Below are 144,179 nucleotides of genomic sequence, written 5' to 3' on the forward strand. Positions count from 1 at the left end.
GGCAACGGTGATGCCATAATGGTCGTCATGGCAACGGTGATGCCATAATGGTCGTCATGGCAACGGTGATGCCATAATGGTCGTCATGGCAACGGTGATGTCATAATGGTCGTCATGGCAACGGTGATGTCATATTGGTCGTCAAGGCAACAATGATGTCATAATGGTCGTCATGGCAACGATGATGCCATAATGGTCGTCATGGCGACGTCATAATGGTCGTCATGGCAACGGTGATGTCATAATGGTCGTCATGGCAACAATGATGCCATAATGGTCGTCATGGCGACGTCATAATGGTCGTCATGGCAACGGTGATGTCATAATGGTCGTCATGGCAACAATGATGCCATAATGGACGTCATGGCAACGTCATAATGGTCGTCATGGCAACGGTGATGTCATAATGGTCGTCATGGCAACGGTGATGTCATAATGGTCGTCATGGCAACGGTGATGTCATGGCAACGGTGATGTCATATTGGTCGTCATGGCAATGGTGATGTCATAATGGTCGTCATGGCGACGTCATAATGGTCGTCATGGCAACGGTGATGTCATATTGGTCGTCATGGCAATGGTGATGTCATAATGGTCGTCATGGCAACGGTGATGTCATAATGGTCGTCATGGCAACGGTGATGTCATAATGGTCGTCATGGCAACGGTGATGTCATAATGGTCGTCATGGCAACGGTGATGTCATAATGGTCGTCATGACAACGTCATAATGGTCGTCATGGCAACGGCGACGTCATATTGGTCGTCATGGCAACGGTGATGTCATATTGGTCGTCATGGCAACGGTGATGTCATATTGGTCGTCATGGCAACGGTGATGTCATATTGGTCGTCATGGCAACGGTGATGTCATAATGGACGTCGTGGCAACGGTGATGTCATAATGGACGTCGTGGCAACGGTGATGTCATAATGGTCGTCATGGCAACGGTGATGTCATATTGGTCGTCATGGCAACGGTGATGTTATAATGGTCATCATGGCGACGTCATAATGGTCGTCATGGCAACGGTGATGTCATATTGGTCATCATGGCAATGGTGATGTCATAATGGTCGTCATGGCGACGTCATAATGGTCGTCATGGCAACGGTGATGTCATAATGGTCGTCATGGCAACAATGATGTCATAATGGACGTCATGGCAACGTCATAATGGTTGTCATGGCAACGGTGATGTCATAATGGTCGTCATGGCAACAATGATGTCATAATGGTCGTCATAGCAACGGTGATGTCATAATGGTCGTCATGGCAACGGTGATGTCATAATGGTCGTCATGGCAACGGTGATGTCATAATGGTCGTCATGGCAACGGTGATGTCATAATGGTCGTCATGGCAACGGTGATGTCATAATGGTCGTCATGGCAACGGTGATGTCATAATGGACGTCATGGCAACGGTGATGTCATAATGGTCGTCATGGCGACGTCATAATGGTCGTCATGGCAACAGTGATGTCATATTGGTCGTCATGGCAATGGTGATGTCATAATGTTCGTCATGGCGACGTCATAATGGTCGTCATGGCAACGGTGATGTCATAATGGTCGTCATGGCAACAATGATGTCATAATGGACGTCATGGCAACGTCATAATGGTCGTCATGGCAACGGTGATGTCATATTGGTTGTCATGGCAATGGTGATGTCATAATGGTCGTCATGGCGACGTCATAATGGTCGTCATGGCAACGGTGATGTCATAATGGTCGTCATGGCAACAATTATGTCATAATGGACGTCATGGCAACGTCATAATGGTCGTCATGGCAACGGTGATGTCATAATGGTTGTCATGGCAACAATGATGTCATAATGGTTGTCATGGCAACGGTGATGCCATAATGGTCGTCATGGCAACGGTGATGCCATAATGGTCGTCATGGCAACGGTGATGCCATAATGGTCGTCATGGCAACGGTGATGCCATAATGGTCGTCATGGCAACGGTGATGCCATAATGGTCGTCATGGCAACGGTGATGCCATAATGGTCGTCATGGCAACGGTGATGCCATAATGGTCGTCATGGCAACGGTGATGCCATAATGGTCGTCATGGCAACGGTGATGCCATAATGGTCGTCATGGCAACGGTGATGCCATAATGGTCGTCATGGCAACGGTGATGCCATAATGGTCGTCATGGCAACGGTGATGCCATAATGGTCGTCATGGCAACGGTGATGCCATAATGGTCGTCATGGCAACGGTGATGTCATAATGGTCGTCATGGCAACGGTGATGTCATATTGGTCGTCAAGGCAACAATGATGTCATAATGGTCGTCATGGCAACGATGATGCCATAATGGTCGTCATGGCGACGTCATAATGGTCATCATGGCAAGGGTGATGTCATAATGGTCGTCATGGCAACAATGATGCCATAATGGTCGTCATGGCGACGTCATAATGGTCGTCATGGCAACGGTGATGTCATAATGGTCGTCATGGCAACAATGATGCCATAATGGACGTCATGGCAACGTCATAATGGTCGTCATGGCAACGGTGATGTCATAATGGTCGTCATGGCAACGGTGATGTCATAATGGTCGTCATGGCAACGGTGATGTCATGGCAACGGTGATGTCATATTGGTCGTCATGGCAATGGTGATGTCATAATGGTCGTCATGGCGACGTCATAATGGTCGTCATGGCAACGGTGATGTCATATTGGTCGTCATGGCAATGGTGATGTTATAATGGTCGTCATGGCAACGGTGATGTCATAATGGTCGTCATGGCAACGGCGATGTCATAATGGTCGTCATGTCAACGGTGATGTCATAATGGTCGTCATGTCAACGGTGATGTCATAATGGTCGTCATGGCAACAATGATGCCATAATGGTCGTCATGGCGACGTCATAATGGTCGTCATGGCAACGGTGATGTCATAATGGTCGTCATGGCAACAATGATGCCATAATGGACGTCATGGCAACGTCATAATGGTCGTCATGGCAACGGTGATGTCATAATGGTCGTCATGGCAACGGTGATGTCATGGCAACTGTGATGTCATATTGGTCGTCATGGCAATGGTGATGTCATAATGGTCGTCATGGCGATGTCATAATGGTCGTCATGGCAACGGTGATGTCATATTGGTCGTCATGGCAACGGTGTTGTTATAATGGTCATCATGGCGACGTCATAATGGTCGTCATGGCAACGGTGATGTCATATTGGTCATCATGGCAATGGTGATGTCATAATGGTCGTCATGGCGACGTCATAATGGTCGTCATGGCAACCGTGATGTCATAATGGTCGTCATGGCAACAATGATGTCATAATGGACGTCATGGCAACGTCATAATGGTTGTCATGGCAACGGTGATGTCATAATGGTCGTCATGGCAACAATGATGTCATAATGGTCGTCATAGCAACGGTGATGTCATAATGGTCGTCATGGCAACGGTGATGTCATAATGGTCGTCATGGCAACGGTGATGTCATAATGGTCGTCATGGCAACGGTGATGTCATAATGGTCGTCATGGCAACGGTGATGTCATAATGGTCGTCATGGCGACGCCATAATGGTCGTCATGGCAACGGCGACGCCATAATGGTCGTCATGGCAACGGCGACGTCATAATGGTCGTCATGGCAACGGCGACGTCATAATGGTCGTCATGGCAACGGCGACGTCATAATGGTCGTCGTGGCAACGGCGACGTCATAATGGTCGTCATGGCAACAGTGATGTCATAATGGTCGTCATGGCAACGGTGATGTCATAATGGTCGTCATGGCAACAATGATGCCATAATGGTCGTCATGGCAACAATGATGCCATAATGGTCGTCATGGCAACAATGATGCCATAATGGTCGTCATGGCAACGGTGATGTCATAATGGTCGTCATGGCAACGGCGATGTCATAATGGTCGTCATGGCAACAGTGATGTCATAATGGTCGTCATGGCAACGGTGATGTCATAATGGTCGTCATGGCAACAATGATGCCATAATGGTCGTCATGGCAACAATGATGCCATAATGGTCGTCATGGCAACAATGATGCCATAATGGTCGTCATGGCAACGGTGATGTCATAATGGTCGTCATGGCAACGGTGATGTCATAATGGTCGTCATGGCAACGGTGATGTCATAATGGACGTCATGGCAACGGTGATGTCATAATGGTCGTCATGGCAACAATGATGCCATAATGGTCGTCATGGCGACGTCATAATGGTCGTCATGGCAACGGTGATGTCATATTGGTCGTCATGGCAATGGTCATGTCATAATGGTCGTCATGGCGACGTCATAATGGTCGTCATGGCAACGGTGATGTCATAATGGTCGTCATGGCAACAATGATGTCATAATGGACGTCATGGCAACGTCATAATGGTCGTCATGGCAACGGTGATGTCATATTGGTTGTCATGGCATTGGTGATGTCATAATGGTCGTCATGGCGACGTCATAATGGTCGTCATGGCAACGGTGATGTCATAATGGTCGTCATGGCAACAATGATGTCATAATGGACGTCATGGCAACGTCATAATGGTCGTCATGGCAACGGTGATGTCATAATGGTCGTCATGGCAACAATGATGTCATAATGGTCGTCATGGCAACGGTGATGCCATAATGGTCGTCATGGCAACGGTGATGCCATAATGGTCGTCATGGCAACGGTGATGCCATAATGGTCGTCATGGCAACGGTGATGCCATAATGGTCGTCATGGCAACGGTGATGCCATAATGGTCGTCATGGCAACGGTGATGCCATAATGGTCGTCATGGCAACGGTGATGCCATAATGGTCGTCATGGCAACGGTGATGCCATAATGGTCGTCATGGCAACGGTGATGCCATAATGGTCGTCATGGCAACGGTGATGCCATAATGGTCGTCATGGCAACGGTGATGCCATAATGGTCGTCATGGCAACGGTGATGCCATCATGGTCGTCATGGCAACGGTGATGCCATAATGGTCGTCATGGCAACGGTGATGCCAACATGGTCGTCATGGCAACGGTGATGCCATCATGGTCGTCATGGCAACGGTGATGCCATCATGGTCGTCATGGCAACGGTGATGCCATCATGGTCGTCATGGCAACGGTGATGCCATCATGGTCGTCATGGCAACGGTGATGCCATCATGGTCGTCATGGCATCGGTGATGCCATCATGGTCGTCATGGCAACGGTGATGCCATCATGGTCGTCATGGCAACGGTGATGCCATCATGGTCGTCATGGCAACGGTGATGCCATCATGGTCGTCATGGCAACGGTGATGCCATCATGGTCGTCATGGCAACGGTGATGCCATCATGGTCGTCATGGCAACGGTGATGCCATCATGGTCGTCATGGCAACGGTGATGCCATAATGGTCGTCATGGCAACGGTGATGCCATCATGGTCGTCATGGCAGCGGTGATGCCATAATGGTCGTCATGGCAACGGTGATGCCATAATGGTCGTCATGGCAACGGTGATGCCATAATGGTCGTCATGGCAACGGCGATGCCATAATGGTCGTCATGGCAACGGTGATGCCATAATGGTCGTCATGGCGACGTCATAATGGTCATCATGGCGACGTCATAATGGTCGTCATGGCAACGGTGATGTCATAATGGTCGTCATGGCAACGTCATAATGGTCGTCATGGCAACGGTGATGTCATAATGGTCGTCATGGCAACGGTGATGTCATAATGGTCGTCATGGCAACGGTGATGTCATAATGGTCGTCATGGCAACGGTGATGTCATAATGGTCGTCATGGCAACGGTGATGTCATAATGGACGTCATGGCAACGGTGATGTCATAATGGTCGTCATGGCAACAATGATGCCATAATGGTCGTCATGGCGACGTCATAATGGTCGTCATGGCAACGGTGATGTCATAATGGTCGTCATGGCAACAATGATGCCATAATGGACGTCATGGCAACGTCATAATGGTCGTCATGGCAACGGTGATGTCATAATGGTCGTCATGGCAACGGTGATGTCATGGCAACTGTGATGTCATATTGGTCGTCATGGCAATGGTGATGTCATAATGGTCGTCATGGCGATGTCATAATGGTCGTCATGGCAACGGTGATGTCATATTGGTCGTCATGGCAACGGTGTTGTTATAATGGTCATCATGGCGACGTCATAATGGTCGTCATGGCAACGGTGATGTCATATTGGTCATCATGGCAATGGTGATGTCATAATGGTCGTCATGGCGACGTCATAATGGTCGTCATGGCAACCGTGATGTCATAATGGTCGTCATGGCAACAATGATGTCATAATGGACGTCATGGCAACGTCATAATGGTTGTCATGGCAACGGTGATGTCATAATGGTCGTCATGGCAACAATGATGTCATAATGGTCGTCATAGCAACGGTGATGTCATAATGGTCGTCATGGCAACGGTGATGTCATAATGGTCGTCATGGCAACGGTGATGTCATAATGGTCGTCATGGCAACGGTGATGTCATAATGGTCGTCATGGCAACGGTGATGTCATAATGGTCGTCATGGCGACGCCATAATGGTCGTCATGGCAACGGCGACGCCATAATGGTCGTCATGGCAACGGCGACGTCATAATGGTCGTCATGGCAACGGCGACGTCATAATGGTCGTCATGGCAACGGCGACGTCATAATGGTCGTCGTGGCAACGGCGACGTCATAATGGTCGTCATGGCAACAGTGATGTCATAATGGTCGTCATGGCAACGGTGATGTCATAATGGTCGTCATGGCAACAATGATGCCATAATGGTCGTCATGGCAACAATGATGCCATAATGGTCGTCATGGCAACAATGATGCCATAATGGTCGTCATGGCAACGGTGATGTCATAATGGTCGTCATGGCAACGGCGATGTCATAATGGTCGTCATGGCAACAGTGATGTCATAATGGTCGTCATGGCAACGGTGATGTCATAATGGTCGTCATGGCAACAATGATGCCATAATGGTCGTCATGGCAACAATGATGCCATAATGGTCGTCATGGCAACAATGATGCCATAATGGTCGTCATGGCAACGGTGATGTCATAATGGTCGTCATGGCAACGGTGATGTCATAATGGTCGTCATGGCAACGGTGATGTCATAATGGACGTCATGGCAACGGTGATGTCATAATGGTCGTCATGGCAACAATGATGCCATAATGGTCGTCATGGCGACGTCATAATGGTCGTCATGGCAACGGTGATGTCATATTGGTCGTCATGGCAATGGTCATGTCATAATGGTCGTCATGGCGACGTCATAATGGTCGTCATGGCAACGGTGATGTCATAATGGTCGTCATGGCAACAATGATGTCATAATGGACGTCATGGCAACGTCATAATGGTCGTCATGGCAACGGTGATGTCATATTGGTTGTCATGGCATTGGTGATGTCATAATGGTCGTCATGGCGACGTCATAATGGTCGTCATGGCAACGGTGATGTCATAATGGTCGTCATGGCAACAATGATGTCATAATGGACGTCATGGCAACGTCATAATGGTCGTCATGGCAACGGTGATGTCATAATGGTCGTCATGGCAACAATGATGTCATAATGGTCGTCATGGCAACGGTGATGCCATAATGGTCGTCATGGCAACGGTGATGCCATAATGGTCGTCATGGCAACGGTGATGCCATAATGGTCGTCATGGCAACGGTGATGCCATAATGGTCGTCATGGCAACGGTGATGCCATAATGGTCGTCATGGCAACGGTGATGCCATAATGGTCGTCATGGCAACGGTGATGCCATAATGGTCGTCATGGCAACGGTGATGCCATAATGGTCGTCATGGCAACGGTGATGCCATAATGGTCGTCATGGCAACGGTGATGCCATAATGGTCGTCATGGCAACGGTGATGCCATAATGGTCGTCATGGCAACGGTGATGCCATCATGGTCGTCATGGCAACGGTGATGCCATAATGGTCGTCATGGCAACGGTGATGCCAACATGGTCGTCATGGCAACGGTGATGCCATCATGGTCGTCATGGCAACGGTGATGCCATCATGGTCGTCATGGCAACGGTGATGCCATCATGGTCGTCATGGCAACGGTGATGCCATCATGGTCGTCATGGCAACGGTGATGCCATCATGGTCGTCATGGCATCGGTGATGCCATCATGGTCGTCATGGCAACGGTGATGCCATCATGGTCGTCATGGCAACGGTGATGCCATCATGGTCGTCATGGCAACGGTGATGCCATCATGGTCGTCATGGCAACGGTGATGCCATCATGGTCGTCATGGCAACGGTGATGCCATCATGGTCGTCATGGCAACGGTGATGCCATCATGGTCGTCATGGCAACGGTGATGCCATAATGGTCGTCATGGCAACGGTGATGCCATCATGGTCGTCATGGCAGCGGTGATGCCATAATGGTCGTCATGGCAACGGTGATGCCATAATGGTCGTCATGGCAACGGTGATGCCATAATGGTCGTCATGGCAACGGCGATGCCATAATGGTCGTCATGGCAACGGTGATGCCATAATGGTCGTCATGGCGACGTCATAATGGTCATCATGGCGACGTCATAATGGTCGTCATGGCAACGGTGATGTCATAATGGTCGTCATGGCAACGTCATAATGGTCGTCATGGCAACGGTGATGTCATAATGGTCGTCATGGCAACGGTGATGTCATAATGGTCGTCATGGCAACGGTGATGTCATAATGGTCGTCATGGCAACGGTGATGTCATAATGGTCGTCATGGCAACGGTGATGTCATAATGGACGTCATGGCAACGGTGATGTCATAATGGTCGTCATGGCAACAATGATGCCATAATGGTCGTCATGGCGACGTCATAATGGTCGTCATGGCAACAGTGATGTCATATTGGTCGTCATGGCAATGGTGATGTCATAATGTTCGTCATGGCGACGTCATAATGGTCGTCATGGCAACGGTGATGTCATAATGGTCGTCATGGCAACAATGATGTCATAATGGACGTCATGGCAACGTCATAATGGTCGTCATGGCAACGGTGATGTCATATTGGTTGTCATGGCAATGGTGATGTCATAATGGTCGTCATGGCGACGTCATAATGGTCGTCATGGCAACGGTGATGTCATAATGGTCGTCATGGCAACAATTATGTCATAATGGACGTCATGGCAACGTCATAATGGTCGTCATGGCAACGGTGATGTCATAATGGTTGTCATGGCAACAATGATGTCATAATGGTTGTCATGGCAACGGTGATGCCATAATGGTCGTCATGGCAACGGTGATGCCATAATGGTCGTCATGGCAACGGTGATGCCATAATGGTCGTCATGGCAACGGTGATGCCATAATGGTCGTCATGGCAACGGTGATGCCATAATGGTCGTCATGGCAACGGTGATGCCATAATGGTCGTCATGGCAACGGTGATGCCATAATGGTCGTCATGGCAACGGTGATGCCATAATGGTCGTCATGGCAACGGGGATGCCATAATGGTCGTCATGGCAACGGCGATGCCATAATGGTCGTCATGGCAACGGTGATGCCATAATGGTCGTCATGGCAACGGTGATGCCATAATGGTCGTCATGGCAACGGTGATGCCATAATGGTCGTCATGGCAACGGTGATGCCATAATGGTCGTCATGGCAACGGTGATGTCATAATGGTCGTCATGGCAACGGTGATGTCATATTGGTCGTCAAGGCAACAATGATGTCATAATGGTCGTCATGGCAACGATGATGCCATAATGGTCGTCATGGCGACGTCATAATGGTCGTCATGGCAAGGGTGATGTCATAATGGTCGTCATGGCAACAATGATGCCATAATGGTCGTCATGGCGACGTCATAATGGTCGTCATGGCAACGGTGATGTCATAATGGTCGTCATGGCAACAATGATGCCATAATGGACGTCATGGCAACGTCATAATGGTCGTCATGGCAACGGTGATGTCATAATGGTCGTCATGGCAACGGTGATGTCATAATGGTCGTCATGGCAACGGTGATGTCATGGCAACGGTGATGTCATATTGGTCGTCATGGCAATGGTGATGTCATAATGGTCGTCATGGCGACGTCATAATGGTCGTCATGGCAACGGTGATGTCATATTGGTCGTCATGGCAATGGTGATGTTATAATGGTCGTCATGGCAACGGTGATGTCATAATGGTCGTCATGGCAACGGCGATGTCATAATGGTCGTCATGTCAACGGTGATGTCATAATGGTCGTCATGTCAACGGTGATGTCATAATGGTCGTCATGGCAACAATGATGCCATAATGGTCGTCATGGCAACGGTGATGTCATAATGGTCGTCATGGCAACGGTGATGTTATAATGGTCGTCATGGCAACAGTGATGTCATAATGGACGTCATGGCAACGGTGATGTCATAATGGTCGTCATGGCAACAATGATGCCATAATGGTCGTCATGGCGACGTCATAATGGTCGTCATGGCAACGGTGATGTCATATTGGTCGTCATGGCAATGGTGATGTCATAATGGTCGTCATGGCGACGTCATAATGGTCGTCATGGCAACGGTGATGTCATAATGGTCGTCATGGCAACAATGATGTCATAATGGACGTCATGGCATCGTCATAATGGTTGTCATGGCAACGGTGATGTCATATTGGTTGTCATGGCAATGGTGATGTCATAATGGTCGTCATGGCGACGTCATAATGGTCGTCATGGCAACGGTGATGTCATAATGGTCGTCATGGCAACAATGATGTCATAATGGAAGTCATGGCAACGTCATAATGGACGTCATGGCAAAGGTGATGTCATAATGGTTGTCATGGCAACAATGATGTCATAATGGTTGTCATGGCAACGGTGATGCCATAATAGTCGTCATGGCAACGGTGATGCCATAATGGTCGTCATGGCAACGGTGATGCCATAATGGTCGTCATGGCAACGGTGATGCCATAATGGTCGTCATGGCAACGGTGATGCCCTAATGGTCGTCATGGCAACGGTGATGCCATAATGGTCGTCATGGCAACGGTGATGCCATAATGGTCGTCATGGCAACGGTGATGCCATAATGGTCGTCATGGCAACGGTGATGCCATAATGGTCGTCATGGCAACGGTGATGCCATAATGGTCGTCATGGCAACGGTGATGTCATAATGGTCGTCATGGCAACGGTGATGTCATATTGGTCGTCAAGGCAACAATGATGTCATAATGGTCGTCATGGCAACGATGATGCCATAATGGTCGTCATGGCGACGTCATAATGGTCGTCATGGCAACGGTGATGTCATAATGGTCGTCATGGCAACAATGATGCCATAATGGTCGTCATGGCGACGTCATAATGGTCGTCATGGCAACGGTGATGTCATAATGGTCGTCATGGCAACAATGATGCCATAATGGACGTCATGGCAACGTCATAATGGTCGTCATGGCAACGGTGATGTCATAATGGTCGTCATGGCAACGGTGATGTCATAATGGTCGTCATGGCAACGGTGATGTCATGGCAACGGTGATGTCATATTGGTCGTCATGGCAATGGTGATGTCATAATGGTCGTCATGGCGACGTCATAATGGTCGTCATGGCAACGGTGATGTCATCATGGTCGTCATGGCAACGGTGATGCCATAATGGTCGTCATGGCAACGGTGATGCCATAATGGTCGTCATGGCAACGGTGATGCCATAATGGTCGTCATGGCAACGGTGATGCCATAATGGTCGTCATGGCAGCGGTGATGCCATATTGGTCGTCATGGCAACGGTGATGCCATAATGGTCGTCATGGCAACGGTGATGCCATAATGGTCGTCATGGCAACGGCGATGCCATAATGGTCGTCATGGCAACGGTGATGCCATAATGGTCGTCATGGCGACGTCATAATGGTCATCATGGCGACGTCATAATGGTCGTCATGGCAACGGTGATGTCATAATGGTCGTCATGGCAACGTCATAATGGTCGTCATGGCAACGGTGATGTCATAATGGTCGTCATGGCAACGTCATAATGGTCGTCATGGCAACGGTGATGTCATAATGGTCGTCATGGCAACGGTGATGTCATAATGGTCGTCATGGCAACGGTGATGTCATAATGGTCGTCATGGCAACGGTGATGTCATAATGGTCGTCATGGCAACGGTGATGTCATAATGGTCGTCATGGCAACGGTGATGTCATAATGGTCGTCATGGCAACGGTGATGTCATAATGGTCGTCATGGCAACGGTGATGTCATATTGGTCGTCATGGCAACAATGATGTCATAATGGTCGTCATGGCAACGATGATGCCATAATGGTCGTCATGGCGACGTCATAATGGTCGTCATGGCAACGGTGATGTCATAATGGTCGTCATGGCAACAATGATGCCATAATGGACGTCATGGCAACGTCATAATGGTCGTCATGGCAACGGTGATGTCATAATGGTCGTCATGGCAACGGTGATGTCATAATGGTCATCATGGCAACGGTGATGTCATGGCAACGGTGATGTCATATTGGTCGTCATGGCAATGGTGATGTCATAATGTTCGTCATGGCGACGTCATAATGGTCGTCATGGCAACGGTGATGTCATATTGGTCGTCATGGCAATGGTGATGTCATAATGGTCGTCATGGCAACGGTGATGTCATAATGGTCGTCATGGCAACGGTGATGTCATATTGGTCGTCATGGCAACGGTGATGTCATATTGGTCGTCATGGCAACGGTGATGTCATAATGGACGTCTTGGCAACGGTGATGTCATAATGGACGTCGTGGCAACGGTGATGTCATAATGGTCGTCATGGCAACGGTGATGTCATATTGGTCGTCATGGCAATGGTGATGTCATAATGGTCGTCATGGCGACGTCATAATGGTCGTCATGGCGACGTCATAATGGTCGTCATGGCAACGGTGATGTCATAATGGTCGTCATGGCAACAATGATGTCATAATGGTCGTCATAGCAACGGTGATGTCATAATGGTCGTCATGGCAACGGTGATGTCATAATGGTCGTCATGGCAACGGTGATGTCATAATGGTCGTCATGGCAACGGTGATGTCATAATGGTCGTCATGGCAACGGTGATGTCATAATGGTCGTCATGTCAACGGCGATGTCATAATGGTCGTCATGTCAACGGTGATGTCATAATGGTCGTCATGGCAACAATGATACCATAATGGTCGTCATGGCAACGGTGATGTCATAATGGTCGTCATGGCAACGGTGATGTTATAATGGTCGTCATGGCAACGGTGATGTCATAATGGACGTCATGGCAACGGTGATGTCATAATGGTCGTCATGGCAACAATGATGCCATAATGGTCGTCATGGCGACGTCATAATGGTCGTCATGGCAACGGTGATGTCATATTGGTCGTCATGGCAATGGTGATGTCATAATGTTCGTCATGGCGACGTCATAATGGTCGTCATGGCAACGGTGATGTCATAATGGTCGTCATGGCAACAATGATGTCATAATGGACGTCATGGCAACGTCATAATGGTCGTCATGGCAAGGGTGGTGTCATATTGGTTGTCATGGCAATGGTGATGTAATAATGGTCGTCATGGCGACGTCATAATGGTCGTCATGGCAACGGTGATGTCATAATGGTCGTCATGGCAACAATGATGTCATAATGGACGTCATGGCAACGTCATAATGGTCGTCATGGCAACGGTGATGTCATAATGGTTGTCATGGCAACAATGATGTCATAATGGTTGTCATGGCAACGGTGATGTCATAATGGTCGTCATGGCAACGGCGATGTCATAATGGTCGTCATGTCAACGGTGATGTCATAATGGACGTCATGTCAACGGTGATGTCATAATGTCGTCATGGCAACAATGATGCCATAATGGTCGTCATGGCAACGGTGATGTCATAATGGTCGTCATGGCAACGGTGATGTTATAATGGTCGTCATGGCAACGGTGATGTCATAATGGACGTCATGGCAACGGTGATGTCATAATGGTCGTCATGGCAACAATGATGCCATAATGGTCGTCATGGCGACGTCATAATGGTCGTCATGGCAACGGTGATGTCATATTGGTCATCATGGCAATGGTGATGTCATAATGGTCGTCATGGCGACGTCATAATGGTCGTCATGGCAACGGTGATGTCATAATGGTCGTCATGGCAACAATGATGTCATAATGGACGTCATGGCAACGTCATAATGGTTGTCATGGCAACGGTGATGTCATATTGGTTGTCATGGCAATGGTGATGTCATAATGGTCGTCATGGCGACGTCATAATGGTCGTCATGGCAACGGTGATGTCATAATGGTCGTCATGGCAACAATGATGTCATAATGGACGTCATGGCAACGTCATAATGGACGTCATGGCAACGGTGATGTCATAATGGTTGTCATGGCAACAATGATGTCATAATGGTTGTCATGGCAACGGTGATGCCATAATGGTCGTCATGGCAACGGTGATGCCATAATGGTCGTCATGGCAACGGTGATGCCATAATGGTCGTCATGGCAACGGTGATGCCATAATGGTCGTCATGGCAACGGTGATGCCATAATGGTCGTCATGGCAACGGTGATGCCATAATGGTCGTCATGGCAACGGTGATGCCATAATGGTCGTCATGGCAACGGTGATGCCATAATGGTCGTCATGGCAACGGTGATGCCATAATGGTCGTCATGGCAACGGTGATGCCATAATGGTCGTCATGGCAACGGTGATGCCATAATGGTCGTCATGGCAACGGTGATGCCATAATGGTCGTCATGGCAACGGTGATGCCATAATGGTCGTCATGGCAACGGTGATGCCATAATGGTCGTCATGGCAACGGTGATGCCATAATGGTCGTCATGGCAACGGTGATGCCATAATGGTCGTCATGGCAACGGTGATGCCATAATGGTCGTCATGGCAACGGTGATGTCATAATGGTCGTCATGGCAACGGTGATGTCATATTGGTCGTCAAGGCAACAATGATGTCATAATGGTCGTCATGGCAACGATGATGCCATAATGGTCGTCATGGCGACGTCATAATGGTCGTCATGGCAACGGTGATGTCATAATGGTCGTCATGGCAACAATGATGCCATAATGGTCGTCATGGCGACGTCATAATGGTCGTCATGGCAACGGTGATGTCATAATGGTCGTCATGGCAACAATGATGCCATAATGGACGTCATGGCAACGTCATAATGGTCGTCATGGCAACGGTGATGTCATAATGGTCGTCATGGCAACGGTGATGTCATAATGGTCGTCATGGCAACGGTGATGTCATGGCAACGGTGATGTCATATTGGTCGTCATGGCAATGGTGATGTCATAATGGTCGTCATGGCGACGTCATAATGGTCGTCATGGCAACGGTGTTGTCATATTGGTCGTCATGGCAATGGTGATGTCATAATGGTCGTCATGGCAACGGTGATGTCATAATGGTCGTCATGGCAACGGTGATGTCATAATGGTCGTCATGGCAACGGTGATGTCATAATGGTCGTCATGGCAACGGTGATGTCATAATGGTCGTCATGACAACGTCATAATGGTCGTCATGGCAACGGCGACGTCATATTGGTCGTCATGGCAACGGTGATGTCATATTGGTCGTCATGGCAACGGTGATGTCATATTGGTCGTCATGGCAACGGTGATGTCATATTGGTCGTCATGGCAACGGTGATGTCATAATGGACGTCGTGGCAACGGTGATGTCATAATGGACGTCGTGGCAACGGTGATGTCATAATGGTCGTCATGGCAACGGTGATGTCATATTGGTCGTCATGGCAACGGTGATGTTATAATGGTCATCATGGCGACGTCATAATGGTCGTCATGGCAAAGGTGATGTCATATTGGTCATCATGGCAATGGTGATGTCATAATGGTCGTCATGGCGACGTCATAATGGTCGTCATGGCAACGGTGATGTCATAATGGTCGTCATGGCAACAATGATGTCATAATGGACGTCATGGCAACGTCATAATGGTTGTCATGGCAACGGTGATGTCATAATGGTCGTCATGGCAACAATGATGTCATAATGGTCGTCATAGCAACGGTGATGTCATAATGGTCGTCATGGCAACGGTGATGTCATAATGGTCGTCATGGCAACGGTGATGTCATAATGGTCGTCATGGCAACGGTGATGTCATAATGGTCGTCATGGCAACGGTGATGTCATAATGGTCGTCATGGCGACGCCATAATGGTCGTCATGGCAACGGCGACGCCATAATGGTCGTCATGGCAACGGCGACGTCATAATGGTCGTCATGGCAACGGCGACGTCATAATGGTCGTCATGGCAACGGCGACGTCATAATGGTCGTCGTGGCAACGGCGACGTCATAATGGTCGTCATGGCAACAGTGATGTCATAATGGTCGTCATGGCAACGGTGATGTCATAATGGTCGTCATGGCAACAATGATGCCATAATGGTCGTCATGGCAACAATGATGCCATAATGGTCGTCATGGCAACAATGATGCCATAATGGTCGTCATGGCAACGGTGATGTCATAATGGTCGTCATGGCAACGGCGATGTCATAATGGTCGTCATGGCAACAGTGATGTCATAATGGTCGTCATGGCAACGGTGATGTCATAATGGTCGTCATGGCAACAATGATGCCATAATGGTCGTCATGGCAACAATGATGCCATAATGGTCGTCATGGCAACAATGATGCCATAATGGTCGTCATGGCAACGGTGATGTCATAATGGTCGTCATGGCAACGGTGATGTCATAATGGTCGTCATGGCAACGGTGATGTCATAATGGACGTCATGGCAACGGTGATGTCATAATGGTCGTCATGGCAACAATGATGCCATAATGGTCGTCATGGCGACGTCATAATGGTCGTCATGGCAACGGTGATGTCATATTGGTCGTCATGGCAATGGTCATGTCATAATGGTCGTCATGGCGACGTCATAATGGTCGTCATGGCAACGGTGATGTCATAATGGTCGTCATGGCAACAATGATGTCATAATGGACGTCATGGCAACGTCATAATGGTCGTCATGGCAACGGTGATGTCATATTGGTTGTCATGGCATTGGTGATGTCATAATGGTCGTCATGGCGACGTCATAATGGTCGTCATGGCAACGGTGATGTCATAATGGTCGTCATGGCAACAATGATGTCATAATGGACGTCATGGCAACGTCATAATGGTCGTCATGGCAACGGTGATGTCATAATGGTCGTCATGGCAACAATGATGTCATAATGGTCGTCATGGCAACGGTGATGCCATAATGGTCGTCATGGCAACGGTGATGCCATAATGGTCGTCATGGCAACGGTGATGCCATAATGGTCGTCATGGCAACGGTGATGCCATAATGGTCGTCATGGCAACGGTGATGCCATAATGGTCGTCATGGCAACGGTGATGCCATAATGGTCGTCATGGCAACGGTGATGCCATAATGGTCGTCATGGCAACGGTGATGCCATAATGGTCGTCATGGCAACGGTGATGCCATCATGGTCGTCATGGCAACGGTGATGCCATCATGGTCGTCATGGCAACGGTGATGCCATCATGGTCGTCATGGCAACGGTGATGCCATCATGGTCGTCATGGCAACGGTGATGCCATCATGGTCGTCATGGCAACGGTGATGCCATCATGGTCGTCATGGCAACGGTGATGCCATCATGGTCGTCATGGCAACGGTGATGCCATCATGGTCGTCATGGCAACGGTGATGCCATCATGGTCGTCATGGCAACGGTGATGCCATCATGGTCGTCATGGCAACGGTGATGCCATCATGGTCGTCATGGCAACGGTGATGCCATCATGGTCGTCATGGCAACGGTGATGCCATCATGGTCGTCATGGCAACGGTGATGCCATCATGGTCGTCATGGGAACGGTGATGCCATAATGGTCGTCATGGCAACGGTGATGCCATCATGGTCGTCATGGCAGCGGTGATGCCATAATGGTCGTCATGGCAACGGTGATGCCATAATGGTCGTCATGGCAACGGTGATGCCATAATGGTCGTCATGGCAACGGCGATGCCATAATGGTCGTCATGGCAACGGTGATGCCATAATGGTCGTCATGGCGACGTCATAATGGTCATCATGGCGACGTCATAATGGTCGTCATGGCAACGGTGATGTCATAATGGTCGTCATGGCAACGTCATAATGGTCGTCATGGCAACGGTGATGTCATAATGGTCGTCATGGCAACGGTGATGTCATAATGGTCGTCATGGCAACGGTGATGTCATAATGGTCGTCATGGCAACGGTGATGTCATAATGGACGTCATGGCAACGGTGATGTCATAATGGTCGTCATGGCAACAATGATGCCATAATGGTCGTCATGGCGACGTCATAATGGTCGTCATGGCAACAGTGATGTCATATTGGTCGTCATGGCAATGGTGATGTCATAATGTTCGTCATGGCGACGTCATAATGGTCGTCATGGCAACGGTGATGTCATAATGGTCGTCATGGCAACAATGATGTCATAATGGACGTCATGGCAACGTCATAATGGTCGTCATGGCAACGGTGATGTCATATTGGTTGTCATGGCAATGGTGATGTCATAATGGTCGTCATGGCGACGTCATAATGGTCGTCATGGCAACGGTGATGTCATAATGGTCGTCATGGCAACAATTATGTCATAATGGACGTCATGGCAACGTCATAATGGTCGTCATGGCAACGGTGATGTCATAATGGTTGTCATGGCAACAATGATGTCATAATGGTTGTCATGGCAACGGTGATGCCATAATGGTCGTCATGGCAACGGTGATGCCATAATGGTCGTCATGGCAACGGTGATGCCATAATGGTCGTCATGGCAACGGTGATGCCATAATGGTCGTCATGGCAACGGTGATGCCATAATGGTCGTCATGGCAACGGTGATGCCATAATGGTCGTCATGGCAACGGTGATGCCATAATGGTCGTCATGGCAACGGTGATGCCATAATGGTCGTCATGGCAACGGTGATGCCATAATGGTCGTCATGGCAACGGTGATGCCATAATGGTCGTCATGGCAACGGTGATGCCATAATGGTCGTCATGGCAACGGTGATGCCATAATGGTCGTCATGGCAACGGTGATGCCATAATGGTCGTCATGGCAACGGTGATGTCATAATGGTCGTCATGGCAACGGTGATGTCATATTGGTCGTCAAGGCAACAATGATGTCATAATGGTCGTCATGGCAACGATGATGCCATAATGGTCGTCATGGCGACGTCATAATGGTCATCATGGCAAGGGTGATGTCATAATGGTCGTCATGGCAACAATGATGCCATAATGGTCGTCATGGCGACGTCATAATGGTCGTCATGGCAACGGTGATGTCATAATGGTCGTCATGGCAACAATGATGCCATAATGGACGTCATGGCAACGTCATAATGGTCGTCATGGCAACGGTGATGTCATAATGGTCGTCATGGCAACGGTGATGTCATAATGGTCGTCATGGCAACGGTGATGTCATGGCAACGGTGATGTCATATTGGTCGTCATGGCAATGGTGATGTCATAATGGTCGTCATGGCGACGTCATAATGGTCGTCATGGCAACGGTGATGTCATATTGGTCGTCATGGCAATGGTGATGTTATAATGGTCGTCATGGCAACGGTGATGTCATAATGGTCGTCATGGCAACGGCGATGTCATAATGGTCGTCATGTCAACGGTGATGTCATAATGGTCGTCATGTCAACGGTGATGTCATAATGGTCGTCATGGCAACAATGATGCCATAATGGTCGTCATGGCGACGTCATAATGGTCGTCATGGCAACGGTGATGTCATAATGGTCGTCATGGCAACAATGATGCCATAATGGACGTCATGGCAACGTCATAATGGTCGTCATGGCAACGGTGATGTCATAATGGTCGTCATGGCAACGGTGATGTCATAATGGTCGTCATGGCAACGGTGATGTCATGGCAACGGTGATGTCATATTGGTCGTCATGGCAATGGTGATGTCATAATGGTCGTCATGGCGACGTCATAATGGTCGTCATGGCAACGGTGATGTCATATTGGTCGTCATGGCAATGGTGATGTCATAATGGTCGTCATGGCAACGGTGATGTCATAATGGTCGTCATGGCAACGGTGATGTCATAATGGTCGTCATGGCAACGGTGATGTCATAATGGTCGTCATGGCAACGGTGATGTCATAATGGTCGTCATGACAACGTCATAATGGTCGTCATGGCAACGGCGACGTCATATTGGTCGTCATGGCAACGGTGATGTCATATTGGTCGTCATGGCAACGGTGATGTCATATTGGTCGTCATGGCAACGGTGATGTCATATTGGTCGTCATGGCAACGGTGATGTCATAATGGACGTCGTGGCAACGGTGATGTCATAATGGACGTCGTGGCAACGGTGATGTCATAATGGTCGTCATGGCAACGGTGATGTCATATTGGTCGTCATGGCAACGGTGATGTTATAATGGTCATCATGGCGACGTCATAATGGTCGTCATGGCAACGGTGATGTCATATTGGTCATCATGGCAATGGTGATGTCATAATGGTCGTCATGGCGACGTCATAATGGTCGTCATGGCAACGGTGATGTCATAATGGTCGTCATGGCAACAATGATGTCATAATGGACGTCATGGCAACGTCATAATGGTTGTCATGGCAACGGTGATGTCATAATGGTCGTCATGGCAACAATGATGTCATAATGGTCGTCATAGCAACGGTGATGTCATAATGGTCGTCATGGCAACGGTGATGTCATAATGGTCGTCATGGCAACGGTGATGTCATAATGGTCGTCATGGCAACGGTGATGTCATAATGGTCGTCATGGCAACGGTGATGTCATAATGGTCGTCATGGCGACGCCATAATGGTCGTCATGGCAACGGCGACGCCATAATGGTCGTCATGGCAACGGCGACGTCATAATGGTCGTCATGGCAACGGCGACGTCATAATGGTCGTCATGGCAACGGCGACGTCATAATGGTCGTCGTGGCAACGGCGACGTCATAATGGTCGTCGTGGCAACGGCGACGTCATAATGGTCGTCATGGCAACAGTGATGTCATAATGGTCGTCATGGCAACGGTGATGTCATAATGGTCGTCATGGCAACAATGATGCCATAATGGTCGTCATGGCAACAATGATGCCATAATGGTCGTCATGGCAACAATGATGCCATAATGGTCGTCATGGCAACGGTGATGTCATAATGGTCGTCATGGCAACGGCGATGTCATAATGGTCGTCATGGGAACAGTGATGTCATAATGGTCGTCATGGCAACGGTGATGTCATAATGGTCGTCATGGCAACAATGATGCCATAATGGTCGTCATGGCAACAATGATGCCATAATGGTCGTCATGGCAACAATGATGCCATAATGGTCGTCATGGCAACGGTGATGTCATAATGGTCGTCATGGCAACAATGATGTCATAATGGACGTCATGGCAACGTCATAATGGTTGTCATGGCAACGGTGATGTCATATTGGTTGTCATGGCAATGGTGATGTCATAATGGTCGTCATGGCGACGTCATAATGGTCGTCATGGCAACGGTGATGTCATAATGGTCGTCATGGCAACAATGATGTCATAATGGACGTCATGGCAACGTCATAATGGACGTCATGGCAACGGTGATGTCATAATGGTTGTCATGGCAACAATGATGTCATAATGGTTGTCATGGCAACGGTGATGCCATAATGGTCGTCATGGCAACGGTGATGCCATAATGGTCGTCATGGCAACGGTGATGCCATAATGGTCGTCATGGCAACGGTGATGCCATAATGGTCGTCATGGCAACGGTGATGCCATAATGGTCGTCATGGCAACGGTGATGCCATAATGGTCGTCATGGCAACGGTGATGCCATAATGGTCGTCATGGCAACGGTGATGCCATAATGGTCGTCATGGCAACGGTGATGCCATAATGGTCGTCATGGCAACGGTGATGCCATAATGGTCGTCATGGCAACGGTGATGCCATAATGGTCGTCATGGCAACGGTGATGCCATAATGGTCGTCATGGCAACGGTGATGCCATAATGGTCGTCATGGCAACGGTGATGCCATAATGGTCGTCATGGCAACGGTGATGCCATAATGGTCGTCATGGCAACGGTGATGCCATAATGGTCGTCATGGCAACGGTGATGTCATAATGGTCGTCATGGCAACGGTGATATCATATTGGTCGTCAAGGCAACAATGATGTCATAATGGTCGTCATGGCAACGATGATGCCATAATGGTCGTCATGGCGACGTCATAATGGTCGTCATGGCAACGGTGATGTCATAATGGTCGTCATGGCAACAATGATGCCATAATGGTCGTCATGGCGACGTCATAATGGTCGTCATGGCAACGGTGATGTCATAATGGTCGTCATGGCAACAATGATGCCATAATGGACGTCATGGCAACGTCATAATGGTCGTCATGGCAACGGTGATGTCATAATGGTCGTCATGGCAACGGTGATGTCATGGCAACGGTGATGTCATATTGGTCGTCATGGCAATGGTGATGTCATAATGGTCGTCATGGCGACGTCATAATGGTCGTCATGGCAACGGTGATGTCATATTGGTCGTCATGGCAATGGTGATGTCATAATGGTCGTCATGGCAACGGTGATGTCATATTGGTCGTCATGGCAACGGTGATGTCATAATGGTCGTCATGGCAACGGTGATGTCATAATGGTCGTCATGGCAACGGTGATGTCATAATGGTCGTCATGACAACGTCATAATGGTCGTCATGGCAACGGCGACGTCATATTGGTCGTCATGGCAACGGTGATGTCATATTGGTCGTCATGGCAACGGTGATGTCATATTGGTCGTCATGGCAACGGTGATGTCATATTGGTCGTCATGGCAACGGTGATGTCATAATGGACGTCGTGGCAACGGTGATGTCATAATGGACGTCGTGGCAACGGTGATGTCATAATGGTCGTCATGGCAACGGTGATGTCATATTGGTCGTCATGGCAACGGTGATGTTATAATGGTCATCATGGCGACGTCATAATGGTCGTCATGGCAACGGTGATGTCATATTGGTCATCATGGCAATGGTGATGTCATAATGGTCGTCATGGCGACGTCATAATGGTCGTCATGGCAACGGTGATGTCATAATGGTCGTCATGGCAACAATGATGTCATAATGGACGTCATGGCAACGTCATAATGGTTGTCATGGCAACGGTGATGTCATAATGGTCGTCATGGCAACAATGATGTCATAATGGTCGTCATAGCAACGGTGATGTCATAATGGTCGTCATGGCAACGGTGATGTCATAATGGTCGTCATGGCAACGGTGATGTCATAATGGTCGTCATGGCAACGGTGATGTCATAATGGTCGTCATGGCAACGGTGATGTCATAATGGTCGTCATGGCGACGCCATAATGGTCGTCATGGCAACGGCGACGCCATAATGGTCGTCATGGCAACGGCAACGTCATAATGGTCGTCATGGCAACGGCGACGTCATAATGGTCGTCATGGCAACAGCGACGTCATAATGGTCGTCGTGGCAACGGCGACGTCATAATGGTCGTCATGGCAACAGTGATGTCATAATGGTCGTCATGGCAACGGTGATGTCATAATGGTCGTCATGGCAACAATGATGCCATAATGGTCGTCATGGCAACAATGATGCCATAATGGTCGTCATGGCAACAATGATGCCATAATGGTCGTCATGGCAACGGTGATGTCATAATGGTCGTCATGGCAACGGCGATGTCATAATGGTCGTCATGGCAACAGTGATGTCATAATGGTCGTCATGGCAACGGTGATGTCATAATGGTCGTCATGGCAACAATGATGCCATAATGGTCGTCATGGCAACAATGATGCCATAATGGTCGTCATGGCAACAATGATGCCATAATGGTCGTCATGGCAACGGTGATGTCATAATGGTCGTCATGGCAACGGTGATGCCATCATGGTCGTCATGGCAACGGTGATGCCATCATGGTCGTCATGGGAACGGTGATGCCATAATGGTCGTCATGGCAACGGTGATGCCATCATGGTCGTCATGGCAGCGGTGATGCCATAATGGTCGTCATGGCAACGGTGATGCCATAATGGTCGTCATGGCAACGGTGATGCCATAATGGTCGTCATGGCAACGGCGATGCCATAATGGTCGTCATGGCAACGGTGATGCCATAATGGTCGTCATGGCGACGTCATAATGGTCATCATGGCGACGTCATAATGGTCGTCATGGCAACGGTGATGTCATAATGGTCGTCATGGCAACGTCATAATGGTCGTCATGGCAACGGTGATGTCATAATGGTCGTCATGGCAACGGTGATGTCATAATGGTCGTCATGGCAACGGTGATGTCATAATGGTCGTCATGGCAACGGTGATGTCATAATGGACGTCATGGCAACGGTGATGTCATAATGGTCGTCATGGCAACAATGATGCCATAATGGTCGTCATGGCGACGTCATAATGGTCGTCATGGCAACAGTGATGTCATATTGGTCGTCATGGCAATGGTGATGTCATAATGTTCGTCATGGCGACGTCATAATGGTCGTCATGGCAACGGTGATGTCATAATGGTCGTCATGGCAACAATGATGTCATAATGGACGTCATGGCAACGTCATAATGGTCGTCATGGCAACGGTGATGTCATATTGGTTGTCATGGCAATGGTGATGTCATAATGGTCGTCATGGCGACGTCATAATGGTCGTCATGGCAACGGTGATGTCATAATGGTCGTCATGGCAACAATTATGTCATAATGGACGTCATGGCAACGTCATAATGGTCGTCATGGCAACGGTGATGTCATAATGGTTGTCATGGCAACAATGATGTCATAATGGTTGTCATGGCAACGGTGATGCCATAATGGTCGTCATGGCAACGGTGATGCCATAATGGTCGTCATGGCAACGGTGATGCCATAATGGTCGTCATGGTAACGGTGATGCCATAATGGTCGTCATGGCAACGGTGATGCCATAATGGTCGTCATGGCAACGGTGATGCCATAATGGTCGTCATGGCAACGGTGATGCCATAATGGTCGTCATGGCAACGGTGATGCCATAATGGTCGTCATGGCAACGGTGATGCCATAATGGTCGTCATGGCAACGGTGATGCCATAATGGTCGTCATGGCAACGGTGATGCCATAATGGTCGTCATGGCAACGGTGATGCCATAATGGTCGTCATGGCAACGGTGATGCCATAATGGTCGTCATGGCAACGGTGATGTCATAATGGTCGTCATGGCAACGGTGATGTCATATTGGTCGTCAAGGCAACAATGATGTCATAATGGTCGTCATGGCAACGATGATGCCATAATGGTCGTCATGGCGACGTCATAATGGTCATCATGGCAAGGGTGATGTCATAATGGTCGTCATGGCAACAATGATGCCATAATGGTCGTCATGGCGACGTCATAATGGTCGTCATGGCAACGGTGATGTCATAATGGTCGTCATGGCAACAATGATGCCATAATGGACGTCATGGCAACGTCATAATGGTCGTCATGGCAACGGTGATGTCATAATGGTCGTCATGGCAACGGTGATGTCATAATGGTCGTCATGGCAACGGTGATGTCATGGCAACGGTGATGTCATATTGGTCGTCATGGCAATGGTGATGTCATAATGGTCGTCATGGCGACGTCATAATGGTCGTCATGGCAACGGTGATGTCATATTGGTCGTCATGGCAATGGTGATGTTATAATGGTCGTCATGGCAACGGTGATGTCATAATGGTCGTCATGGCAACGGCGATGTCATAATGGTCGTCATGTCAACGGTGATGTCATAATGGTCGTCATGTCAACGGTGATGTCATAATGGTCGTCATGGCAACAATGATGCCATAATGGTCGTCATGGCGACGTCATAATGGTCGTCATGGCAACGGTGATGTCATAATGGTCGTCATGGCAACAATGATGCCATAATGGACGTCATGGCAACGTCATAATGGTCGTCATGGCAACGGTGATGTCATAATGGTCGTCATGGCAACGGTGATGTCATAATGGTCGTCATGGCAACGGTGATGTCATGGCAACGGTGATGTCATATTGGTCGTCATGGCAATGGTGATGTCATAATGGTCGTCATGGCGACGTCATAATGGTCGTCATGGCAACGGTGATGTCATATTGGTCGTCATGGCAATGGTGATGTCATAATGGTCGTCATGGCAACGGTGATGTCATAATGGTCGTCATGGCAACGGTGATGTCATAATGGTCGTCATGGCAACGGTGATGTCATAATGGTCGTCATGGCAACGGTGATGTCATAATGGTCGTCATGACAACGTCATAATGGTCGTCATGGCAACGGCGACGTCATATTGGTCGTCATGGCAACGGTGATGTCATATTGGTCGTCATGGCAACGGTGATGTCATATTGGTCGTCATGGCAACGGTGATGTCATATTGGTCGTCATGGCAACGGTGATGTCATAATGGACGTCGTGGCAACGGTGATGTCATAATGGACGTCGTGGCAACGGTGATGTCATAATGGTCGTCATGGCAACGGTGATGTCATATTGGTCGTCATGGCAACGGTGATGTTATAATGGTCATCATGGCGACGTCATAATGGTCGTCATGGCAACGGTGATGTCATATTGGTCATCATGGCAATGGTGATGTCATAATGGTCGTCATGGCGACGTCATAATGGTCGTCATGGCAACGGTGATGTCATAATGGTCGTCATGGCAACAATGATGTCATAATGGACGTCATGGCAACGTCATAATGGTTGTCATGGCAACGGTGATGTCATAATGGTCGTCATGGCAACAATGATGTCATAATGGTCGTCATAGCAACGGTGATGTCATAATGGTCGTCATGGCAACGGTGATGTCATAATGGTCGTCATGGCAACGGTGATGTCATAATGGTCGTCATGGCAACGGTGATGTCATAATGGTCGTCATGGCAACGGTGATGTCATAATGGTCGTCATGGCGACGCCATAATGGTCGTCATGGCAACGGCGACGCCATAATGGTCGTCATGGCAACGGCGACGTCATAATGGTCGTCATGGCAACGGCGACGTCATAATGGTCGTCATGGCAACGGAGACGTCATAATGGTCGTCGTGGCAACGGCGACGTCATAATGGTCGTCGTGGCAACGGCGACGTCATAATGGTCGTCATGGCAACAGTGATGTCATAATGGTCGTCATGGCAACGGTGATGTCATAATGGTCGTCATGGCAACAATGATGCCATAATGGTCGTCATGGCAACAATGATGCCATAATGGTCGTCATGGCAACAATGATGCCATAATGGTCGTCATGGCAACGGTGATGTCATAATGGTCGTCATGGCAACGGCGATGTCATAATGGTCGTCATGGCAACAGTGATGTCATAATGGTCGTCATGGCAACGGTGATGTCATAATGGTCGTCATGGCAACAATGATGCCATAATGGTCGTCATGGCAACAATGATGCCATAATGGTCGTCATGGCAACAATGATGCCATAATGGTCGTCATGGCAACGGTGATGTCATAATGGTCGTCATGGCAACAATGATGTCATAATGGACGTCATGGCAACGTCATAATGGTTGTCATGGCAACGGTGATGTCATATTGGTTGTCATGGCAATGGTGATGTCATAATGGTCGTCATGGCGACGTCATAATGGTCGTCATGGCAACGGTGATGTCATAATGGTCGTCATGGCAACAATGATGTCATAATGGACGTCATGGCAACGTCATAATGGACGTCATGGCAACGGTGATGTCATAATGGTTGTCATGGCAACAATGATGTCATAATGGTTGTCATGGCAACGGTGATGCCATAATGGTCGTCATGGCAACGGTGATGCCATAATGGTCGTCATGGCAACGGTGATGCCATAATGGTCGTCATGGCAACGGTGATGCCATAATGGTCGTCATGGCAACGGTGATGCCATAATGGTCGTCATGGCAACGGTGATGCCATAATGGTCGTCATGGCAACGGTGATGCCATAATGGTCGTCATGGCAACGGTGATGCCATAATGGTCGTCATGGCAACGGTGATGCCATAATGGTCGTCATGGCAACGGTGATGCCATAATGGTCGTCATGGCAACGGTGATGCCATAATGGTCGTCATGGCAACGGTGATGCCATAATGGTCGTCATGGCAACGGTGATGCCATAATGGTCGTCATGGCAACGGTGATGCCATAATGGTCGTCATGGCAACGGTGATGCCATAATGGTCGTCATGGCAACGGTGATGCCATAATGGTCGTCATGGCAACGGTGATGTCATAATGGTCGTCATGGCAACGGTGATATCATATTGGTCGTCAAGGCAACAATGATGTCATAATGGTCGTCATGGCAACGATGATGCCATAATGGTCGTCATGGCGACGTCATAATGGTCGTCATGGCAACGGTGATGTCATAATGGTCGTCATGGCAACAATGATGCCATAATGGTCGTCATGGCGACGTCATAATGGTCGTCATGGCAACGGTGATGTCATAATGGTCGTCATGGCAACAATGATGCCATAATGGACGTCATGGCAACGTCATAATGGTCGTCATGGCAACGGTGATGTCATAATGGTCGTCATGGCAACGGTGATGTCATAATGGTCGTCATGGCAACGGTGATGTCATGGCAACGGTGATGTCATATTGGTCGTCATGGCAATGGTGATGTCATAATGGTCGTCATGGCGACGTCATAATGGTCGTCATGGCAACGGTGATGTCATATTGGTCGTCATGGCAATGGTGATGTCATAATGGTCGTCATGGCAACGGTGATGTCATAATGGTCGTCATGGCAACGGTGATGTCATAATGGTCGTCATGGCAACGGTGATGTCATAATGGTCGTCATGGCAACGGTGATGTCATAATGGTCGTCATGACAACGTCATAATGGTCGTCATGGCAACGGCGACGTCATATTGGTCGTCATGGCAACGGTGATGTCATATTGGTCGTCATGGCAACGGTGATGTCATATTGGTCGTCATGGCAACGGTGATGTCATAATGGACGTCGTGGCAACGGTGATGTCATAATGGACGTCGTGGCAACGGTGATGTCATAATGGTCGTCATGGCAACGGTGATGTCATATTGGTCGTCATGGCAACGGTGATGTTATAATGGTCATCATGGCGACGTCATAATGGTCGTCATGGCAACGGTGATGTCATATTGGTCATCATGGCAATGGTGATGTCATAATGGTCGTCATGGCAACGGTGATGTCATAATGGTCGTCATGGCAACAATGATGTCATAATGGACGTCATGGCAACGTCATAATGGTTGTCATGGCAACGGTGATGTCATAATGGTCGTCATGGCAACAATGATGTCATAATGGTCGTCATAGCAACGGTGATGTCATAATGGTCGTCATGGCAACGGTGATGTCATAATGGTCGTCATGGCAACGGTGATGTCATAATGGTCGTCATGGCAACGGTGATGTCATAATGGTCGTCATGGCAACGGTGATGTCATAATGGTCGTCATGGCGACGCCATAATGGTCGTCATGGCAACGGCGACGCCATAATGGTCGTCATGGCAACGGCGACGTCATAATGGTCGTCATGGCAACGGCGACGTCATAATGGTCGTCATGGCAACAGCGACGTCATAATGGTCGTCGTGGCAACGGCGACGTCATAATGGTCGTCATGGCAACAGTGATGTCATAATGGTCGTCATGGCAACGGTGATGTCATAATGGTCGTCATGGCAACAATGATGCCATAATGGTCGTCATGGCAACAATGATGCCATAATGGTCGTCATGGCAACAATGATGCCATAATGGTCGTCATGGCAACGGTGATGTCATAATGGTCGTCATGGCAACGGCGATGTCATAATGGTCGTCATGGCAACAGTGATGTCATAATGGTCGTCATGGCAACGGTGATGTCATAATGGTCGTCATGGCAACAATGATGCCATAATGGTCGTCATGGCAACAATGATGCCATAATGGTCGTCATGGCAACAATGATGCCATAATGGTCGTCATGGCAACGGTGATGTCATAATGGTCGTCATGGCAACGGTGATGTCATAATGGTCGTCATGGCAACGGTGATGTCATAATGGACGTCATGGCAACGGTGATGTCATAATGGTCGTCATGGCAACAATGATGCCATAATGGTCGTCATGGCGACGTCATAATGGTCGTCATGGCAACGGTGATGTCATATTGGTCGTCATGGCAATGGTCATGTCATAATGGTCGTCATGGCGACGTCATAATGGTCGTCATGGCAACGGTGATGTCATAATGGTCGTCATGGCAACAATGATGTCATAATGGACGTCATGGCAACGTCATAATGGTCGTCATGGCAACGGTGATGTCATATTGGTTGTCATGGCATTGGTGATGTCATAATGGTCGTCATGGCGACGTCATAATGGTCGTCATGGCAACGGTGATGTCATAATGGTCGTCATGGCAACAATGATGTCATAATGGACGTCATGGCAACGTCATAATGGTCGTCATGGCAACGGTGATGCCATAATGGTCGTCATGGCAACAATGATGTCATAATGGTCGTCATGGCAACGGTGATGCCATAATGGTCGTCATGGCAACGGTGATGCCATAATGGTCGTCATGGCAACGGTGATGCCATAATGGTCGTCATGGCAACGGTGATGCCATAATGGTCGTCATGGCAACGGTGATGCCATAATGGTCGTCATGGCAACGGTGATGCCATAATGGTCGTCATGGCAACGGTGATGCCATAATGGACGTTATGGCAACGGTGATGCCATAATGGTCGTCATGGCAACGGTGATGCCATAATGGTCGTCATGGCAACGGTGATGCCATCATGGTCGTCATGGCAACGGTGATGCCATCATGGTCGTCATGGCAACGGTGATGCCATCATGGTCGTCATGGCAACGGTGATGCCATCATGGTCGTCATGGCAACGGTGATGCCATCATGGTCGTCATGGCAACGGTGATGCCATCATGGTCGTCATGGCAACGGTGATGCCATCATGGTCGTCATGGCATCGGTGATGCCATCATGGTCGTCATGGCAACGGTGATGCCATCATGGTCGTCATGGCAACGGTGATGCCATCATGGTCGTCATGGCAACGGTGATGCCATCATGGTCGTCATGGCAACGGTGATGCCATCATGGTCGTCATGGCAACGGTGATGCCATCATGGTCGTCATGGCAACGGTGATGCCATCATGGTCGTCATGGCAACGGTGATGCCATAATGGTCGTCATGGCAACGGTGATGCCATCATGGTCGTCATGGCAGCGGTGATGCCATCATGGTCGTCATGGCAGCGGTGATGCCATAATGGTCGTCATGGCAACGGTGATGCCATAATGGTCGTCATGGCAACGGCGATGCCATAATGGTCGTCATGGCAACGGTGATGCCATAATGGTCGTCATGGCGACGTCATAATGGTCATCATGGCGACGTCATAATGGTCGTCATGGCAACGGTGATGTCATAATGGTCGTCATGGCAACGTCATAATGGTCGTCATGGCAACGGTGATGTCATAATGGTCGTCATGGCAACGGTGATGTCATAATGGTCGTCATGGCAACGGTGATGTCATAATGGTCGTCATGGCAACGGTGATGTCATAATGGTCGTCATGGCAACGGTGATGTCATAATGGACGTCATGGCAACGGTGATGTCATAATGGTCGTCATGGCAACAATGATGCCATAATGGTCGTCATGGCGACGTCATAATGGTCGTCATGGCAACAGTGATGTCATATTGGTCGTCATGGCAATGGTGATGTCATAATGTTCGTCATGGCGACGTCATAATGGTCGTCATGGCAACGGTGATGTCATAATGGTCGTCATGGCAACAATGATGTCATAATGGACGTCATGGCAACGTCATAATGGTCGTCATGGCAACGGTGATGTCATATTGGTTGTCATGGCAATGGTGATGTCATAATGGTCGTCATGGCGACGTCATAATGGTCGTCATGGCAACGGTGATGTCATAATGGTCGTCATGGCAACAATTATGTCATAATGGACGTCATGGCAACGTCATAATGGTCGTCATGGCAACGGTGATGTCATAATGGTTGTCATGGCAACAATGATGTCATAATGGTTGTCATGGCAACGGTGATGCCATAATGGTCGTCATGGCAACGGTGATGCCATAATGGTCGTCATGGCAACGGTGATGCCATAATGGTCGTCATGGCAACGGTGATGCCATAATGGTCGTCATGGCAACGGTGATGCCATAATGGTCGTCATGGCAACGGTGATGCCATAATGGTCGTCATGGCAACGGTGATGCCATAATGGTCGTCATGGCAACGGTGATGCCATAATGGTCGTCATGGCAACGGTGATGCCATAATGGTCGTCATGGCAACGGTGATGCCATAATGGTCGTCATGGCAACGGTGATGCCATAATGGTCGTCATGGCAACGGTGATGCCATAATGGTCGTCATGGCAACGGTGATGCCATAATGGTCGTCATGGCAACGGTGATGTCATAATGGTCGTCATGGCAACGGTGATGTCATAATGGTCGTCATGGCAACGGTGATGTCATAATGGTCGTCATGGCAACGGCGATGTCATAATGGTCGTCATGTCAACGGTGATGTCATAATGGTCGTCATGTCAACGGTGATGTCATAATGGTCGTCATGGCAACAATGATGCCATAATGGTCGTCATGGCGACGTCATAATGGTCGTCATGGCAACGGTGATGTCATAATGGTCGTCATGGCAACAATGATGCCATAATGGACGTCATGGCAACGTCATAATGGTCGTCATGGCAACGGTGATGTCATAATGGTCGTCATGGCAACGGTGATGTCATAATGGTCGTCATGGCAACGGTGATGTCATGGCAACGGTGATGTCATATTGGTCGTCATGGCAATGGTGATGTCATAATGGTCGTCATGGCGACGTCATAATGGTCGTCATGGCAACGGTGATGTCATATTGGTCGTCATGGCAATGGTGATGTCATAATGGTCGTCATGGCAACGGTGATGTCATAATGGTCGTCATGGCAACGGTGATGTCATAATGGTCGTCATGGCAACGGTGATGTCATAATGGTCGTCATGGCAACGGTGATGTCATAATGGTCGTCATGACAACGTCATAATGGTCGTCATGGCAACGGCGACGTCATATTGGTCGTCATGGCAACGGTGATGTCATATTGGTCGTCATGGCAACGGTGATGTCATATTGGTCGTCATGGCAACGGTGATGTCATATTGGTCGTCATGGCAACGGTGATGTCATAATGGACGTCGTGGCAACGGTGATGTCATAATGGACGTCGTGGCAACGGTGATGTCATAATGGACGTCGTGGCAACGGTGATGTCATAATGGTCGTCATGGCAACGGTGATGTCATATTGGTCGTCATGGCAACGGTGATGTTATAATGGTCATCATGGCGACGTCATAATGGTCGTCATGGCAACGGTGATGTCATATTGGTCATCATGGCAATGGTGATGTCATAATGGTCGTCATGGCGACGTCATAATGGTCGTCATGGCAACGGTGATGTCATAATGGTCGTCATGGCAACAATGATGTCATAATGGACGTCATGGCAACGTCATAATGGTTGTCATGGCAACGGTGATGTCATAATGGTCGTCATGGCAACAATGATGTCATAATGGTCGTCATAGCAACGGTGATGTCATAATGGTCGTCATGGCAACGGTGATGTCATAATGGTCGTCATGGCAACGGTGATGTCATAATGGTCGTCATGGCAACGGTGATGTCATAATGGTCGTCATGGCAACGGTGATGTCATAATGGTCGTCATGGCGACGCCATAATGGTCGTCATGGCAACGGCGACGCCATAATGGTCGTCATGGCAACGGCGACGTCATAATGGTCGTCATGGCAACGGCGACGTCATAATGGTCGTCATGGCAACGGCGACGTCATAATGGTCGTCGTGGCAACGGCGACGTCATAATGGTCGTCGTGGCAACGGCGACGTCATAATGGTCGTCATGGCAACAGTGATGTCATAATGGTCGTCATGGCAACGGTGATGTCATAATGGTCGTCATGGCAACAATGATGCCATAATGGTCGTCATGGCAACAATGATGCCATAATGGTCGTCATGGCAACAATGATGCCATAATGGTCGTCATGGCAACGGTGATGTCATAATGGTCGTCATGGCAACGGCGATGTCATAATGGTCGTCATGGCAACAGTGATGTCATAATGGTCGTCATGGCAACGGTGATGTCATAATGGTCGTCATGGCAACAATGATGCCATAATGGTCGTCATGGCAACAATGATGCCATAATGGTCGTCATGGCAACAATGATGCCATAATGGTCGTCATGGCAACGGTGATGTCATAATGGTCGTCATGGCAACGGTGATGTCATAATGGTCGTCATGGCAACGGTGATGTCATAATGGACGTCATGGCAACGGTGATGTCATAATGGTCGTCATGGCAACAATGATGCCATAATGGTCGTCATGGCGACGTCATAATGGTCGTCATGGCAACGGTGATGTCATATTGGTCGTCATGGCAATGGTCATGTCATAATGGTCGTCATGGCGACGTCATAATGGTCGTCATGGCAACGGTGATGTCATAATGGTCGTCATGGCAACAATGATGTCATAATGGACGTCATGGCAACGTCATAATGGTCGTCATGGCAACGGTGATGTCATATTGGTTGTCATGGCATTGGTGATGTCATAATGGTCGTCATGGCGACGTCATAATGGTCGTCATGGCAACGGTGATGTCATAATGGTCGTCATGGCAACAATGATGTCATAATGGACGTCATGGCAACGTCATAATGGTCGTCATGGCAACGGTGATGTCATAATGGTCGTCATGGCAACAATGATGTCATAATGGTCGTCATGGCAACGGTGATGCCATAATGGTTGTCATGGCAACGGTGATGTCATAATGGTCGTCATGGCAACAATGATGTCATAATGGTCGTCATAGCAACGGTGATGTCATAATGGTCGTCATGGCAACGGTGATGTCATAATGGTCGTCATGGCAACGGTGATGTCATAATGGTCGTCATGGCAACGGTGATGTCATAATGGTCGTCATGGCAACGGTGATGTCATAATGGTCGTCATGGCGACGCCATAATGGTCGTCATGGCAACGGCGACGCCATAATGGTCGTCATGGCAACGGCGACGTCATAATGGTCGTCATGGCAACGGCGACGTCATAATGGTCGTCATGGCAACGGCGACGTCATAATGGTCGTCGTGGCAACGGCGACGTCATAATGGTCGTCGTGGCAACGGCGACGTCATAATGGTCGTCATGGCAACAGTGATGTCATAATGGTCGTCATGGCAACGGTGATGTCATAATGGTCGTCATGGCAACAATGATGCCATAATGGTCGTCATGGCAACAATGATGCCATAATGGTCGTCATGGCAACAATGATGCCATAATGGTCGTCATGGCAACGGTGATGTCATAATGGTCGTCATGGCAACGGCGATGTCATAATGGTCGTCATGGCAACAGTGATGTCATAATGGTCGTCATGGCAACGGTGATGTCATAATGGTCGTCATGGCAACAATGATGCCATAATGGTCGTCATGGCAACAATGATGCCATAATGGTCGTCATGGCAACAATGATGCCATAATGGTCGTCATGGCAACGGTGATGTCATAATGGTCGTCATGGCAACGGTGATGTCATAATGGTCGTCATGGCAACGGTGATGTCATAATGGACGTCATGGCAACGGTGATGTCATAATGGTCGTCATGGCAACAATGATGCCATAATGGTCGTCATGGCGACGTCATAATGGTCGTCATGGCAACGGTGATGTCATATTGGTCGTCATGGCAATGGTCATGTCATAATGGTCGTCATGGCGACGTCATAATGGTCGTCATGGCAACGGTGATGTCATAATGGTCGTCATGGCAACAATGATGTCATAATGGACGTCATGGCAACGTCATAATGGTCGTCATGGCAACGGTGATGTCATATTGGTTGTCATGGCATTGGTGATGTCATAATGGTCGTCATGGCGACGTCATAATGGTCGTCATGGCAACGGTGATGTCATAATGGTCGTCATGGCAACAATGATGTCATAATGGACGTCATGGCAACGTCATAATGGTCGTCATGGCAACGGTGATGTCATAATGGTCGTCATGGCAACAATGATGTCATAATGGTCGTCATGGCAACGGTGATGCCATAATGGTCGTCATGGCAACGGTGATGCCATAATGGTCGTCATGGCAACGGTGATGCCATAATGGTCGTCATGGCAACGGTGATGCCATAATGGTCGTCATGGCAACGGTGATGCCATAATGGTCGTCATGGCAACGGTGATGCCATAATGGTCGTCATGGCAACGGTGATGCCATAATGGTCGTCATGGCAACGGTGATGCCATAATGGTCGTCATGGCAACGGTGATGCCATAATGGTCGTCATGGCAACGGTGATGCCATAATGGTCGTCATGGCAACGGTGATGCCATCATGGTCGTCATGGCAACGGTGATGCCATCATGGTCGTCATGGCAACGGTGATGCCATCATGGTCGTCATGGCAACGGTGATGCCATCATGGTCGTCATGGCAACGGTGATGCCATCATGGTCGTCATGGCAACGGTGATGCCATCATGGTCGTCATGGCAACGGTGATGCCATCATGGTCGTCATGGCAACGGTGATGCCATCATGGTCGTCATGGCATCGGTGATGCCATCATGGTCGTCATGGCAACGGTGATGCCATCATGGTCGTCATGGCAACGGTGATGCCATCATGGTCGTCATGGCAACGGTGATGCCATCATGGTCGTCATGGCAACGGTGATGCCATCATGGTCGTCATGGCAACGGTGATGCCATCATGGTCGTCATGGCAACGGTGATGCCATCATGGTCGTCATGGCAACGGTGATGCCATAATGGTCGTCATGGCAACGGTGATGCCATCATGGTCGTCATGGCAGCGGTGATGCCATAATGGTCGTCATGGCAACGGTGATGCCATAATGGTCGTCATGGCAACGGTGATGCCATAATGGTCGTCATGGCAACGGCGATGCCATAATGGTCGTCATGGCAACGGTGATGCCATAATGGTCGTCATGGCGACGTCATAATGGTCATCATGGCGACGTCATAATGGTCGTCATGGCAACGGTGATGTCATAATGGTCGTCATGGCAACGTCATAATGGTCGTCATGGCATCGGTGATGTCATAATGGTCGTCATGGCAACAATGATGCCATAATGGTCGTCATGGCAACGGTGATGTCATAATGGTCGTCATGGCAACGGTGATGTCATAATGGTCGTCATGGCAACGGTGATGTCATAATGGACGTCATGGCAACGGTGATGTCATAATGGTCGTCATGGCAACAATGATGCCATAATGGTCGTCATGGCGACGTCATAATGGTCGTCATGGCAACAGTGATGTCATATTGGTCGTCATGGCAATGGTGATGTCATAATGTTCGTCATGGCGACGTCATAATGGTCGTCATGGCAACGGTGATGTCATAATGGTCGTCATGGCAACAATGATGTCATAATGGACGTCATGGCAACGTCATAATGGTCGTCATGGCAACGGTGATGTCATAATGGTTGTCATGGCAACAATGATGTCATAATGGTTGTCATGGCAACGGTGATGCCATAATGGTCGTCATGGCAACGGTGATGCCATAATGGTCGTCATGGCAACGGTGATGCCATAATGGTCGTCATGGCAACGGTGATGCCATAATGGTCGTCATGGCAACGGTGATGCCATAATGGTCGTCATGGCAACGGTGATGCCATAATGGTCGTCATGGCAACGGTGATGCCATAATGGTCGTCATGGCAACGGTGATGCCATAATGGTCGTCATGGCAACGGTGATGCCATAATGGTCGTCATGGCAACGGTGATGCCATAATGGTCGTCATGGCAACGGTGATGCCATAATGGTCGTCATGGCAACGGTGATGCCATAATGGTCGTCATGGCAACGGTGATGCCATAATGGTCGTCATGGCAACGGTGATGCCATAATGGTCGTCATGGCAACGGTGATGCCATAATGGTCGTCATGGCAACGGTGATGTCATAATGGTCGTCATGGCAACGGTGATGTCATATTGGTCGTCAAGGCAACAATGATGTCATAATGGTCGTCATGGCAACAATGATGCCATAATGGTCGTCATGGCAACAATGATGCCATAATGGTCGTCATGGCAACAATGATGCCATAATGGTCGTCATGGCAACGGTGATGTCATAATGGTCGTCATGGCAACGGCGATGTCATAATGGTCGTCATGGCAACAGTGATGTCATAATGGTCGTCATGGCAACGGTGATGTCATAATGGTCGTCATGGCAACAATGATGCCATAATGGTCGTCATGGCAACAATGATGCCATAATGGTCGTCATGGCAACAATGATGCCATAATGGTCGTCATGGCAACGGTGATGTCATAATGGTCGTCATGGCAACGGTGATGTCATAATGGTCGTCATGGCAACGGTGATGTCATAATGGACGTCATGGCAACGGTGATGTCATAATGGTCGTCATGGCAACAATGATGCCATAATGGTCGTCATGGCGACGTCATAATGGTCGTCATGGCAACGGTGATGTCATATTGGTCGTCATGGCAATGGTCATGTCATAATGGTCGTCATGGCGACGTCATAATGGTCGTCATGGCAACGGTGATGTCATAATGGTCGTCATGGCAACAATGATGTCATAATGGACGTCATGGCAACGTCATAATGGTCGTCATGGCAACGGTGATGTCATATTGGTTGTCATGGCATTGGTGATGTCATAATGGTCGTCATGGCGACGTCATAATGGTCGTCATGGCAATGGTGATGTCATAATGGTCGTCATGGCAACAATGATGTCATAATGGACGTCATGGCAACGTCATAATGGTCGTCATGGCAACGGTGATGTCATAATGGTCGTCATGGCAACAATGATGTCATAATGGTCGTCATGGCAACGGTGATGCCATAATGGTCGTCATGGCAACGGTGATGCCATAATGGTCGTCATGGCAACGGTGATGCCATAATGGTCGTCATGGCAACGGTGATGCCATAATGGTCGTCATGGCAACGGTGATGCCATAATGGTCGTCATGGCAACGGTGATGCCATAATGGTCGTCATGGCAACGGTGATGCCATAATGGTCGTCATGGCAACGGTGATGCCATAATGGTCGTCATGGCAACGGTGATGCCATAATGGTCGTCATGGCAACGGTGATGCCATAATGGTCGTCATGGCAACGGTGATGCCATCATGGTCGTCATGGCAACGGTGATGCCATCATGGTCATCATGGCAACGGTGATGCCATCATGGTCGTCATGGCAACGGTGATGCCATCATGGTCGTCATGGCAACGGTGATGCCATCATGGTCGTCATGGCAACGGTGATGCCATCATGGTCGTCATGGCAACGGTGATGCCATCATGGTCGTCATGGCAACGGTGATGCCATCATGGTCGTCATGGCAACGGTGATGCCATCATGGTCGTCATGGCAACGGTGATGCCATCATGGTCGTCATGGCAACGGTGATGCCATCATGGTCGTCATGGCAACGGTGATGCCATCATGGTCGTCATGGCATCGGTGATGCCATCATGGTCGTCATGGCAACGGTGATGCCATCATGGTCGTCATGGCAACGGTGATGCCATCATGGTCGTCATGGCAACGGTGATGCCATCATGGTCGTCATGGCAACGGTGATGCCATCATGGTCGTCATGGCAACGGTGATGCCATCATGGTCGTCATGGCAACGGTGATGCCATCATGGTCGTCATGGCAACGGTGATGCCATAATGGTCGTCATGGCAACGGTGATGCCATCATGGTCGTCATGGCAGCGGTGATGCCATAATGGTCGTCATGGCAACGGTGATGCCATAATGGTCGTCATGGCAACGGTGATGCCATAATGGTCGTCATGGCAACGGCGATGCCATAATGGTCGTCATGGCAACGGTGATGCCATAATGGTCGTCATGGCGACGTCATAATGGTCATCATGGCGACGTCATAATGGTCGTCATGGCAACGGTGATGTCATAATGGTCGTCATGGCAACGTCATAATGGTCGTCATGGCATCGGTGATGTCATAATGGTCGTCATGGCAACAATGATGCCATAATGGTCGTCATGGCAACGGTGATGTCATAATGGTCGTCATGGCAACGGTGATGTCATAATGGTCGTCATGGCAACGGTGATGTCATAATGGACGTCATGGCAACGGTGATGTCATAATGGTCGTCATGGCAACAATGATGCCATAATGGTCGTCATGGCGACGTCATAATGGTCGTCATGGCAACAGTGATGTCATATTGGTCGTCATGGCAATGGTGATGTCATAATGTTCGTCATGGCGACGTCATAATGGTCGTCATGGCAACGGTGATGTCATAATGGTCGTCATGGCAACAATGATGTCATAATGGACGTCATGGCAACGTCATAATGGTCGTCATGGCAACGGTGATGTCATAATGGTTGTCATGGCAACAATGATGTCATAATGGTTGTCATGGCAACGGTGATGCCATAATGGTCGTCATGGCAACGGTGATGCCATAATGGTCGTCATGGCAACGGTGATGCCATAATGGTCGTCATGGCAACGGTGATGCCATAATGGTCGTCATGGCAACGGTGATGCCATAATGGTCGTCATGGCAACGGTGATGCCATAATGGTCGTCATGGCAACGGTGATGCCATAATGGTCGTCATGGCAACGGTGATGCCATAATGGTCGTCATGGCAACGGTGATGCCATAATGGTCGTCATGGCAACGGTGATGCCATAATGGTCATCATGGCAACGGTGATGCCATAATGGTCGTCATGGCAACGGTGATGCCATAATGGTCGTCATGGCAACGGTGATGCCATAATGGTCGTCATGGCAACGGTGATGCCATAATGGTCGTCATGGCAACGGTGATGCCATAATGGTCGTCATGGCAACGGTGATGTCATAATGGTCGTCATGGCAACGGTGATGTCATATTGGTCGTCAAGGCAACAATGATGTCATAATGGTCGTCATGGCAACAATGATGCCATAATGGTCGTCATGGCAACAATGATGCCATAATGGTCGTCATGGCAACAATGATGCCATAATGGTCGTCATGGCAACGGTGATGTCATAATGGTCGTCATGGCAACGGCGATGTCATAATGGTCGTCATGGCAACAGTGATGTCATAATGGTCGTCATGGCAACGGTGATGTCATAATGGTCGTCATGGCAACAATGATGCCATAATGGTCGTCATGGCAACAATGATGCCATAATGGTCGTCATGGCAACAATGATGCCATAATGGTCGTCATGGCAACGGTGATGTCATAATGGTCGTCATGGCAACGGTGATGTCATAATGGTCGTCATGGCAACGGTGATGTCATAATGGACGTCATGGCAACGGTGATGTCATAATGGTCGTCATGGCAACAATGATGCCATAATGGTCGTCATGGCGACGTCATAATGGTCGTCATGGCAACGGTGATGTCATATTGGTCGTCATGGCAATGGTCATGTCATAATGGTCGTCATGGCGACGTCATAATGGTCGTCATGGCAACGGTGATGTCATAATGGTCGTCATGGCAACAATGATGTCATAATGGACGTCATGGCAACGTCATAATGGTCGTCATGGCAACGGTGATGTCATATTGGTTGTCATGGCATTGGTGATGTCATAATGGTCGTCATGGCGACGTCATAATGGTCGTCATGGCAACGGTGATGTCATAATGGTCGTCATGGCAACAATGATGTCATAATGGACGTCATGGCAACGTCATAATGGTCGTCATGGCAACGGTGATGTCATAATGGTCGTCATGGCAACAATGATGTCATAATGGTCGTCATGGCAACGGTGATGCCATAATGGTCGTCATGGCAACGGTGATGCCATAATGGTCGTCATGGCAACGGTGATGCCATAATGGTCGTCATGGCAACGGTGATGCCATAATGGTCGTCATGGCAACGGTGATGCCATAATGGTCGTCATGGCAACGGTGATGCCATAATGGTCGTCATGGCAACGGTGATGCCATAATGGTCGTCATGGCAACGGTGATGCCATAATGGTCGTCATGGCAACGGTGATGCCATAATGGTCGTCATGGCAACGGTGATGCCATAATGGTCGTCATGGCAACGGTGATGCCATCATGGTCGTCATGGCAACGGTGATGCCATCATGGTCATCATGGCAACGGTGATGCCATCATGGTCGTCATGGCAACGGTGATGCCATCATGGTCGTCATGGCAACGGTGATGCCATCATGGTCGTCATGGCAACGGTGATGCCATCATGGTCGTCATGGCAACGGTGATGCCATCATGGTCGTCATGGCAACGGTGATGCCATCATGGTCGTCATGGCATCGGTGATGCCATCATGGTCGTCATGGCAACGGTGATGCCATCATGGTCGTCATGGCAACGGTGATGCCATCATGGTCGTCATGGCAACGGTGATGCCATCATGGTCGTCATGGCAACGGTGATGCCATCATGGTCGTCATGGCAACGGTGATGCCATCATGGTCGTCATGGCAACGGTGATGCCATCATGGTCGTCATGGCAACGGTGATGCCATAATGGTCGTCATGGCAACGGTGATGCCATCATGGTCGTCATGGCAGCGGTGATGCCATAATGGTCGTCATGGCAACGGTGATGCCATAATGGTCGTCATGGCAACGGTGATGCCATAATGGTCGTCATGGCAACGGCGATGCCATAATGGTCGTCATGGCAACGGTGATGCCATAATGGTCGTCATGGCGACGTCATAATGGTCATCATGGCGACGTCATAATGGTCGTCATGGCAACGGTGATGTCATAATGGTCGTCATGGCAACGTCATAATGGTCGTCATGGCAACGGTGATGTCATAATGGTCGTCATGGCAACGGTGATGTCATAATGGTCGTCATGGCAACGGTGATGTCATAATGGTCGTCATGGCAACGGTGATGTCATAATGGTCGTCATGGCAACGGTGATGTCATAATGGACGTCATGGCAACGGTGATGTCATAATGGTCGTCATGGCAACAATGATGCCATAATGGTCGTCATGGCGACGTCATAATGGTCGTCATGGCAACAGTGATGTCATATTGGTCGTCATGGCAATGGTGATGTCATAATGTTCGTCATGGCGACGTCATAATGGTCGTCATGGCAACGGTGATGTCATAATGGTCGTCATGGCAACAATGATGTCATAATGGACGTCATGGCAACGTCATAATGGTCGTCATGGCAACGGTGATGTCATAAGGGTTGTCATGGCAACAATGATGTCATAATGGTTGTCATGGCAACGGTGATGCCATAATGGTCGTCATGGCAACGGTGATGCCATAATGGTCGTCATGGCAACGGTGATGCCATAATGGTCGTCATGGCAACGGTGATGCCATAATGGTCGTCATGGCAACGGTGATGCCATAATGGTCGTCATGGCAACGGTGATGCCATAATGGTCGTCATGGCAACGGTGATGCCATAATGGTCGTCATGGCAACGGTGATGCCATAATGGTCGTCATGGCAACGGTGATGCCATAATGGTCGTCATGGCAACGGTGATGCCATAATGGTCGTCATGGCAACGGTGATGCCATAATGGTCGTCATGGCAACGGTGATGCCATAATGGTCGTCATGGCAACGGTGATGCCATAATGGTCGTCATGGCAACGGTGATGCCATAATGGTCGTCATGGCAACGGTGATGTCATAATGGTCGTCATGGCAACGGTGATGTCATATTGGTCGTCAAGGCAACAATGATGTCATAATGGTCGTCATGGCAACGATGATGCCATAATGGTCGTCATGGCGACGTCATAATGGTCGTCATGGCAAGGGTGATGTCATAATGGTCGTCATGGCAACAATGATGCCATAATGGTCGTCATGGCGACGTCATAATGGTCGTCATGGCAACGGTGATGTCATAATGGTCGTCATGGCAACAATGATGCCATAATGGACGTCATGGCAACGTCATAATGGTCGTCATGGCAACGGTGATGTCATAATGGTCGTCATGGCAACGGTGATGTCATAATGGTCGTCATGGCAACGGTGATGTCATGGCAACGGTGATGTCATATTGGTCGTCATGGCAATGGTGATGTCATAATGGTCGTCATGGCGACGTCATAATGGTCGTCATGGCAACGGTGATGTCATATTGGTCGTCATGGCAATGGTGATGTTATAATGGTCGTCATGGCAACGGTGATGTCATAATGGTCGTCATGGCAACGGCGATGTCATAATGGTCGTCATGTCAACGGTGATGTCATAATGGTCGTCATGTCAACGGTGATGTCATAATGGTCGTCATGGCAACAATGATGCCATAATGGTCGTCATGGCAACGGTGATGTCATAATGGTCGTCATGGCAACGGTGATGTTATAATGGTCGTCATGGCAACAGTGATGTCATAATGGACGTCATGGCAACGGTGATGTCATAATGGTCGTCATGGCAACAATGATGCCATAATGGTCGTCATGGCGACGTCATAATGGTCGTCATGGCAACGGTGATGTCATATTGGTCGTCATGGCAATGGTGATGTCATAATGGTCGTCATGGCGACGTCATAATGGTCGTCATGGCAACGGTGATGTCATAATGGTCGTCATGGCAACAATGATGTCATAATGGACGTCATGGCATCGTCATAATGGTTGTCATGGCAACGGTGATGTCATATTGGTTGTCATGGCAATGGTGATGTCATAATGGTCGTCATGGCGACGTCATAATGGTCGTCATGGCAACGGTGATGTCATAATGGTCGTCATGGCAACAATGATGTCATAATGGAAGTCATGGCAACGTCATAATGGACGTCATGGCAAAGGTGATGTCATAATGGTTGTCATGGCAACAATGATGTCATAATGGTTGTCATGGCAACGGTGATGCCATAATAGTCGTCATGGCAACGGTGATGCCATAATGGTCGTCATGGCAACGGTGATGCCATAATGGTCGTCATGGCAACGGTGATGCCATAATGGTCGTCATGGCAACGGTGATGCCATAATGGTCGTCATGGCAACGGTGATGCCATAATGGTCGTCATGGCAACGGTGATGCCATAATGGTCGTCATGGCAACGGTGATGCCATAATGGTCGTCATGGCAACGGTGATGCCGTAATGGTCGTCATGGCAACGGTGATGCCGTAATGGTCGTCATGGCAACGGTGATGCCATAATGGTCGTCATGGCAACGGTGATGCCCTAATGGTCGTCATGGCAACGGTGATGCCATAATGGTCGTCATGGCAACGGTGATGCCATAATGGTCGTCATGGCAACGGTGATGCCATAATGGTCGTCATGGCAACGGTGATGCCATAATGGTCGTCATGGCAACGGTGATGCCATAATGGTCGTCATGGCAACGGTGATGTCATAATGGTCGTCATGGCAACGGTGATGTCATATTGGTCGTCAAGGCAACAATGATGTCATAATGGTCGTCATGGCAACGATGATGCCATAATGGTCGTCATGGCGACGTCATAATGGTCGTCATGGCAACGGTGATGTCATAATGGTCGTCATGGCAACAATGATGCCATAATGGTCGTCATGGCGACGTCATAATGGTCGTCATGGCAATGGTGATGTCATAATGGTCGTCATGGCAACAATGATGCCATAATGGACGTCATGGCAACGTCATAATGGTCGTCATGGCAACGGTGATGTCATAATGGTCGTCATGGCAACGGTGATGTCATAATGGTCGTCATGGCAACGGTGATGTCATGGCAACGGTGATGTCATATTGGTCGTCATGGCAATGGTGATGTCATAATGGTCGTCATGGCGACGTCATAATGGTCGTCATGGCAACGGTGATGTCATATTGGTCGTCATGGCAATGGTGATGTCATAATGGTCGTCATGGCAACGGTGATGTCATAATGGTCGTCATGGCAACGGTGATGTCATAATGGTCGTCATGGCAACGGTGATGTCATAATGGTCGTCATGGCAACAATGATGTCATAATGGACGTCATGGCAACGTCATAATGGACGTCATGGCAACGGTGATGTCATAATGGTTGTCATGGCAACAATGATGTCATAATGGTTGTCATGGCAACGGTGATGCCATAATGGTCGTCATGGCAACGGTGATGCCATAATGGTCGTCATGGCAACGGTGATGCCATAATGGTCGTCATGGCAACGGTGATGCCATAATGGTCGTCATGGCAACGGTGATGCCATAATGGTCGTCATGGCAACGGTGATGCCATAATGGTCGTCATGGCAACGGTGATGCCATAATGGTCGTCATGGCAACGGTGATGCCATAATGGTCGTCATGGCAACGGTGATGCCATAATGGTCGTCATGGCAACGGTGATGCCATCATGGTCGTCATGGCAACGGTGATGCCATCATGGTCGTCATGGCAACGGTGATGCCATCATGGTCGTCATGGCAACGGTGATGCCATCATGGTCGTCATGGCAACGGTGATGCCATCATGGTCGTCATGGCAACGGTGATGCCATCATGGTCGTCATGGCAACGGTGATGCCATCATGGTCGTCATGGCAACGGTGATGCCATCATGGTCGTCATGGCATCGGTGATGCCATCATGGTCGTCATGGCAACGGTGATGCCATCATGGTCGTCATGGCAACGGTGATGCCATCATGGTCGTCATGGCAACGGTGATGCCATCATGGTCGTCATGGCAACGGTGATGCCATCATGGTCGTCATGGCAACGGTGATGCCATCATGGTCGTCATGGCAACGGTGATGCCATCATGGTCGTCATGGCAACGGTGATGCCATAATGGTCGTCATGGCAACGGTGATGCCATCATGGTCGTCATGGCAGCGGTGATGCCATCATGGTCGTCATGGCAGCGGTGATGCCATAATGGTCGTCATGGCAACGGTGATGCCATAATGGTCGTCATGGCAACGGCGATGCCATAATGGTCGTCATGGCAACGGTGATGCCATAATGGTCGTCATGGCGACGTCATAATGGTCATCATGGCGACGTCATAATGGTCGTCATGGCAACGGTGATGTCATAATGGTCGTCATGGCAACGTCATAATGGTCGTCATGGCAACGGTGATGTCATAATGGTCGTCATGGCAACGGTGATGTCATAATGGTCGTCATGGCAACGGTGATGTCATAATGGTCGTCATGGCAACGGTGATGTCATAATGGTCGTCATGGCAACGGTGATGTCATAATGGACGTCATGGCAACGGTGATGTCATAATGGTCGTCATGGCAACAATGATGCCATAATGGTCGTCATGGCGACGTCATAATGGTCGTCATGGCAACAGTGATGTCATATTGGTCGTCATGGCAATGGTGATGTCATAATGTTCGTCATGGCGACGTCATAATGGTCGTCATGGCAACGGTGATGTCATAATGGTCGTCATGGCAACAATGATGTCATAATGGACGTCATGGCAACGTCATAATGGTCGTCATGGCAACGGTGATGTCATATTGGTTGTCATGGCAATGGTGATGTCATAATGGTCGTCATGGCGACGTCATAATGGTCGTCATGGCAACGGTGATGTCATAATGGTCGTCATGGCAACAATTATGTCATAATGGACGTCATGGCAACGTCATAATGGTCGTCATGGCAACGGTGATGTCATAATGGTTGTCATGGCAACAATGATGTCATAATGGTTGTCATGGCAACGGTGATGCCATAATGGTCGTCATGGCAACGGTGATGCCATAATGGTCGTCATGGCAACGGTGATGCCATAATGGTCGTCATGGCAACGGTGATGCCATAATGGTCGTCATGGCAACGGTGATGCCATAATGGTCGTCATGGCAACGGTGATGCCATAATGGTCGTCATGGCAACGGTGATGCCATAATGGTCGTCATGGCAACGGTGATGCCATAATGGTCGTCATGGCAACGGTGATGCCATAATGGTCGTCATGGCAACGGTGATGCCATAATGGTCGTCATGGCAACGGTGATGCCATAATGGTCGTCATGGCAACGGTGATGCCATAATGGTCGTCATGGCAACGGTGATGCCATAATGGTCGTCATGGCAACGGTGATGTCATAATGGTCGTCATGGCAACGGTGATGTCATAATGGTCGTCATGGCAACGGTGATGTCATAATGGTCGTCATGGCAACGGCGATGTCATAATGGTCGTCATGTCAACGGTGATGTCATAATGGTCGTCATGTCAACGGTGATGTCATAATGGTCGTCATGGCAACAATGATGCCATAATGGTCGTCATGGCGACGTCATAATGGTCGTCATGGCAACGGTGATGTCATAATGGTCGTCATGGCAACAATGATGCCATAATGGACGTCATGGCAACGTCATAATGGTCGTCATGGCAACGGTGATGTCATAATGGTCGTCATGGCAACGGTGATGTCATAATGGTCGTCATGGCAACGGTGATGTCATGGCAACGGTGATGTCATATTGGTCGTCATGGCAATGGTGATGTCATAATGGTCGTCATGGCGACGTCATAATGGTCGTCATGGCAACGGTGATGTCATATTGGTCGTCATGGCAATGGTGATGTCATAATGGTCGTCATGGCAACGGTGATGTCATAATGGTCGTCATGGCAACGGTGATGTCATAATGGTCGTCATGGCAACGGTGATGTCATAATGGTCGTCATGGCAACGGTGATGTCATAATGGTCGTCATGACAACGTCATAATGGTCGTCATGGCAACGGCGACGTCATATTGGTCGTCATGGCAACGGTGATGTCATATTGGTCGTCATGGCAACGGTGATGTCATATTGGTCGTCATGGCAACGGTGATGTCATATTGGTCGTCATGGCAACGGTGATGTCATAATGGACGTCGTGGCAACGGTGATGTCATAATGGACGTCGTGGCAACGGTGATGTCATAATGGACGTCGTGGCAACGGTGATGTCATAATGGTCGTCATGGCAACGGTGATGTCATATTGGTCGTCATGGCAACGGTGATGTTATAATGGTCATCATGGCGACGTCATAATGGTCGTCATGGCAACGGTGATGTCATATTGGTCATCATGGCAATGGTGATGTCATAATGGTCGTCATGGCGACGTCATAATGGTCGTCATGGCAACGGTGATGTCATAATGGTCGTCATGGCAACAATGATGTCATAATGGACGTCATGGCAACGTCATAATGGTTGTCATGGCAACGGTGATGTCATAATGGTCGTCATGGCAACAATGATGTCATAATGGTCGTCATAGCAACGGTGATGTCATAATGGTCGTCATGGCAACGGTGATGTCATAATGGTCGTCATGGCAACGGTGATGTCATAATGGTCGTCATGGCAACGGTGATGTCATAATGGTCGTCATGGCAACGGTGATGTCATAATGGTCGTCATGGCGACGCCATAATGGTCGTCATGGCAACGGCGACGCCATAATGGTCGTCATGGCAACGGCGACGTCATAATGGTCGTCATGGCAACGGCGACGTCATAATGGTCGTCATGGCAACGGCGACGTCATAATGGTCGTCGTGGCAACGGCGACGTCATAATGGTCGTCGTGGCAACGGCGACGTCATAATGGTCGTCATGGCAACAGTGATGTCATAATGGTCGTCATGGCAACGGTGATGTCATAATGGTCGTCATGGCAACAATGATGCCATAATGGTCGTCATGGCAACAATGATGCCATAATGGTCGTCATGGCAACAATGATGCCATAATGGTCGTCATGGCAACGGTGATGTCATAATGGTCGTCATGGCAACGGCGATGTCATAATGGTCGTCATGGCAACAGTGATGTCATAATGGTCGTCATGGCAACGGTGATGTCATAATGGTCGTCATGGCAACAATGATGCCATAATGGTCGTCATGGCAACAATGATGCCATAATGGTCGTCATGGCAACAATGATGCCATAATGGTCGTCATGGCAACGGTGATGTCATAATGGTCGTCATGGCAACGGTGATGTCATAATGGTCGTCATGGCAACGGTGATGTCATAATGGACGTCATGGCAACGGTGATGTCATAATGGTCGTCATGGCAACAATGATGCCATAATGGTCGTCATGGCGACGTCATAATGGTCGTCATGGCAACGGTGATGTCATATTGGTCGTCATGGCAATGGTCATGTCATAATGGTCGTCATGGCGACGTCATAATGGTCGTCATGGCAACGGTGATGTCATAATGGTCGTCATGGCAACAATGATGTCATAATGGACGTCATGGCAACGTCATAATGGTCGTCATGGCAACGGTGATGTCATATTGGTTGTCATGGCATTGGTGATGTCATAATGGTCGTCATGGCGACGTCATAATGGTCGTCATGGCAACGGTGATGTCATAATGGTCGTCATGGCAACAATGATGTCATAATGGACGTCATGGCAACGTCATAATGGTCGTCATGGCAACGGTGATGTCATAATGGTCGTCATGGCAACAATGATGTCATAATGGTCGTCATGGCAACGGTGATGCCATAATGGTTGTCATGGCAACGGTGATGTCATAATGGTCGTCATGGCAACAATGATGTCATAATGGTCGTCATAGCAACGGTGATGTCATAATGGTCGTCATGGCAACGGTGATGTCATAATGGTCGTCATGGCAACGGTGATGTCATAATGGTCGTCATGGCAACGGTGATGTCATAATGGTCGTCATGGCAACGGTGATGTCATAATGGTCGTCATGGCGACGCCATAATGGTCGTCATGGCAACGGCGACGCCATAATGGTCGTCATGGCAACGGCGACGTCATAATGGTCGTCATGGCAACGGCGACGTCATAATGGTCGTCATGGCAACGGCGACGTCATAATGGTCGTCGTGGCAACGGCGACGTCATAATGGTCGTCGTGGCAACGGCGACGTCATAATGGTCGTCATGGCAACAGTGATGTCATAATGGTCGTCATGGCAACGGTGATGTCATAATGGTCGTCATGGCAACAATGATGCCATAATGGTCGTCATGGCAACAATGATGCCATAATGGTCGTCATGGCAACAATGATGCCATAATGGTCGTCATGGCAACGGTGATGTCATAATGGTCGTCATGGCAACGGCGATGTCATAATGGTCGTCATGGCAACAGTGATGTCATAATGGTCGTCATGGCAACGGTGATGTCATAATGGTCGTCATGGCAACAATGATGCCATAATGGTCGTCATGGCAACAATGATGCCATAATGGTCGTCATGGCAACAATGATGCCATAATGGTCGTCATGGCAACGGTGATGTCATAATGGTCGTCATGGCAACGGTGATGTCATAATGGTCGTCATGGCAACGGTGATGTCATAATGGACGTCATGGCAACGGTGATGTCATAATGGTCGTCATGGCAACAATGATGCCATAATGGTCGTCATGGCGACGTCATAATGGTCGTCATGGCAACGGTGATGTCATATTGGTCGTCATGGCAATGGTCATGTCATAATGGTCGTCATGGCGACGTCATAATGGTCGTCATGGCAACGGTGATGTCATAATGGTCGTCATGGCAACAATGATGTCATAATGGACGTCATGGCAACGTCATAATGGTCGTCATGGCAACGGTGATGTCATATTGGTTGTCATGGCATTGGTGATGTCATAATGGTCGTCATGGCGACGTCATAATGGTCGTCATGGCAACGGTGATGTCATAATGGTCGTCATGGCAACAATGATGTCATAATGGACGTCATGGCAACGTCATAATGGTCGTCATGGCAACGGTGATGTCATAATGGTCGTCATGGCAACAATGATGTCATAATGGTCGTCATGGCAACGGTGATGCCATAATGGTCGTCATGGCAACGGTGATGCCATAATGGTCGTCATGGCAACGGTGATGCCATAATGGTCGTCATGGCAACGGTGATGCCATAATGGTCGTCATGGCAACGGTGATGCCATAATGGTCGTCATGGCAACGGTGATGCCATAATGGTCGTCATGGCAACGGTGATGCCATAATGGTCGTCATGGCAACGGTGATGCCATAATGGTCGTCATGGCAACGGTGATGCCATAATGGTCGTCATGGCAACGGTGATGCCATAATGGTCGTCATGGCAACGGTGATGCCATCATGGTCGTCATGGCAACGGTGATGCCATCATGGTCGTCATGGCAACGGTGATGCCATCATGGTCGTCATGGCAACGGTGATGCCATCATGGTCGTCATGGCAACGGTGATGCCATCATGGTCGTCATGGCAACGGTGATGCCATCATGGTCGTCATGGCAACGGTGATGCCATCATGGTCGTCATGGCAACGGTGATGCCATCATGGTCGTCATGGCATCGGTGATGCCATCATGGTCGTCATGGCAACGGTGATGCCATCATGGTCGTCATGGCAACGGTGATGCCATCATGGTCGTCATGGCAACGGTGATGCCATCATGGTCGTCATGGCAACGGTGATGCCATCATGGTCGTCATGGCAACGGTGATGCCATCATGGTCGTCATGGCAACGGTGATGCCATCATGGTCGTCATGGCAACGGTGATGCCATAATGGTCGTCATGGCAACGGTGATGCCATCATGGTCGTCATGGCAGCGGTGATGCCATAATGGTCGTCATGGCAACGGTGATGCCATAATGGTCGTCATGGCAACGGTGATGCCATAATGGTCGTCATGGCAACGGCGATGCCATAATGGTCGTCATGGCAACGGTGATGCCATAATGGTCGTCATGGCGACGTCATAATGGTCATCATGGCGACGTCATAATGGTCGTCATGGCAACGGTGATGTCATAATGGTCGTCATGGCAACGTCATAATGGTCGTCATGGCATCGGTGATGTCATAATGGTCGTCATGGCAACAATGATGCCATAATGGTCGTCATGGCAACGGTGATGTCATAATGGTCGTCATGGCAACGGTGATGTCATAATGGTCGTCATGGCAACGGTGATGTCATAATGGACGTCATGGCAACGGTGATGTCATAATGGTCGTCATGGCAACAATGATGCCATAATGGTCGTCATGGCGACGTCATAATGGTCGTCATGGCAACAGTGATGTCATATTGGTCGTCATGGCAATGGTGATGTCATAATGTTCGTCATGGCGACGTCATAATGGTCGTCATGGCAACGGTGATGTCATAATGGTCGTCATGGCAACAATGATGTCATAATGGACGTCATGGCAACGTCATAATGGTCGTCATGGCAACGGTGATGTCATAATGGTTGTCATGGCAACAATGATGTCATAATGGTTGTCATGGCAACGGTGATGCCATAATGGTCGTCATGGCAACGGTGATGCCATAATGGTCGTCATGGCAACGGTGATGCCATAATGGTCGTCATGGCAACGGTGATGCCATAATGGTCGTCATGGCAACGGTGATGCCATAATGGTCGTCATGGCAACGGTGATGCCATAATGGTCGTCATGGCAACGGTGATGCCATAATGGTCGTCATGGCAACGGTGATGCCATAATGGTCGTCATGGCAACGGTGATGCCATAATGGTCGTCATGGCAACGGTGATGCCATAATGGTCGTCATGGCAACGGTGATGCCATAATGGTCGTCATGGCAACGGTGATGCCATAATGGTCGTCATGGCAACGGTGATGCCATAATGGTCGTCATGGCAACGGTGATGCCATAATGGTCGTCATGGCAACGGTGATGCCATAATGGTCGTCATGGCAACGGTGATGTCATAATGGTCGTCATGGCAACGGTGATGTCATATTGGTCGTCAAGGCAACAATGATGTCATAATGGTCGTCATGGCAACAATGATGCCATAATGGTCGTCATGGCAACAATGATGCCATAATGGTCGTCATGGCAACAATGATGCCATAATGGTCGTCATGGCAACGGTGATGTCATAATGGTCGTCATGGCAACGGCGATGTCATAATGGTCGTCATGGCAACAGTGATGTCATAATGGTCGTCATGGCAACGGTGATGTCATAATGGTCGTCATGGCAACAATGATGCCATAATGGTCGTCATGGCAACAATGATGCCATAATGGTCGTCATGGCAACAATGATGCCATAATGGTCGTCATGGCAACGGTGATGTCATAATGGTCGTCATGGCAACGGTGATGTCATAATGGTCGTCATGGCAACGGTGATGTCATAATGGACGTCATGGCAACGGTGATGTCATAATGGTCGTCATGGCAACAATGATGCCATAATGGTCGTCATGGCGACGTCATAATGGTCGTCATGGCAACGGTGATGTCATATTGGTCGTCATGGCAATGGTCATGTCATAATGGTCGTCATGGCGACGTCATAATGGTCGTCATGGCAACGGTGATGTCATAATGGTCGTCATGGCAACAATGATGTCATAATGGACGTCATGGCAACGTCATAATGGTCGTCATGGCAACGGTGATGTCATATTGGTTGTCATGGCATTGGTGATGTCATAATGGTCGTCATGGCGACGTCATAATGGTCGTCATGGCAACGGTGATGTCATAATGGTCGTCATGGCAACAATGATGTCATAATGGACGTCATGGCAACGTCATAATGGTCGTCATGGCAACGGTGATGTCATAATGGTCGTCATGGCAACAATGATGTCATAATGGTCGTCATGGCAACGGTGATGCCATAATGGTCGTCATGGCAACGGTGATGCCATAATGGTCGTCATGGCAACGGTGATGCCATAATGGTCGTCATGGCAACGGTGATGCCATAATGGTCGTCATGGCAACGGTGATGCCATAATGGTCGTCATGGCAACGGTGATGCCATAATGGTCGTCATGGCAACGGTGATGCCATAATGGTCGTCATGGCAACGGTGATGCCATAATGGTCGTCATGGCAACGGTGATGCCATAATGGTCGTCATGGCAACGGTGATGCCATAATGGTCGTCATGGCAACGGTGATGCCATCATGGTCGTCATGGCAACGGTGATGCCATCATGGTCATCATGGCAACGGTGATGCCATCATGGTCGTCATGGCAACGGTGATGCCATCATGGTCGTCATGGCAACGGTGATGCCATCATGGTCGTCATGGCAACGGTGATGCCATCATGGTCGTCATGGCAACGGTGATGCCATCATGGTCGTCATGGCAACGGTGATGCCATCATGGTCGTCATGGCAACGGTGATGCCATCATGGTCGTCATGGCAACGGTGATGCCATCATGGTCGTCATGGCAACGGTGATGCCATCATGGTCGTCATGGCAACGGTGATGCCATCATGGTCGTCATGGCATCGGTGATGCCATCATGGTCGTCATGGCAACGGTGATGCCATCATGGTCGTCATGGCAACGGTGATGCCATCATGGTCGTCATGGCAACGGTGATGCCATCATGGTCGTCATGGCAACGGTGATGCCATCATGGTCGTCATGGCAACGGTGATGCCATCATGGTCGTCATGGCAACGGTGATGCCATCATGGTCGTCATGGCAACGGTGATGCCATAATGGTCGTCATGGCAACGGTGATGCCATCATGGTCGTCATGGCAGCGGTGATGCCATAATGGTCGTCATGGCAACGGTGATGCCATAATGGTCGTCATGGCAACGGTGATGCCATAATGGTCGTCATGGCAACGGCGATGCCATAATGGTCGTCATGGCAACGGTGATGCCATAATGGTCGTCATGGCGACGTCATAATGGTCATCATGGCGACGTCATAATGGTCGTCATGGCAACGGTGATGTCATAATGGTCGTCATGGCAACGTCATAATGGTCGTCATGGCATCGGTGATGTCATAATGGTCGTCATGGCAACAATGATGCCATAATGGTCGTCATGGCAACGGTGATGTCATAATGGTCGTCATGGCAACGGTGATGTCATAATGGTCGTCATGGCAACGGTGATGTCATAATGGACGTCATGGCAACGGTGATGTCATAATGGTCGTCATGGCAACAATGATGCCATAATGGTCGTCATGGCGACGTCATAATGGTCGTCATGGCAACAGTGATGTCATATTGGTCGTCATGGCAATGGTGATGTCATAATGTTCGTCATGGCGACGTCATAATGGTCGTCATGGCAACGGTGATGTCATAATGGTCGTCATGGCAACAATGATGTCATAATGGACGTCATGGCAACGTCATAATGGTCGTCATGGCAACGGTGATGTCATAATGGTTGTCATGGCAACAATGATGTCATAATGGTTGTCATGGCAACGGTGATGCCATAATGGTCGTCATGGCAACGGTGATGCCATAATGGTCGTCATGGCAACGGTGATGCCATAATGGTCGTCATGGCAACGGTGATGCCATAATGGTCGTCATGGCAACGGTGATGCCATAATGGTCGTCATGGCAACGGTGATGCCATAATGGTCGTCATGGCAACGGTGATGCCATAATGGTCGTCATGGCAACGGTGATGCCATAATGGTCGTCATGGCAACGGTGATGCCATAATGGTCGTCATGGCAACGGTGATGCCATAATGGTCGTCATGGCAACGGTGATGCCATAATGGTCGTCATGGCAACGGTGATGCCATAATGGTCGTCATGGCAACGGTGATGCCATAATGGTCGTCATGGCAACGGTGATGCCATAATGGTCGTCATGGCAACGGTGATGCCATAATGGTCGTCATGGCAACGGTGATGTCATAATGGTCGTCATGGCAACGGTGATGTCATATTGGTCGTCAAGGCAACAATGATGTCATAATGGTCGTCATGGCAACAATGATGCCATAATGGTCGTCATGGCAACAATGATGCCATAATGGTCGTCATGGCAACAATGATGCCATAATGGTCGTCATGGCAACGGTGATGTCATAATGGTCGTCATGGCAACGGCGATGTCATAATGGTCGTCATGGCAACAGTGATGTCATAATGGTCGTCATGGCAACGGTGATGTCATAATGGTCGTCATGGCAACAATGATGCCATAATGGTCGTCATGGCAACAATGATGCCATAATGGTCGTCATGGCAACAATGATGCCATAATGGTCGTCATGGCAACGGTGATGTCATAATGGTCGTCATGGCAACGGTGATGTCATAATGGTCGTCATGGCAACGGTGATGTCATAATGGACGTCATGGCAACGGTGATGTCATAATGGTCGTCATGGCAACAATGATGCCATAATGGTCGTCATGGCGACGTCATAATGGTCGTCATGGCAACGGTGATGTCATATTGGTCGTCATGGCAATGGTCATGTCATAATGGTCGTCATGGCGACGTCATAATGGTCGTCATGGCAACGGTGATGTCATAATGGTCGTCATGGCAACAATGATGTCATAATGGACGTCATGGCAACGTCATAATGGTCGTCATGGCAACGGTGATGTCATATTGGTTGTCATGGCATTGGTGATGTCATAATGGTCGTCATGGCGACGTCATAATGGTCGTCATGGCAACGGTGATGTCATAATGGTCGTCATGGCAACAATGATGTCATAATGGACGTCATGGCAACGTCATAATGGTCGTCATGGCAACGGTGATGTCATAATGGTCGTCATGGCAACAATGATGTCATAATGGTCGTCATGGCAACGGTGATGCCATAATGGTCGTCATGGCAACGGTGATGCCATAATGGTCGTCATGGCAACGGTGATGCCATAATGGTCGTCATGGCAACGGTGATGCCATAATGGTCGTCATGGCAACGGTGATGCCATAATGGTCGTCATGGCAACGGTGATGCCATAATGGTCGTCATGGCAACGGTGATGCCATAATGGTCGTCATGGCAACGGTGATGCCATAATGGTCGTCATGGCAACGGTGATGCCATAATGGTCGTCATGGCAACGGTGATGCCATAATGGTCGTCATGGCAACGGTGATGCCATCATGGTCGTCATGGCAACGGTGATGCCATCATGGTCATCATGGCAACGGTGATGCCATCATGGTCGTCATGGCAACGGTGATGCCATCATGGTCGTCATGGCAACGGTGATGCCATCATGGTCGTCATGGCAACGGTGATGCCATCATGGTCGTCATGGCAACGGTGATGCCATCATGGTCGTCATGGCAACGGTGATGCCATCATGGTCGTCATGGCAACGGTGATGCCATCATGGTCGTCATGGCAACGGTGATGCCATCATGGTCGTCATGGCAACGGTGATGCCATCATGGTCGTCATGGCAACGGTGATGCCATCATGGTCGTCATGGCAACGGTGATGCCATCATGGTCGTCATGGCAACGGTGATGCCATCATGGTCGTCATGGCAACGGTGATGCCATCATGGTCGTCATGGCAACGGTGATGCCATAATGGTCGTCATGGCAACGGTGATGCCATCATGGTCGTCATGGCAGCGGTGATGCCATAATGGTCGTCATGGCAACGGTGATGCCATAATGGTCGTCATGGCAACGGTGATGCCATAATGGTCGTCATGGCAACGGCGATGCCATAATGGTCGTCATGGCAACGGTGATGCCATAATGGTCGTCATGGCGACGTCATAATGGTCATCATGGCGACGTCATAATGGTCGTCATGGCAACGGTGATGTCATAATGGTCGTCATGGCAACGTCATAATGGTCGTCATGGCAACGGTGATGTCATAATGGTCGTCATGGCAACGGTGATGTCATAATGGTCGTCATGGCAACGGTGATGTCATAATGGTCGTCATGGCAACGGTGATGTCATAATGGTCGTCATGGCAACGGTGATGTCATAATGGACGTCATGGCAACGGTGATGTCATAATGGTCGTCATGGCAACAATGATGCCATAATGGTCGTCATGGCGACGTCATAATGGTCGTCATGGCAACAGTGATGTCATATTGGTCGTCATGGCAATGGTGATGTCATAATGTTCGTCATGGCGACGTCATAATGGTCGTCATGGCAACGGTGATGTCATAATGGTCGTCATGGCAACAATGATGTCATAATGGACGTCATGGCAACGTCATAATGGTCGTCATGGCAACGGTGATGTCATAAGGGTTGTCATGGCAACAATGATGTCATAATGGTTGTCATGGCAACGGTGATGCCATAATGGTCGTCATGGCAACGGTGATGCCATAATGGTCGTCATGGCAACGGTGATGCCATAATGGTCGTCATGGCAACGGTGATGCCATAATGGTCGTCATGGCAACGGTGATGCCATAATGGTCGTCATGGCAACGGTGATGCCATAATGGTCGTCATGGCAACGGTGATGCCATAATGGTCGTCATGGCAACGGTGATGCCATAATGGTCGTCATGGCAACGGTGATGCCATAATGGTCGTCATGGCAACGGTGATGCCATAATGGTCGTCATGGCAACGGTGATGCCATAATGGTCGTCATGGCAACGGTGATGCCATAATGGTCGTCATGGCAACGGTGATGCCATAATGGTCGTCATGGCAACGGTGATGCCATAATGGTCGTCATGGCAACGGTGATGTCATAATGGTCGTCATGGCAACGGTGATGTCATATTGGTCGTCAAGGCAACAATGATGTCATAATGGTCGTCATGGCAACGATGATGCCATAATGGTCGTCATGGCGACGTCATAATGGTCGTCATGGCAAGGGTGATGTCATAATGGTCGTCATGGCAACAATGATGCCATAATGGTCGTCATGGCGACGTCATAATGGTCGTCATGGCAACGGTGATGTCATAATGGTCGTCATGGCAACAATGATGCCATAATGGACGTCATGGCAACGTCATAATGGTCGTCATGGCAACGGTGATGTCATAATGGTCGTCATGGCAACGGTGATGTCATAATGGTCGTCATGGCAACGGTGATGTCATGGCAACGGTGATGTCATATTGGTCGTCATGGCAATGGTGATGTCATAATGGTCGTCATGGCGACGTCATAATGGTCGTCATGGCAACGGTGATGTCATATTGGTCGTCATGGCAATGGTGATGTTATAATGGTCGTCATGGCAACGGTGATGTCATAATGGTCGTCATGGCAACGGCGATGTCATAATGGTCGTCATGTCAACGGTGATGTCATAATGGTCGTCATGTCAACGGTGATGTCATAATGGTCGTCATGGCAACAATGATGCCATAATGGTCGTCATGGCAACGGTGATGTCATAATGGTCGTCATGGCAACGGTGATGTTATAATGGTCGTCATGGCAACAGTGATGTCATAATGGACGTCATGGCAACGGTGATGTCATAATGGTCGTCATGGCAACAATGATGCCATAATGGTCGTCATGGCGACGTCATAATGGTCGTCATGGCAACGGTGATGTCATATTGGTCGTCATGGCAATGGTGATGTCATAATGGTCGTCATGGCGACGTCATAATGGTCGTCATGGCAACGGTGATGTCATAATGGTCGTCATGGCAACAATGATGTCATAATGGACGTCATGGCATCGTCATAATGGTTGTCATGGCAACGGTGATGTCATATTGGTTGTCATGGCAATGGTGATGTCATAATGGTCGTCATGGCGACGTCATAATGGTCGTCATGGCAACGGTGATGTCATAATGGTCGTCATGGCAACAATGATGTCATAATGGAAGTCATGGCAACGTCATAATGGACGTCATGGCAAAGGTGATGTCATAATGGTTGTCATGGCAACAATGATGTCATAATGGTTGTCATGGCAACGGTGATGCCATAATAGTCGTCATGGCAACGGTGATGCCATAATGGTCGTCATGGCAACGGTGATGCCATAATGGTCGTCATGGCAACGGTGATGCCATAATGGTCGTCATGGCAACGGTGATGCCATAATGGTCGTCATGGCAACGGTGATGCCATAATGGTCGTCATGGCAACGGTGATGCCATAATGGTCGTCATGGCAACGGTGATGCCATAATGGTCGTCATGGCAACGGTGATGCCATAATGGTCGTCATGGCAACGGTGATGCCGTAATGGTCGTCATGGCAACGGTGATGCCATAATGGTCGTCATGGCAACGGTGATGCCCTAATGGTCGTCATGGCAACGGTGATGCCATAATGGTCGTCATGGCAACGGTGATGCCATAATGGTCGTCATGGCAACGGTGATGCCATAATGGTCGTCATGGCAACGGTGATGCCATAATGGTCGTCATGGCAACGGTGATGCCATAATGGTCGTCATGGCAACGGTGATGTCATAATGGTCGTCATGGCAACGGTGATGTCATATTGGTCGTCAAGGCAACAATGATGTCATAATGGTCGTCATGGCAACGATGATGCCATAATGGTCGTCATGGCGACGTCATAATGGTCGTCATGGCAACGGTGATGTCATAATGGTCGTCATGGCAACAATGATGCCATAATGGTCGTCATGGCGACGTCATAATGGTCGTCATGGCAATGGTGATGTCATAATGGTCGTCATGGCAACAATGATGCCATAATGGACGTCATGGCAACGTCATAATGGTCGTCATGGCAACGGTGATGTCATAATGGTCGTCATGGCAACGGTGATGTCATAATGGTCGTCATGGCAACGGTGATGTCATGGCAACGGTGATGTCATATTGGTCGTCATGGCAATGGTGATGTCATAATGGTCGTCATGGCGACGTCATAATGGTCGTCATGGCAACGGTGATGTCATATTGGTCGTCATGGCAATGGTGATGTCATAATGGTCGTCATGGCAACGGTGATGTCATAATGGTCGTCATGGCAACGGTGATGTCATAATGGTCGTCATGGCAACGGTGATGTCATAATGGTCGTCATGGCAACAATGATGTCATAATGGACGTCATGGCAACGTCATAATGGACGTCATGGCAACGGTGATGTCATAATGGTTGTCATGGCAACAATGATGTCATAATGGTTGTCATGGCAACGGTGATGCCATAATGGTCGTCATGGCAACGGTGATGCCATAATGGTCGTCATGGCAACGGTGATGCCATAATGGTCGTCATGGCAACGGTGATGCCATAATGGTCGTCATGGCAACGGTGATGCCATAATGGTCGTCATGGCAACGGTGATGCCATAATGGTCGTCATGGCAACGGTGATGCCATAATGGTCGTCATGGCAACGGTGATGCCATAATGGTCGTCATGGCAACGGTGATGCCATAATGGTCGTCATGGCAACGGTGATGCCATCATGGTCGTCATGGCAACGGTGATGCCATCATGGTCGTCATGGCAACGGTGATGCCATCATGGTCGTCATGGCAACGGTGATGCCATCATGGTCGTCATGGCAACGGTGATGCCATCATGGTCGTCATGGCAACGGTGATGCCATCATGGTCGTCATGGCAACGGTGATGCCATCATGGTCGTCATGGCAACGGTGATGCCATCATGGTCGTCATGGCATCGGTGATGCCATCATGGTCGTCATGGCAACGGTGATGCCATCATGGTCGTCATGGCAACGGTGATGCCATCATGGTCGTCATGGCAACGGTGATGCCATCATGGTCGTCATGGCAACGGTGATGCCATCATGGTCGTCATGGCAACGGTGATGCCATCATGGTCGTCATGGCAACGGTGATGCCATCATGGTCGTCATGGCAACGGTGATGCCATAATGGTCGTCATGGCAACGGTGATGCCATCATGGTCGTCATGGCAGCGGTGATGCCATAATGGTCGTCATGGCAACGGTGATGCCATAATGGTCGTCATGGCAACGGTGATGCCATAATGGTCGTCATGGCAACGGCGATGCCATAATGGTCGTCATGGCAACGGTGATGCCATAATGGTCGTCATGGCGACGTCATAATGGTCATCATGGCGACGTCATAATGGTCGTCATGGCAACGGTGATGTCATAATGGTCGTCATGGCAACGTCATAATGGTCGTCATGGCAACGGTGATGTCATAATGGTCGTCATGGCAACGGTGATGTCATAATGGTCGTCATGGCAACGGTGATGTCATAATGGTCGTCATGGCAACGGTGATGTCATAATGGTCGTCATGGCAACGGTGATGTCATAATGGACGTCATGGCAACGGTGATGTCATAATGGTCGTCATGGCAACAATGATGCCATAATGGTCGTCATGGCGACGTCATAATGGTCGTCATGGCAACAGTGATGTCATATTGGTCGTCATGGCAATGGTGATGTCATAATGTTCGTCATGGCGACGTCATAATGGTCGTCATGGCAACGGTGATGTCATAATGGTCGTCATGGCAACAATGATGTCATAATGGACGTCATGGCAACGTCATAATGGTCGTCATGGCAACGGTGATGTCATATTGGTTGTCATGGCAATGGTGATGTCATAATGGTCGTCATGGCGACGTCATAATGGTCGTCATGGCAACGGTGATGTCATAATGGTCGTCATGGCAACAATTATGTCATAATGGACGTCATGGCAACGTCATAATGGTCGTCATGGCAACGGTGATGTCATAATGGTTGTCATGGCAACAATGATGTCATAATGGTTGTCATGGCAACGGTGATGCCATAATGGTCGTCATGGCAACGGTGATGCCATAATGGTCGTCATGGCAACGGTGATGCCATAATGGTCGTCATGGCAACGGTGATGCCATAATGGTCGTCATGGCAACGGTGATGCCATAATGGTCGTCATGGCAACGGTGATGCCATAATGGTCGTCATGGCAACGGTGATGCCATAATGGTCGTCATGGCAACGGTGATGCCATAATGGTCGTCATGGCAACGGTGATGCCATAATGGTCGTCATGGCAACGGTGATGCCATAATGGTCGTCATGGCAACGGTGATGCCATAATGGTCGTCATGGCAACGGTGATGCCATAATGGTCGTCATGGCAACGGTGATGCCATAATGGTCGTCATGGCAACGGTGATGCCATAATGGTCGTCATGGCAACGGTGATGTCATAATGGTCGTCATGGCAACGGTGATGTCATATTGGTCGTCAAGGCAACAATGATGTCATAATGGTCGTCATGGCAACGATGATGCCATAATGGTCGTCATGGCGACGTCATAATGGTCGTCATGGCAAGGGTGATGTCATAATGGTCGTCATGGCAACAATGATGCCATAATGGTCGTCATGGCGACGTCATAATGGTCGTCATGGCAACGGTGATGTCATAATGGTCGTCATGGCAACAATGATGCCATAATGGACGTCATGGCAACGTCATAATGGTCGTCATGGCAACGGTGATGTCATAATGGTCGTCATGGCAACGGTGATGTCATAATGGTCGTCATGGCAACGGTGATGTCATGGCAACGGTGATGTCATATTGGTCGTCATGGCAATGGTGATGTCATAATGGTCGTCATGGCGACGTCATAATGGTCGTCATGGCAACGGTGATGTCATGTTGGTCGTCATGGCAATGGTGATGTTATAATGGTCGTCATGGCAACGGTGATGTCATAATGGTCGTCATGGCAACGGCGATGTCATAATGGTCGTCATGTCAACGGTGATGTCATAATGGTCGTCATGTCAACGGTGATGTCATAATGGTCGTCATGGCAACAATGATGCCATAATGGTCGTCATGGCAACGGTGATGTCATAATGGTCGTCATGGCAACGGTGATGTTATAATGGTCGTCATGGCAACAGTGATGTCATAATGGACGTCATGGCAACGGTGATGTCATAATGGTCATCATGGCAACAATGATGCCATAATGGTCGTCATGGCGACGTCATAATGGTCGTCATGGCAACGGTGATGTCATATTGGTCGTCATGGCAATGGTGATGTCATAATGGTCGTCATGGCGACGTCATAATGGTCGTCATGGCAACGGTGATGTCATAATGGTCGTCATGGCAACAATGATGTCATAATGGACGTCATGGCATCGTCATAATGGTTGTCATGGCAACGGTGATGTCATATTGGTTGTCATGGCAATGGTGATGTCATAATGGTCGTCATGGCGACGTCATAATGGTCGTCATGGCAACGGTGATGTCATAATGGTCGTCATGGCAACAATGATGTCATAATGGAAGTCATGGCAACGTCATAATGGACGTCATGGCAAAGGTGATGTCATAATGGTTGTCATGGCAACAATGATGTCATAATGGTTGTCATGGCAACGGTGATGCCATAATAGTCGTCATGGCAACGGTGATGCCATAATGGTCGTCATGGCAACGGTGATGCCATAATGGTCGTCATGGCAACGGTGATGCCATAATGGTCGTCATGGCAACGGTGATGCCATAATGGTCGTCATGGCAACGGTGATGTCATAATGGTCGTCATGGCAACGGTGATGTCATAATGGTCGTCATGGCAACGGTGATGTCATGGCAACGGTGATGTCATATTGGTCGTCATGGCAATGGTGATGTCATAATGGTCGTCATGGCGACGTCATAATGGTCGTCATGGCAACGGTGATGTCATGTTGGTCGTCATGGCAATGGTGATGTTATAATGGTCGTCATGGCAACGGTGATGTCATAATGGTCGTCATGGCAACGGCGATGTCATAATGGTCGTCATGTCAACGGTGATGTCATAATGGTCGTCATGTCAACGGTGATGTCATAATGGTCGTCATGGCAACAATGATGCCATAATGGTCGTCATGGCAACGGTGATGTCATAATGGTCGTCATGGCAACGGTGATGTTATAATGGTCGTCATGGCAACAGTGATGTCATAATGGACGTCATGGCAACGGTGATGTCATAATGGTCATCATGGCAACAATGATGCCATAATGGTCGTCATGGCGACGTCATAATGGTCGTCATGGCAACGGTGATGTCATATTGGTCGTCATGGCAATGGTGATGTCATAATGGTCGTCATGGCGACGTCATAATGGTCGTCATGGCAACGGTGATGTCATAATGGTCGTCATGGCAACAATGATGTCATAATGGACGTCATGGCATCGTCATAATGGTTGTCATGGCAACGGTGATGTCATATTGGTTGTCATGGCAATGGTGATGTCATAATGGTCGTCATGGCGACGTCATAATGGTCGTCATGGCAACGGTGATGTCATAATGGTCGTCATGGCAACAATGATGTCATAATGGAAGTCATGGCAACGTCATAATGGACGTCATGGCAAAGGTGATGTCATAATGGTTGTCATGGCAACAATGATGTCATAATGGTTGTCATGGCAACGGTGATGCCATAATAGTCGTCATGGCAACGGTGATGCCATAATGGTCGTCATGGCAACGGTGATGCCATAATGGTCGTCATGGCAACGGTGATGCCATAATGGTCGTCATGGCAACGGTGATGCCATAATGGTCGTCATGGCAACGGTGATGCCATAATGGTCGTCATGGCAACGGTGATGCCATAATGGTCGTCATGGCAACGGTGATGCCATAATGGTCGTCATGGCAACGGTGATGCCATAATGGTCGTCATGGCAACGGTGATGCCGTAATGGTCGTCATGGCAACGGTGATGCCATAATGGTCGTCATGGCAACGGTGATGCCCTAATGGTCGTCATGGCAACGGTGATGCCATAATGGTCGTCATGGCAACGGTGATGCCATAATGGTCGTCATGGCAACGGTGATGCCATAATGGTCGTCATGGCAACGGTGATGCCATAATGGTCGTCATGGCAACGGTGATGCCATAATGGTCGTCATGGCAACGGTGATGTCATAATGGTCGTCATGGCAACGGTGATGTCATATTGGTCGTCAAGGCAACAATGATGTCATAATGGTCGTCATGGCAACGATGATGCCATAATGGTCGTCATGGCGACGTCATAATGGTCGTCATGGCAACGGTGATGTCATAATGGTCGTCATGGCAACAATGATGCCATAATGGTCGTCATGGCGACGTCATAATGGTCGTCATGGCAATGGTGATGTCATAATGGTCGTCATGGCAACAATGATGCCATAATGGACGTCATGGCAACGTCATAATGGTCGTCATGGCAACGGTGATGTCATAATGGTCGTCATGGCAACGGTGATGTCATAATGGTCGTCATGGCAACGGTGATGTCATGGCAACGGTGATGTCATATTGGTCGTCATGGCAATGGTGATGTCATAATGGTCGTCATGGCGACGTCATAATGGTCGTCATGGCAACGGTGATGTCATATTGGTCGTCATGGCAATGGTGATGTCATAATGGTCGTCATGGCAACGGTGATGTCATAATGGTCGTCATGGCAACGGTGATGTCATAATGGTCGTCATGGCAACGGTGATGTCATAATGGTCGTCATGGCAACAATGATGTCATAATGGACGTCATGGCAACGTCATAATGGACGTCATGGCAACGGTGATGTCATAATGGTTGTCATGGCAACAATGATGTCATAATGGTTGTCATGGCAACGGTGATGCCATAATGGTCGTCATGGCAACGGTGATGCCATAATGGTCGTCATGGCAACGGTGATGCCATAATGGTCGTCATGGCAACGGTGATGCCATAATGGTCGTCATGGCAACGGTGATGCCATAATGGTCGTCATGGCAACGGTGATGCCATAATGGTCGTCATGGCAACGGTGATGCCATAATGGTCGTCATGGCAACGGTGATGCCATAATGGTCGTCATGGCAACGGTGATGCCATAATGGTCGTCATGGCAACGGTGATGCCATAATGGTCGTCATGGCAACGGTGATGTCATAATGGTCGTCATGGCAACGGTGATGTCATATTGGTCGTCAAGGCAACAATGATGTCATAATGGTCGTCATGGCAACGATGATGCCATAATGGTCGTCATGGCGACGTCATAACGGTCGTCATGGCAACGGTGATGTCATAATGGTCGTCATGGCAACAATGATGCCATAATGGTCGTCATGGCGACGTCATAATGGTCGTCATGGCAACGGTGATGTCATAATGGTCGTCATGGCAACAATGATGCCATAATGGACGACATGGCAACGTCATAATGGTCGTCATGGCAACGGTGATGTCATAATGGTCGTCATGGCAACGGTGATGTCATAATGGTCGTCATGGCAACGGTGATGTCATGGCAACGGTGATGTCATATTGGTCGTCATGGCAATGGTGATGTCATAATGGTCGTCATGGCGACGTCATAATGGTCGTCATGGCAACGGTGATGTCATATTGGTCGTCATGGCAATGGTGATGTCATAATGGTCGTCATGGCAACGGTGATGTCATAATGGTCGTCATGGCAACGGTGATGTCATAATGGTCGTCATGGCAACGGTGATGTCATAATGGTCGTCATGGCAACGGTGATGTCATAATGGTCGTCATGACAACGTCATAATGGTCGTCATGGCAACGGCGACGTCATATTGGTCGTCATGGCAACGGTGATGTCATATTGGTCGTCATGGCAACGGTGATGTCATATTGGTCGTCATGGCAACGGTGATGTCATATTGGTCGTCATGGCAACGGTGATGTCATAATGGACGTCGTGGCAACGGTGATGTCATAATGGACGTCGTGGCAACGGTGATGTCATAATGGTCGTCGTGGCAACGGTGATGTCATATTGGTCGTCATGGCAACGGTGATGTTATAATGGTCGTCATGGCGACGTCATATGGTCGTCATGGCAACGGTGATGTCATATTCGTCATCATGGCAATGGTGATGTCATAATGGTCGTCATGGCGACGTCATAATGGTCGTCATGGCAACGGTGATGTCATAATGGTCATCATGGCAACAATGATGTCATAATGGACGTCATGGCAACGTCATAATGGTCGTCATGGCAACGGTGATGTCATAATGGTCGTCATGGCAACAATGATGTCATAATGGTCGTCATAGCAACGGTGATGTCATAATGGTCGTCATGGCAACGGTGATGTCATAATGGTCGTCATGGCAACGGTGATGTCATAATGGTCGTCATGGCAACGGTGATGTCATAATGGTCGTCATGGCAACGGTGATGTCATAATGGTCGTCATGGCGACGCCATAATGGTCGTCATAGCAACGGCGACGCCATAATGGTCGTCATGGCAACGGCGACGTCATAATGGTCGTCATGGCAACGGCGACGTCATAATGGTCGTCATGGCAACGGCGACGTCATAATGGTCGTCGTGGCAACGGCGACGTCATAATGGTCGTTGTGGCAACGGCGATGTCATAATGGTCGTCATGGCAACAGTGATGTCATAATGGTCGTCATGGCAACGGTGATGTCATAATGGTCGTCATGGCAACAATGATGCCATAATGGTCGTCATGGCAACAATGATGCCATAATGGTCGTCATGGCAACGGTGATGTCATAATGGTCGTCATGGCAACGGTGATGTCATAATGGTCGTCATGGCAACGGTGATGTCATAATGGACGTCATGGCAACGGTGATGTCATAATGGTCGTCATGGCAACAATGATGCCATAATGGTCGTCATGGCGACGTCATAATGGTCGTCATGGCAACGGTGATGTCATATTGGTCGTCATGGCAATGGTCATGTCATAATGGTCGTCATGGCGACGTCATAATGGTCGTCATGGCAACGGTGATGTCATAATGGTCGTCATGGCAACAATGATGTCATAATGGACGTCATGGCAACGTCATAATGGTCGTCATGGCAACGGTGATGTCATATTGGTTGTCATGGCATTGGTGATGTCATAATGGTCGTCATGGCGACGTCATAATGGTCGTCATGGCAACGGTGATGTCATAATGGTCGTCATGGCAACAATGATGTCATAATGAACGTCATGGCAACGTCATAATGGTCGTCATGGCAACGGTGATGTCATAATGGTCGTCATGGCAACAATGATGTCATAATGGTCGTCATGGCAACGGTGATGCCATAATGGTCGTCATGGCAACGGTGATGCCATAATGGTCGTCATGGCAACGGTGATGCCATAATGGTCGTCATGGCAACGGTGATGCCATAATGGTCGTCATGGCAACGGTGATGCCATAATGGTCGTCATGGCAACGGTGATGCCATCATGGTCGTCATGGCAACGGTGATGCCATCATGGTCGTCATGGCATCGGTGATGCCATCATGGTCGTCATGGCAACGGTGATGCCATCATGGTCGTCATGGCAACGGTGATGCCATCATGGTCGTCATGGCAACGGTGATGCCATCATGGTCGTCATGGCAACGGTGATGCCATCATGGTCGTCATGGCAACGGTGATGCCATCATGGTCGTCATGGCAACGGTGATGCCATCATGGTCGTCATGGCAACGGTGATGCCATAATGGTCGTCATGGCAACGGTGATGCCATAATGGTCGTCATGGCAGCGGTGATGCCATAATGGTCGTCATGGCAACGGTGATGCCATAATGGTCGTCATGGCAGCGGTGATGCCATAATGGTCGTCATGGCAACGGTGATGCCATAATGGTCGTCATGGCAACGGTGATGCCATAATGGTCGTCATGGCAACGGCGATGCCATAATGGTCGTCATGGCAACGGTGATGCCATAATGGTCGTCATGGCGACGTCATAATGGTCATCATGGCGACGTCATAATGGTCGTCATGGCAACGGTGATGTCATAATGGTCGTCATGGCAACGTCATAATGGTCGTCATGGCAACGGTGATGTCATAATGGTCGTCATGGCAACGTCATAATGGTCGTCATGGCAACGGTGATGTCATAATGGTCGTCATGGCAACGGTGATGTCATAATGGTCGTCATGGCAACGGTGATGTCATAATGGTCGTCATGGCAACGGTGATGTCATAATGGTCGTCATGGCAACGGTGATGTCATAATGGTCGTCATGGCAACGGTGATGTCATAATGGTCGTCATGGCAACGGTGATGTCATAATGGTCGTCATGGCAACGGTGATGTCATATTGGTCGTCATGGCAACAATGATGTCATAATGGTCGTCATGGCAACGATGATGCCATAATGGTCGTCATGGCGACGTCATAATGGTCGTCATGGCAACGGTGATGTCATAATGGTCGTCATGGCAACAATGATGCCATAATGGACGTCATGGCAACGTCATAATGGTCGTCATGGCAACGGTGATGTCATAATGGTCGTCATGGCAACGGTGATGTCATAATGGTCGTCATGGCAACGGTGATGTCATGGCAACGGTGATGTCATATTGGTCGTCATGGCAATGGTGATGTCATAATGTTCGTCATGGCGACGTCATAATGGTCGTCATGGCAACGGTGATGTCATATTGGTCGTCATGGCAATGGTGATGTCATAATGGTCGTCATGGCAACGGTGATGTCATAATGGTCGTCATGGCAACGGTGATGTCATATTGGTCGTCATGGCAACGGTGATGTCATATTGGTCGTCATGGCAACGGTGATGTCATAATGGACGTCGTGGCAACGGTGATGTCATAATGGACGTCGTGGCAACGGTGATGTCATAATGGTCGTCATGGCAACGGTGATGTCATATTGGTCGTCATGGCAATGGTGATGTCATAATGGTCGTCATGGCGACGTCATAATGGTCGTCATGGCGACGTCATAATGGTCGTCATGGCAACGGTGATGTCATAATGGTCGTCATGGCAACAATGATGTCATAATGGTCGTCATAACAACGGTGATGTCATAATGGTCGTCATGGCAACGGTGATGTCATAATGGTCGTCATGGCAACGGTGATGTCATAATGGTCGTCATGGCAACGGTGATGTCATAATGGTCGTCATGGCAACGGTGATGTCATAATGGTCGTCATGTCAACGGCGATGTCATAATGGTCGTCATGTCAACGGTGATGTCATAATGGTCGTCATGGCAACAATGATACCATAATGGTCGTCATGGCAACGGTGATGTCATAATGGTCGTCATGGCAACGGTGATGTTATAATGGTCGTCATGGCAACGGTGATGTCATAATGGACGTCATGGCAACGGTGATGTCATAATGGTCGTCATGGCAACAATGATGCCATAATGGTCGTCATGGCGACGTCATAATGGTCGTCATGGCAACGGTGATGTCATATTGGTCGTCATGGCAATGGTGATGTCATAATGTTCGTCATGGCGACGTCATAATGGTCGTCATGGCAACGGTGATGTCATAATGGTCGTCATGGCAACAATGATGTCATAATGGACGTCATGGCAACGTCATAATGGTCGTCATGGCAAGGGTGGTGTCATTTTGGTTGTCATGGCAATGGTGATGTAATAATGGTCGTCATGGCGACGTCATAATGGTCGTCATGGCAACGGTGATGTCATAATGGTCGTCATGGCAACAATGATGTCATAATGGACGTCATGGCAACGTCATAATGGTCGTCATGGCAACGGTGATGTCATAATGGTTGTCATGGCAACAATGATGTCATAATGGTTGTCATGGCAACGGTGATGTCATAATGGTCGTCATGGCAACGGCGATGTCTTAATCGTCGTCATGTCAACGGTGATGTCATAATGGTCGTCATGTCAACGGTGATGTCATAATGTCGTCATGGCAACAATGATGCCATAATGGTCGTCATGGCAACGGTGATGTCATAATGGTCGTCATGGCAACGGTGATGTTATAATGGTCGTCATGGCAACGGTGATGTCATAATGGACGTCATGGCAACGGTGATGTCATAATGGTCGTCATGGCAACAATGATGCCATAATGGTCGTCATGGCGACGTCATAATGGTCGTCATGGCAACGGTGATGTCATATTGGTCGTCATGGCAATGGTGATGTCATAATGGTCGTCATGGCGACGTCATAATGGTCGTCATGGCAACGGTGATGTCATAATGGTCGTCATGGCAACAATGATGTCATAATGGACGTCATGGCAACGTCATAATGGTTGTCATGGCAACGGTGATGTCATATTGGTTGTCATGGCAATGGTGATGTCATAATGGTCGTCATGGCGACGTCATAATGGTCGTCATGGCAACGGTGATGTCATAATGGTCGTCATGGCAACAATGATGTCATAATGGACGTCATGGCAACGTCATAATGGACGTCATGGCAACGGTGATGTCATAATGGTTGTCATGGCAACAATGATGTCATAATGGTTGTCATGGCAACGGTGATGCCATAATGGTCGTCATGGCAACGGTGATGCCATAATGGTCGTCATGGCAACGGTGATGCCATAATGGTCGTCATGGCAACGGTGATGCCATAATGGTCGTCATGGCAACGGTGATGCCATAATGGTCGTCATGGCAACGGTGATGCCATAATGGTCGTCATGGCAACGGTGATGCCATAATGGTCGTCATGGCAACGGTGATGCCATAATGGTCGTCATGGCAACGGTGATGCCATAATGGTCGTCATGGCAACGGTGATGCCATAATGGTCGTCATGGCAACGGTGATGCCATAATGGTCGTCATGGCAACGGTGATGCCATAATGGTCGTCATGGCAACGGTGATGCCATAATGGTCGTCATGGCAACGGTGATGTCATAATGGTCGTCATGGCAACGGTGATGTCATATTGGTCGTCAAGGCAACAATGATGTCATAATGGTCGTCATGGCAACGATGATGCCATAATGGTCGTCATGGCGACGTCATAATGGTCATCATGGCAACGGTGATGTCATAATGGTCGTCATGGCAACAATGATGCCATAATGGTCGTCATGGCGACGTCATAATGGTCGTCATGGCAACGGTGATGTCATAATGGTCGTCATTGCAACAATGATGCCATAATGGACGTCATGGCAACGTCATAATGGTCGTCATGGCAACGGTGATGTCATAATGGTCGTCATGGCAACGGTGATGTCATAATGGTCGTCATGGCAACGGTGATGTCATGGCAACGGTGATGTCATATTGGTCGTCATGGCGACGTCATAATGGTCGTCATGGCAACGGTGATGTCATATTGGTCGTCATGGCAATGGTGATGTCATAATGGTCGTCATGGCAACGGTGATGTCATAATGGTCGTCATGGCAACGGTGATGTCATAATGGTCGTCATGGCAACGGTGATGTCATAATGGTCGTCATGGCAACGGTGATGTCATAATGGTCGTCATGACAACGTCATAATGGTCGTCATGGCAACGGCGACGTCATATTGGTCGTCATGGCAACGGTGATGTCATATTGGTCGTCATGGCAACGGTGATGTCATATTGGTCGTCATGGCAACGGTGATGTCATATTGGTCGTCATGGCAACGGTGATGTCATAATGGACGTCGTGGCAACGGTGATGTCATAATGGACGTCGTGGCAACGGTGATGTCATAATGGTCGTCATGGCAACGGTGATGTCATATTGGTCGTCATGGCAACGGTGATGTTATAATGGTCATCATGGCGACGTCATAATGGTCGTCATGGCAACGGTGATGTCATATTGGTCATCATGGCAATGGTGATGTCATAATGGTCGTCATGGCGACGTCATAATGGTCGTCATGGCAACGGTGATGTCATAATGGTCGTCATGGCAACAATGATGTCATAATGGACGTCATGGCAACGTCATAATGGTTGTCGTGGCAACGGTGATGTCATAATGGTCGTCATGGCAACAATGATGTCATAATGGTCGTCATAGCAACGGTGATGTCATAATGGTCGTCATGGCAACGGTGATGTCATAATGGTCGTCATGGCAACGGTGATGTCATAATGGTCGTCATGGCAACGGTGATGTCATAATGGTCGTCATGGCAACGGTGATGTCATAATGGTCGTCATGGCGACGCCATAATGGTCGTCATGGCAACGGCGACGCCATAATGGTCGTCATGGCAACGGCGACGTCATAATGGTCGTCATGGCAACGGCGACGTCATAATGGTCGTCATGGCAACGGCGACGTCATAATGGTCGTCATGGCAACGGCGACGTCATAATGGTCGTCATGGCAACAGTGATGTCATAATGGTCGTCATGGCAACGGTGATGTCATAATGGTCGTCATGGCAACAATGATGCCATAATGGTCGTCATGGCAACAATGATGCCATAATGGTCGTCATGGCAACGGTGATGTCATAATGGTCGTCATGGCAACAATGATGCCATAATGGTCGTCATGGCAACAATGATGCCATAATGGTCGTCATGGCAACAATGATGCCATAATGGTCGTCATGGCAACGGTGATGTCATAATGGTCGTCATGGCAACGGTGATGTCATAATGGTCGTCATGGCAACGGTGATGTCATAATGGACGTCATGGCAACGGTGATGTCATAATGGTCGTCATGGCAACAATGATGCCATAATGGTCGTCATGGCGACGTCATAATGGTCGTCATGGCAACGGTGATGTCATATTGGTCGTCATGGCAATGGTCATGTCATAATGGTCGTCATGGCGACGTCATAATGGTCGTCATGGCAACGGTGATGTCATAATGGTCGTCATGGCAACAATGATGTCATAATGGACGTCATGGCAACGTCATAATGGTCGTCATGGCAACGGTGATGTCATATTGGTTGTCATGGCATTGGTGATGTCATAATGGTCGTCATGGCGACGTCATAATGGTCGTCATGGCAACGGTGATGTCATAATGGTCGTCATGGCAACAATGATGTCATAATGAACGTCATGGCAACGTCATAATGGTCGTCATGGCAACGGTGATGTCATAATGGTCGTCATGGCAACAATGATGTCATAATGGTCGTCATGGCAACGGTGATGCCATAATGGTCGTCATGGCAACGGTGATGCCATAATGGTCGTCATGGCAACGGTGATGCCATAATGGTCGTCATGGCAACGGTGATGCCATAATGGTCGTCATGGCAACGGTGATGCCATAATGGTCGTCATGGCAACGGTGATGCCATCATGGTCGTCATGGCAACGGTGATGCCATCATGGTCGTCATGGCATCGGTGATGCCATCATGGTCGTCATGGCAACGGTGATGCCATCATGGTCGTCATGGCAACGGTGATGCCATCATGGTCGTCATGGCAACGGTGATGCCATCATGGTCGTCATGGCAACGGTGATGCCATCATGGTCGTCATGGCAACGGTGATGCCATCATGGTCGTCATGGCAACGGTGATGCCATCATGGTCGTCATGGCAACGGTGATGCCATAATGGTCGTCATGGCAACGGTGATGCCATAATGGTCGTCATGGCAGCGGTGATGCCATAATGGTCGTCATGGCAACGGTGATGCCATAATGGTCGTCATGGCAGCGGTGATGCCATAATGGTCGTCATGGCAACGGTGATGCCATAATGGTCGTCATGGCAACGGTGATGCCATAATGGTCGTCATGGCAACGGCGATGCCATAATGGTCGTCATGGCAACGGTGATGCCATAATGGTCGTCATGGCGACGTCATAATGGTCATCATGGCGACGTCATAATGGTCGTCATGGCAACGGTGATGTCATAATGGTCGTCATGGCAACGTCATAATGGTCGTCATGGCAACGGTGATGTCATAATGGTCGTCATGGCAACGTCATAATGGTCGTCATGGCAACGGTGATGTCATAATGGTCGTCATGGCAACGGTGATGTCATAATGGTCGTCATGGCAACGGTGATGTCATAATGGTCGTCATGGCAACGGTGATGTCATAATGGTCGTCATGGCAACGGTGATGTCATAATGGTCGTCATGGCAACGGTGATGTCATAATGGTCGTCATGGCAACGGTGATGTCATAATGGTCGTCATGGCAACGGTGATGTCATATTGGTCGTCATGGCAACAATGATGTCATAATGGTCGTCATGGCAACGATGATGCCATAATGGTCGTCATGGCGACGTCATAATGGTCGTCATGGCAACGGTGATGTCATAATGGTCGTCATGGCAACAATGATGCCATAATGGACGTCATGGCAACGTCATAATGGTCGTCATGGCAACGGTGATGTCATAATGGTCGTCATGGCAACGGTGATGTCATAATGGTCGTCATGGCAACGGTGATGTCATGGCAACGGTGATGTCATATTGGTCGTCATGGCAATGGTGATGTCATAATGTTCGTCATGGCGACGTCATAATGGTCGTCATGGCAACGGTGATGTCATATTGGTCGTCATGGCAATGGTGATGTCATAATGGTCGTCATGGCAACGGTGATGTCATAATGGTCGTCATGGCAACGGTGATGTCATATTGGTCGTCATGGCAACGGTGATGTCATATTGGTCGTCATGGCAACGGTGATGTCATAATGGACGTCGTGGCAACGGTGATGTCATAATGGACGTCGTGGCAACGGTGATGTCATAATGGTCGTCATGGCAACGGTGATGTCATATTGGTCGTCATGGCAATGGTGATGTCATAATGGTCGTCATGGCGACGTCATAATGGTCGTCATGGCGACGTCATAATGGTCGTCATGGCAACGGTGATGTCATAATGGTCGTCATGGCAACAATGATGTCATAATGGTCGTCATAACAACGGTGATGTCATAATGGTCGTCATGGCAACGGTGATGTCATAATGGTCGTCATGGCAACGGTGATGTCATAATGGTCGTCATGGCAACGGTGATGTCATAATGGTCGTCATGGCAACGGTGATGTCATAATGGTCGTCATGTCAACGGCGATGTCATAATGGTCGTCATGTCAACGGTGATGTCATAATGGTCGTCATGGCAACAATGATACCATAATGGTCGTCATGGCAACGGTGATGTCATAATGGTCGTCATGGCAACGGTGATGTTATAATGGTCGTCATGGCAACGGTGATGTCATAATGGACGTCATGGCAACGGTGATGTCATAATGGTCGTCATGGCAACAATGATGCCATAATGGTCGTCATGGCGACGTCATAATGGTCGTCATGGCAACGGTGATGTCATATTGGTCGTCATGGCAATGGTGATGTCATAATGTTCGTCATGGCGACGTCATAATGGTCGTCATGGCAACGGTGATGTCATAATGGTCGTCATGGCAACAATGATGTCATAATGGACGTCATGGCAACGTCATAATGGTCGTCATGGCAAGGGTGGTGTCATTTTGGTTGTCATGGCAATGGTGATGTAATAATGGTCGTCATGGCGACGTCATAATGGTCGTCATGGCAACGGTGATGTCATAATGGTCGTCATGGCAACAATGATGTCATAATGGACGTCATGGCAACGTCATAATGGTCGTCATGGCAACGGTGATGTCATAATGGTTGTCATGGCAACAATGATGTCATAATGGTTGTCATGGCAACGGTGATGTCATAATGGTCGTCATGGCAACGGCGATGTCTTAATCGTCGTCATGTCAACGGTGATGTCATAATGGTCGTCATGTCAACGGTGATGTCATAATGTCGTCATGGCAACAATGATGCCATAATGGTCGTCATGGCAACGGTGATGTCATAATGGTCGTCATGGCAACGGTGATGTTATAATGGTCGTCATGGCAACGGTGATGTCATAATGGACGTCATGGCAACGGTGATGTCATAATGGTCGTCATGGCAACAATGATGCCATAATGGTCGTCATGGCGACGTCATAATGGTCGTCATGGCAACGGTGATGTCATATTGGTCGTCATGGCAATGGTGATGTCATAATGGTCGTCATGGCGACGTCATAATGGTCGTCATGGCAACGGTGATGTCATAATGGTCGTCATGGCAACAATGATGTCATAATGGACGTCATGGCAACGTCATAATGGTTGTCATGGCAACGGTGATGTCATATTGGTTGTCATGGCAATGGTGATGTCATAATGGTCGTCATGGCGACGTCATAATGGTCGTCATGGCAACGGTGATGTCATAATGGTCGTCATGGCAACAATGATGTCATAATGGACGTCATGGCAACGTCATAATGGACGTCATGGCAACGGTGATGTCATAATGGTTGTCATGGCAACAATGATGTCATAATGGTTGTCATGGCAACGGTGATGCCATAATGGTCGTCATGGCAACGGTGATGCCATAATGGTCGTCATGGCAACGGTGATGCCATAATGGTCGTCATGGCAACGGTGATGCCATAATGGTCGTCATGGCAACGGTGATGCCATAATGGTCGTCATGGCAACGGTGATGCCATAATGGTCGTCATGGCAACGGTGATGCCATAATGGTCGTCATGGCAACGGTGATGCCATAATGGTCGTCATGGCAACGGTGATGCCATAATGGTCGTCATGGCAACGGTGATGCCATAATGGTCGTCATGGCAACGGTGATGCCATAATGGTCGTCATGGCAACGGTGATGCCATAATGGTCGTCATGGCAACGGTGATGCCATAATGGTCGTCATGGCAACGGTGATGTCATAATGGTCGTCATGGCAACGGTGATGTCATATTGGTCGTCAAGGCAACAATGATGTCATAATGGTCGTCATGGCAACGATGATGCCATAATGGTCGTCATGGCGACGTCATAATGGTCATCATGGCAACGGTGATGTCATAATGGTCGTCATGGCAACAATGATGCCATAATGGTCGTCATGGCGACGTCATAATGGTCGTCATGGCAACGGTGATGTCATAATGGTCGTCATTGCAACAATGATGCCATAATGGACGTCATGGCAACGTCATAATGGTCGTCATGGCAACGGTGATGTCATAATGGTCGTCATGGCAACGGTGATGTCATAATGGTCGTCATGGCAACGGTGATGTCATGGCAACGGTGATGTCATATTGGTCGTCATGGCGACGTCATAATGGTCGTCATGGCAACGGTGATGTCATATTGGTCGTCATGGCAATGGTGATGTCATAATGGTCGTCATGGCAACGGTGATGTCATAATGGTCGTCATGGCAACGGTGATGTCATAATGGTCGTCATGGCAACGGTGATGTCATAATGGTCGTCATGGCAACGGTGATGTCATAATGGTCGTCATGACAACGTCATAATGGTCGTCATGGCAACGGCGACGTCATATTGGTCGTCATGGCAACGGTGATGTCATATTGGTCGTCATGGCAACGGTGATGTCATATTGGTCGTCATGGCAACGGTGATGTCATATTGGTCGTCATGGCAACGGTGATGTCATAATGGACGTCGTGGCAACGGTGATGTCATAATGGACGTCGTGGCAACGGTGATGTCATAATGGTCGTCATGGCAACGGTGATGTCATATTGGTCGTCATGGCAACGGTGATGTTATAATGGTCATCATGGCGACGTCATAATGGTCGTCATGGCAACGGTGATGTCATATTGGTCATCATGGCAATGGTGATGTCATAATGGTCGTCATGGCGACGTCATAATGGTCGTCATGGCAACGGTGATGTCATAATGGTCGTCATGGCAACAATGATGTCATAATGGACGTCATGGCAACGTCATAATGGTTGTCGTGGCAACGGTGATGTCATAATGGTCGTCATGGCAACAATGATGTCATAATGGTCGTCATAGCAACGGTGATGTCATAATGGTCGTCATGGCAACGGTGATGTCATAATGGTCGTCATGGCAACGGTGATGTCATAATGGTCGTCATGGCAACGGTGATGTCATAATGGTCGTCATGGCAACGGTGATGTCATAATGGTCGTCATGGCGACGCCATAATGGTCGTCATGGCAACGGCGACGCCATAATGGTCGTCATGGCAACGGCGACGTCATAATGGTCGTCATGGCAACGGCGACGTCATAATGGTCGTCATGGCAACGGCGACGTCATAATGGTCGTCATGGCAACGGCGACGTCATAATGGTCGTCATGGCAACAGTGATGTCATAATGGTCGTCATGGCAACGGTGATGTCATAATGGTCGTCATGGCAACAATGATGCCATAATGGTCGTCATGGCAACAATGATGCCATAATGGTCGTCATGGCAACGGTGATGTCATAATGGTCGTCATGGCAACAATGATGCCATAATGGTCGTCATGGCAACAATGATGCCATAATGGTCGTCATGGCAACAATGATGCCATAATGGTCGTCATGGCAACGGTGATGTCATAATGGTCGTCATGGCAACGGTGATGTCATAATGGTCGTCATGGCAACGGTGATGTCATAATGGACGTCATGGCAACGGTGATGTCATAATGGTCGTCATGGCAACAATGATGCCATAATGGTCGTCATGGCGACGTCATAATGGTCGTCATGGCAACGGTGATGTCATATTGGTCGTCATGGCAATGGTCATGTCATAATGGTCGTCATGGCGACGTCATAATGGTCGTCATGGCAACGGTGATGTCATAATGGTCGTCATGGCAACAATGATGTCATAATGGACGTCATGGCAACGTCATAATGGTCGTCATGGCAACGGTGATGTCATATTGGTTGTCATGGCATTGGTGATGTCATAATGGTCGTCATGGCGACGTCATAATGGTCGTCATGGCAACGGTGATGTCATAATGGTCGTCATGGCAACAATGATGTCATAATGGACGTCATGGCAACGTCATAATAGTCGTCATGGCAACGGTGATGTCATAATGGTCGTCATGGCAACAATGATGTCATAATGGTCGTCATGGCAACGGTGATGCCATAATGGTCGTCATGGCAACGGTGATGCCATAATGGTCGTCATGGCAACGGTGATGCCATAATGGTCGTCATGGCAACGGTGATGCCATAATGGTCGTCATGGCAACGGTGATGCCATAATGGTCGTCATGGCAACGGTGATGCCATAATGGTCGTCATGGCAACGGTGATGCCATAATGGTCGTCATGGCAACGGTGATGCCATAATGGTCGTCATGGCAACGGTGATGCCATAATGGTCGTCATGGCAACGGTGATGCCATAATGGTCGTCATGGCAACGGTGATGCCATAATGGTCGTCATGGCAACGGTGATGCCATCATGGTCGTCATGGCAACGGTGATGCCATATTGGTCGTCATGGCAACGGTGATGCCATCATGGTCGTCATGGCAACGGTGATGCCATCATGGTCGTCATGGCAACGGTGATGCCATCATGGTCGTCATGGCAACGGTGATGCCATCATGGTCGTCATGGCATCGGTGATGCCATCATGGTCGTCATGGCAACGGTGATGCCATCATGGTCGTCATGGCAACGGTGATGCCATCATGGTCGTCATGGCATCGGTGATGCCATCATGGTCGTCATGGCAACGGTGATGCCATCATGGTCGTCATGGCAACGGTGATGCCATCATGGTCGTCATGGCAACGGTGATGCCATCATGGTCGTCATGGCAACGGTGATGCCATCATGGTCGTCATGGCAACGGTGATGCCATCATGGTCGTCATGGCAACGGTGATGCCATAATGGTCGTCATGGCAACGGTGATGCCATCATGGTCGTCATGGCAGCGGTGATGCCATAATGGTCGTCATGGCAACGGTGATGTCATAATGGTCGTCATGGCAACGTCATAATGGTCGTCATGGCAACGGTGATGTCATAATGGTCGTCATGGCAACGGTGATGTCATAATGGTCGTCATGGCAACGGTGATGTCATAATGGTCGTCATGGCAACGGTGATGTCATAATGGTCGTCATGGCAACGGTGATGTCATAATGGACGTCATGGCAACGGTGATGTCATAATGGTCGTCATGGCAACAATGATGCCATAATGGTCGTCATGGCGACGTCATAATGGTCGTCATGGCAACAGTGATGTCATATTGGTCGTCATGGCAATGGTGATGTCATAATGTTCGTCATGGCGACGTCATAATGGTCGTCATGGCAACGGTGATGCCATCATGGTCGTCATGGCAACGGTGATGCCATAATGGTCGTCATGGCAACGGTGATGCCATCATGGTCGTCATGGCAGCGGTGATGCCATAATGGTCGTCATGGCAACGGTGATGTCATAATGGTCGTCATGGCAACGTCATAATGGTCGTCATGGCAACGGTGATGTCATAATGGTCGTCATGGCAACGGTGATGTCATAATGGTCGTCATGGCAACGGTGATGTCATAATGGTCGTCATGGCAACGGTGATGTCATAATGGTCGTCATGGCAACGGTGATGTCATAATGGACGTCATGGCAACGGTGATGTCATAATGGTCGTCATGGCAACAATGATGCCATAATGGTCGTCATGGCGACGTCATAATGGTCGTCATGGCAACAGTGATGTCATATTGGTCGTCATGGCAATGGTGATGTCATAATGTTCGTCATGGCGACGTCATAATGGTCGTCATGGCAACGGTGATGTCATAATGGTCGTCATGGCAACAATTATGTCATAATGGACGTCATGGCAACGTCATAATGGTCGTCATGGCAACGGTGATGTCATAATGGTTGTCATGGCAACAATGATGTCATAATGGTTGTCATGGCAACGGTGATGCCATAATGGTCGTCATGGCAACGGTGATGCCATAATGGTCGTCATGGCAACGGTGATGCCATAATGGTCGTCATGGCAACGGTGATGCCATAATGGTCGTCATGGCAACGGTGATGCCATAATGGTCGTCATGGCAACGGTGATGCCATAATGGTCGTCATGGCAACGGTGATGCCATAATGGTCGTCATGGCAACGGTGATGCCATAATGGTCGTCATGGCAACGGTGATGCCATAATGGTCGTCATGGCAACGGTGATGCCATAATGGTCGTCATGGCAACGGTGATGCCATAATGGTCGTCATGGCAACGGTGATGCCATAATGGTCGTCATGGCAACGGTGATGCCATAATGGTCGTCATGGCAACGGTGATGCCATAATGGTCGTCATGGCAACGGTGATGCCATAATGGTCGTCATGGCAACGGTGATGTCATAATGGTCGTCATGGCAACGGTGATGTCATATTGGTCGTCAAGGCAACAATGATGTCATAATGGTCGTCATGGCAACGATGATGCCATAATGGTCGTCATGGCGACGTCATAATGGTCGTCATGGCAAGGGTGATGTCATAATGGTCGTCATGGCAACAATGATGCCATAATGGTCGTCATGGCGACGTCATAATGGTCGTCATGGCAACGGTGATGTCATAATGGTCGTCATGGCAACAATGATGCCATAATGGACGTCATGGCAACGTCATAATGGTCGTCATGGCAACGGTGATGTCATAATGGTCGTCATGGCAACGGTGATGTCATAATGGTCGTCATGGCAACGGTGATGTCATATTGGTCGTCATGGCAATGGTGATGTCATAATGGTCGTCATGGCGACGTCATAATGGTCGTCATGGCAACGGTGATGTCATATTGGTCGTCATGGCAATGGTGATGTTATAATGGTCGTCATGGCAACGGTGATGTCATAATGGTCGTCATGGCAACGGCGATGTCATAATGGTCGTCATGTCAACGGTGATGTCATAATGGTCGTCATGTCAACGGTGATGTCATAATGGTCGTCATGGCAACAATGATGCCATAATGGTCGTCATGGCGACGTCATAATGGTCGTCATGGCAACGGTGATGTCATAATGGTCGTCATGGCAACAATGATGCCATAATGGACGTCATGGCAACGTCATAATGGTCGTCATGGCAACGGTGATGTCATAATGGTCGTCATGGCAACGGTGATGTCATAATGGTCGTCATGGCAACGGTGATGTCATGGCAACGGTGATGTCATATTGGTCGTCATGGCAATGGTGATGTCATAATGGTCGTCATGGCGACGTCATAATGGTCGTCATGGCAACGGTGATGTCATATTGGTCGTCATGGCAATGGTGATGTCATAATGGTCGTCATGGCAACGGTGATGTCATAATGGTCGTCATGGCAACGGTGATGTCATAATGGTCGTCATGGCAACGGTGATGTCATAATGGTCGTCATGGCAACGGTGATGTCATAATGGTCGTCATGACAACGTCATAATGGTCGTCATGGCAACGGCGACGTCATATTGGTCGTCATGGCAACGGTGATGTCATATTGGTCGTCATGGCAACGGTGATGTCATATTGGTCGTCATGGCAACGGTGATGTCATATTGGTCGTCATGGCAACGGTGATGTCATAATGGACGTCGTGGCAACGGTGATGTCATAATGGACGTCGTGGCAACGGTGATGTCATAATGGTCGTCATGGCAACGGTGATGTCATATTGGTCGTCATGGCAACGGTGATGTTATAATGGTCATCATGGCGACGTCATAATGGTCGTCATGGCAACGGTGATGTCATATTGGTCATCATGGCAATGGTGATGTCATAATGGTCGTCATGGCGACGTCATAATGGTCGTCATGGCAACGGTGATGTCATAATGGTCGTCATGGCAACAATGATGTCATAATGGACGTCATGGCAACGTCATAATGGTTGTCATGGCAACGGTGATGTCATAATGGTCGTCATGGCAACAATGATGTCATAATGGTCGTCATAGCAACGGTGATGTCATAATGGTCGTCATGGCAACGGTGATGTCATAATGGTCGTCATGGCAACGGTGATGTCATAATGGTCGTCATGGCAACGGTGATGTCATAATGGTCGTCATGGCAACGGTGATGTCATAATGGTCGTCATGGCGACGCCATAATGGTCGTCATGGCAACGGCGACGCCATAATGGTCGTCATGGCAACGGCGACGTCATAATGGTCGTCATGGCAACGGCGACGTCATAATGGTCGTCATGGCAACGGCGACGTCATAATGGTCGTCGTGGCAACGGCGACGTCATAATGGTCGTTGTGGCAACGGCGATGTCATAATGGTCGTCATGGCAACAGTGATGTCATAATGGTCGTCATGGCAACGGTGATGTCATAATGGTCGTCATGGCAACAATGATGCCATAATGGTCGTCATGGCAACAATGATGCCATAATGGTCGTCATGGCAACGGTGATGTCATAATGGTCGTCATGGCAACGGTGATGTCATAATGGTCGTCATGGCAACGGTGATGTCATAATGGACGTCATGGCAACGGTGATGTCATAATGGTCGTCATGGCAACAATGATGCCATAATCGTCGTCATGGCGACGTCATAATGGTCGTCATGGCAACGGTGATGTCATATTGGTCGTCATGGCAATGGTCATGTCATAATGGTCGTCATGGCGACGTCATAATGGTCGTCATGGCAACGGTGATGTCATAATGGTCGTCATGGCAACAATGATGTCATAATGGACGTCATGGCAACGTCATAATGGTCGTCATGGCAACGGTGATGTCATATTGGTTGTCATGGCATTGGTGATGTCATAATGGTCGTCATGGCGACGTCATAATGGTCGTCATGGCAACGGTGATGTCATAATGGTCGTCATGGCAACAATGATGTCATAATGAACGTCATGGCAACGTCATAATGGTCGTCATGGCAACGGTGATGTCATAATGGTCGTCATGGCAACAATGATGTCATAATGGTCGTCATGGCAACGGTGATGCCATAATGGTCGTCATGGCAACGGTGATGCCATAATGGTCGTCATAGCAACGGTGATGCCATAATGGTCGTCATGGCAACGGTGATGCCATAATGGTCGTCATGGCAACGGTGATGCCATAATGGTCGTCATGGCAACGGTGATGCCATAATGGTCGTCATGGCAACGGTGATGCCATAATGGTCGTAATGGCAACGGTGATGCCATAATGGTCGTCATGGCAACGGTGATGCCATAATGGTCGTCATGGCAACGGTGATGCCATCATGGTCGTCATGGCAACGGTGATGCCATCATGGTCGTCATGGCAACGGTGATGCCATCATGGTTGTCATGGCAACGGTGATGCCATCATGGTCGTCATGGCAACGGTGATGCCATCATGGTCGTCATGGCAACGGTGATGCCATCATGGTCGTCATGGCATCGGTGATGCCATCATGGTCGTCATGGCAACGGTGATGCCATCATGGTCGTCATGGCAACGGTGATGCCATCATGGTCGTCATGGCAACGGTGATGCCATCATGGTCGTCATGGCAACGGTGATGCCATCATGGTCGTCATGGCAACGGTGATGCCATCATGGTCGTCATGGCAACGGTGATGCCATCATGGTCGTCATGGCAACGGTGATGCCATAATGGTCGTCATGGCAACGGTGATGCCATAATGGTCGTCATGGCAGCGGTGATGCCATAATGGTCGTCATGGCAACGGTGATGCCATAATGGTCGTCATGGCAGCGGTGATGCCATAATGGTCGTCATGGCAACGGTGATGCCATAATGGTCGTCATGGCAACGGTGATGCCATAATGGTCGTCATGGCAACGGCGATGCCATAATGGTCGTCATGGCAACGGTGATGCCATAATGGTCGTCATGGCGACGTCATAATGGTCATCATGGCGACGTCATAATGGTCGTCATGGCAACGGTGATGTCATAATGGTCGTCATGGCAACGTCATAATGGTCGTCATGGCAACGGTGATGTCATAATGGTCGTCATGGCAACGTCATAATGGTCGTCATGGCAACGGTGATGTCATAATGGTCGTCATGGCAACGGTGATGTCATAATGGTCGTCATGGCAACGGTGATGTCATAATGGTCGTCATGGCAACGGTGATGTCATAATGGTCGTCATGGCAACGGTGATGTCATAATGGTCGTCATGGCAACGGTGATGTCATAATGGTCGTCATGGCAACGGTGATGTCATAATGGTCGTCATGGCAACGGTGATGTCATATTGGTCGTCATGGCAACAATGATGTCATAATGGTCGTCATGGCAACGATGATGCCATAATGGTCGTCATGGCGACGTCATAATGGTCGTCATGGCAACGGTGATGTCATAATGGTCGTCATGGCAACAATGATGCCATAATGGACGTCATGGCAACGTCATAATGGTCGTCATGGCAACGGTGATGTCATAATGGTCGTCATGGCAACGGTGATGTCATAATGGTCGTCATGGCAACGGTGATGTCATGGCAACGGTGATGTCATATTGGTCGTCATGGCAATGGTGATGTCATAATGTTCGTCATGGCGACGTCATAATGGTCGTCATGGCAACGGTGATGTCATATTGGTCGTCATGGCAATGGTGATGTCATAATGGTCGTCATGGCAACGGTGATGTCATAATGGTCGTCATGGCAACGGTGATGTCATATTGGTCGTCATGGCAACGGTGATGTCATATTGGTCGTCATGGCAACGGTGATGTCATAATGGACGTCGTGGCAACGGTGATGTCATAATGGACGTCGTGGCAACGGTGATGTCATAATGGTCGTCATGGCAACGGTGATGTCATATTGGTCGTCATGGCAATGGTGATGTCATAATGGTCGTCATGGCGACGTCATAATGGTCGTCATGGCGACGTCATAATGGTCGTCATGGCAACGGTGATGTCATAATGGTCGTCATGGCAACAATGATGTCATAATGGTCGACATAGCAACGGTGATGTCATAATGGTCGTCATGGCAACGGTGATGTCATAATGGTCGTCATGGCAACGGTGATGTCATAATGGTCGTCATGGCAACGGTGATGTCATAATGGTCGTCATGGCAACGGTGATGTCATAATGGTCGTCATGTCAACGGCGATGTCATAATGGTCGTCATGTCAACGGTGATGTCATAATGGTCGTCATGGCGACGTCATAATGGTCGTCATGGCAACGGTGATGTCATAATGGTCGTCATGGCAACAATGATGCCATAATGGACGTCATGGCAACGTCATAATGGTCGTCATGGCAACGGTGATGTCATAATGGTCGTCATGGCAACGGTGATGTCATAATGGTCGTCATGGCAACGGTGATGTCATGGCAACGGTGATGTCATATTGGTCGTCATGGCAATGGTGATGTCATAATGGTCGTCATGGCGACGTCATAATGGTCGTCATGGCAACGGTGATGTCATATTGGTCGTCATGGCAATGGTGATGTTATAATGGTCGTCATGGCAACGGTGATGTCATAATGGTCGTCATGGCAACGGCGATGTCATAATGGTCGTCATGTCAACGGTGATGTCATAATGGTCGTCATGTCAACGGTGATGTCATAATGGTCGTCATGGCAACAATGATGCCATAATGGTCGTCATGGCGACGTCATAATGGTCGTCATGGCAACGGTGATGTCATAATGGTCGTCATGGCAACAATGATGCCATAATGGACGTCATGGCAACGTCATAATGGTCGTCATGGCAACGGTGATGTCATAATGGTCGTCATGGCAACGGTGATGTCATAATGGTCGTCATGGCAACGGTGATGTCATGGCAACGGTGATGTCATATTGGTCGTCATGGCAATGGTGATGTCATAATGGTCGTCATGGCGACGTCATAATGGTCGTCATGGCAACGGTGATGTCATATTGGTCGTCATGGCAATGGTGATGTCATAATGGTCGTCATGGCAACGGTGATGTCATAATGGTCGTCATGGCAACGGTGATGTCATAATGGTCGTCATGGCAACGGTGATGTCATAATGGTCGTCATGGCAACGGTGATGTCATAATGGTCGTCATGACAACGTCATAATGGTCGTCATGGCAACGGCGACGTCATATTGGTCGTCATGGCAACGGTGATGTCATATTGGTCGTCATGGCAACGGTGATGTCATATTGGTCGTCATGGCAACGGTGATGTCATATTGGTCGTCATGGCAACGGTGATGTCATAATGGACGTCGTGGCAACGGTGATGTCATAATGGACGTCGTGGCAACGGTGATGTCATAATGGTCGTCATGGCAACGGTGATGTCATATTGGTCGTCATGGCAACGGTGATGTTATAATGGTCATCATGGCGACGTCATAATGGTCGTCATGGCAACGGTGATGTCATATTGGTCATCATGGCAATGGTGATGTCATAATGGTCGTCATGGCGACGTCATAATGGTCGTCATGGCAACGGTGATGTCATAATGGTCGTCATGGCAACAATGATGTCATAATGGACGTCATGGCAACGTCATAATGGTTGTCATGGCAACGGTGATGTCATAATGGTCGTCATGGCAACAATGATGTCATAATGGTCGTCATAGCAACGGTGATGTCATAATGGTCGTCATGGCAACGGTGATGTCATAATGGTCGTCATGGCAACGGTGATGTCATAATGGTCGTCATGGCAACGGTGATGTCATAATGGTCGTCATGGCAACGGTGATGTCATAATGGTCGTCATGGCGACGCCATAATGGTCGTCATGGCAACGGCGACGCCATAATGGTCGTCATGGCAACGGCGACGTCATAATGGTCGTCATGGCAACGGCGACGTCATAATGGTCGTCATGGCAACGGCGACGTCATAATGGTCGTCATGGCAACGGTGATGTCATAATGGACGTCGTGGCAACGGTGATGTCATAATGGACGTCGTGGCAACGGTGATGTCATAATGGTCGTCATGGCAACGGTGATGTCATATTGGTCGTCATGGCAACGGTGATGTTATAATGGTCATCATGGCGACGTCATAATGGTCGTCATGGCAACGGTGATGTCATATTGGTCATCATGGCAATGGTGATGTCATAATGGTCGTCATGGCGACGTCATAATGGTCGTCATGGCAACGGTGATGTCATAATGGTCGTCATGGCAACAATGATGTCATAATGGACGTCATGGCAACGGTGATGCCATCATGGTCGTCATGGCAACGGTGATGCCATTATGGTCGTCATGGCAACGGTGATGCCATCATGGTCGTCATGGCAACGGTGATGCCATCATGGTCGTCATGGCAACGGTGATGTCATAATGGTCGTCATGGCAACGGTGATGTCATAATGGTCGTCATGGCAACGGTGATGTCATAATGGTCGTCATGGCAACGGTGATGTCATAATGGTCGTCATGGCGACGCCATAATGGTCGTCATGGCAACGGCGACGCCATAATGGTCGTCATGGCAACGGCGACGTCATAATGGTCGTCATGGCAACGGCGACGTCATAATGGTCGTCATGGCAACGGCGACGTCATAATGGTCGTCGTGGCAACGGCGACGTCATAATGGTCGTTGTGGCAACGGCGATGTCATAATGGTCGTCATGGCAACAGTGATGTCATAATGGTCGTCATGGCAACGGTGATGTCATAATGGTCGTCATGGCAACAATGATGCCATAATGGTCGTCATGGCAACAATGATGCCATAATGGTCGTCATGGCAACGGTGATGTCATAATGGTCGTCATGGCAACGGTGATGTCATAATGGTCGTCATGGCAACGGTGATGTCATAATGGACGTCATGGCAACGGTGATGTCATAATGGTCGTCATGGCAACAATGATGCCATAATCGTCGTCATGGCGACGTCATAATGGTCGTCATGGCAACGGTGATGTCATATTGGTCGTCATGGCAATGGTCATGTCATAATGGTCGTCATGGCGACGTCATAATGGTCGTCATGGCAACGGTGATGTCATAATGGTCGTCATGGCAACAATGATGTCATAATGGACGTCATGGCAACGTCATAATGGTCGTCATGGCAACGGTGATGTCATATTGGTTGTCATGGCATTGGTGATGTCATAATGGTCGTCATGGCGACGTCATAATGGTCGTCATGGCAACGGTGATGTCATAATGGTCGTCATGGCAACAATGATGTCATAATGAACGTCATGGCAACGTCATAATGGTCGTCATGGCAACGGTGATGTCATAATGGTCGTCATGGCAACAATGATGTCATAATGGTCGTCATGGCAACGGTGATGCCATAATGGTCGTCATGGCAACGGTGATGCCATAATGGTCGTCATGGCAACGGTGATGCCATAATGGTCGTCATGGCAACGGTGATGCCATAATGGTCGTCATGGCAACGGTGATGCCATAATGGTCGTCATGGCAACGGTGATGCCATAATGGTCGTCATGGCAACGGTGATGCCATAATGGTCGTCATGGCAACGGTGATGCCATAATGGTCGTCATGGCAACGGTGATGCCATCATGGTCGTCATGGCAACGGTGATGCCATCATGGTCGTCATGGCAACGGTGATGCCATCATGGTCGTCATGGCAACGGTGATGCCATCATGGTCGTCATGGCAACGGTGATGCCATCATGGTCGTCATGGCAACGGTGATGCCATCATGGTCGTCATGGCATCGGTGATGCCATCATGGTCGTCATGGCAACGGTGATGCCATCATGGTCGTCATGGCAACGGTGATGCCATCATGGTCGTCATGGCAACGGTGATGCCATCATGGTCGTCATGGCAACGGTGATGCCATCATGGTCGTCATGGCAACGGTGATGCCATCATGGTCGTCATGGCAACGGTGATGCCATCATGGTCGTCATGGCAACGGTGATGCCATAATGGTCGTCATGGCAGCGGTGATGCCATAATGGTCGTCATGGCAGCGGTGATGCCATAATGGTCGTCATGGCAACGGTGATGCCATAATGGTCGTCATGGCAGCGGTGATGCCATAATGGTCGTCATGGCAACGGTGATGCCATAATGGTCGTCATGGCAACGGTGATGCCATAATGGTCGTCATGGCAACGGCGATGCCATAATGGTCGTCATGGCAACGGTGATGCCATAATGGTCGTCATGGCGACGTCATAATGGTCATCATGGCGACGTCATAATGGTCGTCATGGCAACGGTGATGTCATAATGGTCGTCATGGCAACGTCATAATGGTCGTCATGGCAACGGTGATGTCATAATGGTCGTCATGGCAACGTCATAATGGTCGTCATGGCAACGGTGATGTCATAATGGTCGTCATGGCAACGGTGATGTCATAATGGTCGTCATGGCAACGGTGATGTCATAATGGTCGTCATGGCAACGGTGATGTCATAATGGTCGTCATGGCAACGGTGATGTCATAATGGTCGTCATGGCAACGGTGATGTCATAATGGTCGTCATGGCAACGGTGATGTCATAATGGTCGTCATGGCAACGGTGATGTCATATTGGTCGTCATGGCAACAATGATGTCATAATGGTCGTCATGGCAACGATGATGCCATAATGGTCGTCATGGCGACGTCATAATGGTCGTCATGGCAACGGTGATGTCATAATGGTCGTCATGGCAACAATGATGCCATAATGGACGTCATGGCAACGTCATAATGGTCGTCATGGCAACGGTGATGTCATAATGGTCGTCATGGCAACGGTGATGTCATAATGGTCGTCATGGCAACGGTGATGTCATGGCAACGGTGATGTCATATTGGTCGTCATGGCAATGGTGATGTCATAATGTTCGTCATGGCGACGTCATAATGGTCGTCATGGCAACGGTGATGTCATATTGGTCGTCATGGCAATGGTGATGTCATAATGGTCGTCATGGCAACGGTGATGTCATAATGGTCGTCATGGCAACGGTGATGTCATATTGGTCGTCATGGCAACGGTGATGTCATATTGGTCGTCATGGCAACGGTGATGTCATAATGGACGTCGTGGCAACGGTGATGTCATAATGGACGTCGTGGCAACGGTGATGTCATAATGGTCGTCATGGCAACGGTGATGTCATATTGGTCGTCATGGCAATGGTGATGTCATAATGGTCGTCATGGCGACGTCATAATGGTCGTCATGGCGACGTCATAATGGTCGTCATGGCAACGGTGATGTCATAATGGTCGTCATGGCAACAATGATGTCATAATGGTCGACATAGCAACGGTGATGTCATAATGGTCGTCATGGCAACGGTGATGTCATAATGGTCGTCATGGCAACGGTGATGTCATAATGGTCGTCATGGCAACGGTGATGTCATAATGGTCGTCATGGCAACGGTGATGTCATAATGGTCGTCATGTCAACGGCGATGTCATAATGGTCGTCATGTCAACGGTGATGTCATAATGGTCGTCATGGCAACAATGATACCATAATGGTCATCATGGCAACGGTGATGTCATAATGGTCGTCATGGCAACGGTGATGTTATAATGGTCGTCATGGCAACGGTGATGTCATAATGGACGTCATGGCAACGGTGATGTCATAATGGTCGTCATGGCAACAATGATGCCATAATGGTCGTCATGGCGACGTCATAATGGTCGTCATGGCAACGGTGATGTCATATTGGTCGTCATGGCAATGGTGATGTCATAATGTTCGTCATGGCGACGTCATAATGGTCGTCATGGCAACGGTGATGTCATAATGGTCGTCATGGCAACAATGATGTCATAATGGACGTCATGGCAACGTCATAATGGTCGTCATGGCAAGGGTGGTGTCATATTGGTTGTCATGGCAATGGTGATGTAATAATGGTCGTCATGGCGACGTCATAATGGTTGTCATGGCAACGGTGATGTCATAATGGTCGTCATGGCAACAATGATGTCATAATGGACGTCATGGCAACGTCATAATGGTCGTCATGGCAACGGTGATGTCATAATGGTTGTCATGGCAACAATGATGTCATAATGGTTGTCATGGCAACGGTGATGTCATAATGGTCGTCATGGCAACGGCGATGTCATAATGGTCGTCATGTCAACGGTGATGTCATAATGGTCGTCATGTCAACGGTGATGTCATAATGTCGTCATGGCAACAATGATGCCATAATGGTCGTCATGGCAACGGTGATGTCATAATGGTCGTCATGGCAACGGTGATGTTATAATGGTCGTCATGGCAACGGTGATGTCATAATGGACGTCATGGCAACGGTGATGTCATAATGGTCGTCATGGCAACAATGATGCCATAATGGTCGTCATGGCGACGTCATAATGGTCGTCATGGCAACGGTGATGTCATATTGGTCGTCATGGCAATGGTGATGTCATAATGGTCGTCATGGCGACGTCATAATGGTCGTCATGGCAACGGTGATGTCATAATGGTCGTCATGGCAACAATGATGTCATAATGGACGTCATGGCAACGTCATAATGGTTGTCATGGCAACGGTGATGTCATATTGGTTGTCATGGCAATGGTGATGTCATAATGGTCGTCATGGCGACGTCATAATGGTCGTCATGGCAACGGTGATGTCATAATGGTCGTCATGGCAACAATGATGTCATAATGGACGTCATGGCAACGGTGATGTCATAATGGTTGTCATGGCAACAATGATGTCATAATGGTTGTCATGGCAACGGTGATGCCATAATGGTCGTCATGGCAACGGTGATGCCATAATGGTCGTCATGGCAACGGTGATGCCATAATGGTCGTCATGGCAACGGTGATGCCATAATGGTCGTCATGGCAACGGTGATGCCATAATGGTCGTCATGGCAACGGTGATGCCATAATGGTCGTCATGGCAACGGTGATGCCATAATGGTCGTCATGGCAACGGTGATGCCATAATGGTCGTCATGGCAACGGTGATGCCATAATGGTCGTCATGGCAACGGTGATGCCATAATGGTCGTCATGGCAACGGTGATGCCATAATGGTCGTCATGGCAACGGTGATGCCATAATGGTCGTCATGGCAACGGTGATGCCATAATGGTCGTCATGGCAACGGTGATGCCATAATGGTCGTCATGGCAACGGTGATGCCATAATGGTCGTCATGGCAACGGTGATGTCATAATGGTCGTCATGGCAACGGTGATGTCATATTGGTCGTCAAGGCAACAATGATGTCATAATGGTCGTCATGGCAACGATGATGCCATAATGGTCGTCATGGCGACGTCATAATGGTCGTCATGGCAACGGTGATGTCATAATGGTCGTCATGGCAACAATGATGCCATAATGGTCGTCATGGCGACGTCATAATGGTCGTCATGGCAACGGTGATGTCATAATGGTCGTCATGGCAACAATGATGTCATAATGGACGTCATGGCAACGGTGATGTCATAATGGTTGTCATGGCAACAATGATGTCATAATGGTTGTCATGGCAACGGTGATGCCATAATGGTCGTCATGGCAACGGTGATGCCATAATGGTCGTCATGGCAACGGTGATGCCATAATGGTCGTCATGGCAACGGTGATGCCATAATGGTCGTCATGGCAACGGTGATGCCATAATGGTCGTCATGGCAACGGTGATGCCATAATGGTCGTCATGGCAACGGTGATGCCATAATGGTCGTCATGGCAACGGTGATGCCATAATGGTCGTCATGGCAACGGTGATGCCATAATGGTCGTCATGGCAACGGTGATGCCATAATGGTCGTCATGGCAACGGTGATGCCATAATGGTCGTCATGGCAACGGTGATGCCATAATGGTCGTCATGGCAACGGTGATGCCATAATGGTCGTCATGGCAACGGTGATGCCATAATGGTCGTCATGGCAACGGTGATGCCATAATGGTCGTCATGGCAACGGTGATGTCATAATGGTCGTCATGGCAACGGTGATGTCATATTGGTCGTCAAGGCAACAATGATGTCATAATGGTCGTCATGGCAACGATGATGCCATAATGGTCGTCATGGCGACGTCATAATGGTCGTCATGGCAACGGTGATGTCATAATGGTCGTCATGGCAACAATGATGCCATAATGGTCGTCATGGCGACGTCATAATGGTCGTCATGGCAACGGTGATGTCATAATGGTCGTCATGGCAACAATGATGCCATAATGGACGTCATGGCAACGTCATAATGGTCGTCATGGCAACGGTGATGTCATAATGGTCGTCATGGCAACGGTGATGTCATAATGGTCGTCATGGCAACGGTGATGTCATGGCAACGGTGATGTCATATTGGTCGTCATGGCAATGGTGATGTCATAATGGTCGTCATGGCGACGTCATAATGGTCGTCATGGCAACGGTGATGTCATATTGGTCGTCATGGCAATGGTGATGTCATAATGGTCGTCATGGCAACGGTGATGTCATAATGGTCGTCATGGCAACGGTGATGTCATAATGGTCGTCATGGCAACGGTGATGTCATAATGGTCGTCATGGCAACGGTGATGTCATAATGGTCGTCATGACAACGTCATAATGGTCGTCATGGCAACGGCGACGTCATATTGGTCGTCATGGCAACGGTGATGTCATATTGGTCGTCATGGCAACGGTGATGTCATATTGGTCGTCATGGCAACGGTGATGTCATATTGGTCGTCATGGCAACGGTGATGTCATAATGGACGTCGTGGCAACGGTGATGTCATAATGGACGTCGTGGCAACGGTGATGTCATAATGGTCGTCATGGCAACGGTGATGTCATATTGGTCGTCATGGCAACGGTGATGTTATAATGGTCATCATGGCGACGTCATAATGGTCGTCATGGCAACGGTGATGTCATATTGGTCATCATGGCAATGGTGATGTCATAATGGTCGTCATGGCGACGTCATAATGGTCGTCATGGCAACGGTGATGTCATAATGGTCGTCATGGCAACAATGATGTCATAATGGACGTCATGGCAACGTCATAATGGTTGTCATGGCAACGGTGATGTCATAATGGTCGTCATGGCAACAATGATGTCATAATGGTCGTCATAGCAACGGTGATGTCATAATGGTCGTCATGGCAACGGTGATGTCATAATGGTCGTCATGGTAACAGTGATGTCATAATGGTCGTCATGGCAACGGTGATGTCATAATGGTCGTCATGGCAACGGTGATGTCATAATGGTCGTCATGGCGACGCCATAATGGTCGTCATGGCAACGGCGACGCCATAATGGTCGTCATGGCAACGGCGACGTCATAATGGTCGTCATGGCAACGGCGACGTCATAATGGTCGTCATGGCAACGGCGACGTCATAATGGTCGTCGTGGCAACGGCGACGTCATAATGGTCGTCCTGGCAACAGTGATGTCATAATGGTCGTCATGGCAACGGTGATGTCATAATGGTCGTCATGGCAACAATGATGCCATAATGGTCGTCATGGCAACAATGATGCCATAATGGTCGTCATGGCAACAATGATGCCATAATGGTCGTCATGGCAACGGTGATGTCATAATGGTCGTCATGGCAACAATGATGCCATAATGGTCGTCATGGCAACAATGATGCCATAATGGTCGTCATGGCAACAATGATGCCATAATGGTCGTCATGGCAACGGTGATGTCATAATGGTCGTCATGGCAACGGTGATGTCATAATGGTCGTCATGGCAACGGTGATGTCATAATGGACGTCATGGCAACGGTGATGTCATAATGGTCGTCATGGCAACAATGATGCCATAATGGTCGTCATGGCGACGTCATAATGGTCGTCATGGCAACGGTGATGTCATATTGGTCGTCATGGCAATGGTCATGTCATAATGGTCGTCATGGCGACGTCATAATGGTCGTCATGGCAACGGTGATGTCATAATGGTCGTCATGGCAACAATGATGTCATAATGGACGTCATGGCAACGTCATAATGGTCGTCATGGCAACGGTGATGTCATATTGGTTGTCATGGCATTGGTGATGTCATAATGGTCGTCATGGCGACGTCATAATGGTCGTCATGGCAACGGTGATGTCATAATGGTCGTCATGGCAACAATGATGTCATAATGGACGTCATGGCAACGTCATAATGGTCGTCATGGCAACGGTGATGTCATAATGGTCGTCATGGCAACAATGATGTCATAATGGTCGTCATGGCAACGGTGATGCCATAATGGTCGTCATGGCAACGGTGATGCCATAATGGTCGTCATGGCAACGGTGATGCCATAATGGTCGTCATGGCAACGGTGATGCCATAATGGTCGTCATGGCAACGGTGATGCCATAATGGTCGTCATGGCAACGGTGATGCCATAATGGTCGTCATGGCAACGGTGATGCCATAATGGTCGTCATGGCAACGGTGATGCCATAATGGTCGTCATGGCAACGGTGATGCCATAATGGTCGTCATGGCAACGGTGATGCCATAATGGTCGTCATGGCAACGGTGATGCCATAATGGTCGTCATGGCAACGGTGATGCCATCATGGTCGTCATGGCAACGGTGATGCCATAATGGTCGTCATGGCAACGGTGATGCCATCATGGTCGTCATGGCAACGGTGATGCCATCATGGTCGTCATGGCAACGGTGATGCCATCATGGTCGTCATGGCAACGGTGATGCCATCATGGTCGTCATGGCAACGGTGATGCCATCATGGTCGTCATGGCATCGGTGATGCCATCATGGTCGTCATGGCAACGGTGATGCCATCATGGTCGTCATGGCAACGGTGATGCCATCATGGTCGTCATGGCAACGGTGATGCCATCATGGTCGTCATGGCAACGGTGATGCCATCATGGTCGTCATGGCAACGGTGATGCCATCATGGTCGTCATGGCAACGGTGATGCCATCATGGTCGTCATGGCAACGGTGATGCCATCATGGTCGTCATGGCAGCGGTGATGCCATAATGGTCGTCATGGCAACGGTGATGTCATAATGGTCGTCATGGCAACGTCATAATGGTCGTCATGGCAACGGTGATGTCATAATGGTCGTCATGGCAACGGTGATGTCATAATGGTCGTCATGGCAACGGTGATGTCATAATGGTCGTCATGGCAACGGTGATGTCATAATGGTCGTCATGGCAACGGTGATGTCATAATGGACGTCATGGCAACGGTGATGTCATAATGGTCGTCATGGCAACAATGATGCCATAATGGTCGTCATGGCGACGTCATAATGGTCGTCATGGCAACAGTGATGTCATATTGGTCGTCATGGCAATGGTGATGTCATAATGTTCGTCATGGCGACGTCATAATGGTCGTCATGGCAACGGTGATGTCATAATGGTCGTCATGGCAACAATGATGTCATAATGGACGTCATGGCAACGTCATAATGGTCGTCATGGCAACGGTGATGTCATATTGGTTGTCATGGCAATGGTGATGTCATAATGGTCGTCATGGCGACGTCATAATGGTCGTCATGGCAACGGTGATGTCATAATGGTCGTCATGGCAACAATTATGTCATAATGGACGTCATGGCAACGTCATAATGGTCGTCATGGCAACGGTGATGTCATAATGGTTGTCATGGCAACAATGATGTCATAATGGTTGTCATGGCAACGGTGATGCCATAATGGTCGTCATGACAACGGTGATGCCATAATGGTCGTCATGGCAACGGTGATGCCATAATGGTCGTCATGGCAACGGTGATGCCATAATGGTCGTCATGGCAACGGTGATGCCATAATGGTCGTCATGGCAACGGTGATGCCATAATGGTCGTCATGGCAACGGTGATGCCATAATGGTCGTCATGGCAACGGTGATGCCATAATGGTCGTCATGGCAACGGTGATGCCATAATGGTCGTCATGGCAACGGTGATGCCATAATGGTCGTCATGGCAACGGTGATGCCATAATGGTCGTCATGGCAACGGTGATGCCATAATGGTCGTCATGGCAACGGTGATGCCATAATGGTCGTCATGGCAACGGTGATGTCATAATGGTCGTCATGGCAACGGTGATGTCATATTGGTCGTCAAGGCAACAATGATGTCATAATGGTCGTCATGGCAACGATGATGCCATAATGGTCGTCATGGCGACGTCATAATGGTCGTCATGGCAAGGGTGATGTCATAATGGTCGTCATGGCAACAATGATGCCATAATGGTCGTCATGGCGACGTCATAATGGTCGTCATGGCAACGGTGATGTCATAATGGTCGTCATGGCAACAATGATGCCATAATGGACGTCATGGCAACGTCATAATGGTCGTCATGGCAACGGTGATGTCATAATGGTCGTCATGGCAACGGTGATGTCATAATGGTCGTCATGGCAACGGTGATGTCATGGCAACGGTGATGTCATATTGGTCGTCATGGCAATGGTGATGTCATAATGGTCGTCATGGCGACGTCATAATGGTCGTCATGGCAACGGTGATGTCATATTGGTCGTCATGGCAATGGTGATGTTATAATGGTCGTCATGGCAACGGTGATGTCATAATGGTCGTCATGGCAACGGCGATGTCATAATGGTCGTCATGTCAACGGTGATGTCATAATGGTCGTCATGTCAACGGTGATGTCATAATGGTCGTCATGGCAACAATGATGCCATAATGGTCGTCATGGCGACGTCATAATGGTCGTCATGGCAACGGTGATGTCATAATGGTCGTCATGGCAACAATGATGCCATAATGGACGTCATGGCAACGTCATAATGGTCGTCATGGCAACGGTGATGTCATAATGGTCGTCATGGCAACGGTGATGTCATAATGGTCGTCATGGCAACGGTGATGTCATGGCAACGGTGATGTCATATTGGTCGTCATGGCAATGGTGATGCCATAATGGTCGTCATGGCAACGGTGATGCCATAATGGTCGTCATGGCAACGGTGATGCCATCATGGTCGTCATGGCAACGGTGATGCCATCATGGTCGTCATGGCAACGGTGATGCCATAATGGTCGTCATGGCAACGGTGATGCCATCATGGTCGTCATGGCAACGGTGATGCCATCATGGTCGTCATGGCAACGGTGATGCCATCATGGTCGTCATGGCAACGGTGATGCCATCATGGTCGTCATGGCAACGGTGATGCCATCATGGTCGTCATGGCATCGGTGATGCCATCATGGTCGTCATGGCAACGGTGATGCCATCATGGTCGTCATGGCAACGGTGATGCCATCATGGTCGTCATGGCAACGGTGATGCCATCATGGTCGTCATGGCAACGGTGATGCCATCATGGTCGTCATGGCAACGGTGATGCCATCATGGTCGTCATGGCAACGGTGATGCCATCATGGTCGTCATGGCAACGGTGATGCCATCATGGTCGTCATGGCAGCGGTGATGCCATAATGGTCGTCATGGCAACGGTGATGTCATAATGGTCGTCATGGCAACGTCATAATGGTCGTCATGGCAACGGTGATGTCATAATGGTCGTCATGGCAACGGTGATGTCATAATGGTCGTCATGGCAACGGTGATGTCATAATGGTCGTCATGGCAACGGTGATGTCATAATGGTCGTCATGGCAACGGTGATGTCATAATGGACGTCATGGCAACGGTGATGTCATAATGGTCGTCATGGCAACAATGATGCCATAATGGTCGTCATGGCGACGTCATAATGGTCGTCATGGCAACAGTGATGTCATATTGGTCGTCATGGCAATGGTGATGTCATAATGTTCGTCATGGCGACGTCATAATGGTCGTCATGGCAACGGTGATGTCATAATGGTCGTCATGGCAACAATGATGTCATAATGGACGTCATGGCAACGTCATAATGGTCGTCTTGGCAACGGTGATGTCATATTGGTTGTCATGGCAATGGTGATGTCATAATGGTCGTCATGGCGACGTCATAATGGTCGTCATGGCAACGGTGATGTCATAATGGTCGTCATGGCAACAATTATGTCATAATGGACGTCATGGCAACGTCATAATGGTCGTCATGGCAACGGTGATGTCATAATGGTTGTCATGGCAACAATGATGTCATAATGGTTGTCATGGCAACGGTGATGCCATAATGGTCGTCATGACAACGGTGATGCCATAATGGTCGTCATGGCAACGGTGATGCCATAATGGTCGTCATGGCAACGGTGATGCCATAATGGTCGTCATGGCAACGGTGATGCCATAATGGTCGTCATGGCAACGGTGATGCCATAATGGTCGTCATGGCAACGGTGATGCCATAATGGTCGTCATGGCAACGGTGATGCCATAATGGTCGTCATGGCAACGGTGATGCCATAATGGTCGTCATGGCAACGGTGATGCCATAATGGTCGTCATGGCAACGGTGATGCCATAATGGTCGTCATGGCAACGGTGATGCCATAATGGTCGTCATGGCAACGGTGATGCCATAATGGTCGTCATGGCAACGGTGATGCCATAATGGTCGTCATGGCAACGGTGATGCCATAATGGTCGTCATGGCAACGGTGATGTCATAATGGTCGTCATGGCAACGGTGATGTCATATTGGTCGTCAAGGCAACAATGATGTCATAATGGTCGTCATGGCAACGATGATGCCATAATGGTCGTCATGGCGACGTCATAATGGTCGTCATGGCAAGGGTGATGTCATAATGGTCGTCATGGCAACAATGATGCCATAATGGTCGTCATGGCGACGTCATAATGGTCGTCATGGCAACGGTGATGTCATAATGGTCGTCATGGCAACAATGATGCCATAATGGACGTCATGGCAACGTCATAATGGTCGTCATGGCAACGGTGATGTCATAATGGTCGTCATGGCAACGGTGATGTCATAATGGTCGTCATGGCAACGGTGATGTCATGGCAACGGTGATGTCATATTGGTCGTCATGGCAATGGTGATGTCATAATGGTCGTCATGGCGACGTCATAATGGTCGTCATGGCAACGGTGATGTCATATTGGTCGTCATGGCAATGGTGATGTTATAATGGTCGTCATGGCAACGGTGATGTCATAATGGTCGTCATGGCAACGGCGATGTCATAATGGTCGTCATGTCAACGGTGATGTCATAATGGTCGTCATGTCAACGGTGATGTCATAATGGTCGTCATGGCAACAATGATGCCATAATGGTCGTCATGGCGACGTCATAATGGTCGTCATGGCAACGGTGATGTCATAATGGTCGTCATGGCAACAATGATGCCATAATGGACGTCATGGCAACGTCATAATGGTCGTCATGGCAACGGTGATGTCATAATGGTCGTCATGGCAACGGTGATGTCATAATGGTCGTCATGGCAACGGTGATGTCATGGCAACGGTGATGTCATATTGGTCGTCATGGCAATGGTGATGTCATAATGGTCGTCATGGCGACGTCATAATGGTCGTCATGGCAACGGTGATGTCATATTGGTCGTCATGGCAATGGTGATGTCATAATGGTCGTCATGGCAACGGTGATGTCATAATGGTCGTCATGGCAACGGTGATGTCATAATGGTCGTCATGGCAACGGTGATGTCATAATGGTCGTCATGACAACGTCATAATGGTCGTCATGGCAACGGCGACGTCATATTGGTCGTCATGGCAACGGTGATGTCATATTGGTCGTCATGGCAACGGTGATGTCATATTGGTCGTCATGGCAACGGTGATGTCATATTGGTCGTCATGGCAACGGTGATGTCATAATGGACGTCGTGGCAACGGTGATGTCATAATGGACGTCGTGGCAACGGTGATGTCATAATGGTCGTCATGGCAACGGTGATGTCATATTGGTCGTCATGGCAACGGTGATGTTATAATGGTCATCATGGCGACGTCATAATGGTCGTCATGGCAACGGTGATGTCATATTGGTCATCATGGCAATGGTGATGTCATAATGGTCGTCATGGCGACGTCATAATGGTCGTCATGGCAACGGTGATGTCATAATGGTCGTCATGGCAACAATGATGTCATAATGGACGTCATGGCAACGTCATAATGGTTGTCATGGCAACGGTGATGTCATAATGGTCGTCATGGCAACAATGATGTCATAATGGTCGTCATAGCAACGGTGATGTCATAATGGTCGTCATGGCAACGGTGATGTCATAATGGTCGTCATGGCAACGGTGATGTCATAATGGTCGTCATGGCAACGGTGATGTCATAATGGTCGTCATGGCAACGGTGATGTCATAATGGTCGTCATGGCAACGGCGACGCCATAATGGTCGTCATGGCAACGGCGACGTCATAATGGTCATCATGGCAACGGCGACGTCATAATGGTCGTCATGGCAACGGCGACGTCATAATGGTCGTCGTGGCAACGGCGACGTCATAATGGTCGTCATGGCAACAGTGATGTCATAATGGTCGTCATGGCAACGGTGATGTCATAATGGTCGTCATGGCAACAATGATGCCATAATGGTCGTCATGGCAACAATGATGCCATAATGGTCGTCATGGCAACAATGATGCCATAATGGTCGTCATGGCAACGGTGATGTCATAATGGTCGTCATGGCAACGACGATGTCATAATGGTCGTCATGGCAACAGTGATGTCATAATGGTCGTCATGGCAACGGTGATGTCATAATGGTCGTCATGGCAACAATGATGCCATAATGGTCGTCATGGCAACAATGATGCCATAATGGTCGTCATGGCAACAATGATGCCATAATGGTCGTCATGGCAACGGTGATGTCATAATGGTCGTCATGGCAACGGTGATGTCATAATGGTCGTCATGGCAACGGTGATGTCATAATGGACGTCATGGCAACGGTGATGTCATAATGGTCGTCATGGCAACAATGATGCCATAATGGTCGTCATGGCGACGTCATAATGGTCGTCATGGCAACGGTGATGTCATATTGGTCGTCATGGCAATGGTCATGTCATAATGGTCGTCATGGCGACGTCATAATGGTCGTCATGGCAACGGTGATGTCATAATGGTCGTCATGGCAACAATGATGTCATAATGGACGTCATGGCAGCGTCATAATGGTCGTCATGGCAACGGTGATGTCATATTGGTTGTCATGGCATTGGTGATGTCATAATGGTCGTCATGGCGACGTCATAATGGTCGTCATGGCAACGGTGATGTCATAATGGTGTCATGGCAACAATGATGTCATAATGGACGTCATGGCAACGTCATAATGGTCGTCATGGCAACGGTGATGTCATAATGGTCGTCATGGCAACAATGATGTCATAATGGTCGTCATGGCAACGGTGATGCCATAATGGTCGTCATGGCAACGGTGATGCCATAATGGTCGTCATGGCAACGGTGATGCCATAATGGTCGTCATGGCAACGGTGATGCCATAATGGTCGTCATGGCAACGGTGATGCCATAATGGTCGTCATGGCAACGGTGATGCCATAATGGTCGTCATGGCAACGGTGATGCCATAATGGTCGTCATGGCAACGGTGATGCCATAATGGTCGTCATGGCAACGGTGATGCCATAATGGTCGTCATGGCAACGGTGATGCCATAATGGTCGTCATGGCAACGGTGATGCCATCATGGTCGTCATGGCAACGGTGATGCCATAATGGTCGTCATGGCAACGGTGATGCCATCATGGTCGTCATGGCAACGGTGATGCCATCATGGTCGTCATGGCAACGGTGATGCCATCATGGTCGTCATGGCAACGGTGATGCCATCATGGTCGTCATGGCAACGGTGATGCCATCATGGTCGTCATGGCAACGGTGATGCCATCATGGTCGTCATGGCATCGGTGATGCCATCATGTTCGTCATGGCAACGGTGATGCCATCATGGTCGTCATGGCAACGGTGATGCCATCATGGTCGTCATGGCAACGGTGATGCCATCATGGTCGTCATGGCAACGGTGATGCCATCATGGTCGTCATGGCAACGGTGATGCCATCATGGTCGTCATGGCAACGGTGATGCCATCATGGTCGTCATGGCAACGGTGATGCCATAATGGTCGTCATGGCAACGGTGATGCCATCATGGTCGTCATGGCAGCGGTGATGCCATAATGGTCGTCATGGCAACGGTGATGCCATAATGGTCGTCATGGCAACGGTGATGCCATAATGGTCGTCATGGCAACGGCGATGCCATAATGGTCGTCATGGCAACGGTGATGCCATAATGGTCGTCATGGCGACGTCATAATGGTCGTCATGGCGACGTCATAATGGTCGTCATGGCAACGGTGATGTCATAATGGTCGTCATGGCAACGTCATAATGGTCGTCATGGCAACGGTGATGTCATAATGGTCGTCATGGCAACGGTGATGTCATAATGGTCGTCATGGCAACGGTGATGTCATAATGGTCGTCATGGCAACGGTGATGTCATAATGGTCGTCATGGCAACGGTGATGTCATAATGGACGTCATGGCAACGGTGATGTCATAATGGTCGTCATGGCAACAATGATGCCATAATGGTCGTCATGGCGACGTCATAATGGTCGTCATGGCAACAGTGATGTCATATTGGTCGTCATGGCAATGGTGATGTCATAATGTTCGTCATGGCGACGTCATAATGGTCGTCATGGCAACGGTGATGTCATAATGGTCGTCATGGCAACAATGATGTCATAATGGACGTCATGGCAACGTCGATGTCATATTGGTTGTCATGGCAATGGTGATGTCATAATGGTCGTCATGGCGACGTCATAATGGTCGTCATGGCAACGGTGATGTCATAATGGTCGTCATGGCAACAATTATGTCATAATGGACGTCATGGCAACGTCATAATGGTCGTCATGGCAACGGTGATGTCATAATGGTTGTCATGGCAACAATGATGTCATAATGGTTGTCATGGCAACGGTGATGCCATAATGGTCGTCATGGCAACGGTGATGCCATAATGGTCGTCATGGCAACGGTGATGCCATAATGGTCGTCATGGCAACGGTGATGCCATAATGGTCGTCATGGCAACGGTGATGCCATAATGGTCGTCATGGCAACGGTGATGCCATAATGGTCGTCATGGCAACGGTGATGCCATAATGGTCGTCATGGCAACGGTGATGCCATAATGGTCGTCATGGCAACGGTGATGCCATAATGGTCGTCATGGCAACGGTGATGCCATAATGGTCGTCATGGCAACGGTGATGCCATAATGGTCGTCATGGCAACGGTGATGCCATAATGGTCGTCATGGCAACGGTGATGCCATAATGGTCGTCATGGCAACGGTGATGCCATAATGGTCGTCATGGCAACGGTGATGCCATAATGGTCGTCATGGCAACGGTGATGTCATAATGGTCGTCATGGCAACGGTGATGTCATATTGGTCGTCAAGGCAACAATGATGTCATAATGGTCGTCATGGCAACGATGATGCCATAATGGTCGTCATGGCGACGTCATAATGGTCGTCATGGCAAGGGTGATGTCATAATGGTCGTCATGGCAACAATGATGCCATAATGGTCGTCATGGCGACGTCATAATGGTCGTCATGGCAACGGTGATGTCATAATGGTCGTCATGGCAACAATGATGCCATAATGGACGTCATGGCAACGTCATAATGGTCGTCATGGCAACGGTGATGTCATAATGGTCGTCATGGCAACGGTGATGTCATAATGGTCGTCATGGCAACGGTGATGTCATGGCAATGGTGATGTCATATTGGTCGTCATGGCAATGGTGATGTCATAATGGTCGTCATGGCGACGTCATAATGGTCGTCATGGCAACGGTGATGTCATATTGGTCGTCATGGCAATGGTGATGTTATAATGGTCGTCATGGCAACGGTGATGTCATAATGGTCGTCATGGCAACGGCGATGTCATAATGGTCGTCATGTCAACGGTGATGTCATAATGGTCGTCATGTCAACGGTGATGTCATAATGGTCGTCATGGCAACAATGATGCCATAATGGTCGTCATGGCAACGGTGATGTCATAATGGTCGTCATGGCAACGGTGATGTTATAATGGTCGTCATGGCAACAGTGATGTCATAATGGACGTCATGGCAACGGTGATGTCATAATGGTCGTCATGGCAACAATGATGCCATAATGGTCGTCATGGCGACGTCATAATGGTCGTCATGGCAACGGTGATGTCATATTGGTCGTCATGGCAATGGTGATGTCATAATGGTCGTCATGGCGACGTCATAATGGTCGTCATGGCAACGGTGATGTCATAATGGTCGTCATGGCAACAATGATGTCATAATGGACGTCATGGCATCGTCATAATGGTTGTCATGGCAACGGTGATGTCATATTGGTTGTCATGGCAATGGTGATGTCATAATGGTCGTCATGGCGACGTCATAATGGTCGTCATGGCAACGGTGATGTCATAATGGTCGTCATGGCAACAATGATGTCATAATGGACGTCATGGCAACGTCATAATGGACGTCATGGCAACGGTGATGTCATAATGGTTGTCATGGCAACAATGATGTCATAATGGTAGTCATGGCAACGGTGATGCCATAATGGTCGTCATGGCAACGGTGATGCCATAATGGTCGTCATGGCAACGGTGATGCCATAATGGTCGTCATGGCAACGGTGATGCCATAATGGTCGTCATGGCAACGGTGATGCCATAATGGTCGTCATGGCAACGGTGATGCCATAATGGTCGTCATGGCAACGGTGATGCCATAATGGTCGTCATGGCAACGGTGATGCCATAATGGTCGTCATGGCAACGGTGATGCCATAATGGTCGTCATGGCAACGGTGATGCCATAATGGTCGTCATGGCAACGGTGATGACAGAATGGTCGTCATGGCAACGGTGATGCCATAATGGTCGTAATGGCAACGGTGATGCCATAATGGTCGTCATGGCAACGGTGATGCCATAATGGTCGTCATGGCAACGGTGATGCCATAATGGTCGTCATGGCAACGGTGATGCCATAATGGTCGTCATGGCAACGGTGATGTCATAATGGTCGTCATGGCAACGGTGATGTCATATTGGTCGTCAAGGCAACAATGATGTCATAATGGTCGTCATGGCAACGATGATGCCATAATGGTCGTCATGGCGACGTCATAATGGTCGTCATGGCAACGGTGATGTCATAATGGTCGTCATGGCAACAATGATGCCATAATGGTCGTCATGGCGACGTCATAATGGTCGTCATGGCAACGGTGATGTCATAATGGTCGTCATGGCAACAATGATGCCATAATGGACGTCATGGCAACGTCATAATGGTCGTCATGGCAACGGTGATGTCATAATGGTCGTCATGGCAACTGTGATGTCATAATGGTCGTCATGGCAACGGTGATGTCATGGCAACGGTGATGTCATATTGGTCGTCATGGCAATGGTGATGTCATAATGGTCGTCATGGCGACGTCATAATGGTCGTCATGGCAACGGTGATGTCATATTGGTCGTCATGGCAATGGTGATGTCATAATGGTCGTCATGGCAACGGTGATGTCATAATGGTCGTCATGGCAACGGTGATGTCATAATGGTCGTCATGGCAATGGTGATGTCATAATGGTCGTCATGGCAACGGTGATGTCATAATGGTCGTCATGGCAACAATGATGCCATAATGGTCGTCATGGCAACAATGATGCCATAATGGTCGTCATGGCAACGGTGATGTCATAATGGTCGTCATGGCAACGGTGATGTCATAATGGTCGTCATGGCAACGGTGATGTCATAATGGACGTCATGGCAACGGTGATGTCATAATGGTCGTCATGGCAACAATGATGCCATAATGGTCGTCATGGCGACGTCATAATGGTCGTCATGGCAACGGTGATGTCATATTGGTCGTCATGGCAATGGTCATGTCATAATGGTCGTCATGGCGACGTCATAATGGTCGTCATGGCAACGGTGATGTCATAATGGTCGTCATGGCAACAATGATGTCATAATGGACGTCATGGCAACGTCATAATGGTCGTCATGGCAACGGTGATGTCATATTGGTTGTCATGGCATTGGTGATGTCATAGTGGTCGTCATGGCGACGTCATAATGGTCGTCATGGCAACGGTGATGTCATAATGGTCGTCATGGCAACAATGATGTCATAATGGACGTCATGGCAACGTCATAATGGTCGTCATGGCAACGGTGATGTCATAATGGTCGTCATGGCAACAATGATGTCATAATGGTCGTCATGGCAACGGTGATGCCATAATGGTCGTCATGGCAACGGTGATGCCACAATGGTCGTCATGGCAACGGTGATGCCATAATGGTCGTCATGGCAACGGTGATGCCATAATGGTCGTCATGGCAACGGTGATGCCATAATGGTCGTCATGGCAACGGTGATGCCATAATGGTCGTCATGGCAACGGTGATGTCATAATGGTCGTCATGGCAACGGTGATGTCATAATGGACGTCATGGCAACGGTGATGTCATAATGGTCGTCATGGCAACAATGATGCCATAATGGTCGTCATGGCGACGTCATAATGGTCGTCATGGCAACAGTGATGTCATATTGGTCGTCATGGCAATGGTGATGTCATAATGTTCGTCATGGCGACGTCATAATGGTCGTCATGGCAACGGTGATGTCATAATGGTCGTCATGGCAACAATGATGTCATAATGGACGTCATGGCAACGTCGATGTCATATTGGTTGTCATGGCAATGGTGATGTCATAATGGTCGTCATGGCGACGTCATAATGGTCGTCATGGCAACGGTGATGTCATAATGGTCGTCATGGCAACAATTATGTCATAATGGACGTCATGGCAACGTCATAATGGTCGTCATGGCAACGGTGATGTCATAATGGTTGTCATGGCAACAATGATGTCATAATGGTTGTCATGGCAACGGTGATGCCATAATGGTCGTCATGGCAACGGTGATGCCATAATGGTCGTCATGGCAACGGTGATGCCATAATGGTCGTCATGGCAACGGTGATGCCATAATGGTCGTCATGGCAACGGTGATGCCATAATGGTCGTCATGGCAACGGTGATGCCATAATGGTCGTCATGGCAACGGTGATGCCATAATGGTCGTCATGGCAACGGTGATGCCATAATGGTCGTCATGGCAACGGTGATGCCATAATGGTCGTCATGGCAACGGTGATGCCATAATGGTCGTCATGGCAACGGTGATGCCATAATGGTCGTCATGGCAACGGTGATGCCATAATGGTCGTCATGGCAACGGTGATGCCATAATGGTCGTCATGGCAACGGTGATGTCATAATGGTCGTCATGGCAACGGTGATGTCATATTGGTCGTCAAGGCAACAATGATGTCATAATGGTCGTCATGGCAACGATGATGCCATAATGGTCGTCATGGCGACGTCATAATGGTCGTCATGGCAAGGGTGATGTCATAATGGTCGTCATGGCAACAATGATGCCATAATGGTCGTCATGGCGACGTCATAATGGTCGTCATGGCAACGGTGATGTCATAATGGTCGTCATGGCAACAATGATGCCATAATGGACGTCATGGCAACGTCATAATGGTCGTCATGGCAACAGTGATGTCATAATGGTCGTCATGGCAACGGTGATGTCATAATGGTCGTCATGGCAACGGTGATGTCATGGCAACGGTGATGTCATATTGGTCGTCATGGCAATGGTGATGTCATAATGGTCGTCATGGCGACGTCATAATGGTCGTCATGGCAACGGTGATGTCATATTGGTCGTCATGGCAATGGTGATGTTATAATGGTCGTCATGGCAACGGTGATGTCATAATGGTCGTCATGGCAACGGCGATGTCATAATGGTCGTCATGTCAACGGTGATGTCATAATGGTCGTCATGTCAACGGTGATGTCATAATGGTCGTCATGGCAACAATGATGCCATAATGGTCGTCATGGCAACGGTGATGTCATAATGGTCGTCATGGCAACGGTGATGTTATAATGGTCGTCATGGCAACAGTGATGTCATAATGGACGTCATGGCAACGGTGATGTCATAATGGTCGTCATGGCAACAATGATGCCATAATGGTCGTCATGGCGACGTCATAATGGTCGTCATGGCAACGGTGATGTCATATTGGTCGTCATGGCAATGGTGATGTCATAATGGTCGTCATGGCGACGTCATAATGGTCGTCATGGCAACGGTGATGTCATAATGGTCGTCATGGCAACAATGATGTCATAATGGACGTCATGGCATCGTCATAATGGTTGTCATGGCAACGGTGATGTCTTATTGGTTGTCATGGCAATGGTGATGTCATAATGGTCGTCATGGCGACGTCATAATGGTCGTCATGGCAACGGTGATGTCATAATGGTCGTCATGGCAACAATGATGTCATAATGGACGTCATGGCAACGTCATAATGGACGTCATGGCAACGGTGATGTCATAATGGTTGTCATGGCAACAATGATGTCATAATGGTAGTCATGGCAACGGTGATGCCATAATGGTCGTCATGGCAACGGTGATGCCATAATGGTCGTCATGGCAACGGTGATGCCATAATGGTCGTCATGGCAACGGTGATGCCATAATGGTCGTCATGGCAACGGTGATGCCATAATGGTCGTCATGGCAACGGTGATGCCATAATGGTCGTCATGGCAACGGTGATGCCATAATGGTCGTCATGGCAACGGTGATGCCATAATGGTCGTCATGGCAACGGTGATGCCATAATGGTCGTCATGGCAACGGTGATGACAGAATGGTCGTCATGGCAACGGTGATGCCATAATGGTCGTAATGGCAACGGTGATGCCATAATGGTCGTCATGGCAACGGTGATGCCATAATGGTCGTCATGGCAACGGTGATGCCATAATGGTCGTCATGGCAACGGTGATGCCATAATGGTCGTCATGGCAACGGTGATGTCATAATGGTCGTCATGGCAACGGTGATGTCATATTGGTCGTCAAGGCAACAATGATGTCATAATGGTCGTCATGGCAACGATGATGCCATAATGGTCGTCATGGCGACGTCATAATGGTCGTCATGGCAACGGTGATGTCATAATGGTCGTCATGGCAACAATGATGCCATAATGGTCGTCATGGCGACGTCATAATGGTCGTCATGGCAACGGTGATGTCATAATGGTCGTCATGGCAACAATGATGCCATAATGGACGTCATGGCAACGTCATAATGGTCGTCATGGCAACGGTGATGTCATAATGGTCGTCATGGCAACGGTGATGTCATAATGGTCGTCATGGCAACGGTGATGTCATGGCAACGGTGATGTCATATTGGTCGTCATGGCAATGGTGATGTCATAATGGTCGTCATGGCGACGTCATAATGGTCGTCATGGCAACGGTGATGTCATATTGGTCGTCATGGCAATGGTGATGTCATAATGGTCGTCATGGCAACGGTGATGTCATAATGGTCGTCATGGCAACGGTGATGTCATAATGGTCGTCATGGCAATGGTGATGTCATAATGGTCGTCATGGCAACGGTGATGTCATAATGGTCGTCATGACAACGTCATAATGGTCGTCATGGCAACGGTGATGTCATATTGGTCGTCATGGCAACGGTGATGTCATATTGGTCGTCATGGCAACGGTGATGTCATATTGGTCGTCATGGCAACGGTGATGTCATAATGGACGTCGTGGCAACGGTGATGTCATAATGGACGTCGTGGCAACGGTGATGTCATAATGGTCGTCATGGCAACGGTGATGTCATATTGGTCGTCATGGCAACGGTGATGTTATAATGGTCGTCATGGCGACGTCATAATGGTCGTCATGGCAACGGTGATGTCATATTCGTCATCATGGCAATGGTGATGTCATAATGGTCATCATGGCGACGTCATAATGGTCGTCATGGCAACGGTGATGTCATAATGGTCATCATGGCAACAATGATGTCATAATGGACGTCATGGCAACGTCATAATGGTCGTCATGGCAACGGTGATGTCATAATGGTCGTCATGGCAACGGTGATGTCATAATGGTCGTCATGGCAACAATGATGTCATAATGGTCGTCATAGCAACGGTGATGTCATAATGGTCGTCATGGCAACGGTTATGTCATAATGGTCGTCATGGCAACGGTGATGTCATAATGGTCGTCATGGCAACGGTGATGTCATAATGGTCGTCATGGCGACGCCATAATGGTCGTCATAGCAACGGCGACGCCATAATGGTCGTCATGGCAACGGCGACGTCATAATGGTCGTCATGGCAACGGCGACGTCATAATGGTCGTCATGGCAACGGCGACGTCATAATGGTCGTCGTGGCAACGGCGACGTCATAATGGTCGTTGTGGCAACGGCGATGTCATAATGGTCGTCATGGCAACGGTGATGTCATAATGGTCGTCATGGCAACGGTGATGTCATAATGGACGTCATGGCAACGGTGATGTCATAATGGTCGTCATGGCAACAATGATGCCATAATGGTCGTCATGGCGACGTCATAATGGTCGTCATGGCAACGGTGATGTCATATTGGTCGTCATGGCAATGGTCATGTCATAATGGTCGTCATGGCGACGTCATAATGGTCGTCATGGCAACGGTGATGTCATAATGGTCGTCATGGCAACAATGATGTCATAATGGACGTCATGGCAACGTCATAATGGTCGTCATGGCAACGGTGATGTCATATTGGTTGTCATGGCATTGGTGATGTCATAGTGGTCGTCATGGCGACGTCATAATGGTCGTCATGGCAACGGTGATGTCATAATGGTCGTCATGGCAACAATGATGTCATAATGGACGTCATGGCAACGTCATAATGGTCGTCATGGCAACGGTGATGTCATAATGGTCGTCATGGCAACAATGATGTCATAATGGTCGTCATGGCAACGGTGATGCCATAATGGTCGTCATGGCAACGGTGATGCCACAATGGTCGTCATGGCAACGGTGATGCCATAATGGTCGTCATGGCAACGGTGATGCCATAATGGTCGTCATGGCAACGGTGATGCCATAATGGTCGTCATGGCAACGGTGATGCCATAATGGTCGTCATGGCAACGGTGATGTCATAATGGTCGTCATGGCAACGGTGATGTCATAATGGACGTCATGGCAACGGTGATGTCATAATGGTCGTCATGGCAACAATGATGCCATAATGGTCGTCATGGCGACGTCATAATGGTCGTCATGGCAACAGTGATGTCATATTGGTCGTCATGGCAATGGTGATGTCATAATGTTCGTCATGGCGACGTCATAATGGTCGTCATGGCAACGGTGATGTCATAATGGTCGTCATGGCAACAATGATGTCATAATGGACGTCATGGCAACGTCGATGTCATATTGGTTGTCATGGCAATGGTGATGTCATAATGGTCGTCATGGCGACGTCATAATGGTCGTCATGGCAACGGTGATGTCATAATGGTCGTCATGGCAACAATTATGTCATAATGGACGTCATGGCAACGTCATAATGGTCGTCATGGCAACGGTGATGTCATAATGGTTGTCATGGCAACAATGATGTCATAATGGTTGTCATGGCAACGGTGATGCCATAGTGGTCGTCATGGCAACGGTGATGCCATAATGGTCGTCATGGCAACGGTGATGCCATAATGGTCGTCATGGCAACGGTGATGCCATAATGGTCGTCATGGCAACGGTGATGCCATAATGGTCGTCATGGCAACGGTGATGCCATAATGGTCGTCATGGCAACGGTGATGCCATAATGGTCGTCATGGCAACGGTGATGCCATAATGGTCGTCATGGCAACGGTGATGCCATAATGGTCGTCATGGCAACGGTGATGCCATAATGGTCGTCATGGCAACGGTGATGCCATAATGGTCGTCATGGCAACGGTGATGCCATAATGGTCGTCATGGCAACGGTGATGCCATAATGGTCGTCATGGCAACGGTGATGTCATAATGGTCGTCATGGCAACGGTGATGTCATATTGGTCGTCAAGGCAACAATGATGTCATAATGGTCGTCATGGCAACGATGATGCCATAATGGTCGTCATGGCGACGTCATAATGGTCGTCATGGCAAGGGTGATGTCATAATGGTCGTCATGGCAACAATGATGCCATAATGGTCGTCATGGCGACGTCATAATGGTCGTCATGGCAACGGTGATGTCATAATGGTCGTCATGGCAACAATGATGCCATAATGGACGTCATGGCAACGTCATAATGGTCGTCATGGCAACGGTGATGTCATAATGGTCGTCATGGCAACGGTGATGTCATAATGGTCGTCATGGCAACGGTGATGTCATATTGGTCGTCATGGCAATGGTGATGTCATAATGGTCGTCATGGCGACGTCATAATGGTCGTCATGGCAACTGTGATGTCATATTGGTCGTCATGGCAATGGTGATGTTATAATGGTCGTCATGGCAACGGTGATGTCATAATGGTCGTCATGGCAACGGCGATGTCATAATGGTCGTCATGTCAACGGTGATGTCATAATGGTCGTCATGTCAACGGTGATGTCATAATGGTCGTCATGGCAACAATGATGCCATAATGGTCGTCATGGCAACGGTGATGTCATAATGGTCGTCATGGCAACGGTGATGTTATAATGGTCGTCATGGCAACAGTGATGTCATAATGGACGTCATGGCAACGGTGATGTCATAATGGTCGTCATGGCAACAATGATGCCATAATGGTCGTCATGGCGACGTCATAATGGTCGTCATGGCAACGGTGATGTCATATTGGTCGTCATGGCAATGGTGATGTCATAATGGTCGTCATGGCGACGTCATAATGGTCGTCATGGCAACGGTGATGTCATAATGGTCGTCATGGCAACAATGATGTCATAATGGACGTCATGGCATCGTCATAATGGTTGTCATGGCAACGGTGATGTCATATTGGTTGTCATGGCAATGGTGATGTCATAATGGTCGTCATGGCGACGTCATAATGGTCGTCATGGCAACGGTGATGTCATAATGGTCGTCATGGCAACAATGATGTCATAATGGACGTCATGGCAACGTCATAATGGACGTCATGGCAACGGTGATGTCATAATGGTTGTCATGGCAACAATGATGTCATAATGGTAGTCATGGCAACGGTGATGCCATAATGGTCGTCATGGCAACGGTGATGCCATAATGGTCGTCATGGCAACGGTGATGCCATAATGGTCGTCATGGCAACGGTGATGCCATAATGGTCGTCATGGCAACGGTGATGCCATAATGGTCGTCATGGCAACGGTGATGCCATAATGGTCGTCATGGCAACGGTGATGCCATAATGGTCGTCATGGCAACGGTGATGCCATAATGGTCGTCATGGCAACGGTGATGCCATAATGGTCGTCATGGCAACGGTGATGACAGAATGGTCGTCATGGCAACGGTGATGCCATAATGGTCGTAATGGCAACGGTGATGCCATAATGGTCGTCATGGCAACGGTGATGCCATAATGGTCGTCATGGCAACGGTGATGCCATAATGGTCGTCATGGCAACGGTGATGCCATAATGGTCGTCATGGCAACGGTGATGTCATAATGGTCGTCATGGCAACGGTGATGTCATATTGGTCGTCAAGGCAACAATGATGTCATAATGGTCGTCATGGCAACGATGATGCCATAATGGTCGTCATGGCGACGTCATAATGGTCGTCATGGCAACGGTGACGTCATAATGGTCGTCATGGCAACAATGATGCCATAATGGTCGTCATGGCGACGTCATAATGGTCGTCATGGCAACGGTGATGTCATAATGGTCGTCATGGCAACAATGATGCCATAATGGACGTCATGGCAACGTCATAATGGTCGTCATGGCAACGGTGATGTCATAATGGTCGTCATGGCAACGGTGATGTCATAATGGTCGTCATGGCAACGGTGATGTCATGGCAACGGTGATGTCATATTGGTCGTCATGGCAATGGTGATGTCATAATGGTCGTCATGGCGACGTCATAATGGTCGTCATGGCAACGGTGATGTCATATTGGTCGTCATGGCAATGGTGATGTCATAATGGTCGTCATGGCAACGGTGATGTCATAATGGTCGTCATGGCAACGGTGATGTCATAATGGTCGTCATGGCAATGGTGATGTCATAATGGTCGTCATGGCAACGGTGATGTCATAATGGTCGTCATGACAACGTCATAATGGTCGTCATGGCAACGGTGATGTCATATTGGTCGTCATGGCAACGGTGATGTCATATTGGTCGTCATGGCAACGGTGATGTCATATTGGTCGTCATGGCAACGGTGATGTCATAATGGACGTCGTGGCAACGGTGATGTCATAATGGACGTCGTGGCAACGGTGATGTCATAATGGTCGTCATGGCAACGGTGATGTCATATTGGTCGTCATGGCAACGGTGATGTTATAATGGTCGTCATGGCGACGTCATAATGGTCGTCATGGCAACGGTGATGTCATATTCGTCATCATGGCAATGGTGATGTCATAATGGTCATCATGGCGACGTCATAATGGTCGTCATGGCAACGGTGATGTCATAATGGTCATCATGGCAACAATGATGTCATAATGGACGTCATGGCAACGTCATAATGGTCGTCATGGCAACGGTGATGTCATAATGGTCGTCATGGCAACAATGATGTCATAATGGTCGTCATAGCAACGGTGATGTCATAATGGTCGTCATGGCAACGGTTATGTCATAATGGTCGTCATGGCAACGGTGATGTCATAATGGTCGTCATGGCAACGGTGATGTCATAATGGTCGTCATGGCAATGGTGATGTCATAATGGTCGTCATGGCGACGCCATAATGGTCGTCATAGCAACGGCGACGCCATAATGGTCGTCATGGCAACGGCGACGTCATAATGGTCGTCATGGCAACGGCGACGTCATAATGGTCGTCATGGCAACGGCGACGTCATAATGGTCGTCGTGGCAACGGCGACGTCATAATGGTCGTTGTGGCAACGGCGATGTCATAATGGTCGTCATGGCAACAGTGATGTCATAATGGTCGTCATGGCAACGGTGATGTCATAATGGTCGTCATGGCAACAATGATGCCATAATGGTCGTCATGGCAACAATGATGCCATAATGGTCGTCATGGCAACGGTGATGTCATAATGGTCGTCATGGCAACGGTGATGTCATAATGGTCGTCATGGCAACGGTGATGTCATAATGGACGTCATGGCAACGGTGATGTCATAATGGTCGTCATGGCAACAATGATGCCATAATGGTCGTCATGGCGACTTCATAATGGTCGTCATGGCAACGGTGATGTCATATTGGTCGTCATGGCAATGGTCATGTCATAATGGTCGTCATGGCGACGTCATAATGGTCGTCATGGCAACGGTGATGTCATAATGGTCGTCATGGCAACAATGATGTCATAATGGACGTCATGGCAACGTCATAATGGTCGTCATGGCAACGGTGATGTCATATTGGTTGTCATGGCATTGGTGATGTCATAGTGGTCGTCATGGCGACGTCATAATGGTCGTCATGGCAACGGTGATGTCATAATGGTCGTCATGGCAACAATGATGTCATAATGGACGTCATGGCAACGTCATAATGGTCGTCATGGCAACGGTGATGTCATAATGGTCGTCATGGCAACAATGATGTCATAATGGTCGTCATGGCAACGGTGATGCCATAATGGTCGTCATGGCAACGGTGATGCCATAATGGTCGTCATGGCAACGGTGATGCCATAATGGTCGTCATGGCAACGGTGATGCCATAATGGTCGTCATGGCAACGGTGATGCCATAATGGTCGTCATGGCAACGGTGATGCCATAATGGTCGTCATGGCAACGGTGATGCCATAATGGTCGTGATGGCAACGGTGATGCCATAATGGTCGTCATGGCAACGGTGATGCCATAATGGTCGTCATGGCAACGGTGATGCCATCATGGTCGTCATGGCAATGGTGATGCCATCATGGTCGTCATGGCATCGGTGATGCCATCATGGTCGTCATGGCAACGGTGATGCCATCATGGTCGTCATGGCAACGGTGATGCCATCATGTTCGTCATGGCAACGGTGATGCCATCATGGTCGTCATGGCAACGGTGATGCCATCATGGTCGTCATGGCAACGGTGATGCCATCATGGTCGTCATGGCAACGGTGATGCCATAATGGTCGTCACGGCAACGGTGATGCCATAATGGTCGTCATGGCAACGGTGATGCCATAATGGTCGTCATGGCAACGGTGATGCCATAATGGTCGTCATGGCAGCGGTGATGCCATAATGGTCGTCATGGCAACGGTGATGCCATAATGGTCGTCATGGCAACGGCGATGCCATAATGGTCGTCATGGCAACGGCGATGCCATAATGGTCGTCATGGCAACGGTGATGCCATAATGGTCGTCATGGCGACGTCATAATGGTCATCATGGCGACGTCATAATGGTCGTCATGGCAACGGTGATGTCATAATGGTCGTCATGGCAACGTCATAATGGTCGTCATGGCAACGGTGGTGTCATAATGGTCGTCATGGCAACGTCATAATGGTCGTCATGGCAACGGTGATGTCATAATGGTCGTCATGGCAACGGTGATGTCATAATGGTCGTCATGGCAACGGTGATGTCATAATGGTCGTCATGGCAACGGTGATGTCATAATGGTCGTCATGGCAACGGTGATGTCATATTGGTCGTCATGGCAACAATGATGTCATAATGGTCGTCATGGCAACGATGATGCCATAATGGTCATCATGGCGACGTCATAATGGTCGTCATGGCAACGGTGATGTCATAATGGTCGTCATGGCAACAATGATGCCATAATGGACGTCATGGCAACGTCATAATGGTCGTCATGGCAACGGTGATGTCATAATGGTCGTCATGGCAACGGTGATGTCATAATGGTCGTCACGGCAACGGTGATGTCATGGCAACGGTGATGTCATATTGGTCGTCATGGCAATGGTGATGTCATAATGTTCGTCATGGCGACGTCATAATGGTCGTCATGGCAACGGTGATGTCATATTGGTCGTCATGGCAATGGTGATGTCATAATGGTCGTCATGGCAACGGTGATGTCATAATGGTCGTCATGGCAACGGTGATGTCATATTGGTCGTCATGGCAACGGTGATGTCATATTGGTCGTCATGGCAACGGTGATGTCATAATGGACGTCGTGGCAACGGTGATGTCATAATGGACGTCGTGGCAACGGTGATGTCATAATGGTCGTCATGGCAACGGTGATGTCATATTGGTCGTCATGGCAATGGTGATGTCATAATGGTCGTCATGGCGACGTCATAATGGTCGTCATGGCAACGTCATAATGGTCGTCATGGCAACGGTGATGTCATATTGGTCATCATGGCAATGGTGATGTCATAATGGTCGTCATGGCGACGTCATAATGGGCGTCATGGCAACGGTGATGTCATAATGGTCGTCATGGCAACAATGATGTCATAATGGTCGTCATAGCAACGGTGATGTCATAATGGTCGTCATGGCAACGGTGATGTCATAATGGTCGTCATGGCAACGGTGATGTCATAATGGTCGTCATGGCAACGGTGATGTCATAATGGTCGTCATGGCAACGGTGATGTCATAATGGTCGTCATGGCAACGGTGATGTCATAATGGTCTTCATGGCGACGCCATAATGGTCGTCATGGCAACGGCGACGCCATAATGGTCGTCATGGCAATGGCGACGTCATAATGGTCGTCATGGCAACGGCGACGTCATAATGGTCGTCATGGCAACGGCGACGTCATAATGGTCGTCATGGCAACGGCGATGTCATAATGGTCGTCATGGCAACAGCGATGTCATAATGGTCGTCATGTCAACGGCGATGTCATAATGGTCGTCATGTCAACGGTGATGTCATAATGGTCGTCATGGCAACAATGATGCCATAATGGTCGTCATGGCAACGGTGATGTCATAATGGTCGTCATGGCAACGGTGATGTTATAATGGTCGTCATGGCAACGGTGATGTCACAATGGACGTCATGGCAACGGTGATGTCATAATGGTCGTCATGGCAACAATGATGCCATAATGGTCGTCATGGCGACGTCATAATGGTCGTCATGGCAACGGTGATGTCATATTGGTCGTCATGGCAATGGTGATGTCATAATGTTCGTCATGGCGACGTCATAATGGTCGTCATGGCAACGGTGATGTCATAATGGTCGTCATGGCAACAATGATGTCATAATGGACGTCATGGCAACGTCATAATGGTCGTCATGGCAACGGTGATGTCATATTGGTTGTCATGGCAATGGTGATGTCATAATGGTCGTCATGGCGACGTCATAATGGTCGTCATGGCAACGGTGATGTCATAATGGTCGTCATGGCAACAATGATGTCATAATGGACGTCATGGCAACGTCATAATGGTCGTCATGGCAACGGTGATGTCATAATGGTTGTCATGGCAACAATGATGTCATAATGGTTGTCATGGCAACGGTGATGTCATTATGGTCGTCATGGCAACGGCGATGTCATAATGGTCGTCATTTCAACGGTGATGTCATAATGGTCGTCATGTCAACGGTGATGTCATAATGGTCGTCATGGCAACAATGATGCCATAATGGTCGTCATGGCAACGGTGATGTTATAATGGTCGTCATGGCAACGGTGATGTCATAATGGACGTCATGGCAACGGTGATGTCATAATGGTCGTCATGGCAACAATGATGCCATAATGGTCGTCATGGCGACGTCATAATGGTCGTCATGGCAACGGTGATGTCATATTGGTCGTCATGGCAATGGTGATGTCATAATGGTCGTCATGGCGACGTCATAATGGTCGTCATGGCAACGGTGATGTCATAATGGTCGTCATGGCAACAATGATGTCATAATGGACGTCATGGCAACGTCATAATGGTTGTCATGGCAACGGTGATGTCATATTGGTTGTCATGGCAATAGTGATGTCATAATGGTCGTCATGGCGACGTCATAATGGTCGTCATGGCAACGGTGATGTCATAATGGTCGTCATGGCAACAATGATGTCATAATGGAAGTCATGGCAACGTCATAATGGACGTCATGGCAAAGGTGATGTCATAATGGTTGTCATGGCAACAATGATGTCATAATGGTTGTCATGGCAACGGTGATGCCATAATAGTCGTCATGGCAACGGTGATGCCATAATGGTCGTCATGGCAACGGTGATGCCATAATGGTCGTCATGGCAACGGTGATGCCATAATGGTCGTCATGGCAACGGTGATGCCATAATGGTCGTCATGGCAACGGTGATGCCATAATGGTCGTCATGGCAACGGTGATGCCATAATGGTCGTCATGGCAACGGTGATGCCATAATGGTCGTCATGGCAACGGTGATGCCGTAATGGTCGTCATGGCAACGGTGATGCCGTAATGGTCGTCATGGCAACGGTGATGCCATAATGGTCGTCATGGCAACGGTGATGCCCTAATGGTCGTCATGGCAACGGTGATGCCATAATGGTCGTCATGGCAACGGTGATGCCATAATGGTCGTCATGGCAACGGTGATGCCATAATGGTCGTCATGGCAACGGTGATGCCATAATGGTCGTCATGGCAACGGTGATGCCATAATGGTCGTCATGGCAACGGTGATGTCATAATGGTCGTCATGGCAACGGTGATGTCATATTGGTCGTCAAGGCAACAATGATGTCATAATGGTCGTCATGGCAACGATGATGCCATAATGGTCGTCATGGCGACGTCATAATGGTCGTCATGGCAACGGTGATGTCATAATGGTCGTCATGGCAACAATGATGCCATAATGGTCGTCATGGCGACGTCATAATGGTCGTCATGGCAACGGTGATGTCATAATGGTCGTCATGGCAACAATGATGCCATAATGGACGTCATGGCAACGTCATAATGGTCGTCATGGCAACGGTGATGTCATAATGGTCGTCATGGCAACGGTGATGTCATAATGGTCGTCATGGCAACGGTGATGTCATGGCAACGGTGATGTCATATTGGTCGTCATGGCAATGGTGATGTCATAATGGTCGTCATGGCGACGTCATAATGGTCGTCATGGCAACGGTGATGTCATAATGGTCGTCATGGCAACAATGATGTCATAATGGACGTCATGGCATCGTCATAATGGTTGTCATGGCAGCGGTGATGTCATATTGGTTGTCATGGCAATGGTGATGTCATAATGGTCGTCATGGCGACGTCATAATGGTCGTCATGGCAACGGTGATGTCATAATGGTCGTCATGGCAACAATGATGTCATAATGGACGTCATGGCAACGTCATAATGGACGTCATGGCAACGGTGATGTCATAATGGTTGTCATGGCAACAATGATGTCATAATGGTAGTCATGGCAACGGTGATGCCATAATGGTCGTCATGGCAACGGTGATGCCATAATGGTCGTCATGGCAACGGTGATGCCATAATGGTCGTCATGGCAACGGTGATGCCATAATGGTCGTCATGGCAACGGTGATGCCATAATGGTCGTCATGGCAACGGTGATGCCATAATGGTCGTCATGGCAACGGTGATGCCATAATGGTCGTCATGGCAACGGTGATGCCATAATGGTCGTCATGGCAACGGTGATGCCATAATGGTCGTCATGGCAACGGTGATGCCATAATGGTCGTCATGGCAACGGTGATGACAGAATGGTCGTCATGGCAACGGTGATGACAGAATGGTCGTCATGGCAACGGTGATGCCATAATGGTCGTAATGGCAACGGTGATGCCATAATGGTCGTCATGGCAACGGTGATGCCATAATGGTCGTCATGGCAACGGTGATGCCATAATGGTCGTCATGGCAACGGTGATGCCATAATGGTCGTCATGGCAACGGTGATGTCATAATGGTCGTCATGGCAACGGTGATGTCATATTGGTCGTCAAGGCAACAATGATGTCATAATGGTCGTCATGGCAACGATGATGCCATAATGGTCGTCATGGCGACGTCATAATGGTCGTCATGGCAACGGTGATGTCATAATGGTCGTCATGGCAACGGTGATGTCATAATGGTCGTCATGGCAACGGTGATGCCATAATGGTCGTCATGGCGACGTCATAATGGTCGTCATGGCAACGGTGATGTCATAATGGTCGTCATGGCAACAATGATGCCATAATGGACGTCATGGCAACGTCATAATGGTCGTCATGGCAACGGTGATGTCATAATGGTCGTCATGGCAACGGTGATGTCATAATGGTCGTCATGGCAACGGTGATGTCATGGCAACGGTGATGTCATATTGGTCGTCATGGCAATGGTGATGTCATAATGGTCGTCATGGCGACGTCATAATGGTCGTCATGGCAACGGTGATGTCATATTGGTCGTCATGGCAATGGTGATGTCATAATGGTCGTCATGGCAACGGTGATGTCATAATGGTCGTCATGGCAACGGTGATGTCATAATGGTCGTCATGGCAATGGTGATGTCATAATGGTCGTCATGGCAACGGTGATGTCATAATGGTCGTCATGACAACGTCATAATGGTCGTCATGGCAACGGTGATGTCATATTGGTCGTCATGGCAACGGTGATGTCATATTGGTCGTCATGGCAACGGTGATGTCATATTGGTCGTCATGGCAACGGTGATGTCATAATGGACGTCGTGGCAACGGTGATGTCATAATGGTCGTCATGGCAACGGTGATGTCATATTGGTCGTCATGGCAACGGTGATGTTATAATGGTCGTCATGGCGACGTCATAATGGTCGTCATGGCAACGGTGATGTCATATTCGTCATCATGGCAATGGTGATGTCATAATGGTCATCATGGCGACGTCATAATGGTCGTCATGGCAACGGTGATGTCATAATGGTCATCATGGCAACAATGATGTCATAATGGACGTCATGGCAACGTCATAATGGTCGTCATGGCAACGGTGATGTCATAATGGTCGTCATGGCAACAATGATGTCATAATGGTCGTCATAGCAACGGTGATGTCATAATGGTCGTCATGGCAACGGTTATGTCATAATGGTCGTCATGGCAACGGTGATGTCATAATGGTCGTCATGGCAACGGTGATGTCATAATGGTCGTCATGGCAATGGTGATGTCATAATGGTCGTCATGGCGACGCCATAATGGTCGTCATAGCAACGGCGACGCCATAATGGTCGTCATGGCAACGGCGACGTCATAATGGTCGTCATGGCAACGGCGACGTCATAATGGTCGTCATGGCAACGGCGACGTCATAATGGTCGTCGTGGCAACGGCGACGTCATAATGGTCGTTGTGGCAACGGCGATGTCATAATGGTCGTCATGGCAACAGTGATGTCGTAATGGTCGTCATGGCAACGGTGATGTCATAATGGTCGTCATGGCAACAATGATGCCATAATGGTCGTCATGGCAACAATGATGCCATAATGGTCGTCATGGCAACGGTGATGTCATAATGGTCGTCATGGCAACGGTGATGTCATAATGGTCGTCATGGCAACGGTGATGTCATAATGGACGTCATGGCAACGGTGATGTCATAATGGTCGTCATGGCAACAATGATGCCATAATGGTCGTCATGGCGACGTCATAATGGTCGTCATGGCAACGGTGATGTCATATTGGTCGTCATGGCAATGGTCATGTCATAATGGTCGTCATGGCGACGTCATAATGGTCGTCATGGCAACGGTGATGTCATAATGGTCGTCATGGCAACAATGATGTCATAATGGACGTCATGGCAACGTCATAATGGTCGTCATGGCAACGGTGATGTCATATTGGTTGTCATGGCATTGGTGATGTCATAGTGGTCGTCATGGCGACGTCATAATGGTCGTCATGGCAACGGTGATGTCATAATGGTCGTCATGGCAACAATGATGTCATAATGGACGTCATGGCAACGTCATAATGGTCGTCATGGCAACGGTGATGTCATAATGGTCGTCATGGCAACAATGATGTCATAATGGTCGTCATGGCAACGGTGATGCCATAATGGTCGTCATGGCAACGGTGATGCCACAATGGTCGTCATGGCAACGGTGATGCCATAATGGTCGTCATGGCAACGGTGATGCCATAATGGTCGTCATGGCAACGGTGATGCCATAATGGTCGTCATGGCAACGGTGATGCCATAATGGTCGTCATGGCAACGGTGATGCCATAATGGTCGTCATGGCAACGGTGATGCCATAATGGTCGTCATGGCAACGGTGATGCCATAATGGTCGTGATGGCAACGGTGATGCCATAATGGTCGTCATGGCAACGGTGATGCCATCATGGTCGTCATGGCAACGGTGATGCCATCATGGTCGTCATGGCAACGGTGATGCCATCATGGTCGTCATGGCAACGGTGATGCCATCATGGTCGTCATGGCAACGGTGATGCCATCATGGTCGTCATGGCAACGGTGATGCCATCATGGTCGTCATGGCATCGGTGATGCCATCATGGTCGTCATGGCAACGGTGATGCCATCATGGTCGTCATGGCAACGGTGATGCCATCATGGTCGTCATGGCAACGGTGATGCCATCATGGTCGTCATGGCAACGGTGATGCCATCATGGTCGTCATGGCAACGGTGATGCCATCATGGTCGTCATGGCAACGGTGATGCCATAATGGTCGTCACGGCAACGGTGATGCCATAATGGTCGTCACGGCAACGGTGATGCCATAATGGTCGTCATGGCAACGGTGATGCCATAATGGTCGTCATGGCAGCGGTGATGCCATAATGGTCGTCATGGCAACGGTGATGCCATAATGGTCGTCATGGCAACGGCGATGCCATAATGGTCGTCATGGCAACGGCGATGCCATAATGGTCGTCATGGCAACGGTGATGCCATAATGGTCGTCATGGCGACGTCATAATGGTCATCATGGCGACGTCATAATGGTCGTCATGGCAACGGTGATGTCATAATGGTCGTCATGGCAACGTCATAATGGTCGTCATGGCAACGCTGATGTCATAATGGTCGTCATGGCAACGTCATAATGGTCGTCATGGCAACGGTGATGTCATAATGGTCGTCATGGCAACGGTGATGTCATAATGGTCGTCATGGCAACGGTGATGTCATAATGGTCGTCATGGCAAGGGTGATGTCATAATGGTCGTCATGGCAACGGTGATGTCATAATGGTCGTCATGGCAACGGTGATGTCATATTGGTCGTCATGGCAACAATGATGTCATAATGGTCGTCATGGCAACGATGATGCCATAATGGTCTTCATGGCGACGTCATAATGGTCGTCATGGCAACGGTGATGTCATAATGGTCGTCATGGCAACAATGATGCCATAATGGACGTCATGGCAACGTCATAATGGTCGTCATGGCAACGGTGATGTCATAATGGTCGTCATGGCAACGGTGATGTCATAATGGTCGTCACGGCAACGGTGATGTCATGGCAACGGTGATGTCATATTGGTCGTCATGGCAATGGTGATGTCATAATGTTCGTCATGGCGACGTCATAATGGTCGTCATGGCAACGGTGATGTCATATTGGTCGTCATGGCAATGGTGATGTCATAATGGTCGTCATGGCAACGGTGATGTCATAATGGTCGTCATGGCAACGGTGATGTCATATTGGTCGTCATGGCAACGGTGATGTCATATTGGTCGTCATGGCAACGGTGATGTCATAATGGACGTCGTGGCAACGGTGATGTCATAATGGACGTCGTGGCAACGGTGATGTCATAATGGTCGTCATGGCAACGGTGATGTCATATTGGTCGTCATGGCAATGGTGATGTCATAATGGTCGTCATGGCGACGTCATAATGGTCGTCATGGCAACGTCATAATGGTCGTCATGGCAACGGTGATGTCATATTGGTCATCATGGCAATGGTGATGTCATAATGGTCGTCATGGCGACATCATAATGGTCGTCATGGCAACGGTGATGTCATAATGGTCGTCATGGCAACAATGATGTCATAATGGTCGTCATAGCAACGGTGATGTCATAATGGTCGTCATGGCAACGGTGATGTCATAATGGTCGTCATGGCAACGGTGATGTCATAATGGTCGTCATGGCAACGGTGATGTCATAATGGTCGTCATGGCAACGGTGATGTCATAATGGTCGTCATGGCAACGGTGATGTCATAATGGTCTTCATGGCGACGCCATAATGGTCGTCATGGCAACGGCGACGCCATAATGGTCGTCATGGCAACGGCGACGTCATAATGGTCGTCATGGCAACGGCGACGTCATAATGGTCGTCATGGCAACGGCGACGTCATAATGGTCGTCATGGCAACGGCGATGTCATAATGGTCGTCATGGCAACAGCGATGTCATAATGGTCGTCATGTCAACGGCGATGTCATAATGGTCGTCATGTCAACGGTGATGTCATAATGGTCGTCATGGCAACAATGATGCCATAATGGTCGTCATGGCAACGGTGATGTCATAATGGTCGTCATGGCAACGGTGATGTTATAATGGTCGTCATGGCAACGGTGATGTCATAATGGACGTCATGGCAACGGTGATGTCATAATGGTCGTCATGGCAACAATGATGCCATAATGGTCGTCATGGCGACGTCATAATGGTCGTCATGGCAACGGTGATGTCATATTGGTCGTCATGGCAATGGTGATGTCATAATGTTCGTCATGGCGACGTCATAATGGTCGTCATGGCAACGGTGATGTCATAATGGTCGTCATGGCAACAATGATGTCATAATGGACGTCATGGCAACGTCATAATGGTCGTCATGGCAACGGTGATGTCATATTGGTTGTCATGGCAATGGTGATGTCATAATGGTCGTCATGGCGACGTCATAATGGTCGTCATGGCAACGGTGATGTCATAATGGTCGTCATGGCAACAATGATGTCATAATGGACGTCATGGCAACGTCATAATGGTCGTCATGGCAACGGTGATGTCATAATGGTTGTCATGGCAACAATGATGTCATAATGGTTGTCATGGCAACGGTGATGTCATTATGGTCGTCATGGCAACGGCGATGTCATAATGGTCGTCATTTCAACGGTGATGTCATAATGGTCGTCATGTCAACGGTGATGTCATAATGGTCGTCATGGCAACAATGATGCCATAATGGTCGTCATGGCAACGGTGATGTCATAATGGTCGTCATGGCAACGGTGATGTTATAATGGTCGTCATGGCAACGGTGATGTCATAATGGACGTCATGGCAACGGTGATGTCATAATGGTCGTCATGGCAACAATGATGCCATAATGGTCGTCATGGCGACGTCATAATGGTCGTCATGGCAACGGTGATGTCATATTGGTCGTCATGGCAATGGTGATGTCATAATGGTCGTCATGGCGACGTCATAATGGTCGTCATGGCAACGGTGATGTCATAATGGTCGTCATGGCAACAATGATGTCATAATGGACGTCATGGCAACGTCATAATGGTTGTCATGGCAACGGTGATGTCATATTGGTTGTCATGGCAATGGTGATGTCATAATGGTCGTCATGGCGACGTCATAATGGTCGTCATGGCAACGGTGATGTCATAATGGTCGTCATGGCAACAATGATGTCATAATGGAAGTCATGGCAACGTCATAATGGACGTCATGGCAAAGGTGATGTCATAATGGTTGTCATGGCAACAATGATGTCATAATGGTTGTCATGGCAACGGTGATGCCATAATAGTCGTCATGGCAACGGTGATGCCATAATGGTCGTCATGGCAACGGTGATGCCATAATGGTCGTCATGGCAACGGTGATGCCATAATGGTCGTCATGGCAACGGTGATGCCATAATGGTCGTCATGGCAACGGTGATGCCATAATGGTCGTCATGGCAACGGTGATGCCATAATGGTCGTCATGGCAACGGTGATGCCATAATGGTCGTCATGGCAACGGTGATGCTATAATGGTCGTCATGGCAACGGTGATGCCGTAATGGTCGTCATGGCAACGGTGATGCCATAATGGTCGTCATGGCAACGGTGATGCCCTAATGGTCGTCATGGCAACGGTGATGCCATAATGGTCGTCATGGCAACGGTGATGCCATAATGGTCGTCATGGCAACGGTGATGCCATAATGGTCGTCATGGCAACGGTGATGCCATAATGGTCGTCATGGCAACGGTGATGTCATAATGGTCGTCATGGCAACGGTGATGTCATATTGGTCGTCAAGGCAACAATGATGTCATAATGGTCGTCGTGGCAACGATGACGTCATAATGGTCGTCATGGCAACGGTGATGTCATAATGGTCGTCATGGCAACAATGATGCCATAATGGTCGTCATGGCGACGTCATAATGGTCGTCATGGCAACGGTGATGTCATAATGGTCGTCATGGCAACAATGATGCCATAATGGACGTCATGGCAACGTCATAATGGTCGTCATGGCAACGGTGATGTCATAATGGTCGTCATGGCAACGGTGATGTCATAATGGTCGTCATGGCAACGGTGATGTCATGGCAACGGTGATGTCATATTGGTCGTCATGGCAATGGTGATGTCATAATGGTCGTCATGGCGACGTCATAATGGTCGTCATGGCAACGGTGATGTCATATTGGTCGTCATGGCAATGGTGATGTCATAATGGTCGTCATGGCAACGGTGATGTCATAATGGTCGTCATGGCAACGGTGATGTCATAATGGTCGTCATGGCAACGGTGATGTCATAATGGTCGTCATGGCAACAATGATGTCATAATGGACGTCATGGCAACGTCATAATGGACGTCATGGCAACGGTGATGTCATAATGGTTGTCATGGCAACAATGATGTCATAATGGTTGTCATGGCAACGGTGATGCCATAATGGTCGTCATGGCAACGGTGATGCCATAATGGTCGTCATGGCAACGGTGATGCCATAATGGTCGTCATGGCAACGGTGATGCCATAATGGTCGTCATGGCAACAGTGATGCCATAATGGTCGTCATGGCAACGGTGATGCCATAATGGTCGTCATGGCAACGGTGATGCCATAATGGTCGTCATGGCAACGGTGATGCCATAATGGTCGTCATGGCAACGGTGATGCCATAATGGTCGTCATGGCAACGGTGATGCCATAATGGTCGTCATGGCAACGGTGATGCCATAATGGTCGTCATGGCAACGGTGATGTCATAATGGTCGTCATGGCAACGGTGATGTCATATTGGTCGTCAAGGCAACAATGATGTCATAATGGTCGTCATGGCAACGATGATGCCATAATGGTCGTCATGGCGACGTCATAACGGTCGTCATGGCAACGGTGATGTCATAATGGTCGTCATGGCAACAATGATGCCATAATGGTCGTCATGGCGACGTCATAATGGTCGTCATGGCAACGGTGATGTCATAATGGTCGTCATGGCAACAATGATGCCATAATGGACGTCATGGCAACGTCATAATGGTCGTCATGGCAACGGTGATGTCATAATGGTCGTCATGGCAACGGTGATGTCATAATGGTCGTCATGGCAACGGTGATGTCATGGCAACGGTGATGTCATATTGGTCGTCATGGCAATGGTGATGTCATAATGGTCGTCATGGCGACGTCATAATGGTCGTCATGGCAACGGTGATGTCATATTGGTCGTCATGGCAATGGTGATGTCATAATGGTCGTCATGGCAACGGTGATGTCATAATGGTCGTCATGGCAACGGTGATGTCATAATGGTCGTCATGGCAACGGTGATGTCATAATGGTCGTCATGGCAACGGTGATGTCATAATGGTCGTCATGACAACGTCATAATGGTCGTCATGGCAACGGCGACGTCATATTGGTCGTCATGGCAACGGTGATGTCATATTGGTCGTCATGGCAACGGTGATGTCATATTGGTCGTCATGGCAACGGTGATGTCATATTGGTCGTCATGGCAACGGTGATGTCATATTGGTCGTCATGGCAACGGTGATGTCATAATGGACGTCGTGGCAACGGTGATGTCATAATGGACGTCGTGGCAACGGTGATGTCATAATGGTCGTCGTGGCAACGGTGATGTCATATTGGTCGTCATGGCAACGGTGATGTTATAATGGTCGTCATGGCGACGTCATATGGTCGTCATGGCAACGGTGATGTCATATTCGTCATCATGGCAATGGTGATGTCATAATGGTCGTCATGGCGACGTCATAATGGTCGTCATGGCAACGGTGATGTCATAATGGTCATCATGGCAACAATGATGTCATAATGGACGTCATGGCAACGTCATAATGGTCGTCATGGCAACGGTGATGTCATAATGGTCGTCATGGCAACAATGATGTCATAATGGTCGTCATAGCAACGGTGATGTCATAATGGTCGTCATGGCAACGGTGATGTCATAATGGTCGTCATGGCAACGGTGATGTCATAATGGTCGTCATGGCAACGGTGATGTCATAATGGTCGTCATGGCGACGCCATAATGGTCGTCATAGCAACGGCGACGCCATAATGGTCGTCATGGCAACGGCGACGTCATAATGGTCGTCATGGCAACGGCGACGTCATAATGGTCGTCATGGCAACGGCGACGTCATAATGGTCGTCGTGGCAACGGCGACGTCATAATGGTCGTTGTGGCAACGGCGATGTCATAATGGTCGTCATGGCAACAGTGATGTCATAATGGTCATCATGGCAACGGTGATGTCATAATGGTCGTCATGGCAACAATGATGCCATAATGGTCGTCATGGCAACAATGATGCCATAATGGTCGTCATGGCAACGGTGATGTCATAATGGTCGTCATGGCAACGGTGATGTCATAATGGTCGTCATGGCAACGGTGATGTCATAATGGACGTCATGGCAACGGTGATGTCATAATGGTCGTCATGGCAACAATGATGCCATAATGGTCGTCATGGCGACGTCATAATGGTCGTCATGGCAACGGTGATGTCATATTGGTCGTCATGGCAATGGTCATGTCATAATGGTCGTCATGGCGACGTCATAATGGTCGTCATGGCAACGGTGATGTCATAATGGTCGTCATGGCAACAATGATGTCATAATGGACGTCATGGCAACGTCATAATGGTCGTCATGGCAACGGTGATGTCATATTGGTTGTCATGGCATTGGTGATGTCATAATGGTCGTCATGGCGACGTCATAATGGTCGTCATGGCAACGGTGATGTCATAATGGTCGTCATGGCAACAATGATGTCATAATGAACGTCATGGCAACGTCATAATGGTCGTCATGGCAACGGTGATGTCATAATGGTCGTCATGGCAACAATGATGTCATAATGGTCGTCATGGCAACGGTGATGCCATAATGGTCGTCATGGCAACGGTGATGCCATAATGGTCGTCATGGCAACGGTGATGCCATAATGGTCGTCATGGCAACGGTGATGCCATAATGGTCGTCATGGCAACGGTGATGCCATAATGGTCGTCATGGCAACGGTGATGCCATAATGGTCGTCATGGCAACGGTGATGCCATAATGGTCGTCATGGCAACGGTGATGCCATAATGGTCGTCATGGCAACGGTGATGCCATCATGGTCGTCATGGCAACGGTGATGCCATCATGGTCGTCATGGCAACGGTGATGCCATCATGGTCGTCATGGCAACGGTGATGCCATCATGGTCGTCATGGCAACGGTGATGCCATCATGGTCGTCATGGCAACGGTGATGCCATCATGGTCGTCATGGCATCGGTGATGCCATCATGGTCGTCATGGCAACGGTGATGCCATCATGGTCGTCATGGCAACGGTGATGCCATCATGGTCGTCATGGCAACGGTGATGCCATCATGGTCGTCATGGCAACGGTGATGCCATCATGGTCGTCATGGCAACGGTGATGCCATCATGGTCGTCATGGCAACGGTGATGCCATCATGGTCGTCATGGCAACGGTGATGCCATAATGGTCGTCATGGCAACGGTGATGCCATAATGGTCGTCATGGCAACGGTGATGCCATAATGGTCGTCATGGCAACGGTGATGCCATAATGGTCGTCATGGCAGCGGTGATGCCATAATGGTCGTCATGGCAACGGTGATGCCATAATGGTCGTCATGGCAACGGTGATGCCATAATGGTCGTCATGGCAACGGCGATGCCATAATGGTCGTCATGGCAACGGTGATGCCATAATGGTCGTCATGGCGACGTCATAATGGTCATCATGGCGACGTCATAATGGTCGTCATGGCAACGGTGATGTCATAATGGTCGTCATGGCAACGTCATAATGGTCGTCATGGCAACAATGATGCCATAATGGTCGTCATGGCGACGTCATAATGGTCGCCATGGCAACGGTGATGTCATATTGGTCGTCATGGCAATGGTCATGTCATAATGGTCGTCATGGCGACGTCATAATGGTCGTCATGGCAACGGTGATGTCATAATGGTCGTCATGGCAACAATAATGTCATAATGGACGTCATGGCAACGTCATAATGGTCGTCATGGCAACGGTGATGTCATATTGGTTGTCATGGCATTGGTGATGTCATAGTGGTCGTCATGGCGACGTCATAATGGTCGTCATGGCAACGGTGATGTCATAATGGTCGTCATGGCAACAATGATGTCATAATGGACGTCATGGCAACGTCATAATGGTCGTCATGGCAACGGTGATGTCATAATGGTCGTCATGGCAACAATGATGTCATAATGGTCGTCATGGCAACGGTGATGCCATAATGGTCGTCATGGCAACGGTGATGCCATAATGGTCGTCATGGCAACGGTGATGCCATAATGGTCGTCATGGCAACGGTGATGCCATAATGGTCGTCATGGCAACGGTGATGCCATAATGGTCGTCATGGCAACGGTGATGCCATCATGGTCGTCATGGCAACGGTGATGCCATCATGGTCGTCATGGCAACGGTGATGCCATCATGGTCGTCATGGCAACGGTGATGCCATCATGGTCGTCATGGCAACGGTGATGCCATCATGGTCGTCATGGCAACGGTGATGCCATCATGGTCGTCATGGCATCGGTGATGCCATCATGGTCGTCATGGCAACGGTGATGCCATCATGGTCGTCATGGCAACGGTGATGCCATCATGGTCGTCATGGCAACGGTGATGCCATCATGGTCGTCATGGCAACGGTGATGCCATCATGGTCGTCATGGCAACGGTGATGCCATCATGGTCGTCATGGCAACGGTGATGCCATAATGGTCGTCACGGCAACGGTGATGCCATAATGGTCGTCACGGCAACGGTGATGCCATAATGGTCGTCACGGCAACGGTGATGCCATAATGGTCGTCATGGCAACGGTGATGCCATAATGGTCGTCATGGCAACGGCGATGCCATAATGGTCGTCATGGCAACGGCGATGCCATAATGGTCGTCATGGCAACGGTGATGCCATAATGGTCGTCATGGCGACGTCATAATGGTCATCATGGCGACGTCATAATGGTCGTCATGGCAACGGTGATGTCATAATGGTCGTCATGGCAACGTCATAATGGTCGTCATGGCAACGCTGATATCATAATGGTCGTCATGGCAACGTCATAATGGTCGTCATGGCAACGGTGATGTCATAATGGTCGTCATGGCAACGGTGATGTCATAATGGTCGTCATGGCAACGGTGATGTCATAATGGTCGTCATGGCAACGGTGATGTCATAATGGTCGTCATGGCAACAATGATGTCATAATGGTCGTCATGGCAACGATGATGCCATAATGGTCATCATGGCGACGTCATAATGGTCGTCATGGCAACGGTGATGTCATAATGGTCGTCATGGCAACAATGATGCCATAATGGACGTCATGGCAACGTCATAATGGTCGTCATGGCAACGGTGATGTCATAATGGTCGTCATGGCAACGGTGATGTCATAATGGTCGTCACGGCAACGGTGATGTCATGGCAACGGTGATGTCATATTGGTCGTCATGGCAATGGTGATGTCATAATGTTCGTCATGGCGACGTCATAATGGTCGTCATGGCAACGGTGATGTCATATTGGTCGTCATGGCAATGGTGATGTCATAATGGTCGTCATGGCAACGGTGATGTCATAATGGTCGTCATGGCAACGGTGATGTCATATTGGTCGTCATGGCAACGGTGATGTCATATTGGTCGTCATGGCAACGGTGATGTCATAATGGACGTCGTGGCAACGGTGATGTCATAATGGACGTCGTGGCAACGGTGATGTCATAATGGTCGTCATGGCAACGGTGATGTCATATTGGTCGTCATGGCAATGGTGATGTCATAATGGTCGTCATGGCGACGTCATAATGGTCGTCATGGCAACGTCATAATGGTCGTCATGGCAACGGTGATGTCATATTGGTCATCATGGCAATGGTGATGTCATAATGGTCGTCATGGCGACATCATAATGGTCGTCATGGCAACGGTGATGTCATAATGGTCGTCATGGCAACAATGATGTCATAATGGTCGTCATAGCAACGGTGATGTCATAATGGTCGTCATGGCAACGGTGATGTCATAATGGTCGTCATGGCAACGGTGATGTCATAATGGTCGTCATGGCAACGGTGATGTCATAATGGTCGTCATGGCAACGGTGATGTCATAATGGTCGTCATGGCAACGGTGATGTCATAATGGTCTTCATGGCGACGCCATAATGGTCGTCATGGCAACGGCGACGCCATAATGGTCGTCATGGCAACGGCGACGTCATAATGGTCGTCATGGCAACGGCGACGTCATAATGGTCGTCATGGCAACGGCGACGTCATAATGGTCGTCATGGCAACGGCGATGTCATAATGGTCGTCATGGCAACAGCGATGTCATAATGGTCGTCATGTCAACGGCGATGTCATAATGGTCGTCATGTCAACGGTGATGTCATAATGGTCGTCATGGCAACAATGATGCCATAATGGTCGTCATGGCAACGGTGATGTCATAATGGTCGTCATGGCAACGGTGATGTTATAATGGTCGTCATGGCAACGGTGATGTCATAATGGACGTCATGGCAACGGTGATGTCATAATGGTCGTCATGGCAACAATGATGCCATAATGGTCGTCATGGCGACGTCATAATGGTCGTCATGGCAACGGTGATGTCATATTGGTCGTCATGGCAATGGTGATGTCATAATGTTCGTCATGGCGACGTCATAATGGTCGTCATGGCAACGGTGATGTCATAATGGTCGTCATGGCAACAATGATGTCATAATGGACGTCATGGCAACGTCATAATGGTCGTCATGGCAACGGTGATGTCATATTGGTTGTCATGGCAATGGTGATGTCATAATGGTCGTCATGGCGACGTCATAATGGTCGTCATGGCAACGGTGATGTCATAATGGTCGTCATGGCAACAATGATGTCATAATGGACGTCATGGCAACGTCATAATGGTCGTCATGGCAACGGTGATGTCATAATGGTTGTCATGGCAACAATGATGTCATAATGGTTGTCATGGCAACGGTGATGTCATTATGGTCGTCATGGCAACGGCGATGTCATAATGGTCGTCATTTCAACGGTGATGTCATAATGGTCGTCATGTCAACGGTGATGTCATAATGGTCGTCATGGCAACAATGATGCCATAATGGTCGTCATGGCAACGGTGATGTCATAATGGTCGTCATGGCAACGGTGATGTTATAATGGTCGTCATGGCAACGGTGATGTCATAATGGACGTCATGGCAACGGTGATGTCATAATGGTCGTCATGGCAACAATGATGCCATAATGGTCGTCATGGCGACGTCATAATGGTCGTCATGGCAACGGTGATGTCATATTGGTCGTCATGGCAATGGTGATGTCATAATGGTCGTCATGGCGACGTCATAATGGTCGTCATGGCAACGGTGATGTCATAATGGTCGTCATGGCAACAATGATGTCATAATGGACGTCATGGCAACGTCATAATGGTTGTCATGGCAACGGTGATGTCATATTGGTTGTCATGGCAATGGTGATGTCATAATGGTCGTCATGGCGACGTCATAATGGTCGTCATGGCAACGGTGATGTCATAATGGTCGTCATGGCAACAATGATGTCATAATGGAAGTCATGGCAACGTCATAATGGACGTCATGGCAAAGGTGATGTCATAATGGTTGTCATGGCAACAATGATGTCATAATGGTTGTCATGGCAACGGTGATGCCATAATAGTCGTCATGGCAACGGTGATGCCATAATGGTCGTCATGGCAACGGTGATGCCATAATGGTCGTCATGGCAACGGTGATGCCATAATGGTCGTCATGGCAACGGTGATGCCATAATGGTCGTCATGGCAACGGTGATGCCATAATGGTCGTCATGGCAACGGTGATGCCATAATGGTCGTCATGGCAACGGTGATGCCATAATGGTCGTCATGGCAACGGTGATGCCATAATGGTCGTCATGGCAACGGTGATGCCGTAATGGTCGTCATGGCAACGGTGATGCCATAATGGTCGTCATGGCAACGGTGATGCCCTAATGGTCGTCATGGCAACGGTGATGCCATAATGGTCGTCATGGCAACGGTGATGCCATAATGGTCGTCATGGCAACGGTGATGCCATAATGGTCGTCATGGCAACGGTGATGCCATAATGGTCGTCATGGCAACGGTGATGCCATAATGGTCGTCATGGCAACGGTGATGTCATAATGGTCGTCATGGCAACGGTGATGTCATATTGGTCGTCAAGGCAACAATGATGTCATAATGGTCGTCATGGCAACGATGACGTCATAATGGTCGTCATGGCAACGGTGATGTCATAATGGTCGTCATGGGAACAATGATGCCATAATGGTCGTCATGGCGACGTCATAATGGTCGTCATGGCAACGGTGATGTCATAATGGTCGTCATGGCAACAATGATGCCATAATGGACGTCATGGCAACGTCATAATGGTCGTCATGGCAACGGTGATGTCATAATGGTCGTCATGGCAACGGTGATGTCATAATGGTCGTCATGGCAACGGTGATGTCATGGCAACGGTGATGTCATATTGGTCGTCATGGCAATGGTGATGTCATAATGGTCGTCATGGCGACGTCATAATGGTCGTCATGGCAACGGTGATGTCATATTGGTCGTCATGGCAATGGTGATGTCATAATGGTCGTCATGGCAACGGTGATGTCATAATGGTCGTCATGGCAACGGTGATGTCATAATGGTCGTCATGGCAACGGTGATGTCATAATGGTCGTCATGGCAACAATGATGTCATAATGGACGTCATGGCAACGTCATAATGGACGTCATGGCAACGGTGATGTCATAATGGTTGTCATGGCAACAATGATGTCATAATGGTTGTCATGGCAACGGTGATGCCATAATGGTCGTCATGGCAACGGTGATGCCATAATGGTCGTCATGGCAACGGTGATGCCATAATGGTCGTCATGGCAACGGTGATGCCATAATGGTCGTCATGGCAACAGTGATGCCATAATGGTCGTCATGGCAACGGTGATGCCATAATGGTCGTCATGGCAACGGTGATGCCATAATGGTCGTCATGGCAACGGTGATGCCATAATGGTCGTCATGGCAACGGTGATGCCATAATGGTCGTCATGGCAACGGTGATGCCATAATGGTCGTCATGGCAACGGTGATGCCATAATGGTCGTCATGGCAACGGTGATATCATAATGGTCGTCATGGCAACGGTGATGTCATATTGGTCGTCAAGGCAACAATGATGTCATAATGGTCGTCATGGCAACGATGATGCCATAATGGTCGTCATGGCGACGTCATAACGGTCGTCATGGCAACGGTGGTGTCATAATGGTCGTCATGGCAACAATGATGCCATAATGGTCGTCATGGCGACGTCATAATGGTCGTCATGGCAACGGTGATGTCATAATGGTCGTCATGGCAACAATGATGCCATAATGGACGTCATGGCAACGTCATAATGGTCGTCATGGCAACGGTGATGTCATAATGGTCGTCATGGCAACGGTGATGTCATAATGGTCGTCATGGCAACGGTGATGTCATGGCAACGGTGATGTCATATTGGTCGTCATGGCAATGGTGATGTCATAATGGTCGTCATGGCGACGTCATAATGGTCGTCATGGCAACGGTGATGTCATATTGGTCGTCATGGCAATGGTGATGTCATAATGGTCGTCATGGCAACGGTGATGTCATAATGGTCGTCATGGCAACGGTGATGTCATAATGGTCGTCATGGCAACGGTGATGTCATAATGGTCGTCATGGCAACGGTGATGTCATAATGGTCGTCATGACAACGTCATAATGGTCGTCATGGCAACGGCGACGTCATATTGGTCGTCATGGCAACGGTGATGTCATATTGGTCGTCATGGCAACGGTGATGTCATATTGGTCGTCATGGCAACGGTGATGTCATATTGGTCGTCATGGCAACGGTGATGTCATATTGGTCGTCATGGCAACGGTGATGTCATAATGGACGTCGTGGCAACGGTGATGTCATAATGGACGTCGTGGCAACGGTGATGTCATAATGGTCGTCGTGGCAACGGTGATGTCATATTGGTCGTCATGGCAACGGTGATGTTATAATGGTCGTCATGGCGACGTCATATGGTCGTCATGGCAACGGTGATGTCATATTCGTCATCATGGCAATGGTGATGTCATAATGGTCGTCATGGCGACGTCATAATGGTCGTCATGGCAACGGTGATGTCATAATGGTCATCATGGCAACAATGATGTCATAATGGACGTCATGGCAACGTCATAATGGTCGTCATGGCAACGGTGATGTCGTAATGGTCGTCATGGCAACAATGATGTCATAATGGTCGTCATAGCAACGGTGATGTCATAATGGTCGTCATGGCAACGGTGATGTCATAATGGTCGTCATGGCAACGGTGATGTCATAATGGTCGTCATGGCGACGCCATAATGGTCGTCATAGCAACGGCGACGCCATAATGGTCGTCATGGCAACGGCGACGTCATAATGGTCGTCATGGCAACGGCGACGTCATAATGGTCGTCATGGCAACGGCGACGTCATAATGGTCGTCGTGGCAACGGCGACGTCATAATGGTCGTTGTGGCAACGGCGATGTCATAATGGTCGTCATGGCAACAGTGATGTCATAATGGTCGTCATGGCAACGGTGATGTCATAATGGTCGTCATGGCAACAATGATGCCATAATGGTCGTCATGGCAACAATGATGCCATAATGGTCGTCATGGCAACGGTGATGTCATAATGGTCGTCATGGCAACGGTGATGTCATAATGGTCGTCATGGCAACGGTGATGTCATAATGGACGTCATGGCAACGGTGATGTCATAATGGTCGTCATGGCAACAATGATGCCATAATGGTCGTCATGGCGACGTCATAATGGTCGTCATGGCAACGGTGATGTCATATTGGTCGTCATGGCAATGGTCATGTCATAATGGTCGTCATGGCGACGTCATAATGGTCGTCATGGCAACGGTGATGTCATAATGGTCGTCATGGCAACAATGATGTCATAATGGACGTCATGGCAACGTCATAATGGTCGTCATGGCAACGGTGATGTCATATTGGTTGTCATGGCATTGGTGATGTCATAATGGTCGTCATGGCGACGTCATAATGGTCGTCATGGCAACGGTGATGTCATAATGGTCGTCATGGCAACAATGATGTCATAATGAACGTCATGGCAACGTCATAATGGTCGTCATGGCAACGGTGATGTCATAATGGTCGTCATGGCAACAATGATGTCATAATGGTCGTCATGGCAACGGTGATGCCATAATGGTCGTCATGGCAACGGTGATGCCATAATGGTCGTCATGGCAACGGTGATGCCATAATGGTCGTCATGGCAACGGTGATGCCATAATGGTCGTCATGGCAACGGTGATGCCATAATGGTCGTCATGGCAACGGTGA

The sequence above is a fragment of the Phyllobates terribilis genome, unplaced genomic scaffold, assembly GCF_046119375.1.
Source record: "Phyllobates terribilis strain yellow unplaced genomic scaffold, ASM4611937v1 Scaffold_75__1_contigs__length_6962009, whole genome shotgun sequence".
Classification (NCBI taxonomy): Eukaryota; Metazoa; Chordata; class Amphibia; order Anura; family Dendrobatidae; genus Phyllobates; species Phyllobates terribilis.